Below are 139,609 nucleotides of genomic sequence, written 5' to 3' on the forward strand. Positions count from 1 at the left end.
CGACGCTGCCGTGAGTGTCGAATTTACGACACTGCCGTGAGTGAAGTTTACGACACTGCCGTGAGTGACGGATTTTCGACACTGCCGTGAGTGACGGATTTTCGACACTGCCGTGAGTGACGGATTTACGACACTGCCGTGAGTGATGTTTTTACGACACTGCCGTGAGTGTTGTATTTACGACACTGCCGTGAGAATTGTATTTACGACACTGCCGTGAGTGATGTTTTTACGACACTGCCGTGAGTGTTGTATTTACGACACTGCCGTGAGTGATGTTTTTACGACACTGCCGTGAGTGATGTTTTTACGACACTGCCGTAAGTGGTGCTTTTACGACACAGCCGTGAGTTACGTATTTACGACTCTGCCGTGAAGGAGAAATCCGATGAGCTGTGAAGCTCTTTTCCACAAGTGTCTCGAGACCCAGGCGGGAGGAGGGGAGGGGGATACACTTCTGGATGTGGGGGTCTCACCACGCTAAGGGGGGGGGGGGTATTTGACCATACTTCACCACGCCAGCCAGCAACAAGAAACGCTCATAAACGCTGCTAACGGATGAGGGTAAAACGACCCAAACCTTCTTGGTTCTTTCGGTAAAGTCACGTAGAAGGGAAATAATAAAATAATAAAAATAAAACATAATTAAATACAATTCTCACGACGTTTCGGCCACAACGCAAGCAGCCGTCCTCAGGTGAAGAACAGGTCTGGCCGAAACGTCGTGAGAATTATTTTATTGTTTTATTGTATTACTTCCCTTCTACGTGACTTTACCGAAAGGACCAAGAAGATGAATCCCTGCAGTCACGAAAGCAGCTTCAAATCGAGATCCCAAACCTGCCAACCCCTTACCAGTGCCCCTCTACCTTATCACAGACCCTATTGATCACCCCGTGTCCCTTACAGACCTCAGCGTGCATCCTACAAGTAGCACCATCACCACGACACGGCTGCACTGCGTGTGGACACGACGACTGAGACGGACAGACCGCGAGGGTTGACAGCTCTACGCTCACCGTGACCGCGGGGGGAGCATAGACGTGTAGTACAACATTGCCGTGTCAACCCACACGGTCTACCCCCCCCTCCCCTATTCCTGTAGAGGGGGGACATTGAGTTTTCATGTCCATACGGCGTGCAGACGTTGATGGGCAAATAACAAATAATCTATAATCGATACTCTTTGGTGATCAAATAACAAATAATCGATAATCGATACTCTTTGGTGGTCAATTAAATAATCTATAATCGATACTCTTTGGTGGTCAACTAACAAATAATATATAATCGATACTCTTTGGTGGTCAAATAACAAATAATCGATACTCTTTGGTGGTCAAATAATCTATAATCGATACTCTTTGGTGGTCAAATAATCGATAATCGGTACTCTTTGGTTCTTTCGGTAAAGTCACGTAGGTAGACAAATAATCGATCACGACGTTTCGATCGCCACACGAGCAGAGTATGGATTCCTGCAGTCACGAAAGCTTCAATCAATAATTTAGTTTAGATGGGGGGGGGGGGGGGTCAGCCACGCGGGGTCAGAGGTCGAGACCGCGGGCGGCTCCTCCCCCCGAGCCCCCCCCCCCCTCCTCCACGCGGCGTCTCGCAGCAGCAGTAGCATCATCCACAACAACAGCAGCAGCAACATCCACAACAACAACAACAGCAGTAGTAGTAGCCACAACAACAGCAGTAGCAGCAGCATCCACAACAACAGCAGCAACAGCAGCAGTAGCAGCATCATCCACAACAGCAGCATCATCCACAACAGCAGTAGCCACAACAGCAGTAACAGCAGCAGCAACAGCAGCAGTAGCAGCATTATCCATAACAGCAGCAACAACAGCAGCAGCAGTAACATCCACAACAACAGCAACAACAGCAATAATATCCACAACAGCAGCAGCAACATCCACAGCATCGTCGCCCGTCCACCACGCCTTGCCCCCCAAGCCCATCTCGAGTGGGACGAAGCCGACGGTAACGGGGATGGACCGAGGTCGACCCTTCCCCCAGGGCACGGCAAGGCACATTGAGTGGGGGGCAGGGCAAGGCACATTGAGTGGGGGGCACGGCAAGGCACATTGGGGGGCACGGCAAGGCACATTGAGTGGGGGGCACGGCAAGGCACATTGAGTGGGGGGCACGGCAAGGCACATTGAGTGGGGGGCACGGCAAGGCACATTGAGTGGAGGGCAGGGCGAGGCACATTGAGTGGAGGGCAGGGCAAGGCACATTGAGTGGGGGGCACGGCAAGGCACATTGAGTGGGGGGCACGGCAAGGCACATTGAGTGGGGGGCACGGCAAGGCACATTGAGTGGGGGGCAGGGCAAGGCACATTGAGTGGAGGGCACGGCAAGGCACATTGGGGGGCACGGCAAGGCACATTGCGTGGAGGGCACGGCAAGGCACATTGGGGGGCACGGCAAGGCACATTGAGTGGGGGGCACGGCAAGGCACATTGAGTGGGGGGCACGGCAAGGCACATTGAGTGGGGGGCACGGCAAGGCACATTGAGTGGAGGGCACGGCAAGGCACATTGGGGGGCACGGCAAGGCACATTGAGTGGGGGGCACGGCAAGGCACATTGAGTGGGGGGCAGGGCAAGGCACATTGAGTGGGGGGCAGGGCAAGGCACATTGCGTGGGGGGCAGGGCAAGGCACATTGAGTGGGGGGCATGGCAAGGCACATTGCGTGGGGGGCATTGCCCGGGCTGTAGGGGGTTGGGGTGGCGCATTGGAGGCTTCGTGGGGCATTATAGGGGGCAGTAGAGACGGCGTGGGGGCATTCAATAGTACGTGGGGTATTGCGTGGAGGCATTAGCGACTGTACGGGGCATTAGAGACAGCATGGGGGGCATTGCATGGGGGCATTGCATGGGGCATTAAAGACAGCATGGGGGCATTGCATGAGGGCATTGCATGGGGCATTGCATGGGGCATTAAAGACAGCATGGGGGCATTGCATGAGGGCATTGCATGGGGCATTAGAGACAGCATGGGGGCATTGCATGGGGCATTAAAGACAGCGTGGGGGCATTGCATGGGGCATTAGAGACAGCGTGGGGGCATTGCATGGGGCATTAGAGACAGCGTGGGGGCATTGCATGGGGCATTAGGGAGTGCGTTGGGGCGTCGCTGGGAAGGGCAGGTCTGTCGCTCCGCGTCCCGAATAATAATTTACATTTTTGCAAAGTGACTTATTTCATCAGTAGAGTCCAATGCGCCACGAGCGTGGACAGAAAGCCAGGAAATCAACAGAACCTGCAGGCGGAACGGCCACAACTCAGCGGGAGTAAAGGCCAACTCACCCACCCACTCACTCACCTACCCACCCACTCACCCACTCACTCACCTACCCTCCCACTCACTCACCCACTCATCCACTAACCCACTCACTCACCTACCCACCCACTCACTCATCCACTAACCCACCCACTCACTCACCTACCCACCCACTCACCCACTCACTCACCTACCCTCCCACTCACTCACCCACTCATTCACTCAGCCACTAACCCACCCACTCACCTACCCACCCACTCACTCATCCACTAACCCACCCACTCACTCACCTACCCACCCACTCACCCACTCACTCACCTACCCTCCCACTCACTCACCCACTCATTCACTAAGCCACTAACTCGCTCACTCATTCACTCAGCCACTAACCCACCCACTCACCTACCCACCCACTCACTCATCCACTAACCCACCCACTCACTCACCTACCCACCCACTCACCCACTCACTCACCTACCCTCCCACTCACTCACCCACTCATTCACTCAGCCACTAACCCACCCACTCACCTACCCACCCACTCACTCATCCACTAACCCACCCACTCACTCACCTACCCACCCACTCACCCACTCACTCACCTACCCTCCCACTCACTCACCCACTCATTCACTAAGCCACTAACTCGCTCACTCATTCACTCAGCCACTAACCCACCCACTCACCTACCCACCCACTCACTCATCCACTAACCCACCCACTCACTCACCTACCCACCCACTCACCCACTCACTCACCTACCCTCCCACTCACTCACCCACTCATTCACTAAGCCACTAACTCGCTCACTCATTCACTCAGCCACTAACCCACCCACTCACCTACCCACCCACTCACTCATCCACTAACCCACCCACTCACTCACCTACCCACCCACTCACCCACTCACTCACCTACCCACCCACTCACTCACCTACCCTCCCACTCACTCACCCACTCATTCACTCAGCCACTAACCCACCCACTCACCTACCCACCCACTCACTCATCCACTAACCCACCCACTCACTCACCTACCCACCCACTCACCCACTCACTCACCTACCCTCCCACTCACTCACCCACTCATTCACTAAGCCACTAACTCGCTCACTCATTCACTCAGCCACTAACCCACCCACTCACCTACCCACCCACTCACTCATCCACTAACCCACCCACTCACTCACCTACCCACCCACTCACCCACTCACTCACCTACCCTCCCACTCACTCACCCACTCATTCACTAAGCCACTAACTCGCTCACTCATTCACTCAGCCACTAACCCACCCACTCACCTACCCAACCACTCACTCATCCACTAACCCACCCACTCACTCACCTACCCACCCACTCACCCACTCACTCACCTACCCTCCCACTCACTCACCCACTCATTCACTCAGCCACTAACCCACCCACTCACCTACCCACCCACTCACTCATCCACTAACCCACCCACTCACTCACCTACCCACCCACTCACCCACTCACTCACCTACCCTCCCACTCACTCACCCACTCATTCACTAAGCCACTAACTCGCTCACTCATTCACTCAGCCACTAACCCACCCACTCACCTACCCACCCACTCACTCATCCACTAACCCACCCACTCACTCACCTACCCACCCACTCACCCACTCACTCACCTACCCTCCCACTCACTCACCCACTCATTCACTAAGCCACTAACTCGCTCACTCATTCACTCAGCCACTAACCCACCCACTCACCTACCCACCCACTCACTCATCCACTAACCCACCCACTCACTCACCTACCCACCCACTCACCCACTCACTCACCTACCCTCCCACTCACTCACCCACTCATTCACTAAGCCACTAACTCGCTCACTCATTCACTCAGCCACTAACCCACCCACTCACCTACCCACCCACTCACTCATCCACTAACCCACCCACTCACCTACCCACCCACTCACTCACCTACCCTCCCACTCACTCACCCACTCATTCACTAAGCCACTAACTCGCTCACTCATTCACTCAGCCACTAACCCACCCACTCACCTACCCACCCACTCACTCATCCACTAACCCACCCACTCACTCACCTACCCACCCACTCACCCACTCACTCACCTACCCTCCCACTCACTCACCCACTCATTCACTCAGCCACTAACCCACCCACTCACTCACCCACTCATTCACTCAGCCACTAACCCACCCACTCACTCACCTACCCACCCACTCACCCACTCACTCACCTACCCTCCCACTCACTCACCCACTCATTCACTCAGCCACTAACCCACCCACTCACCCACTCACTCACCTACTCACCCACCCACTCACTCACTCGTCCATTCGCCCACTCATCCACTAACTTACCCACCCACTCACTCATCCACTAACTCGCTCTCTCATTTACTCAGCCACAAACTCACCCGTTCACTTGTCCATTCGCCCACTCATCCACTAACTCACCTACCCACTCATTCACCTACCAACTCGCCCACTAGTCCACTAACTCACGCACCCGCTCGCCTACCCACCCACTAACTCACCTACCCACCCACTAACTCACCCACCCACTCACCTACTCCCCCACTCACCTACAAACTCGCCCACTCATCCACTCACTCACCTACTCACCCACTCACTCACCCACTAACTCGCCCAAGCATTCACTCAGCCACTAACCCACCCACTCACTCACCCACTCACTCACCCACTAACTCACCCACTCACTCACCTACCCTCTCACTCACTCACCCACTCATTCACTCAGCCACTAACCCACCCTCCCACTCACCCACTCATTCACTCAGCCACTGACCCACTGACCCACCCACCCACTCACCCACCGTCCCACTCACTCACCCACTCATTCACTCAGCCACTAACCCACCCTCCCACTCACTCACTCGTCCATTCGCCCACTCACCCACTAACTCACCCACCAACCCACTAGCTCACCCACCCACTCACCTACTCCCCCACTCACCTACAAACTCGCCCACTCATCCACTAACTCACCAATCCGCTCACTCACCTACTCACCCACTCACTCACCCACTAACTCGCCCACTCATTCACTCAGCCACTAACCCACCCATTCACTCGTCCATTCGCCCACTCAGCCAGTCTCTCTTGCATCGACCCAGCCCGGGCAATATTTCTAAGGGAACGGGGACTGGTCACACCGACCACCAGGATGTCTGTGACCTCCTGTGATGGGCAGAGGTCGTGACCGTCTGTTGATACAACGTGGCGTGTGCAGGGCAGCATGGAGATCCGTTTCGACGGAAAGCACGCGCTGGTGACGGGGGCAGGCAAAGGTGACCACACTCACCTTGTACACTCAGCCGTGTGATCACTCGCCTTGTACACTCACCTGTGTGATCACACACTCACCTGTACATCCACATACTCACCTACACACCCATACACTCACCTACACACCCATACACTCACCCGTGTGATCACTCACCTGCACACCCACACACTCACCTACACACCGATACACTCAACTGCACACCCATACACTCACCTACACACCCACACACTCACCTACACACCCACACACTCACCTACACACCCACACACTCACCCATGTGATCACTCACCTACACACCCACACACTCACCTACACACCCACACACTCATCTACACACCTATACACTCACCTACACACCCACACACCCACACACTCACCCGTGTGATCACACACTCACCTACACACCCATGCACTCACCTACACACCCATACACCCACCTACACACCCACACACTCACCCGTGTGATCACACACTCACCTGCACACCCACACACTCACCTACACACCCACACACTCACCAGTTTATAAACGTTAACATGGGAGTAACGCAGTGCTACGACTGGCGCCTCGCACTAAGAACCCACCTGGGTTCGATCCCCCACTCAGGTGCCCTTGTGTGCGCCGTGCGTGTGCGGAGTTGTACACACAGGTGAGCCCGTAGTGCAATGGAGAGCGCATTGGACTTGTAGCGGCGTTCAAACCCACGCACAATGTGGCTTCCATCCATGCCCCCTTATTCTCGCGCAATTGGGTCAGCCCCATGGGCTCGGATGGACCAGACCCCCGGCGGATGGAGCTGAGTTTGCTGGGTTAGTCATCCTGCTGATGCTGCTGCTGCTGATGCTGCTGCTTCTGCTGCTGCTTCTGCTGCTGCTGCTGATGCTGCTGCTGATGCTGCTGCTGATGCTGCTGCTGCTGATGCTGCAGAGAGGCAGCGTCCCGTGACTTGAGCAAGCACGCGGACTCAGCAGCAGCACTAACCAACAACACAGACGCCGTGTGTGTCACCCCTTGTTGCTTGTTGACTTGTGTGTGTGTCACCTCTTGTTGACTTGTGTGTGTGTCACCTCTTGTTGACTTGTGTGTGTGTCACCCCTTGTTGCTTGTTGACTTGTGTGTGTGTCACCTCTTGTTGACTTGTGTGTGTCACCTCTTGTTGACTTGTGTGTGTGTCACCCCTTGTTGACTTGTGTGTGTGTCACCTCTTGTTGACTTGTGTGTGTGTCACCTCTTGTTGACTTGTGTGTGTGTCACCTCTTGTTGACTTGTGTGTGTGTCACCTCTTGTTGACTTGTGTGTGTGTCACCCCTTGTTGACTTGTGTGTGTGTCACCTCTTGTTGACTTGTGTGTGTGTCACCCCTTGTTGACTTGTGTGTGTGTCACCTCTTGTTGACTTGTGTGTGTGTCACCTCTTGTTGACTTGTGTGTGTGTCACCCCTTGTTGACTTGTGTGTGTGTCACCTCTTGTTGACTTGTGTGTGTGTCACCTCTTGTTGACTTGTGTGTGTGTCACCTCTTGTTGACTTGTGTGTGTGTCACCTCTTGTTGACTTGTGTGTGTGTCACCCCTTGTTGACTTGTGTGTGTGTCACCCCTTGTTGACTTGTGTGTGTGTCACCACTTGTTGACTTGTGTGTGTGTCACCTCTTGTTGACTTGTGTGTGTGTCACCTCTTGTTGACTTGTGTGTGTGTCACCCCTTGTTGACTTGTGCGTGTGTCACCTCTTGTTGACTTATGTGTGTGTCACCACTTGTTGACTTGTGTGTGTGTCACCTCTTGTTGACTTGTGTGTGTGTCACCCCTTGTTGACTTGTGTGTGTGTCACCTCTTGTTGACTTGTGTGTGTGTCACCCCTTGTTGACTTGTGTGTGTCACCACTTGTTGACTTATGTGTGTGTCACCTCTTGTTGACTTGTGTGTGTGTCACCCCTTGTTGACTTGTGTGTGTGTCACCTCTTGTTGACTTGTGTGTGTGTCACCCCTTGTTGACTTGTGTGTGTCACCACTTGTTGACTTGTGTGTGTGTCACCACTTGTTGACTTGTGTGTGTGTCACCTCTTGTTGACTTGTGTGTGTGTCACCACTTGTTGACTTGTGTGTGTGTCACCCCTTGTTGACTTGTGTGTGTGTCACCTCTTGTTGACTTGTGTGTGTGTCACCACTTGTTGACTTGTGTGTGTGTCACCACTTGTTGACTTGTGTGTGTGTCACCCCTTGTTGACTTGTGTGTGTGTCACCTCTTGTTGACTTGTGTGTGTGTCACCCCTTGTTGACTTGTGTGTGTGTCACCACTTGTTGACTTGTGTGTGTGTCACCTCTTGTTGACTTGTGTGTGTGTCACCCCTTGTTGACTTGTGTGTGTGTCTGTGTAGGACCAGGGGTGGGGAACCTTTTCTGCCAAGGGGCCATTTGGATATTCGTAACATCATTCGCGGGCCATACAAAATTATCAACTTAAAAATTAGCCCGTTATATTTGGTCAAACGTTTAATTAACTCACCCCTAACGCGATGGCTGGAACTGCTTCTCTTTGGCGAGGCATGTGGTGATGTTAGCTGGTATGTTGCTACCCGCAACTGCTTTTCCAGGTTTGCTCCTAGAGATTTGTTGAATTTTGAGTCCTGCCTACGGTTGCCTTGGCAGGGCCACACCAAATGATTTCCCAGCCCTGGTGTAGGGGGTGGTAGTGCAGCAGTTAGCGGGACTACCGCTCCGAACCCGGCCACCCGAGTTCGATTCCCGCTGACGGACAACACCGGTGGTGAATATTGGAACCAGATTCTGGGAGTCCCCTAGGTAGACTCAGACTCAAATGAGTACCTGGCGCGGTGTGTAAACATCCCCACCGGGGAGACAAAGGCGGCCGGGCGTGGTGCTAACCACCAACCCCCTCGTGTGCCGTGCCTACCTTTCACAGGCGCTACTCGCGAACAGCACTTGCCCCAACAGTCTGTTAAGGCCTCACGGGGGATCTTTGTCTTTATAGGTATTGGCAGGGCCACCTGCATCGCCCTGCAGCGTCTGGGAGCCACGGTGACCGCAATGAGCCGGACCCAGGCCGACCTGGACAGCCTCACCCACGAGGTGGGGGTGGGGGTGAGGGTGAGGGTGGGGTGGGGGTGGGGGCATCCAGAGTTGGGGTGAGGGTGGGGGTGAGGGTGGGGGTGAGGGTGAGGGTGGGGGCATCCAGAGTTAGGGTGAGGGTGGGGGTGAGGGTGAGGGTGGGGGTGAGGGTGGGGGCATCCAGAGTTAGGGTGAGGGTGGGGGTGGGGGTGAGGGTGGGGGTGAGGGTGGGGGTGAGGGTGGGGGTGAGGGTGGGGGTGAGGGTGGGGGCATCCAGAGTTGGGGTGAGGGTGGGGGTGAGGGTGGGGGTGAGGGTGAGGGTGGGGGTGAGGGTGGGGGTGAGGGTGAGGGTGGGGGCATCCAGAGTTAGGGTGAGGGTGGGGGTGAGGGTGAGGGTGGGGGTGAGGGTGGGGGCATCCAGAGTTAGGGTGAGGGTGGGGGTGGGGGTGAGGGTGGGGGTGAGGGTGGGGGTGAGGGTGGGGGTGAGGGTGGGGGCATCCAGAGTGGGGGTGAGGGTGGGGGTGAGGGTGGGGGTGAGGGTGAGGGTGAGGGTGGGGGTGAGGGTGGGGGTGAGGGTGAGGGTGGGGGCATCCAGAGTTGGGGTGAGGGTGAGGGTGGGGGTGAGGGTGGGGGTGAGGGTGGGGGTGGGGGTGAGGGTGGGGGTGAGGGTGGGGGTGAGGGTGGGGGTGAGGGTGAGGGTGGGGGTGAGGGTGGGGGTGAGGGTGAGGGTGGGGGCATCCAGAGTTGGGGTGAGGGTGAGGGTGGGGGTGAGGGTGGGGGTGAGGGTGGGGTTGGGGGTGAGGGTGGGGGTTAGGGTGGGGGTGAGGGTGGGGGTGAGGGTGAGGGTGGGGGCATTCAGAGTTGGGGTGAGGGTGCTGGTGGTGTCTGCTCAATGTGCCGTACAGGTGTAAGTGGTGTACCAGTTTAACACGTAAGGCTTTAACACGTAAGGCTTTCGCGACCAATATCATCCGTAATAGTTTTTTTTGGGTTAGATCGCGTAATTATATAAATGTGTCGTTATACCCGCCACCGCCCGACACAGCCAACTCGTGCTTTCCCACCTGATGAAGGACGCTTGTGTTGCGCCCAAAACGTCGTGGTTTATTTTATTTTATTTTCTACCCACGTGACTTTACCGAAAGAACCAAAGAGTATTGATTCCTGCAGTCACGAAAGCTTCAAATCAAGATAGTGAGGGTTGTCACGTAAACAGAACGTGGCCAATTCGTCACTAGTACAGCACTAGTGTATAGTGTAGTGTATAGTGTAGTGTATAGTGTAGTGTGTAGTGTATAGTGTAGTGTATAGTGTATAATGTAGTGCATAGTGTAGTAGAGTATAGTAGTGTATAGTGTAGTGTATAGTAGTGTATAGTGGAGTGTATAGTGTAGAGTATAGTGTTTTCGTAGGGTATTAGTGTACAGAAGTGTATGGTGTAGAGTATAGTAGTGTAGTGTACAGTAATGTAGTGCGGTATGTGCAGGGTAACGTGGCGGTGCGGTGTGTGCGGTGCGTGCGGTGTGTGCGGTGCGTGCGGTGTGTGCGGTGTGTGCAGGGTAACGTTATGGTGGTGGCGGTGCGGTGTGTGCGGTGTGTGCGGTGTGTGCAGGGTAACGTTATGGTGGTGGCGGTGCGGTGTGTGCGGTGTGTGCGGTGCATGCAGGGTAACGTGGTGGTGGCGGTGCGGTGTGTGCGGTGTGTGCGGTGCGTGCGGTGTGTGCGGTGTGTGCGGTGCGTGCGGTGCGTGCGGTGCAGTGCCCCGCGGTGCGTGCCGTGTGCGTGGACCTGGCCGACTGGGGGGCGGTGGAGGCGGCGCTGGGCCCCGTGGGGCCCGTGGACCTCCTGGTGAACAACGCCGGCGTGGCCCTGCTGCAGCCCTTCCTCGACGTCACGGCGGAGGCCTTCCAGCGGTGGGGCCGCACGCCACGCACACACACACACACACTCGCACGCAGTGTACACACACACAGTGATACACACACACACAGTGTTACACACACACAGTGTTACACACACTCACATACAGTGTTACACACACACAGTGTTACACACACACACACAGGCCACACACACACACAGTGACCACACAGGCCACACACGGTGTACACACACACAGTGTTACACACACACTCACACAACACGGTGTACACACAAGTCACACACACACAGGGTATATACGCACACACACGGTGTACACACACACACGGTGTGCGCACACACACACACGGCACACCAGACACACACACAGTGACCACACACACACACACGGTGTACACACACACAGACAACACGGTGTACACACAGGCCACACACCACCCGCAGTGTGCACACACACATGACACACCAGACACACACACAGTGTACACACACACACGGTGTACCCGCACACACCGCACTGGGCATGACTGTTGTCTCTGCCTGTCTCTTGCGCCGTTTCAGCTCATTTGACGTGAACGTGAAAGCAGTTCTTCAGGTGTCCCAGGTAACAGCTCTCTCCTCGCACTGACCCTCACACAAAGACACAGATCCCCCGTGTAGCCTTAACAGACTCGTGGGGCAAGTGCTGTTAGCGGAACGGTGCACGAGGAGGTGGGTGGTCAACACCACGCCCGGCCGCCTTTGCCTCCCCAGTGGCGATGTTTACACACCGCACCGGGTACTCATTTGAGGCCGAGTCGACTTAGGGGAGGCCCAGGACCGGTTCAAATAATCGTCACCGGTGTTGGCCGTGAGCGGGAATCGATCTCTGGTCGTCGGGTTTATAGCGCAGCGTAGCGCTAATCGCTACACCACCGCTCCCCACGTGACACACACACACAGTCTCACACACACACACACAGTCTCACACACATAGTCTCGCACACTCTCTCAGGCACAACAACAACAACAACCGCCATTCGCCACTAAGTGGCGGTGATCTCCCCACGACGCTTGTGCCAGGCCATGTGCACCTTGAGGCCACACGCACACACACAGTCTCACACACACAGTCTCACACACACAGTCTCACACACACACTCGCACACTCTCTCAGGCACAACAACAACAACAACCGCCATTCGCCACTAAGTGGCGGTGATCTCCCCACGACGCTTGTGCCAGGCCATGTGCACCTTGAGGCCACACGCACACACACAGTCTCACACACACAGTCTCACACACACAGTCTCACACACACACTCGCACACTCTCTCAGGCACAACAACAACAACCGCCATTCACCACTAAGTGGCGGTGATCTCCCCACGATGCTTGTGCCAGGCCATGTGCACCTTGAGGCCACACACACACACACAGTCTCACACACACACACAGTCTCACACACACACTCGCACACTCTCTCAGGCACAACAACAACAACAACAACCGCCATTCACCACTAAGTGGCGGTGATCTCCCCACGACGCTTGTGCCAGGCCATGTGCACCTTGAGGCCACACACACACACACAGTCTCACACACACAGTCTCACACACACACTCGCACACTCTCTCAGGCACAACAACAACAACAACCGCTATTCGCCACTAAGTGGCGGTGATCTCCCCACGACGCTTGTGCCAGGCCATGTGCACCTTGAGGCCACACACACACACACAGTCTCACACACACAGTCTCACACACACACTCGCACACTCTCTCAGGCACAACAACAACCGCTATTCGCCACTAAGTGGCGGTGACGTCACCAAGACGGGTGTGTGAGTGCTGCTTCTGCTTGTTACGATTTTTGCCGTGGCGATGGTGTCGTTGATGATGTGGCGATGTTGCCATGGCGACGGTGCTGTTGGTGACGTGACGTTGCCGTGGTGATGGTGCCGTTGATGATGTGGCGATGTTGCCATGGCGACGGTGCTGTTGGTGACGTGACGTTGCCGTGGTGATGGTGCCGTTGATGATGTGGCGATGTTGCCATTGCGACGGTGCCGTTGGTGACGTGACGACGTTTCCGTGGCGATGCAGGCGGTGGCGAGGGGCATGGTGGCGCGGGGAAGCGGCGGCGCCATCGTGAACGTGTCGAGCCAGGCGTCGCAGCGCGCACTGCTCAACCACGCCGTCTACTGTACGCACCCAACTCCTCCTGCTGCTGCTCGTCCTGCGGCGTTCACCCACAGCGCTCACCCACAGCGCTCACCCACGGCGCTCACCCGCGGCGTTCACCCACAGTGCTCACCCACAGCGCTCACCCACGGCGTTCACCCACAGCGCTCACCCACAGCGCTCACCCACAGCGCTCACCCGCGGCGTTCACCCACAGCGCTCACCCACGGCGCTCACCCACGGCGTTCACCCACAGCGCTCACCCACTGCGCTCACCCACAGCGCTCACCCACAGCGCTCACCCACAGCGCTCACCCACAGCGCTCACCCACAGCATTCACCCACAACGCTCACCCACAGCGCTCACCCACAGCGCTCACCCACAACGCTCACCCACAGCGTTCACCCACAGCGTTCACCCACAACGCTCACCCACAGCGTTCACCCACAACGCTCACCCACAGCGCTCACCCACAGCGCTCACCCACAACGCTCACCCACAGCGCTCACCCACAGCGTTCACCCACAGCGCTCACCCACAACGTTCACCCACAGCGCTCACCCACAATGCTCACCCACAGCGCTCACCCACAGCGTTCACCCACAGCGCTCACCCACAGCGCTCACCCACAGCGCTCACCCACAGCGCTCACCCACAGCGCTCACCCACAGCACTCACCCACGTATTTTTAAATAGTTTAAAAGCGAAGCGTCACGCTCGGTCGGTTCTTCCTTTTGCACCACCCAACGTGCACCAAACTTTAGTCCGATCCGCTACAAACCGCCGACGGAGCTGCATCAGCTGCTCACCATCGCCGCGACTCACCGGCTGTGGTGTGCATATACAACGCCGTGTCACCCTCTGTGTGTGTGTCTGTGTGTGTCTGTGTGTGTGTGTCTGTGTGTGTGTCTGTGTGTGTGTGTCTGTGTGTGTGTGTCTGTGTGTGTGTGTCTGTGGGGGAGTGGTAGTGTAGCGGTTCGATTCCCGCTCACGGCAAACACCGGTGACGATTATCTGAACCGGTCCTGGGCCTCCCTTAGGTCGACTCAGCCGCAAATGATTACCCGGTGCGGTGTGTAAACATCGCCACTAGGGAGAGAAAGGCGGTCGGGCGTGGTGCTGGCCACCCACCCCCTCGTGTGCCGTTGCGGCCTTCGTAGGTGCTCGCTAACAGCACTTGCCCCTACAGTCTGTTAAGGCTATATGGGGGATCTTTGTCTCTGTGTGTGGACAGGTGCCTCCAAGGGAGCCCTGGACATGCTCACCAAAGTCATGGCACTGGAGCTTGGACCTCACAAGGTAACGCACACACGACTGCCTCGCTCGCCAACAACATCCGCCATTCGCCACCAAGTGGCGGTGACGTCCACCCAGGTGCTTATGCCAGGCGAGGTGCACTTTTAAGGCCGCGTGAAGTGTCGAACACCTGCTGGCAGGTCACGGGACAGACCCAGGTGCCATGGGTTCACTCTTACCAGGGCAGCCCACACACCACGTGACCAGCACACAAGACTGACAGTCACTATCACACACTCGCATCCATGTGGGAGTTACAGCCCGCTGACCTCTCCATGAATGACAACAGCCACCGTTCACCACGTGTCGTTGACATCGCCACGGCGCTTGTGCCAAGCTGGGTTCACCTTGAGAAGCGTCGAAGGCTCGCTCGCAGGAGGTCACAGAAGAGACTCAGGTGTCATGGGTTGACGGAGATGACCGGCTGATGCACCACCTGGTGCCCCCCATTGTGCCAACTTGCTGTGCTTTAGCCGCTCGGCGCTCTGCTCATTGCTGTGATCTCACTACCTCGCTCACCACATGCCACTCGCCCATCCTCACCGCCTGTGTGTGGGTGGGTGGGTGTGTGTGTGGGTGTGTGTGGGTGTGTGGGAATTCCAAAAAGACCTACATCTCTGCTTTATTGACCTGGTCAAGGCCTATGATACCATCAGTAGGACTGGGCTCTGGGTTGTTCTTCGTGCTTTCGGAGTCCCTGACCCTCTGCTCACGATCATTAAGGACCTTCATGATGGTGAGCGGGCCCGGGTAAAACTACGTGGCCGGGAGTCGGAGCCTTTCCCTGTACACCTTGGGGTGCGACAGGGATGTCCTCTGGCTCCCACATTATTTAACATCTATTTTGACCGCGTAGTTCGTGAAGCCTTCAATAGCTGTACCGGGGGAATTTCCATTTGGTACAGATATAATGGGAGGCTGATCGACGCCCGGGTGCGATCAAGGGATGGCTCCCTATTGGTCAACCACGTTATGTATGCCGATGATTTGGTAATAGCTGCTCATTCAGAAGAGGAGTTGGAGACGCTGCTGCTGAGACTGGAGCGTGCCACTAAGAGGTGGGGCCTTACCATCAGCCCCACCAAAACTAAGCACCTGCCTGGGTATTTTGTACCATCGGACACTCCACCCCCACAACTCCCAATTGGTGATGGGGCAGTTGTGGAGAGAGTGGAGAGTTTCCCATACCTGGGCAGTGTGCTTATGACCGGCTCCAGTTTATCAGCAGAGGTCTCACTCCGAATCAGTCGAGCGGCAATATCTTTTCATCAGTTGCGTAACGCTGTGTGGAAGCTACCTGGTCTGTCGCTCCGCACGAAGCTTCAGGTCTTCTCGGCCACGGTCATTCCCTCCCTTCTCTACGCTTGCGAGACGTGGACCCCCCTGGTGGAGCATCTTCGCCGGTTGGAAACATTTAGGCTGGCCTGCCTACGATCCATCCTGGGTTTAACCAGGCTGGATTGTGTGAGGAGCTCACAAATCCTTGAAAGATCTGGGCAAAGTCCCATCAGTGAGCTCCTCCGGCAGGCAAGGCTGCGTTGGCTGGGTCATGTAGCCCGCATGCCCAGCCACCGCATGCCTAAACAGCTTTTGTTCGGCCGGATCGAGGGGGCTAGACGGGCGCGGCACGGGCTGGAGAAGAGATGGAGTGATGTGGTACAGGAGGACGTGGAGCTGAGTGGACTTGCCGATGACTGGTACCAGCGGTGTCAAGATCGGCCTCAGTGGAGGAGGCTCGTGAAGGACGCTACTGGGCAATTGGAGGCAGTCGCCCTCCAACAACAACGGAGGGCGGAGGAGCGACGCTCACAACAACGAGCGGAGCGCCGGGTGGCTAAAGCACAGCAAGTTGGCACAGTAGGGGGCACAGGTAGTGCATCAGCCAGTCATCTCGGTCATCTCGGTCAGTCGACCCGTGGCACCTGGGTCTGCCCCGTGACCTCCTGCCAGCGGGCGTTCGACACTTCACGTGGCCTCAAGGTGCACTTGGCCTGGCACAAGCATCGTGGTGACGTCACCGCCACTTAGTGGCGAATGGCGGTTGTTGTTGTTGTGTGTGTGTGGGTGTGTGTGTCCTTGCTCGCACGTGGGGAGCGGTGGTGCAGCGGTCAGCACTGCACTGCGCAACGAACCCGGTCACACAAGTTCGATTCCCGCTCGCTACCTAGAACAGCGGCAATTATCTGAACCGGTCCTGGGCTTCCCCTAGGTCGACTCTGCCTCAAATGTCTACCTGGTGCGGTGTGTAAACATCGCCACTGCTGAGACAAAGGCGGTTGGGCGTGGTGCTGGCCACCCACCCCCTCGTGTGCCACAGTGCCAGCCTTCATAGGTGCTCGCTAACAGCACTTGCCCCAACACTATGTTAAGGTTATGCGGGGGTTATTTGTCTTTGTGTATTTACTGTACTGTAAGTGCGTGCACCTGTTCCTAATCACACGGCAAACACTCCACCTTGTGCCCCCGTGTCTCTGTCTCCCGGTGTCCCTCGCTAACGCCACTTGCCCCAACAGTCCGTCAAGACTGTACGGGTGACCTTTGTCCTGCGTGCGCGCGTGTCGTGGTCAGATCCGCGTGAATGCCGTAAACCCCACGGTGGTGATGACGGACATGGGCCGCGAGGCGTGGAGCCCCCCAGAGCGAGCGGGGCCCATGCTGGCGCGCATACCACTCGCTCGATTCGCCGGTAAGACGCTCACACACACACAAAGATCCCGCCGTATCGCCTGCAACAGACTGTTGGGGCAAGTGCTGTTAGCGAGCAGCACCTATGAAGACCGGCACTGCGGCACACGAGGGCGTGGGGTGGCCAGCACCACGCACGGCCGTATTTGTCTCCCTAGTTGATAAAGTTTACACACCCACACCAGGTACTCATTTGAGGCTCGGTCGACCTAGGGGAGGGCGCAGGACCGGTTCAGACAACCGTCACTGGTGTTGGCCTCGAGTGCAAATCGAACCCCGGCTGCAGGGTTCGTATCGCAGCGCGGGAACCACTACACCACCGCTCCCCACATGGTCATGTACACACAAGCAGGCAGGTGTATTGGTGATGGAGACCTGGCTGTAGTCGTCACCACCACCAAATTGACCAAGTGTCGTGCCCATGACCCCCTCTCCCTACGACCCCGTGCCACAGAGCTGGAGGACGTGGTGAACGCCATCGTGTTCCTGCTGAGCGAGCACAGCGCCATGGTGCACGGCGTCACGCTGCCCGTGGACGGGGGCTTCCTCGCCTGCTAGGCGCCAGTCACCACCACCACGTGTCACATCACCAACCCTGGTGCGTTCTCTCAGCTTAACACCAGGAGTGGCACCACCAGCAGCGTTCCCACCACCCTGAGAGCCCCCTTTCTCCAGAGGGTGCTTGGCCTACTCTTCCACATTGCTATTATTGTACAGCCGAAACGATCGCTTTCCATCGGCATGTCGGGTGAAACAGTTCCAGAAATCTCTGCCTTAGCAGCTGACACCGCTAACGCTGTTGCCAGCAATGACAACACACGCTTGCACACGCCGTCACCAACACTGTGTCGGCGCGGAAATCATGTCTCCCACTCGATTCCCCCACCACCACCTCTAAATAAAGCGACCGATCGTACGCACGCGTCAAGCGAGTCGTGGCGCCAGTGAAGGAGGCGGACAGCGCGAAGGTCACGAACATAAACCCTCTTTTTATTTTAATTATAATTACTGGAGTGTGGGCGGCCGGTCCGGGGTTACAAGTCCGGCACCAATCCGCGATCATTCCTCGCACGGCGCCACGACAGGGACACGCAGTCCATGAAGCAGTTGACATGGAGCACCCCTCCACACACAGCAGTGCACAGCACCTACACGCGAGCGTGTGTGTGTGTACGCGGCTAGACTTGTGCGTGTGTGCGGCTATACTTCTGTGTTTACATGGAGATGGGGGGGGGAGGTACATACACAGGTGTACATTTGTTTTGTGCGTGTGCAGGTAGGTGGGTGTGTCTGTCGGGAGTGGTGGTGCAATGATTAGCACGCACTGCGCTACGAATCCCATTAGGGACCAATAACCGTGGCAAATATTTGAACCGGTTCTGTGCTGCTCCTTAGTCTACTCAGCCGTGCCTGGGGGGAGTGGTGTTGGCCACACCACCGCCTCCGTGTGACGTGCTGGCCTTAAAAGGTGCTTCCCTTACAGCGCTTACCCCCCCCCCCCCCAACAGTTTGTTAAATGCTCAACAGGGGATCTTTGTGTCCAGATAGACACGCGCGCGACATCAAAAGTGCATCCATCCCGACACAAGCGCCGTGGTGACATCACTGCCACTTTGTGGCAAATGGGAGTCCCTGGGTGCTATCGTGTGCGTGCGGGGGCGTGTGTACGCTTGTGCGGACGAGCGCTCGCGAATCGCTCGAGGACATTGCACGGCAGATCCGGACGGCCACCTCCACCGAAGGCAGACAATTAAGAACATCCCACGGTGACGCTGCGGTCACCGTCTCTAAAACCGTGGCCCACGCGTGGCCCATACACAGCCCACGTGTGGCCCACGCGTGGCCCACACACACGAGCTTGCGCACGCACTGACACCACTGCCCACTACTACCATTGACCGGCAGCGTCTCGGATATTCACCATGAAGTTCCTCCTGAAGCACTCGCCAGTCTCCACATGAACAAACGTCGCCGATTAACTCCCTGCCATTCACAAGAACGTGCGTGTGTGTGTACATGTGTTGCACATGCCAGCGATCTCGGTTAACCCGTAACACCTGGCGGGGGGGGGGGGTCTGTCTCGTTACCTCCTGCCAGAGAGCCTTCGACATTCCACCCGGCCTCAAAGTGCACCGAGCCTGGCACAAGCGCTTTGCGGCTGTTGTATGTGTGCGTGCGTGCGTATAGCCGGGGGCCCAAATCGCCTCCCACCCCCTCCACAATTGACAGTGGCGCACCCCACAGCCCACAGAGGCAATTGTCAAGGCAGACCGCGCCATCGCATACACGGCGATAGTGCAGCCACAGGATGCACAAACAGAGGGGGGGAGGGGGCTGGGACGGAGACGGTGGAGGGGGGGGGCGACGGTGGTTGGCGGGGGTTTCTACTGCAGCTCCTTCATGCGGTTGAGGGCGCTGCCGGCGCGGAACCAGCTGATCTGGCCCTCGTTGAACGTGTGGTTGAGCTGGAACTTGTCCGTGGAGCCGTCCTTGTGCTTCACCAAGCACGACAGCGGCTGCAGGAGGCAACACGCGCACACATACAAGGACAAGGATCCCCCGTATAGCCTTAACAGACTGTAGGGGCAAGTGCTGTTAGCGAGCACCTATAAAGGCCGGAACGGTACACGAACGAGGGGGTGGGTGGCCAGCACCAAGCCCGACCGCCTTTGTCTCCCCAGTGGCGATGTTTACACACCGCACCAGGTACTCATTTAAGGCTGAGTCGACCTAGGGGAGGCCCAGGACCGGTTCAGATAATCGTCACTGGTGTTAGCCGTGAGTGGGAATCGCACACACGCACACATACACACCAATAACCACCATCCGCCACTAAGTGATGGTGACGTCACCACGGCGCCTGTGCCAGGCTGGGTGCACTTTGAGGCCACGTGAAGTGTCGAAGGCTTCACTGACAGGTCACGGGACAGACCCAGCAGGTGCCATGGGTTGACCGACTGAGAGGACTGGCAGATGTATCAGCTGTGCCCCCTTACTGTGCCACACACAAAGACAAAGATCCCCCATATAGCCTTAACAGACTGTTGGGGCAAGTGCTGTTAGAGAGCACCTATGAAGGCCGGAACGGTACACGAGGGGGTGGGTGGCCAGCACCACGCCCGGCCGCCTTTGTCTCTCTAGTGGTGATGTTTATAGACCACACCAGGTACTCATTTGAGGCCGAGTCGACCTAGGAGAGGTCCAGGACTGGTTAAAATAAATCGCCGTTTGTAGCGGAGCGCACTAACCGTTACGCTATCGCTCCCGAAATATACACACGCGCGCACACACAGGCGCGCGCACACACACACACACGCACGGGACCGGACACCGTACCTTGCCGGGAGCGAAGGAAGTGAGGCCGATGATGGAGATGCGGTCGTCGGGGCGGATCTTGTCGTAGTCGGCCGGATTGTCGAACGTGAGTGGCAGGACGCCCTGCTTCTTCAGGTTCGTCTCTGTGTGTGTATGTGTATGCGCGCGTGCGTGTGCGTGTGTATGTGCATGCGTGCGTACAGCGGTGGCAGAGAGGTCAGTGCAGTGCCCCACAAAGCTGACCACCCGAGTTCAATTCCCGCTCACGGTCGCTCACGAGCAGCATCAGTGTGGGTTCAAGCGCGACTTCTTTTGTTATGCCGATGATGGTCCCGTTTAGCTGGTTACCCGGCTATTTTACACGAGAGACACCATTGGTCGAAGTTCTGTGGTCGTGTGCAGCGCTGTGGTGCCATGTGCCCGTGCCATGAAGTACGCGAGCTCAGGATTTGCCGACGATAGTCCTGCGCGGTAGTGCACGACGCCGAGTGCCGTGCCGGGCATGACACTGCGCTGGTATGACGGCACGCTGTACCGTGGATGCGAGCGAAGGACTTGACGATGATGGCGCTCCCCCCGAGGTGGCGTGGCTCCAGTGCGGCGTGCTCGCGGCTCGAGCCCTCGCCGTAGTTCTCATCGCCGACCACGACCCACTTCACACCGCTCTTCTGCTCACACACACACACGCGCAGTTATAGACAAACACACACAGTTATAGACAAAAACACATGCACGCACAGTTATCGACACGAACACACACACACACAGTTTTAGGCGCGAACACACACACACACGTACAGTTAAACACAAACAAAACACACACGCACGCAGTTATAGACAAACACACAGATATAGGCACTAACACACAAACAAAACACAAAACTACGACCCACTGCACCCCGCTCACACACACACACAACACACGACAGACATTAGCGCGCACACACACCGACACACATCAACACTTGCACCTCATGGTGCGTGGGTGACGTGGTGTGCGCACGTGCGTGGGTGAAGTGGTGGGCGCATGTGCGTGGGTGGCGCAGGGGCACCTTGTATTCGCGTGCCGTGTCGGGCACGGCACCGGTGGATCCCGTCAGCTGGTTGGTGACAAGGTTGACTTTTCCGTTCTCCGTGTTGACGGCGCCGATGAGAAGGTTGTTGGAGATGTTGTCCAGGTGGCCCCGGTACTTGAGCCACGGCCCGGCCGCTGAGATGTGGTCGGTGGTGCACTTTCCCTTCACCTGCACAACCACAACCACCACCACAACTATCACCACCACAACCACCACCACAACCACCACCTGCCCTTCACCTGCACAACCACAACCACAGCAACCACCACCACTTCTATCACTTTCCCTTCACCTGCACAACCACAACCACCACCACCACCACTTACCCTTCACCTGCACAACCACCACCACAACCACCACTTCCCCTTCACCTGCAAAACCACCATCACAACCACCACCTCTACCACTTGCCTTACATCTGTGCAACCACAACAACCACAATCACCACCTCTACCACTTTTGCCCTAACATCTGTACAACCACAACAACCACAATCACCTCTACCACTTTTGCCCAAACACCAGCACAACAACCACAACCACCTCAACCATTCACCCTTCACCTGTACAACCAAAACCACACCACCACCACCTGTGTGTACGTGATCGTGTGTGCGTGTCTGGGGAGCGGCAGTACAACGGTCAGCGCAACTGCACTACGAACCCGGCGACCCACAATCAATTTACTCCGGCCTTCATTAGGTGCTGCTCGCTAACAGCACTTGCCCCAAAAGTCTTTCAAGGCTAAACTGGAGACCCTGTGTCTTTTCAATAGCGCGCTTGCACGTCAGCGTGTGCGCTTTGTCACCTTGATGAGCACCAGCATGTCGGCGAGGTCCTTGCCGTCCCACTTGTTGAACGGCTCCAGCAGCTGCAGCCGCTGGCTCTCGGGGGAGACGTCCACGCGCACTGTCTGGCCGTCCGGGGGGGGCTCCTGGTACGTGTCCATGCCGGGGTCGAAGCCCTGCTCGCCGACACGGAGACGGCGGACGGGGCGGGGTCACGTACGGGGAGAAGACTACCACGTGTGTGCGTGTGCGTGCGAGTGTGGGACTGTGTGTGGTGGCCAGCAGTTAGTGAGTGGTGCTGTCAACGCACCCCCTCATGTGCTGTGCCAGCCTTAATTAGGTGCTTGCTAAGATAACTTTCCCCAACAGTCTGTCAATCTAAACATGGGGTCTTTGTCCATGGCTGGGTCTTGTAGCCCACATGCCTAAACAGCTTTTGTTCGGCCGGATAGAGGGGGCTAAACGGGCGCGGCACGGGCTAGAGAAGAGATGGAGTGATGTGGTATAAGAGGATGTGGAACCGAGTGGACTTGCCGATGACCGGTACCAGCGGTGTCAAGATCGGCCTCTGTGGAAGAGGCTCGTGAAGGACGCTACTGTGGTGGCTAAATCACAGCAAGTTGGCACAGTAGGGGGCACAGGTAGTGCATCGGCCAGTCATCTCAGTCGACCCGTGGCGCCTGGGTTTGCCCCGTGACCTGCCAGCGGGCGTTCGACACTCCACGTGGCCTCAACGTGCACATAGCCTGGTGACGTCACCGCCACTTAGTGGCGAATGGCGGTTGTTGTTGTCGTGTCAGCCTTGTGTGCCGGTCACGTGGTTAGTGGGCTGTGCTGGTCGCGTGCCGTCACTGTGTTGGTGGTGTGCTTATAGAGTTCGGGCCGCGCGTGCCTTGGCAGGGAGCTCGTCCCCGGTGGGTGGGGTCAGCTTGAACTTCTTGCCGTCGGCCGCGGTCAGGAAGTCCGTCTCGGGGTTGAACTTGAGCGAGCCCGCGATGGTCAGCGCCGTCACAATCTGCGGGGGACAACGGCGAGGCGCTCGGAGACGCGACGGGACTCCGGGGACAACGGGGGGGGCGTGGGGACAGAGGGACATGGGAGCAGAGGTGGCAACCGGGTACCCGATACCCGTACCCCTACCCGATACCCGGCTACCCGTACCCGGCCGGGTACGGGTACCCGTTTGCGACCCTGGTGCGGCCGGGTACGGGTAGACCGTGAGTCACTGGAGAGTAACTGTTTGTCACTCATTTCCCAACGTCTTGTCTCTTCTCACAATTCAAGTTCCTAGAATCAACCCACCCGCGCCTGCAACATGGCTTCATCCCAGAGGTCACAATCGGGTACCCGATACCCTACCCGTACCCGGTTGGGTACGGGTAGGGTACGGCCGGGTACGGGTACCCGTTTGCGACCCTGGTGCGGCCGGGTACGGGTAAGGAATCAAAACCCGTTTGCGACCTCTGCATGGGAGCGACGGAGACGTGGGAACACGGCGGCGTGGCGACACGGTGGCGCAGGGTTAGACACACGGAGAGAGAATGTCACAGAGGCGTGTGGACACTGGAATATAGACACAGGCAGCAGAGTGCCACGGGGACAGGAAGCTGGGGGATATGCGAACATCGCAGCACAGAGATACGGGGACACAAACACAACGGAGCAAGGGAACACGGGGAGACGGGCATGGGGGTGGGGGGGCAGGGACAAGCACAGGGGGAGAGAGAGGGGGAGGGGAGGGGGGGGGCTGCACCTCGGGGGAGGTGACGAAGGCGTGCGTGGCTGGGTTGGCGTCGTTGCGTCCCGTGAAGTTGCGGTTATACGAGGTCACGATGGTGTTCTTCTCTCCCTTCTTCACGTCCTTCCTGCGCTTGCACGCAACACAGATCCACAGTATAACCTCGTTCAGCCTAGGGGAGGCCCAGGACTAATGCAGATCATCGTCACCAGTGTTGACTGCCAAGGGAATCGAACTCGGGTCGCTGTGTTCAGATCGCAGCGCGTTAACCATTACGCTACCACTCCCAATATACAACAGCCATTCGCCAATGAGCAGCGGTAACGTCACCACGGCGCTCGTGCCAGGCTGTGTGCACGTTAAGGCCACGTGAAGTATCGAACGGGACAAAGTCACGGGACAGACCCAGGTGCCGCACATTCAGGATGTGGCAAACACCAGGCGGAGTTTCACACACGGACAGAGACAGACAGAGAGAGACAGAGAGGGGGAGGGAGGGAGATCATGAGAGAAGGTGAGGTGCGTTCACACCTGTCCCACTGTCCGATGCACGGGCCGCAGGCGTTGGCGAGCACCACGCCCCCGATGTCACGCAGAACCTGGGCCTGTGTGGGGACACGCGCAGGAATAAACGGGAGCACGAGTGGTGTTCACCCATTCACTCGGTCGTTCACGCATTCGTTCACTCATTAATTCAGTTTTTAGTTCACTCGGCCGTTCAACCATTCACAGATTTATTCACTCCCACCCAAGTCAGGCAAAGCCTGGGCCCGTGTGGAGGCATGGACACTGGAGGTCAAGTGGAGCAGGGGTCGTGTTTACTCATTCACTCATTAGTCACTCACTCATACTCTTATATAAGCGCACAACTTTATCCATCTGCGATGAACGCTGCACTTTCCGTCGTTTTCATGCACGAACGACGGAGGCACAGGGACAGACGATCGATTACGTTGGAATCGATCTGCAGACGGCGGTCGTCTCACAATCCCAAACAGGTGAAATGCCGCATCGAACCGAACCCCCAGCAAGGCCATCTACTTAACGACGTCGTTTTCAATTAAGTCTTCTAGATGTAAAATGAAATAAGCTTTTAATGAAAAAATAAAAGTATTTAATTCGAATCATAGTACAATTCAAAGATGTTTCATTTCAAAACTTCAAAACGGAGCATCGGGTGCTTGCGTCAATGCGTCGTTTGTGTGAAAAAAAATTCGTGACTTTCCTGGCCAAAGGCTGTAAATGGTTGCGAGGCCCCCGAACAACCCCGAGTTCAGTATATTTACTCATCAACTTCATAGACAAGCAGGTTAAAGCCCCGTGAGAGACTCAAGCGAAAGTTGAACCATGCAAACGTTTCCTCAAGTAATGTTGCTGAAGCTGCATATGTCTGTGCAACTCACACAAATATTAGAAACAGCAGCTGACGTGCGTTTATCATTGCCATCGCAAAATGGCTATCATGGCAACCTGGTCCAAAATGGTTGAAATGTTTTACGCGTATGACGGCAAAGATATATTTTTTGTATATTAAAATAAAATTATTTTTCCTTTTTAAAAGTAGATAACTCACCTCACACAACGTTGCTTTGGCTCATTCTTACTTTTGCCCGAGTTGCTTTTCTAAAATAACAATCATGTCTTACTAAACAGGCCGAGCCTACGCCTTCCCCCTTGCCTAGTTCCCCTGCAAGGCTCAACGGGGCTGGGTCACCCAGGCGAGAAGCGAGGGCTAGGGTCAGGCCTACCTGCCCCTACTGTGTTAATGATTACATTGTGGGTCTGGACAACATTTAATTAATCAGTAATGAGTAACTGTGCTGCGCATAATAAACAGTGAAGCTGCAATGTTTAACATGGAATTTTGGGCAACATTTGCAGAATGCAACCAAGTTTAGCTAAATAAATGTTTGAAGAAAAGTAGTCCCTCGGTTAACGTTTTAAATTCATTCCACCAAAACTACTGTAAACCGTAATAACTGTTCATCGAGTTCACTCAAAAGATGAAAATTAAGTCAAAATCCCCGGAGTCTGCAAGAGAGCCGTTTCCACTGCCGAAACAGAAAACGTAAACGTAAACAAAGCCAGTCTAGGTATCAACGCTCATCAACGGGCATCGCCAATTAGCTGAGGGCATGGCTCGGCCCCACTTAACGAGCGCTCGGGATTGGCCGAAATTGGCGCCCATCGTGCATAACATAAACATGCCGTTAGTCAACATTTGAATGTTAGTAGAAACCATGGGGGGGTGCCCTATGGGAGGCGAAACGTTAACCGATGTCCTTGTTAACCGAGGGACTACACTGTAGTGAATGTCACCAATCTCCCTCGCAAGGGAGACTGGAGTTACACAAGGCAAGTGCAACGTGCACGGTCAAGTCACAGCTACCTACTGAACATGTGTGAACAAGAGCTTTCTAGCTCATCGGATTCCTCCAGTATTAATATTTTCATTCTGACCTCATTAGGGGTGAAAAAATGAAACTAATATTACTTTTCGAATTAAAGCTTTCGTGACTGCAGGGATTCATCTTCTTGGTTCTTTCGGTAAAGTCACATAGAAGGGAAATAATAAAATAATAAAAATAAAACATAATAAAATAATTCACGACGTTTCGGCAACAACGCAAGCAGCCGTCCCTCAGACGCTGTCTTCCCGACAGACCTGTTCTTCACCTGAGGACGGCTTCTTGCGTTGTGGCCGAAACGTCATGAGAATAATTTTAATATGTTTTATTATTTATTATTTCCCTTCTACGTGACTTTACCGAAAGAACCAAGAAGACTAATATTACTGTTAAACCAGAGAAAAAAAAAACCTTACATTGATAGGAAACATTAATTCCGTTTATAATTCGGCAGTATAAGGGTCAGACTTTGTCCAACGATTCTACCCGCTATGTGCATAATACGTGGTGCTGCCGTGTGCTATTGTGCGTCTCCTGCGTGGTTCCGTGTGCGCTGTCGCGTGTTCGGCCGTGCGTGTCCGATGTCTGTACCGATTGATGCCATGATACCGTGTGTGCCGTGTCTATTGTACGGTTGTGTGTACTGGCCGTACTACTGCATCGCTGTGTACTGCGCTGTGCTTTGCCATGTGTACTGCCGTGTCCAATGTAGACTTTGAGTTACACATCTTTTTCTGTAGCACGCGATGCATTCTACTCGCCTTTGGCGCTCTGTGCTGGTTGTACCATGTTGACGCACGACCTTGGCCATTCGGAATTTGACATTGTACAGTTGTTTTCGGATTCTTTTCATTTGTTTTGCTGTTGCTGTAACAAGGTTCCTATGGTGTAACCAGGTTCCCCCCCCCCATCAAACATTTGCACTTATGGCTCAATGGGTTTCAACTGTGCCAATGTAAAAGCAAAAGCCCCAAAGGTGGATGTCATTAGTACAGCAACGCCTTCCAGTCAGTGGTACTGGAAGGTTGTGTGTGTGTGTTTTATGTACTGCGATGCGTTTGGCCGTGGGTATGGCGTGGTGTAAAGTGTATGGGTGTGGTGTAGTGTGTAGGTCTAACTTGTATGGTGTGGTGGTGTAATGTGGTGTAGCGTACGCTTTGGTTCTTTCGTTAAAGCCACGTAAGTAGAAAAAGAAGAAAAATAAATCACGACGTTTCGATCGCAACACAAGCGGTCGTCCTCACGGTAGAAAAATAGTTCCACTGCTGGATTATTTTTTTTTCCGCCTGAGGACGACCGCTTGTGTTGCGATCAAAACGTCGCGATTTATTATTATTTTTTCTATCTACGTGACTTTACCGAAAGAACCAAAGAGTATGGATTCCTGCAGTCACGAAAGCTTCAAATCAAGAGTGGTGTAGCGTGTTTGGCGTGGTGTAATGTGGTTTAGTGTGTTCGGTGTAGTGTAATGTGGTGCAGCGTGTACGGTGCGGTGGAGCGTGTATGGTGCAGTGTGTATGGTGTGGTGAAACTTGTATGGTGTAATGCGGTGGAGCGTGTATGTTGCGCTCACGTAGCCGTCGCGCTCGATCGTGGCCCGGATTTGCTCCGAGCCCGGCGTGACGGTGAAGGCGGCACGCGCCTTGAGGCCGTGGCTCAGGGCCTGGCGCGCCACCGACGCCGCGCGGCCCATGTCCTCGTAGCTGCTGTTGGTGCAGCTGCCAATGAGACCTGTGCAGCAGCAGCAGCGACAATACAACAACCGCTAGCACCGTCACAACCACCACCGTTAACACGACTACCACACCAGCAGTATCGCCATCAGTGCCACCACAACAAGTACCATTCGCACCATCACCACGAACACCACTACCAGCACCACACACAACACACCACCACCAACCAACCGCGTGTGTCAGACGCGGTGCCTGGTGTTGTGTTCATATTCTTAGGTTTTTTCGGTAAAGTCACGTAGGTAAAAAAATCAAAATTTATAAAAGTAAAATAAAAATAAAATAAAAATCACGACGTTTCGGAGGCAACACAAGCTTCCGTCTTCAGGTGGAACCGTCACAGCACGCTTGCTGTAATCAAGTAAATGAGAGATTCCAAGGGATACTACCCCGTATATATACTGGTTTAGGGGAGGGGGATGGAACTGGCGTTGTGTTGCAGCGCAAGCGAGGTTGTGACGAGCGTCACGTTGCGGACGGCGTCGCATCGCGTTGCGCTTCCTGCCGCGCCGGCTGTGACGCCGTGGCTGGTGCAGGGGCAGGTGCTCACCCACTTTGATGTCGGTGGGCCAGCCGTTACGCTCCGCGGTGGCGCCGACGTCCGCCACGTCGTGAGCCAGGTCCGGTGTGAACGGCCCGTTAATCATGGGCTTCAGCTGCATCGGCACACCACACAAAAAACAAATTTGACCTAAGGTCTACACTCATTTACCAGCTTCATATTCTGTATTGCCGTACATATACTGGAGGAAGGGCCTTTGCTGTTGATGCCCCCAGGGTCTGGAATGCTGTTACCAATCAACTGCAACTTGAATCACTACCTGTGAGATCTTCACTCAAAACTGCTCTAGAGGAGTTGTACACCCCTAGCTGCCAGTGCTATTCAGTGGCCTAAAATAAAATGTTTCGCTCCGGATGATCGCTACAAAGTATGACCTGTGTTTTGATTTAGTGTGCTGATCTTAAAGGTGCATTGAAAAATTATAATACTCCGATTGATGCTCCTAATATTGTGGAGTGGCTCATGCAGCCAGCTATGGCTGTAGGGTTTTGGTAGTACATGTTTATGCCATTTATTGTGAAAATTCCATCAGTTCCTATGATTGCTTTTTCATTGCTTTCATGGCTTTATTTTGGTGATTTCGAAACGTTATTGGTTTAGCCATGTTTGTTTGTTGTAGTACAGCGTTAGACTGATGGCCTTAATCTAAGTTGTCTTATGGTTGTTGTTGTTGTTTGACTTGCATCCCACTGGGATTTTTGCACACAGCGTTGGTGTACGGTGTTTTTTTCTTCAATATTTTGCTGTCTTTTCTTGGATTTTCTGTTTGCACTTAGTCACATTCACTTTAAGATGTTTTTTGTTCATGTTTTTGTTTTTTGTTTGTTGCGGTTGCACCCGATTCAAGAGCCGAATGGTTCACAGAGCTAATACCTAATAAATGAACTTGAACAACCACATTACACACTCAAGAGTGCGTCGGACCCTGCATTGGTGGCCGACTGCGATGTGGCCTACTCTGCGGCGTCTGACTGTGTGGTGCGGTAGAACCCTGTGTTGTGGCCGAATATACGGCTGCGTGGCAGTCTCTGGGGCGTGGCCGGCACCCTTCGGTGCATCAGCCTCTGCGGCGTGGCCGGGGCCTGTGGAGTGCGCGAAACCCCGCGCTGTGGCCGACCTCGTTGAGGTTGATCTCGACGAGCTGGTCGTAGTGGCAGTCCGCGTCAGGCACCAGGTACTCCTTGTTCTTCTCCGCCAACTCGGCGATCCCTGCACCGTCCCCGCAGCCAAGGTCACAGGTCAGAGCCAACTTGTGGGCATGCCCCCCCCCCCCCCCCCCGACTCCCCGCCACCGAGGGTGGGGGATGGGGGGTCGTGAGGGGTCATGTGGTGAGGGAGGCGAGGGAAGTGAAGGCGGTGGGGGCTGGATGGTGAGCGTGGTGGTGAGCGTGGTGGTGAGCGTGGTGGTGAGCGTGGTGGTGAGCGTGGTGGTGAGCGTGGTGGTGAGCGTGGTGGTGAGCGTGGTGGTGAGCGTGGTGGTGAGCGTGGTGGTGAGCGTGGTGGTGAGCGTGGTGGTGAGCGTGGTGGTGAGCGTGGTGGTGAGCGTGGTGGTGAGCGTGGTGGTGAGCGTGGTGGTGAGCGTGGTGGTGAGCGTGGTGGGGAGCGTGGTGGGGAGCGTGGTGGGGAGCGTGGTGGGGAGCGTGGTGGGGAGCGTGGTGGGGAGGTTGATGGCGAGTGTGGCGCTGGTGAGCATAGTGGTGGCGAGTGGTGGCGAGCGTGGTGGTGGTGAGTGTGGTGGTGAGCGTGGTGGTGAGTGTTGTGGTGGTGAGCGTGGTGGTGGCGATATCGATGGTGAGCTTTGTGCTGGCGAGTGTGCTGGCAGGCGTGGTGGTGGTGGCGAGCGTGGTGGTGGTGAGCGTGATGGTGGTGGTGGCGGTGAGCGTGGTGGTGGTGGCGAGCGTGGTGGTGGTGGTGGCAAGCGTGGTGGTGGTGGTGGCAAGCGTGGTGGTCGTGGTGGTCGTGGTGGCGAGCGTGGTGGTGATCGTGGTGGCGATATTCATGGTGAGCTTTGTGGTGGCGAGCGTGGTGGCGAGCGGTACCCTCGCGCCCCGTCTTCACAAGGTAGTCCCGCATGCGGTGGTTGTATGGGAAGATGGAGGTGGTGGCTCCAATCTCCGCTCCCATGTTGCAGATGGTGGCCATGCCTGCAAGGCACGCACGCGCATTCCCGGTCAGACCCGTAGTGCGTTGCACGTGGCGCGGTGCGGTACGGTGCGGTTTGTGCAGTGCGGTAATCCGCACCGGTGCAGGAGATGGAGTCGACGCCGGGCCCGTGGTACTCCACAATGGCGCCCGTGCCGCCCTTCACCGTGAGGATCCCGGCCACCTTCAGGATCACGTCCTTGGGCGACGACCAGCCGGACAGCTCGCCGGTCAGCTTTACCCCAATCACCTGCACCACAACCACCACCACCGCCGCCGCGATCATCACCATAACCAGAGTCACCACGACCAGCCAGAGAGAGCTTGCCGGTCAGCTTCACTCCAATTAAATACACCACAACCACCACCAAAAATCAATAACACAACCGCCACCTCTTCCCATACGCGTGGTGGATCCGCTGTTTGGGCATTGCCTGTGCGCTCAGCTCGCGGCGATACTAAAACTACATTGACAACGATGATGTCCGTATATATATTGAACTTCTTTTACACCATACGTGTCCAATCGTGCTAATCGAACGTGCGGTGATGACGATGATGACGATGGTGGAGGAAGCCGGGCTGAGTGGGGTTGCTGCGTCGCGTGACAGCGAAGAATGGCGACGACTTGGCGAGGGGGCCGTCACATCCAGCAGCGGATTAACCCCGGCTCACCTTGGGGCACTTGAGCTCCCAGGGGATGTTGGCCATGACGTCCACGGCATCGGCGCCGCCCACGCCGATGCAGACGCCGCCCAGGCCGCCGCCGTTGGGCGTGTGCGAGTCCGTGCCGATGAGTAGCACGCCCGGGTACGCGTAGTTCTCCAGGATGATCTGAGTGGCACAACACAATCGTCACGACCCAGCCGGCTACCGTCACGACCCAGCCGGCTACCGTCACGACCCAGCCGGCTACCGCCACGACCCAGCCGGCTACCGCCACGACCCAGCCGGCTACCGCCACGACCCAGCCGGCTACCGCCACGACCCAGCCGGCTACCGTCACGACCCACACGGAGACCCTCACAATCCACACGGAGACCCTCACAATCCACACGGAGACCCTCACAATCCACACTGCTCCCTAGATTTGAAGCTTTCGTGACTGCAAGGATTCATATTCTTAGGTTTTGTCAGTAAAGTCACGTAGGTAAAACATTTTAAATTAATAAAAGTAAAATAAAAATAAAATCACGACGTTTCGGAGGCAACACAAGCTTCCGTCTTCAGGTGGAACCGTCACAGCACGACTGCTGTATCAAGTGGGAGAAATTCCAAGAAAACAGTCCTTGTAAATATACTGGTTGAGGGTGGGAGGAGCCATTGTGAGGTTCGGTGCGGCTGAAGCACGCTGCAAGGAATGAGCCTTTGTTGTGTAGACTGGTTGAAATGGGAGGTTCCAAGAGTTGTTAAGGTGCGGCTGATGTAAAGGTGCGGTTGCTGTAAATGGGACTGAGCCTTTGTTATGTAGAGGTGGTGCGCGGCTGAAACCTCTTAGGAATGAGCCTTTGTTGTGCAGACTGATTGAAATGGGAGGTTCCCATCACAACCCACTCTGCTCCCGTCACAATCCTCGGGTGCCGTGCCGGCCTTCATAGGTGTTCGCGTACTTTGCCCAACAGTCCGTTAAAGGTTATACAGGGAACCTTTGTCTTTGTCCATGTCTATACGTATGTGTGTGTGTGTGCATGTAGGCGTTAGTGTTCATACATGTGTGACTTCTCGTGAGATCACATTCCCACCTGGTGGATGATTCCGGAGCCGGGTTTCCAGAATCCGACTCCATATTTCTTGGCAGCTGTGGCCAGGAAGTTGTAAACCTCCTTGTTGATGTCCTAGAGCACGCAAGCACACACATGCACACAATCAGCCACAACCCACAAGCACTCCCCGAGCAAGTAGCCTCATGCAGATAGCCGGGCAGTAGCGGCGATGCACGCGGCTTGTAATCAAGTGCCGTGGCTTGCACTTTTTTTCTTCATATTTTCTGGGTTTACAGCAGGGGAGAGAGTGAGCTGGCTGCCGCCCCTATTGAGTGGGGACCAGGAGCGGTTGTGCGTGTACGTTTATACGGAGAGGTTGAGGGAAATTAACTTAAAAAAGACAGCCAAGGGAGCGGGGGGAAGGGAGTTAGGGGGGGACTGATGAAAGAGAAAGGGAGGAGCACTTAGAAAGAGATAACTTACACGTCACGCTTTAGTGAACTTATCAACGGAAGTCGATGACCCCTAAGACTCCTGTCCATCCCTGTGGTGGGAAGGGAGTCACTTCTTGCTCCCATCACATATTAGATTTCTTAACGAACTCTACAGAGCACCCCCCTACCACCCCCAACCCACTCCCGACCCCCACCTTGGCTCTCTGCAGGTCCTCGTTCCCGCCAAGCTGCGCCTCGATGAGGTGGTCGCAGTGGATGGTGGAGGGCACGGCGACGCGCGCCAGCCCGCTGCTGATGAACTGCAGCATGGCCATCTGCGCCGTGGCGTCCTGCATCGCCACGCGGTCGGGGCGCAGCCGCAGGTAGGAGCGGCCACGCTCCAGCTCCTGCGAGCGCGCGTCCTCTAGGTGGCCGTACACCACCTTCTCCGACAGCGTCAGCGGCTGCTTTAGCCTGGGGACGCGACGGGCGGAGAGAGACAGGCGGTCAAAGAGTCTCTCCCAGAGGTCGCAATCGGGTAGCCGATACCCGTACCCTACCCGATACCCGGCTACCCGTACCCGGCCGCGACCCTGGTGCGGCCGGGTACGGGTAGGCCGTGAGTCACTGGTGAGTAACCGTTTGTCACTCATTTCCCAACGTCTTGTCTCTTCTCACAATTCAAGTTCCTAGAATCAACCCACCCACGCCTGCAACATGGCTTTATCCCAGAGGTCGCAATCGGGTACTCGTACCCGTACCCTACCCGATACTCGGCCGGGTACGGGTAGCCGGGTATCGGGTAGGGTGCGGCCGGGTATGGGTACGGGTAAGGAATCAAAACCCGTTTGCGACCTCTGGTCTCTCCCTCCTTCCAACGCCTCCTTTCAACGTGATTTTTTTTTATTCCAGGGACTCCTCTACTTACGAACAAGTCTGTTCTTAAGTCGATTTGTTCGGAAGTCCCACTTTAAACCTGTCGATTCCAAACATGTTGTGCAGCATGTACACGAAACACGGGAATGGCTTGTCGAGTTGTATAATCTCCTGTAGATGCCACTGGTTCTTCATGTTCTGCAGATGTAGATGGCACCACCGCCATCTATTGCGCGGCAGTTGAACTTACCACTCTGGATCTGATCAGGGAAGTGGACATATGCACAGGTTTGGTAGCATCTCTAAAAGTTCCTAAATCGAATGTTCAAAAGTACAGAAGTCCCTGTATTAACTATTGCTATTTAACTATTTTTATTTTATCAGGTAAGGCCCACTGGAGCTGCAGACCTGGCCATGGACAAATGAGATCTCAACGAAGTGGTTTATCACGTGAAAATATATTGCAGCCAAATACTCTGAAATATTCTCATTATTTCGATTTAAAGCTTTCGTGACTGCAGGGATTCATCTTCTTGGTTCTTTCGGTAAAGTCACGTAGAAGGGAAATAATAAAAATAAACCATGATAAAATAATTCTCACTACGTTTCGGCCACAACGCAAGCAGCCGTCCTCAGGTGAAGAACAGGTCTGTCGAGGAGACAGAGTCTGAATTCTTCACTTGAGGACGGCTGCTTGCGTTGTGGCTGAAACGTCGTGAGAATTGTATTTTATTATGTTTAATTTTTATTATTTTATTATTTCCCTTCTACGTGACTTTACCGAAAGAACCAAAAAGGAGCATTTTGGATGTTTTTGTTACAATGTTTTTTTACATTTTTACTCTGGGTTCTCTATCCGGGCTGAACTCTTTAGCTTCCGAGTTGCGACAGGATCGGGCAGATTGCGGGTGTGACTTGGTCACGGGCATAATTCATTAGCCTCGGGATATGGTTTGCAGATAAATTATTTAAATAAAAAAATAATGGATTCTTACAATAGGCGTGGTGTTAACATAGCACCCCAATCACCAACCTGCACCACTACACACACCTCTCACCACACCTATCGCACCTGTTACTACACACACCTGTATCACCATGCACCTCTCACACGACTTCCCCATCTCTCAAGCATCCCCATCACTCCACACACCAATCACACACCGTCACTCCACCCACCTGTCACCACACAATGTCACACCAGTCAGACAATGTCACACACACACACACACCTCTCACTCCACGTGAATTAAATTCAAAGTTGTATTTGTTACACGGAAAATCCCGTTTCGCCAGTTACCCAGCTAGTTTTCAAGGGATATTCGTGGTGCATCAACACAGAACATGGTACAACATCCAACTGATTCTGTGCGGAGGAACAGGCAACAGCGGAACAGGCAACAGCGGAACAGAACGCGTAGGAGGCGCAGGCAAAAATAATGCATCAAAAGAACAGGGAACGAGGCTATTGGGAATTTGCACATTTCGGATCGTATGCCCGCTAGATATTTAGCGGATTTCTTTAAAAGGATTTCTGGGATGACAGCCCAGTGGTCTCTTCGGATGTCGAGGGGGGTGACATAGAGGTCGCAATGACGGGTTCTGCAAGGGGGAGTCAAGGACAAAACAGAGGGCCTCATGGTTTCGGAGGCTAGGCGGTAGATGATGTCGCAATATAGTCAAAGATAGGGGGGGCATGGTGGCTGAGGACTTATCAAGATGGAGCTGAGGGTGGGATAGTGTTTATTGTAGAGGAATACAATTTTTTGTATCTTATTGGCCATACGAGCGATGTGGGACCTTGAATGACAGTTTTGAGTCCGAGATAATACGTAGATAATTTAAGTTATCGACCTCATCAATGAGATGCGAGTTCTGAGACACAATGTGCACAATGGGACAACACGTGTCACACACACCTGTAACAATGCACACGCACACACACACGCCTGTAACATCACGCGCGCACACGCACGCCTGTCACACCACGCACACACACACACCTGCCACAACACACACACACCTGTAACATCGCGCGCGCGCACACACACACACCATGCACGCACACACACACATGCCTGTCAAACCACGCACACACACGCCTGTTATACCACGCACACACCTGTCACACCTGTCACACCACACACACGCCTGTCACACCACCACACACCACGCACACACACACACACGCCTGTCACACCACACACTCGCCAATCAGGCCACACACACGCCAGTCAGGCCACACACATGCCTGTCACACCACACACGTGCCCACCCCCCCCCACAGTGACACGGCACTCACCTGTCGCGCACCACGTCGATGTTGTTGCGCAGCGGCGTGTAGTCGATGTGTTGCTGCGGCTCGAAGCGGCTCATGGGGACCCCGGAGGCGCAGAGCGCAGCCCTGGAGTGGAACCCGCGGCCGCATCGCGACGCCTGACAAGACAGCGAGTTGGAGCGAGTGAGAGAGACGGAGTGAGTTAGAATGACAGAGTGAGTTAGAGAGACGGAGCGAGTTAGAATGACAGAGCGAGTTGGAGAGACGGAGTGAGTTAGAACGGAGTGAGTTAGAGAGACGGAGTGAGTTAGAATGACAGAGCGAGGGGCAAGCAGAGGTCACGGCACAGCTGAGGGCAGCAGAAGCCGACACAGCGCCCCCTATTCTCAAACCTCGCTCTCTCCCCCAACAGCCCTCGCCTTTGCTCGTTCGCTGCCCCCACAAGCTGCCCGCGATTGCCCCTTGCACCAGGGCAGGGGGGTCAAGCCAGGCCACGTCCTCTACGCCACGGTTCCCAGGCTGTGTGGGCCCGCATGGCCGTGTGTGGAGGAAGTGGTTGTTGGTTATCTCAGTCAATTCTAGATTTGAAGCTTTCGTGACTGCAAGGATGCATACTCTTAGGTTTTTTCCGGTAAAGTCACGTAGGTAAAAATACAAAGAAATAATAGAAATATTATTAATAATTTCTATGATTTTTATTATTTATTTTTATTTTTACCTACGTGAATTTATCTCTATCTACCACCAGCCAAACTGCAGGTCACATCATTATTTTATTTTATATTTCATTATGTTATATTTGTATTAGTTTATTATTTCCCTTCTACGTGACTTTACCGAAAGAACCAAGAAGAGGTCACATCATCTCACTCCCCCCACCTCTTCCATCGCCACCTTAGATTAGCGCGGCTGGATACGCACGGTGCAAAATAAGTTTAAAATACACCTCCTCCACTTCGGAATGCCCTCCTCCTCCCGTCATCATTGATCAATAACAGGCGTTTTGGTGTTAGATCGCGTAAATATATAAATGTGCCGTTAAACCCACCACCACCCGACACAGCCAATTAGTAAGGGCTGTCACGTAAACAGAAGGTGGCCAATTCGTCACTAGTACAGCACTAACCGGTGTGTCGGAGAGCAAAGCCACGACATTTAGGATTGTAAATTGTAGTAACGAATTGGCACGATTTGTATACGTGACAAACCTTACTAACTGGTCGTGAGCGGGTTAAACGACACTTTCATATATTTACGCTATCCCAACCCCCCCCCCCCCCCCCAAAAAAAAACCCCTGTATTACGAATATCGGTCGCGAAAGCCTTACTTGTCAAATCATAATAATCATCCTCATCATAATCATCATCTTCACCATCATCACCATGGCGATGTGGGGGGGGGGGGGACCAGGCCGCTCTGCGTTGCCATGACGCTCGCGCGGCCTCGCTAATTACATCGAAAGCGAATCGCCCCCTCGAGCCCCGGGGGGGTGAGGGGGGACACCAGCGGGCAGGCAAACCAGGCAAGGCCAGGCTCCTTCGTTGCCTCCGGGGGCCCGCGTCCTCTCCGCTAGGGGCGACGCAGCGGCCGCCGCTAACCTTGAGTCACCTTGCCCGGTGAGGCGAAGCTCACATCGACCGCCCCTCGAGCCGAGACTAAGAGCCCCGTGACACAACGCCCGACGCCACGACACGAGAAGCAGCACACGGGCCGCTCGGTGACGGGAGGGTGGCCGGGGTGGTGGTGAAGCCGCGGGGTCGATGGGGCTAGCGAGGGCAGTCAAGGGCAGTAGAAGCAGACACCCCCTCCCACCCCGGATCGCGTCCTCTCGGCAGCGGCCGCAAGACCCGCTCGCCTCGCGTGGGGTTTGTTAGGGGAGAGGGAGACGAAGATGATGGAGGAGAGACGATGGAGGAGAGGCGCGAGGAGAGAGAGACGCGGGGAGTTTCACTCACCGCGACGCCCGCCGCCTTCACCATGTGACTCGCCATTTTGTTCCCTGACAAAGATGTCGCGGGGGCAGTGACGTCGCCCCCGCTTATATATGGCCGCAGGAACGTCACGTGACCCGCCCCCCACTCCCCCCCATTCCCTCTCCCCCCACCCCATCACCCCCCACCCCCTCCCCATCCTTACCTCTCCCCTACCCCCTTCTCTCCCCCCACCCCCCTGTCCCCCCACCCCCCCTCTACCCCCACCCTCCCCATCCTTCCCCCCTCTCCCCCACCCCCCTTTCCCCCCACCCCCCATCACCCCCCTGTCCCCCCTCCTCTCCCCCCACCCCCCATCACCCCCAACTCCCCCTCTCCCCCACCCCCTCCTCTCCCCTCACCCCCCTGTCCCCCACCCCCTCCTCTACCCCCACCCTCCCCCTCTACCCCCACCCTCCCCATCCTTCCTCCCTCTCCCCCCACCCCCATCTTCCCCCCACCCCCCATCACTCCCCCTCTCCCCCACCCCCTTCTTTCCCCCCACCCCCCTGTCCCCCCACCCCCTCCTCTACCCCCACCCTCCCCATCCTTCCCCCCTCTCCCCCCAACCTCCATTCCCCTCACCCCCATCACCCCCAACTCCCCCTCTCCCCCACCCCCTCCTCTCCCCTCACCCCCCTCTCCCCTCACCCCGCTGTCCCCCCACCCCCTCCTCTCCCCCCACCCCCTCCTCTCCCCCCCACCCCCCATCACCCCCCAACTCCCCCCACCCCCCCCACCCCCTCCTCTCCCCCCACCCCCTCCTCTACCCCCACCCTCCTCATCCTTCCCTCCTCTCCCCCCACCCCCTCCTTCCCCCCACCCCCCTCTCCCCCCACCCCCCTCCTCTCCCCCCACCCCCCTCTCCCCCACCCCGCATGAAATGTCAATCATTGACGAAGCCGGCGCTGTGTATCGATTATTCGATTCATTCAAATATTTCTGGGGGAAATCGATTCTAACGCACGTGATGGGGCCAAGCACGCGCCGCAATCGTAGACTAGCGGGAATCGCGAATCGCGTGCGGGAATCACGAATCGCGTGCACTCCGGGGATGTGGGAAACAACCGCCAAAATCGATTCACGAATCGTGAGTACGCGAGTGGAATCGTTGGAATCGAGAAAGGTGGTTAAGCGCAAGGTTAAACATCCCCGTTGAATGTGGGGGGGGGGGGGGGAGTGATGACGAAGAGTCAAGCGTGGCAGCACCGTTCTCCCCCTAGGTAGGCTCAGCCTTAACCGAGTTGACATCAAAATCGCGGCGAAGACGACCCGTTCAGGACATCACCGCCCCCTCTTCCCCACCAACTCTCTACCCAAACCGCAATGAACACAAGTGGCCCCTAGCAACACGCACCCGTTGCTACGCGTTCATCCAGCAGTGGAGTGAGCACGGCTACTGACCGACGATGCCGGACACGGGTCTTGGCAAAAACGCTCCCACGCCCTCATCATCATCATCATCTCCATCAACACTCCTCCGAAACACTCGCTTTATCGCCCAGGAAATAGGAGTGATGATGGGCCGAGCCAACGAAAAATTCGACCTCGCGACCTTAGGGATCGTCCATAAATGACGTCACGCACCTGGGGGGTGGGGGGGGGGTCAGACATTTGTGACGATGTGTGACGAGGGGGGGGGTGAGAAATGTGACGTCACATCAAAATGCACAACTTTAAATAAATTTAGAATTGTTATAACAACACTAATTGTTATAACAACACTCCTTCAACATCAGAGTGCAGCGCCACATTAAATTCGCACTACAATGACCCAAAGAATATTAATTCCTACAGTCACGAAAAGTTTGAGTCAATTGTATTATTATACAAAATGTATCATTTTGGATTTTTTTCGATTTAAATCTTTCGTGACTGCAGGGATTCATCTTCTTGGTTCTTTCGGTAAAGTCACGTAGAAGGGAAATAATATAATAATAAAAATAAAACAAAATAATTCTCACGACGTTTCGGCCACAACGCAAGCAGCCGTCCTCAGGTGAAGAACAGGTCTGTCGGAAAAACAGCGTCTGAGAATTATTTTATTGTTTTATTTTTATTATTTTATTATTTCCCTTCTACGTGACTTTACCGAAAGAACCAAGAAGATGAATCCCTGCAGTCACGAAAGAAGCTTTAAATCGAAATTCAATTGTATTATTATACAAAATGTATCATTTCACCCAACACCACTATGTTCATCGGTGTACCACGAAAGTAGGCTATGCACGGCTTGTCCACTAGGGGGCGGTGAAACGCTACCCCACAAAGTAGCTGCAGATGAGAAATAATACTAATAGGGGTTTTCCCCTTTTTTCTGGCCACAAAACTGACACCTTTTGCAAGGAATCATGTTTACATTAACCACAATACTTGCAGTCAAATGCAAACAAAAACAATACTCTGACATTTCGATTTAAAGCTTTCGTGACTGCAGGGATTCATCTTCTTGGTTTTTTCGGTAAAGTCAAGGCGCCCTTCCCCCCCCCCCCCTTCCAACCCAGCTTAAATATACGCTCCAAGCATAGTGCTGTTTCATTCAGACACTGTCTCCCCGACAGACCAGGTCTTCACCTGATGACGGCTGCTTGCGTTGTGGCCGAAACGTCGTGAGAATGATTTTATTATGTTTTATTTTATTATTTTTATTGTTTCCATTTTACGTGACTTTACCGAAAGAACCAAGAAGATGAATACTCTGACAATTTATCCATTGTCTTTGAAACTGATTGGTCCACACCAGAGACAGCTTTCTTTAGAGCCTAGTCTCATATGGTGTTCGACCAGATGACGCCAAAAGGCACACAGTTCAAAGACAACGCGCTACCATTTGCATTTGACTGCAAGTATTGTGGTTAATGTAAGCATGATTCCTTGCAAAAGGTGTCAGTTTTGTTGCCAGAAAAAAGAGGAAAAAACCCTATTAGTATATTTTGGTACTGGCAAAGGAGGTCCCATGATGAGAAATTATTTTGACGACTTGCAGCACAGCACACGGCAGATGCCTTCGCAGTACGACTCACGGACCTCCTCTTGATACCGAGATCCAGGACGGTCACGCCTATGGACCCACTTCTCGGTGGCTGTCCCAACAGTCTGGAACGCAATCCCACTGCACATTCGTAGCACCACCTCAATCGCCTCCTTCAAGAGACACTTAAAGACTCACCTCGACAAGCCACGTGCTTTCGAGGGACTCTAAGATTGACTCCGCGCCTCTGAGTTGCGGTCGTTAGGTTCGCGAATTTGCGCGCGTTATAAATTGCATTCAAATTAAAAAAAACTTTTCTCTTCTTGGTTCTTTCGGTAAAGTCACGTAGAAGGGAAATAATAAAATTATAAACATAAAAAATAATAAAATAATTCTCACGACGTTTCGGCCACAACGCAAGCAGCCGTCCGTTTCGGCGTTGTGGCCGAAACGTCGTGAGAATTATTTTATTGTGTTTTATTTTTATTATTTTATTATTTCCCTTCTACGCGACTTTACCGAAAGAACCAAGAAGATGAATCCCTGCAGTCACGAACGCTTTAAATCGAAATTTACGGTGTTCTCGTTCAGAAAAACCGCGTCGTGCTATTGGCACAACGGTCTTCATCCCTAAACAATACGAAACAAAACAACAAAGCACTCAAACGCTGTCCCCACATGACCCTCAAGTTCACACACAACCCCTTTCATCCTTTAGAATGGAACATTTAGCAGTGACTCCCCAGGATGTGTTGCTAATCCGTCGTTTTCTGCACCTGCTGTCATCGCTATGGCTGTTTCATCCTAGAGCGTGTGGGCCGTGTGAGCTGCTATATTTATCTTCTTGGTTCTTTCGGTAAAGTCACGTAGAAGGGAAGTAATAAAATAATAAAAATAAAACATAATAAAATAATTCTCACGACGTTTCGGCCACAACGCAAGCAGCCGTCCTCATGTGAGGACGTTTCGGCCACAACGCAAGCAGCCGTCCTCAGGTGAAGAACAGGTCTGTCGATAAGACAGTCTGAATGACACATCCTAGGCTTGGAGCGTCTATTTAAGCTGGGAGGGAGGAGGAAGAAGAGCGCCTTGACAAAATAATTAGCATATCAAGAGGAATTTTAGCATATTTATGGGAAATGCATATACGCGACTAGTACTACTTGTGAAACACCGTAATTAATCAAAGGTCATTCACAACAGCCCCACATCGTGGCAAATGTCACGAGCCGTCACTGAAGCCACCCCCCCCCCCTCTCGTCACACGGCGTCACAAAAAATCAGACCCCCCCCCCTCAAATATGACGTCACAAAGCTCTGCCCCCCCCCCTAAAAATAAAACATGCTTAAAATCGCTTTAAACTATTGGCATTGTAGTGCGTATTTAATGTGGCGCTGCACTCTGATGCTGTAGAAGAAAACAGTTATTAAAAAGTATATTTAATTAAGTAGAACGTGTCGTCTATATTTATTGAAAGTTGCGCATTTTGATGTGACGTCACATTTCTGAACCCCCCCCCCCCCCTCGTCACACATCGTCACAAATGTCTGACCCCCGCCCCACCCTAGGTGCATAATTAGGCCCCTGATAACCTTAACCTGGTTACACCCCACACCATCGATGTCCTACAACGCAGTGGACACGTGTCGAACCGATCCAAGCACATGGCAACGTCGCTCCACCAAATCGCCCATCGATTTGCCGCGGGGACGAAAACATTTCGCCGAGCCGTAGTTTATTTGCATATCATTTATTTCTTTATTTACAGCTGTAATCACGGAGGAGTTCGTTACGTCATCAGCATTTAGACTAAGACGATTAAATAATCAAACGCAAATTAACGGAGCGACGACGATGAAACCCGCGTCGTCGCCACCGGGGGTCCCTCGATAAGCAGCCAAATCGACGCCCGAGACAGAACGCGCGCCACGTGCAGGCAAGCAGAGGGCCTTCTCCACCACGGAGTGCGGAATGTGAACACGGCCGCCCCTCCACCACGGTCCGCAACCCAATGTTCCTACCAGCTCCCTCCGCAGGAATGTGTAAAGAAGGCTGTCTTTGGTGTAGAACAGGGGTGGGGAACCCTTTTTCTATCAAGGGCCATTTGGATATTTACAACATCATTCCGCGGGCCATACAAAATTATCACCTTAAAAATTAGCCCGTTATATTTAGTCAAACATTTAATTAACTCACCCCTAATGTGATGGCTGGAAATGCTTTTCTTTGGTGAGGCGTGTGATGTTAGCTGGTGTGATGATGTTGCTACTAGCAACTGCTTTTCCAGGTTTGCTCCTAGATTTGTTGAATTTCAAGTCCCGCCTGCGGTTGCCTTGGCAGGGTCACACCAAATTATTTCGCGGGCCTCACATGGCCCGCGGGCCGGATGTTCCCCACCCCTGGTGTAGGCCAATCAGTTTCAAGGACAATGCATATATTATTAACACATTCCTGCGGAGGGAGCTGGTAGGAACGTTGGGTTGCTCGGTCAATGGCCAGGGTCAACGTGCGCGCCGGGGACAAGGGCGGCCCCAGCGACGCTCCCTCTCTCCCCGTGCCAGGGCCGTGCCAAAGCCCGCAGGGAGACCTCCGAACGAACCACCCCACTCCCCGCACGTGCTGCCTATGATGCTGCTTTTCCACCACAAAAATCCGAGTTAAGCTCGCGGGGAGGGGGTGGAGTGGGGGGGCCTTACGGTAGGAATGTGTTTTTTCCACTGGGTTATTCGCCGAGCCGAACCAGAACTCCGGTTCTCACAGGGCATCTGAATCTGGCTCGGGGGCGGGGCCAAGCAGGGCCAGGGGTAGTGACACGTTCAACCGCGCGTGACGGGCAGCCGGTACGCGGTGGGGGCGTGGCGTCACCCACACGCTTCTCCAACTTGTTCGCCGCGTGCGAAGTCGGCGGCAGCACGGCTCGGCCCCTGCAAAGTGGAGAAACAACCGGGCCACCTCCTGAGCCGTGCCGGCACCGGTCTGGCTCCGACATGGCTCACCAGAGCGGCTCGGTTGTGCCAGTGCAAAGGAGGCGTGGACGGGCGAGCGACACGGCCGGTTGATTGTACGGCGAGCGAATCTCCGAGCCCTTACGCGGTGGTTTTAGCGGAGGTTCAGCCTACCGGGCCTACCCACCCTTCCCTTCCAGGACCCCTGTCCTACCCCCCCCCACCCCCGCCCAGGGGCCCCCCGTCGCTACTCGAAGGAGGCGTGGCAGTTGGGGCAGCGTCGCCGGCGCATGAGCAGGCAGCAGAGGATGCCGATGGGGAAGAAGAGGATGGCGAGGATGATGCCACACACGGAGTAGTCGTCCTCCAGAACTCCGACCCTGACGGCACACACGGACACACAGCACGCACGGTAACGACACCCGAGTAGCGATGTTTACACACCGCATCAGGTGCTCGTTTGAGGCCGAGTCGACCAAGGGGAGGCCCAGTACCGGTTCAGATAATCGTCGCTGGCGTTGGCGGTGGGCGTGAGCGGAAATCGAACTCGGGGCGCCGGATTCGTAGCGCTACACGGCCACTTCCCCGCACACGGACACAAACACAAAGATGGCGGACACACGCCGAGGCGAGGGCACTCGCACCACTACTCACCTACACGTGGGGCAACCACCCACGACCAGCACAGACGTCACACCCTGGGCCTGATGGTTGATGATCACAGGGTAGGGTCCAGTCCCGGGTGGGTGGTAGGGACCCGGACATGGGGGCCCAGGTGGGTAGGGCCCCGATGGGCCAGACAGATAGTGGCCAGGGGGCCCAGGGGGGTAATTGCCAGGGGGTCCGGCAGGGTAGGCCCCGTCCGACCCGCCAGGGTAACCTGTGGAGAGAGGAGCGCATGGGTCACCTGGTGGTGACCTCGCGGTTGGGCCCCAATGGCTGTGTCCCTATTGGCTGGGTCCCCAGAGACTGGGTCCCTATTGGCTGGGTCTCCAATGGCTGGGTCCCTATTGGCTGGGTCCCTATTGGCTGGGTCCCTGGTGGGTGGGTCCCTATTGGCTGGGTCCCTATTGGCTGGTTCCCTATTGGCTGGGTCCCTGGTGGGTGGGTCCCTATTGGCTGGGTCCCCAAAGACTGGCTCCCTATTGGCTGGGTCAACGGTGGGCGGGTCGCTATTGGCTGGGCCCCGGTGGGTGGGTCTCCAATGGATGGGTCCCTATTGGCTGGGTCCCCAGAAGCTGCCTCCCTATTGGCTGGGTCCCTAGAGGCTGGCTCCCTATTGGCTGGGTCCCCGGTGGGTGGGTCTCCAATGGCTGGGTCCCTATTGGCTGGGTCCCGAGAGGCTGGGTCCCTATTGGCTGGGTCTCCAATGGCTGGGTCCCTATTGGCTGGGTCCCGAGAGGCTGGGTCCCTATTGGCTGGGTCCCTATTGGCTGGGTCCCCGGTGGGTGGGTCTCTATTGGCTGGGTCTCTATTGGCTGGGTCCCCAGAGGCTGGCTCCCTATTGGCTGGGTCCCCGGTGGGTGGGTCCCTATTGGCTGGGTCCCTAATGGCTGGTTTCTCAATGGCTGGGTTCCCAGTAGCTGCCCGGAGCGAGTTGCCCATCGACCAGGTGACTTCATGGCCTTCTGCTCGTGTCGAATGACGTCCTGGGATCTTTCACGTCCACTCGTGAGTTAATCCTCTGGCGCATAGTAGCATTGTTTATACCAATGGCTCTTAACCTTTACTGCAGCCTTTTTTTTCATAATGTTAATAAATACATCTGTTTGATGAAACAAAGTAGTTGTACTTATGTGCCCGTGCTTAATTTGTGTTTAGATTATTTACCTTCTAACAACAACTGGCCATGTCTCACACCCCCAGGAGGTGTGTGCCGCCCAACTAAAGAACCACAGGTTTATACGCACCGCAGGGTACTGGCCAGGGCGGCCCACCGGGTTCGAACCTCTACAACAAGCGCTCCCCCGCTGGGCTGCGTAAGATGTGCAGGCGTTCAGCGAGCGCCGCCGTGCACGGACATCCCCAACCCCCAACCGGTTGGGCGTGGGGCTGGTTACCTGGGGGGTAGGGCTGGGGGTAGGGGTAGCCCCCCGGAGGTGGGATGGCTCCGTAACCAGGGGGCGCTTGCCCCTGCGCCCCGTACGCCGGGGGCCCCCCACCTTCGCCCCCCACCATCAGCGGCTTGCGGTCGTCCGCCATCGCTCCGGTCGCTCCTCACTCGGCGGCGTCACCGCGTCTGAATAGATGGGACGGCAACACGGCTCAACATCATCATCGTCATCTCGATTTAAAGCTTTCGTGACTGCAGGGATTCATCTTCTTGGTTCTTTCGGTAAAGTCACGTAGAAGGGAAGAAATAAAATAATAAAAATAAAACATAATAAAATAATTCTCACGACGTTTCGGCCACAACGCAAGCAGCCGTCCTCAGGTGAAGACCAGGTCTGTCGGGGAGACAGACCTGATCAGACGCTGTCTCCCCGGCAGACCTGGTCTTCACCTGAGCACGGCTGCTTGCGTTGTGGCCGAAACGTCGTGAGAATTATTTTATTATGTTTTATTTGTATTATTTTATTACCTCCCTTCTACGTGACTTTACCGAAAGAACCAAGAAGATCATCATCATCGTCGTCGTCGTCTTCATCGTCATCTATCATCAGCTACGGCATATCCACTGCTGCTGGATGAAGGCCTAATCATGGCGTCTCCATCCCTCAGGGCCCAGCGCTGCTTCCGTCCATCTCACTCGCGCAGCTTGAGCCGATTTCCCCGCTAAATCTCCGTGGCGGGTCGCCCCTTTTGGCTGTCATTCCGTCACCAGTCTCGACCCGTAAAAACAAAGTTTTTCACTATAAATCCTTTATATGCGTGGCGGCTAGAGTCCTCTCGTCCTCTGGCTTGAGATGGCTGCCACCTATGGGTCAGATGATTGCATTGCACCATTAAGCAATTGGTAATAAAATATAATATTTTTGTCCTAAAAAGTGTAAAATTTTGGGAATTTTTTTTCACGAACATTAATTGTCTGGCACAACGAGTCTGTGTGGAAAATGTCAACTCGATTGGATCACGGGAAGTGGGTTAAAAAACGACCGAAAGATTTGCACGGTCGTAAGCAAGCAAGCAAGCACGCAAGCAAGCAAGCATGCAAACTTAATATAAAGGATAAAAAAAAGACGGCTGACACACGCCGAGGCGAGGGCACTCGCACCACCACTCACCTACACGTGGGGCAACCACCCACGACCAGCACAGACGTCACACCCTGGGCCTGATGATTGACATCGCCGCCCGCCCGGCCGTAACACATCCTGCCCGAGTCCACTCGCCCTCCTCGGCACTGTGCACGACCTCACGAACCTGTGCACTTCCTCAAATCCACGTGGTTTCCTCCGCGCATCTCTCAGCGTAAATTTCGAGCGCCTGTCTCGCCCATTATTACAGTTTTTGTTCCGCTTGTCGGTTCACCGCCACGTGTCAACGAGAGGCAGCACCCACGGCCGACAGTCAAGACCTCAACAATAGCGGCATCTGTGTAAGCCAGCAGACTCTGCGCCCCTCGCTCTGCCGATGAGAAGCGGAAGCTCGAGACCGGCCCAGGGTGTTCTGGCTTGTGACAACGCTGCTGCTGCAGAGTAACATTGTTCTGGAAATTTATAACGGCCAAATACTTCGAAGCGCGCGACGTTGATTCGAAATGTGGAGGGGAAAAACCGGAGGACCAGGATGGATAAAAATCCACGCCAACACGGGGAGAACATTCAAGCACCAAATATAGGCGTCAGTCAATCAGAAAGATGGATGAAGGCCACCAGAAAAATTGAGACGGGGGTCAAATACTTATTTCCCTCATTAAAATGCAAATCAATTTATAAACATTTTGACATGGGTTTTTCTGGATTTTGTTGTTGTTATTCTGTCTCTCACTGTCCAAATAAACCAACCATTAAAATTATACACTGATCATTTCTTTGTCAGTGGGCAAACGTACAAAATCAGCAGGGGGTCAAATACTTATTTCCTTCATTAAAATGCAAATCAATTTATAATAATTTTGACATGCGTTTTTCTGGATTTTTTTGTTGTTATTCTGTCTCTCACTGTCCAAATAAACCAACCATTAAAATTATAGACTGATCATTTCATTGTCAGTGGGCAAACGTACAAAATCAGCAGGGGATCAAATACTTTTTTCCCTCACTGTATGTGAAAAAAAGCTTCATAGCTCATTGCATTCTTCCAGAACAAAGATTCTGATTCTTAGGCGCGTGCTGTGATGATGTCAGTCGCATCCCGCAGCTGTGAGCCGGGTTCGCGCGTGGTGATGTCACGAGCAGTGAGAGAGAGGATGAGAAAAAGAGGAAGAGATGGGGGGGGGGAGATGCAGTGGAGGGAGGACTGCAACATGGCTTCATCCCAGAGGTCGCAATCGGGTACCCGATGCCTGTACCCTACCCGATACCCGGCCGGGTACGGGTACGGGTAAGGAATCAAAACACGTTTGCGACCTCTGGTTCAAGCCAACCTGACTCTGCTGATGAGAACCTGAATGTCGAAACCGGCTCAGAGTTTTTGCCTGCACCGAACCAACGCTGCTAGTGGGATGCACTCGCAGAAGAACGTGCGAGTGGCTGATGCGTTGTGTAAAAAAACAATCCGTGTAAGGAAATAGACAAACATGGGCACTAGGCTAATTGATGTTGATATTCACATGAATTTCTAGATTTGAAGCTTTCGTGACTGCAAGGATTCATACTCTTAGGTTTTTTCGGTAAAGTCACGTAGGTAAAAAATAAAATTACTAAACTAATAGAAATAAAATAAAATAATAAATCACCATAATTTTATTTTTATTATTACTTTTAGTAATTTTCTTTTTTACCTATGTGACTTGACCGAAAAAACCTAAGAGTATGATATTCACATGCTCCATGGTTACGGTGAAGTATCGTCAAACAACCACCATGGTATTCTTTGAGTCTTTCGGTAAAGGCACGTAGATAGAAAAAAAATTAACCCGTAAAAACTACGTTTTTCACTCTAAATCCTTTATATGCGTGGCGGCTAGAGTCCTCTCGTCCTTTGGCTTGAGATGGCTGCCACCTATGGGTCAGATGATTGTCTGCAGTATTAAACAATTGGTAATTAAATATTTAATTTGTTTTCCCTAAACAGTGTAAAATTTTGGAAATTATTTTTACACGAACATTAATTGTCTCGCACAACGAGTCTATGTGCAAAATGTCAGCTCGATTGGATCACGGGAAGTGGGTTAAAAAACGACCGAAAGGTTTGCACGGTCGTAAGCAAGCAAGCACGCAAGCAAGCAAGCGAACTTAATATAAAGGATTTAAAAATAGCAAAAATCCAAATCTCGACGTTTTTTTTCTTTCACCTGAAGACGATTGCCTTTGTTGCGATCGAAACTTCGTGATTTTGATTTGTGTATTTTTTTCCATCTGCGTGGCTTTACCGAAAAACCCAAATAATATGAATTCCTGCAGTCACAAAAGCTTTAAGTCAAGATTTAACCACCATGGTATATGGGTCTCTGTATGAATATATGGGTCTCTATGTTAGTCCGGCTATCTCTGTGAGTCTATGGGTCTCTGTGTGAGTCATGGGTGACTGGGCTGAGACCACCAGTCTCGACACGGCAATTGTGAACCCCTGAGCCGCTGTTATCTCTCTCGTATCTCTCTCTCTCTTGGGGGAACAGGTGGAGGCTTGGGTCATATGACCACTCAGATAAAGCACCTGGGCACGCGCCACGTGACGTTAACGCTGGCGGGCAAAGGTGAGCTCAGTAAACACGGCGAGTGTGAGAGGGAGGGCGTGAGAGGGTGAGAGGGAGAGCGTGAGAGAGGGTGAGAGAGGGTGAGGGCGTGAGAGAGTGTGAGAGAGTGTGAGTGTGAGAGTGTGTGAAAGAGGATGAGAGGGTGTGTAAGAGAGATTGTGAGAGTGAGAGTGTGTGAAAGAGGATGAGAGGGTGTGTGAGAGAGAGTGTGAGAGCGTGTGAGTGTGTGAGAGTGTTAGAGAGCGTGAGAGAGAGTGAGAGAGTGAGAGTGTGTGAGAGAGAGAGTGTGAGAGTGTGAGAGAGTGTGTGAGTGTGAGAGAGTGTGAGAGAGAGTGAGAGAGTGTGAGAGTGTGTGAGAGAGGGTGAGAGAGAGTGAAAGAGAGTGTGAGAGGGAGAGTGTGAGTGTGAGAGAGTGAGAGAGTGTGAGAGTGTGTGAGAGAGGGTGAGAGAGAGTGAAAGAGAGTGTGAGAGAGAGAGTGTGAGTGTGTGAGAGTGTGATAGAGTGCGTGAGAGAGAGCGTGAGAGAGAGCGTGAGAGAGAGTGAGAGAGAGTGTGAGAGAGTGTGAGAGAGTGTGTGAGAGCGTGAGAGAGAGTGAGAGAGTGTGAGAGAGAGTGTGAGAGAGTGTGTGAGAGTGTGTGAGAGAGTGTGTGAGAGCGTGTGAGGGCGTGAGAGAGAGTGTGAGTGTGTGAGCGTGTGAGAGAGAGTGTGAGTGTGTGAGAGTCTGAGAGCGTGTGAGAGAATGTGTGAGAGAGAGTGTGAGTGTGTGAGAGTGTGAGAGAGTGTGAGAGAGAGTGTGAGAGAGTGCGTGAGAGAGAGTGAGAGAGTGCATGAGAGAGAGTGAGAGAGAGTGAGAGAGTGTGAGAGAGTGTGTGAGAGAGAGTGTGAGTGTGTGAGAGTGTGAGAGAGTGTGAGAGAGCGTGAGAGAGTGTGAGTGAGAGAGAGTGAGAGAGTGTGAGAGAGAGTGAGAGAGAGCGTGAGAGAGAGCGTGTCAGAGAGAGTGTGAGAGCGTGTGAGAGAGAGGATGAGAGCGTGTCAGAGAGAGTATGAGATAGTGTGTGAGAGAGTGTTAGAGAGCGTGAGAGAGAGTGTTAGAGAGCGTGAGAGAGAGTGTGAGAACGAGGATGAGAGAGCGTGAGAGAGAGAGAGAGAGCGTGAGACACGTCCAGTCTTCTCACACCCGTCAACATCTGCCCTGACCCCACGAACCCATGGCTCCCCAGACGGGCAACTCCACACTTTTGCCCAGTAGCATCGGCAGCAGACAACTCTGCACCAGTTTCGAGCGTCTGGGGGGGGGGGGGGGGGATCTCATCGACAAAATATCGTGGGTACAAGGTTTCGCTTGCGTACACAGATGCCGCGTGAAGATAGATAGATAGATCGTTTATTGTCATTGTCACCAGTACAACGAAATTTAAAATGCTCACCAGTCAGGGCATCATTCATAAATTTAAATTAAATAAAACAAGAAAATAAAAATAAAATTAAATGAAAGATAATCAATTTATACTATATATAAAAACAGCCCAAGTATACCCACATACCCACATAAGGTTACATTTTGTCATTGCACATCTCTATTTCACAATCAATTGTAAACACTGTTACTTAATAATTAATTAGCATTATTGAGTGTGGTGATCGCTGTAGGATAAAAGCTCTGTTTGAATCTGTTTGTCCTTGTTTTGACTGATCTGAATCGTCTGCCTGATGGCAACAGCTCAAACAGTGAGTGTCCAGGGTGAGAAGAGTCCTTTATAATGTTCTGTGCTTTTTTGATGCAACGTGAACTGTGTAGTTCTTCCAGTGTGGGGAGATGGCAGCCGGCGATCTTTTGGGCTGTGTTGATGACCCTCTGGAGCGCTTTCCTCTGATTCGAAGAAGCATGCAGAGGTACACGATTTCTATTTGATTCTATTTTAAAATCCTTTATATTAAGTTCACTTGCTTGCTTGCTTGCGCGCTTACGACCGTGCAAATCTTTCGGTCGTTTTTTAACCCACTTCCTGTGATCCAATCGAGCTGACATTTTGCACACAGACTCGTTGTGCGTGACAATGTATTTTCGTGAAATTTGTTTTCCAAAATGTTACACTTTTTAGGAAAAAATAAATTATATTTAATTACCAATTGCTTAATGGTGCAATGCAATCATCTGACCCATAGGTGGCAGCCATCTCAAGCCAGAGGACGAGAGGACTCTAGCCGCCACGCATATAAAGGATTTATAGTGAAAAACTTTGTTTTTACAGGTTATACTTGTTAAATCCTTTATATTAAGTTCACTTGCTTGCTTGCTTAGGACCGTGCAAATCTTTCGGTCGTTTTTTAACCCACTTCCCGTGATCCAATCGAGCTGACATTTTGCACACAGACTCGTTGTGCGTGACAATTTATTTTCGTGAAAATTTTTTTCCAAAATTTTCCACTTTTTAGCAATTTTTTTTTCATATTTAATTTAAAATACCAATGCGATAAAAATGAAACTCTTACTCAAGAAAAACAGAAATGAATAATAAAATAAAACCGATGCCACGCATATAAAGGATTATAGTGAAAAACTTTGTTTTTACGGGTTAATTTTTTATTTGACCAGGTAAGGGAGCCCTGCTGAGCTATATTTATCTCTTTGTCAGAAGCGACCTGGCCACACATGCCAGCTCAACGAAGTGGCTCGTCGCGTTTAAATTTAGAGCAGTCAAACACTCTGAACGCCGCGACGTTGATTCTAAACGTGGAGGGGAAAACCCAGATAAAAATCCACGCGACCACAAGGAGAGAGACACGCACACTCCAAATATACAGCAGCAGGTCTCAGGGTCGGGATTGGACCCACGACCTCCTGTACACCAGGCGAGGTAGTTAACATCTCACCACGGAGAGAGAGACACGCAAATTCCAAATATACAGTAATACAGCAGCAGGCGTCAGGGTCGCGATGAAAACCCACGACCTCCTGTACGCCAGGCGAGGTAGTTAACATCTCACCACGGAGAGAGACACGCAGACTCCAAATATACAACAGGCGTCAGGGTCTGGATGGAAACCCACGACCTCCTGCACACCAGGCGAGGTAGTTAACATCTCCTAGCCACCGTGATGATGAGAGAGAGAGAGAGACACGCAGACTCCAAATATACAACAGACGCCAGGGTCGGGATGGAAACCACGACCTCCGGTACACCAGGCGAGATAGTTAACATCTCCTAGCCACCGTGATGATGAAAGAGAGAGAGACACGCAGACTCCAAATATACAACAGACATCAGGGTCGGGGTGGAAACCCACGACTTCCTGCACACCAGGCGAGGTAGTTAACATCTCCTAGCCACCGTGATGATGATTATGAGAGAGAGACACGCAGACTCCAAATATACAACAGACATCAGGGTCGGGATGGAAACCCACGACCTCCTGCACACCAGGCGAGGTAGTTAACATCTCCTAGCCACCGTGATGATGATAATGAGAGAGAGAGAGACACGCAGACTCCAAATATACAGCAGCAGGCATCGTCAGGGTCGGGATCGAACCCACGACCTACTGCACACCAGGCGAGGTAGTTAACATATCCTAGCCACCGTGATGATGATAATGAGAGAGAGAGAGAGACACGCAGACTCCAAATATACAGCAACAGGCATCAACAGGGTCGGGATCGAACCCACGACCTCCTGCACACCAGGCGAGGTAGTTAACATCTCCTAGCCACCGTGATGATGATGATGAGAGAGAGAAAGACACGCAGACTCCAAATATACAACATATGTCAGGGTCGGGATGGAAACCCACGACCTCATGTAGACCAGGCGAGATAGTTAACATCTCCAAGCCACCGTGATGATGATGAGAGAGAGAGACACGCAGACTTCAATTATACAACAGACGTCAGGGTCTGGATGGAAACCCACGACCTCCTGTATACCAGGCGAGGTAGTTAACATCTCCAAGCCACCGTGATGATGATGAGAGAGAGAGAGAGAAACACGCAGACTCCAAATATACAACAGACGTCAGGGTCTGGATGGAAACCCACGACCTCCTGTATACCAGGCGAGGTAGTTAATATCTCCTAGCCACCGTGATGATGATAATGAGAGAGACACGCAGACTCCAAATATACAGCAGCAGGCATCATCAGGGTCGGGATCGAACCCACGACCTCCTGCACACCAGGCGAGGTAGTTAACATCTCCTAGCCACCGTGATGATAATAATGAGAGAGAAAGACACGCAGACTCCAAATATACAGCAGGAGGCGTCAGGGTCGGGATCGAACCCACGACCTCCTGCACACCAGGCGAGGTAGTTAACATCTCCTAGCCACCTTGATGATGAGAGAGAGAGAAAGACACGCAGACCAAATATACAGCAGCAGGCGTCAGGGTCGGGATCGAATCCACGACCTCCTGCACACCAGGCGAGGTAGTTAACATCTTACCACCGCGAGGGAGAAGAGAGGGGGGGGCGAGCTTGGGCAGGATGCGTCACGGCCACATGGAGGAAGGGGAGAGCGGTCGATCGATGTGCGGTGGTCGAGACTGGTGGCGGAATGACAGCCACAAGGAGCGGGAGGGGAACGCGCAAAAGAGGAGATCCGCCTGCCGGAGATGGAGCGGTCAAATCGGCTCCTGCGGCAAGAGTGAGATGGGCGAGAGTAGCACTGGGCCCTGAGGAGTGGAGACGGCGTGGGGAGGTCTTAATCCAGCAGTGTATCGACCACGGCTGATGATGATGATGGTGGCGTGGGGAGCCTGGTCGTGTCGACTGCCGTGGTGACTGTCCCAGTGAACTTCGCTCGTTGATTCCTCCTGGAATGCTGAGGATTCGGTCTCTAACAGATGGACTGTCCTACCCACCACCACCACGCTGCGTTAAACCACCACCACAACCACCACACTGTGTTCAACAACCACAACCACCACAGTGTACAACCACCACAACAACCAAAGTGTTCAACCACCACAACCACCACACTGTTCAACCACCACCACAACCACAACAACCACCACCACCGCTGACAGCTCTGGGCCTGTGGTAAAAAATAAAAATCCGCGGTTGCCACCTCCGAGGCACATAACCCGGGACGTCTCGCGAGTGGACAACTACAACAACAACTACAACAACAACTACAACAACAACAATCATCTCACGCTCGAGTTGAGGAGTCGCCCCGGGTGGAGGGGCTGCTGCTGCTGTTGTTGTTGTTGTTGATGTTGTTGTTGTTGATGTTGTTGTTCACGCAACTGGCAAACAACGCGAGGTTCTCACCGTCACCCGGGAAGATGTCCCAGCAGCAGCCACAGCAGCAGCAGCGCTACTGCTGCCGCTGCCTCCTTCACAACAAGCGGTGGGCAATGCCGGGGGGGGAGCGACCAGGACAGGTGGCAACCCTCGCTCCTCACCTCTTTACTCAGCTGTGCCCCCCCCCCCCCCACTGCACTTTCCCTCTCACTTAGGACCCCCCCCCTCCTCACCTAAGCCCCCCCCTCACCTAAGCCCCCCCCCTCCTCACCTAAGCCCCCCCCTCCTCACCTAAGCCCCCCATCCTGCTCACGTTCCCCCCCCCCCTCCCTCCGCCGCTACCTGTCCTCACCTCGGCGCGGGTCACCATCCTCCGCGCTGTCTGCTCACCTGCTCACCTACTCACCTCATCTGCTCACTTGCTCACCTACTCACCTCATCTTCTCACCTACTCACATGCTCACTTGCTCACCTACTCACCTACACATCTGCTCACCTACTCACCTACTCACATGCTCATCTACTCACATGCTCATCTACTCACCTACTCACATGCTCACCTACTCACCTGCTCACCTGGCTCGCTTTCTTCCCGGTGGTGGAGAGATCGAAGGGGGCGAGCGAGGGAGACGGGAGTCGCGGTCTGCGTGCGAGTGTGTGAGCCTGTGTGGGAGTGAGTGAGTCTGTGTGTGCGGGAGTGTGAGTCTGTGTGTAGGTGTATCTACGTGTGTGTGTGTGCGAGTGTGATTATGTGTGCCAGTGAGTGAGTCTGTGAGTGAGTCTGTGTGCCAGTGAGTGGGTCTGTGTGCGAGTGAGTGAGTGAGTCTGTGTGCTAGTGAGTGAGTCTGTGTGGGAGTGAGTGACTCTGTGTGCTAGTGAGTGACTCTGTGTGTCAGTGAGTGAGTCTGTGTGGGAGTGTGTGTGTCAGTGAGTGAGTCTGTGAGCCTGTGCGCTTGTGAGCCTGCGGTGTCCGTCTCGTGAGGTTACCCCGCGGATCTGTTGTGAGCTGTGCGAGTCGAGAGGGACTCACTCACCTGCCGATTCACCCCTCCCCCCCTCCGCCCCTCCCCTCCCCCCTCCGCCCCGCCCCTCCCCCCCCATCCGCCCCGCCCCTCCCCCCTCCGCCCCGCCCCTCCGCCCCCCTCCCCCACGACGGTCACGCGCTCCGGCAGTCGGACACGTCACGGTCACGAGATTCACCTCCCTCGCTCCCTCCCCTCAGTGAGCAGCCCCCCCCCCACCGCAACACTCACACCACGTGGGTTAGTGTCTCATCACACAGCGCGCGACGAGCGATTCCAACGAATCGACGATTTCATGAATCGATTTGTGTGGCGGTGGTGGGGGGGGTCCCACCTATGCACACACCTGGGGGAGCGGTGGTGCAGTGGTTAGCGCGCTGTGCTACGAAACTCGGTCACCCGAGTTCGATTCCCGCTCAAGGTCACAACCGGTGACGATTTACTAGACCGGTCCTGGGCCTCCCCTAGGTCGACTCAGCCTCAAACGAGTAACTGGTGTGTAGTAAACATCGCCACCGGGGAGACAAAGGCGGTCGGGCGTGGTGCTGGCCACCTACCCCCTCGTTTGATTCCCGCTCACGACCAATACCGGTGACGATTATCTGAACCGGTCCTGGGCCTCCTCCCGTAGGTTGACTCAGCCTCAAATGAGTACCTGGTGCGGTGTGTAGTAAACATCGCCATCGGGGAGACAAAGGCGGTCGGGCGTGGTGTTGGCCACCCACCGAGTGTATCATGCCGGCCTTCATAGGTGCTACTCGCTAACAGCACTTGCCCCAACAGTCTGTTAAGGCTACACGGGGGATCTTTGTCTTTGAGTGGGTGAGTACTGATTAGGTGGGAGAGTGAGTGGGTTGGAGAATGAATGGGTAAGTGGGTGAGTAGGTGGGTGAGTGAGTGAGTAGGTGGGTGGGTGAGTAGGTGGGTGAGTGGGTGAGTAGGTGGGTGAGTGGGTGAGTAGGTGGGTGAGTAGGTGGGTGAGTGTTGCTGTGACCTGCAGTATGATCAACAGCTTGGGGGCCGTCCATAAATGACGTCACGCGATTTTGGACGATTTTTTACCCCCCCCCCCTCGTCACACGACGTCACAAAAAGTCAGAACCCCCCCCCCTCAAATATGACGTCACAAAGCTCTGCCCCCCCCCCCCCCCAAAAAACATATTTCCATTTTGAAAATAAAACATGCTTCAAATCGCTTTAAACTATTGTCATTGTAGTGCGTATTTAATGTGGCGCTGCATTCTGATGTTGTAGGAGAAAACATTTATGAAGAGTGGTAGAACCGAGTCGTCAACGTGTGTGGAGGAATCTGGGAGTGAAGATCATCGCAACAATAGCCACGAGGGTAGCGAAAGAAGAGCGATCAGGAGGTGAGAATGTGTATATCAAGAGGAATATGCATATCAAGAGGATATGCATTCTTTTGTTAAGGCGCTCTTCTTCCACCTCGAACTCAGCTTATATATAAGCTCCTAGCTTGGCAGTGTCTCTTCTTCACCTGAAGACGGCTGCTTGCGTCGTAGCCGAAACGTCGTGAGAATTATTTTATTATGTTTTATTTTATTATTTTATTACTTCCCTTATACGTGACTTTACCGAAAAAACCAAGAAGAAAAAGGCATTGTTTGTTCACGCTGGCGTGTGCGCGCGTGTGTGTGGGAGGCATGAGGGCATAGCGATTCGATCACTGCGCCGATAATCCGGTGCCCTGGAATCGATTCGCGACCTCGGTCAACATCAGTTGCAAGTTAGATCTGAACGTGCCCTGGGCCTCCGCTAGATCGACTCAGCCATAACTGCGCAAACAGCACCGGGAGAGAGCCAAGTCTCTGTGTGTGCGCACGAGAGAGAATCCACACAGGAAATCAAGAGTGTGGCGATGAGTGATTTAATCAAGTGCACGAGTTACGGCGGACATGACCTCCCACCCCCTGACAACTTAACAAATGATACAGTCCGATCACTCACTATGATCTCACTCAGCTTGGAGTCTTGGACCACTCCCCCTCCCCCCGTCAGGGCTGTACCAAGTCTTAACAAATTAGGGGGGGGGGGGAGAGCGGAGATCCACTCTGTCCACGTACCAAGGATTTCGTACCAAAAATAAGTCAAATTTCGATTTAAAGCTTTCGTGACTGCAGGGATTCATCTTCTTGGTTCTTTCGGTAAAGTCATCACGTAGAAGGGAAGTAATAAAATAATAAAAATAAAACATTCTTCACCTGAAGACGGCTGCTTGCGTTGTAGCCGAAACGTCGTGAGAATTATTTTATTATGTTTTATTTTAATTATTTTATTACTTCCCTTCTACGTGACTTTACCGAAAGAACAACAAAAATAAGTCGGTTTTGCGTTGGGTGTCACGACGCCTCGCTGGGCAGTATTGACATCCGCGCCTTAAACCACAAGGGGCAAGCGTGGGGCGCTGCACATTTACAAAGTGTACCCAAATCACGGGTGTGGCACCGCTCATCACGAGGTCTAGCCACTCTCACCAGCATCTTTACAAAGTGTCACCCACAGCATGAGTGGCCAAGCCTAATATAATTTTTACAAAGTGTTACTCATTGAAGGGCTGTAACCACCAGCAGCTTTACAAAGAGTCGCATCTTTTGGCTGACCATGCACATAAGCATCTTTACAAAGTGTACCCATCTCCGGGCTGGCCAACATCTTTACAAAGTGTACCCATCTCTGGGCCAGCCGGCATCTCTAAAAAGTGTACCCATCTTCTGGCTGGCTATGCCCGTCAGCATCTTTACAAATTGTACCCATCTTTGGGCTGCCCAGCATATTTACAAAGTGTACCCATCTCCAGGCTTGCCATGGCAACCAGCATCTTTACAGAGTGTACCCATATCCGGGTTGTCCAGCATCTTTACAAAGTGTACCCATCTCCAGGCGAACCAGCATCTTTACAAAGTGTACCCATCTCTGTGCTGCCCAGCATCTTTACAAAGTGTACCCATCTCCGGGTTGTCCAGCATCTTTACAAAGTGTACCCATCTCCGGTCTGCCCAGCATCTTTACAAAGTGTACCTATCTCCGGGTTGGCCAGCATCTTTACAGAGTGTACCCATCTCCGGGTTGCCCAGCATCTTTACAAAGTGTACCCATCTCCGGGTTGTCCAGCATCTTTACAAAGTGTACCCATCTCCAGGCGAACCAGCATCTTTACAAAGTGTACCCATCTCCGGGTTGTCCAGCATCTTTACAAAGTGTACCCATCTCCAGGCTTGCCATGGCAACCAGCATCTTTACAAAGTGTACCCACCTCCATGCTGCCCAGCATCTTTACAGAGTGTACCCATCTCCGGGTTGCCCAGCATCTTTACAAAGTGTACCCATCTCCGGGTTGCCCAGCATCTTTACAAAGTGTACCCATCTCCGGGTTGTCCAGCATCTTTACAAAGTGTACCCATCTCCAGGCGAACCAGCATCTATACAAAGTGTACCCATCTCCGAACAGACCAGCATCTTAACAGAGTGTACCCATCTCCGAACAGACCAGCATCTTTACAAAGTGTACCCATCTCCGAACAGACCAGCATCTTTACAAAGTGTACCCATCTCCGAACAGACCAGCATTTTTACAAAGTGTACCCATCTCCGGGCTGCCCAGCATCTTTACAAAGTGTACCCATCTCCGGGTTGCCCAGCATCTTTACAAAGTGTACCCATCTCTGGGTTGTCCAGCATCTTTACAAAGTGTACCCATCTCCGGGCTGCTCAGCATCTATACAAAGTGTACCCATCTCCGAACAGACCAGCATCTTTACAAAGTGTACCCATCTCCGGGGTGTTCAGCATCTTTACAAAGTGTACCCATCTCCGGGGTGTTCAGCATCTTTACAAAGTGTACCCACCTCCGAACAGACCAGCATCTTTACAAAGTGTACCCATCTCTGGGTTGCCCAGCATCTTTACAGAGTGTACCCATCTCCAGCCTGTCCAGCATCTTTACAAAGTGTACCCATCTCCAGGCTTGCCATGGCAACCAGTACAAAGTGTACCCATCTCCAGGCTTGCCATGGCAACCAGCATCTTTACAAAGTGTACCCATCTCCGGGTTGCCCAGCATCTTTACAAAGTGTACCCATCTCCGGGTTGCCCAGCATCTTTACAGAGTGTACCCATCTCTGGGTTGTCCAGCATCTTTACAGAGTGTACCCATCTCCGGGTCGACCAGCATCTTTACAAAGTGTACCCATCTCCGTATTGCCATGGCAACCAGCATCTTTACAAAGTGTACCCATATCCAGGCTTGCCATGGCAACCAGCATCTTTACAAAGTGTACCCATCTCCGGGCTGCCCAGCATTTTTACAAAGTTAACCCACAATGAGTGTTGGGAGGCGTTTCCCCCCTGACCACACTCACACAGTCACACACACCCACCCCGAACCGTTCACATTCACACTTAAAAACGCGCGCGTCTCGTTGAAACACAAGCACATCGCTAGAATCTCCATCGCTAATAAAATCAATGACGATATAGAACCAGTAACGATCATAACAACAATAATTATTATACACACGCACACAACACACACAGCAGTCAACACTTGGTTTCGTCTGTACAGCGACCGGAAAAATCTCACAACGGAACCGGGCCCACAGAACGAGTTTCATCAGCCAAAGGGCGGCCCCCCTGCCATGCCAACTTGTCCTGACCCCTAACCCTACCGCCCGCCCTCCCCCCAGGGATCTCGCAGCAGGTGCTGGCAGGTGCTGGCAGGTGAAGGGGGATGCATTGACCGCGCGCTTTGTGCGACTGTGCTTCTTCGAGCCTCGGTGTGACTCCCCAAAAGGCTCGGGGGGGGGGGGGGGGGGCAGCATGTCAGAGCGGGGGGTCAATGGGCAGGATCAGTGTGAGGGTCGGGTTTGGGGTTAGCGTTAAGGGCAGGGTTGGGTTAAAAGCAAGCAAGGGGTTGAGATGAGGATCACTTGTGGCCAGGGTTAGGGGGTAAGTGTTCGGGTTTGGGTCAGGACGAGTCTTAGCCGCAATGTTGGGGTCACAGTTATGGGTTAGGACCAGGATCAGGGCCCGGGTTGGGGGTCGAAGCCTGGATAAGGGTTTAAGGTTCGGGCCGGATTCAGGTTCAGGTGGGCGAGGGTCTTGGTTTCCCCTTCCCCGACGAGTGCGGGAACACACGCGTGTGTGTGTGCGCGTGGACGGACGACTGCCGCTCCAATCCCACCCTCGTCCTCCTCGTCATCGTCACGGCCGCCGTAGCTCCGCGCTTGACAAGACGCTGGGGGGGGGGGGCCCGACGTCACCGTTCACTGCGGCGTCACGGACAGACTTGGCCCCGTCATGCCGTCGTGTAGTTTCCAGGAATCAAGTTAAGGGCCGTGCCCCCCCACCCCCCCCCACGCCTCGCTCGGCCGCTCGGTCGCATTTTGATGAAATAAAAAGTGAAGGGTAAAGGCTCAGTCCTGCAATTTTCTGCGCACGCCGCCGCGAGAGTGGGATTCGCTGTGCTCCTCTTGCATTGTGCAAACGTCTTTGGAGAGGTCGGAGTGGCCACACTTTACCCATCGGCTGTGATGAACCCATTTGTACTTCTGGGTGGACAGAGGAGGTGGAGAGTGGCGCAGTTTGAAGCATTTTGATAAAGCGTAGATTATATATATATTTATATACACTGTACACACACGTACAGTGCACAGACGCATGGCGCTCAACCAACAAAATCATCATCAGCAGCAGCAGCATCAACAGCAGCAGCAGCATCAGTTCCACTTGTATGTGTGTTGAAATTCTCTTGTACGTAGTCGGGGAAGGACAACAAAAACTTGCTCTGTACCCGCACCGACGGCTACGTACGGTGCGAAAGAAATTCAAGAAACATAGAGTGCCTCCATGCAGTCGCACACGTGTGCGTGTCTGCACGTATGTGTGTGTGCGCGTGTGTGTGTGTATGTCTGCGTGTGTGTGACAAAGGGTGGTTTGGGGTGGTGCTGGGCACCCACCCCCTCGTGTACTGCGCTGGGCTTCATAGTTGCTCGCTGACAGCACTTGCCCCAACAGTTGATGAAGGCTATGGGGGGGATCTTTGTCTCTGTGTGTGTCCGCGTGCGTGAGCGAGTGCGAACGCGCTCCGGAGGCCAACCTCTCCCTGAACATTTCCCAGTGGGTGGCCCGTGACTCGTAATAAGCCACAGGCCCATAGCGAGGTGTATACTGGATGTGGTGTGCCGGGTGCGGAAATACGCCGCCACTCGGTGAAGCTCCGAGCGATGGCGCTCAACGCGCCGGCCGTGAGTCGGCCACATGGGAGCCGGCGGGGGTGGGGGGGGGGGCGGCCACAACCGCCACCTCAGCTCCCATCGCCCTCCTCGCTACTTCCTGCACACACACAAGACAAAGAACCTTAACAGACTTCTGGGTCAAGTGCCGAGTTGCAACTATGACACACAATGAGGTGGGTTGATGGGCGCCACGCCCGGCCGCCTTTGTCTCCCCAGCGGCGATGTTTACACACCGCACCGGGTGCTCGTGTCTGGCTGAGCCGACGTAGGGGAGGCCCAGGACCGGTTCAGATAATCGTCACTGGTGTCGGCCGTGAGCGGGAATCGAATTCGGGTCGCCGGGTTGGTAGTGCGGTGCGCTAACCGCTACCACTACACGTGCGCACGCGAACGCACACGCAGCGAGTGGACAAATTAGTAGTTATGGGAGTGGTTTAGTGAGCGGGTGGGCAAATTTATGCACGAGTGGGTGACCAAGCGGGTGGGTGAATAGATGAACGAGTGGGTCAGTGAAGTGAGTAGATGAGTGAGCCTACGAGTAAGCTTATGAGTGAGAAGCAGAGCCAGCAGGTGAGTGGGCGGGTGAGCAAATAGGTAAGTGGGTAGGTGAATGAGCCTGAATGAGCTTGCAAGCGAGCAGATGATTGAGCGGGTGATTGAATAGGTGAGCAGTACAACGGGTGAGTAGGTGGGTGAGCGAGTAGGCGAGGAAGCCATGAGCGAGCAGGCGAGAGAGTAGGTGGGCGAGTCAACGAGCTAGGTAATGGGTGAGTCAACGAGCATTGTGAGTGTGTGGGTGAGCGAGTGTATGAGCAAGCAGATGAGTGAGTAGGTGAGCACATGAGCAAGTGGGTGAGAGGGGCAGTGGCTGATCTTGTGAACAGGTGAGTGGGTGAGCAAAGTCGGTGCGGTGCACGGCTAAGCGGGCGAGCGAGCAGGTGAGCGGGTGAACGAGCAGGTGAGCGAGCAGGTGAGCGAGCGAGCGGGTGAGCGGGTGAACGAGCGGGCGAGCAAGCAGGTGAGCGGGTGAGCGGGTGAACGAGCAGGTGAGCGAGCAAGTGAACGAGCGCGCGAGCGAGCGGGTGAACGAGCTTGCGAGCGAGAAGAGATGAGCGGGCTATCCTCCCGGCCACTCACCCGGAGGAGACTCCACGTCGGACTCGCTGACATGGGTGAAGGAGAGCCCCGGGGAGCCGCTGAGTCGAGACTGGATCAGGGCCGCGGGGTCCGACAGCTTGAGCCGCGGGGGGGAGGTGGAGAGGATGCTGGCCGCGGGGGGCAGGAGGGGCACGGGGGGCGCCCGGCGGAGGGGCAGGGCGACCGCCGCCGTGGGGGGGTCAGGGGGCCGGTGGCGGGGGGGAGGTGGGGGGGGCCGCGAGGGCCGCGCGATTCGCAGCACAGGGGGCGGCCGTATCCCCCCCGGCATCAGCTCGTCGTCCCACTCAAAGCCGCTTCCTGCGACGAGCGGGGTGGACGGGGGGGACGCGGGGACACGGAGTCAGGCGGACGAGGGGATAGAGATGCAGCAGAGGTCGCAAACGGGTTTTGATTCCTTACCCGTACCCGGCCGCACCAGGGTCGCAAACGGGTACCCGTACGCTACTCGTACCCTATCCGTACCCGTACCCTACCCGAAATGAGTGACAAACGGTTACTCACCGGTGACTCACGGCCTACCCGTACCCGGCCACACCAGGGTCGGAATCGGCTTCCCGTACCCGTACCCGGCCGGGTACGGGAAGCCGGGTATCGGGTAGGGTACGGGTATCGGGTACCTGGTTGCGACCTCTGAGATGCAGAGACGCGGAGACACCGGAGGCCCAGAGGCACAAAGACATGGGGACACAGAGCCTCGCACAAAGGGGACACCGAGGCGTTGCGACACAGGCACGGGGATGCACAGACATGTGACCACAGAGACACGGGCCCACAGATATACAGAGACACACACACACAGGAGACAATAGAGACATGGACACACAGACACGGGCCCACAGATATACAGAGACACACACACAGGAGACAATAGAGACATGGAGACACAGACACGGGCCCACAGATATACAGAGACACACACACAGGAGACAATAGAGACATGGAGACACAGACACGGGCCCACAGATATACAGAGACACACACAGAAGACAACAGAGACATGGAGACACAGACACGGGCCCACAGATATACAGAGACACACACACAGGAGACAACAGAGACATGGAGACACAGACACGGGCCCACAGATATACAGAGACACACACACAGGAGACAACAGAGACATGGAGACACAGACACGGGCACGCATAGGACACGGCGCCACAGAGACACGGGGCCGCAGAGACACAGAGTGGCGCTGCAATACAATAAAATCGTACACCCGACAAAATCACCCATCAGAGATTTGCCCATATATGGAAGTGGGCGTCGCTTTGGGTATTGTTGATCGTTAACCGAGATAAATTATATCGGTTCCGCTCAGTCGATCCATAATAAACAAACGTCAGAAACACCGGGTTCATCATAATTGACGGGTTAATCGCTGCGATCCGCGAATCGAATGACGTGGCACGTGCCCCCCCACCGCCCCCCTTCATTCGATTGGCTAATATCAGCAAGGTCGGCGATTCCGTCGCAGGCCGCTTTCATTGCGACCAACAGCTGCGTGCCCTCACCGTCTTCGGAGGAGTCGTCTGAGCTGCAGCGGTCCGCGCCGAGTGGGCGGGCGGGGCGGGAGGGGTGGGAGGGGGGGCCGCCGGCGTGGACTCCCCCTGCGGTCACGTGCAGGCGGCCGCCGCCGACGCTGTTAGCGCCGCCGCTTTTGCCGTGGTCGCACGCGTCGCTGCCGACCAGGCTGCTGGTGGGAAAGGCCTGGGGAACCGGCGTGCGGACACACGCAGCCCGGTGAGGGCGTGGACGCCGCGTGCCGTGTGTGCGCGCGCGCGTGTCTCTCTGTGGATGTGTCTGCGTGTGTGTGCGCGTGTGTCTTTAAAACGTTTCTCTGTGGGTATTTTTGTGTACTCTTAGTTCTTTCGGTGAAGTCACGTAGGTAAAAAATGAAATTAAAATTAATACAAATATTTTTATTAATTTATTATATTTTTATAAATTTTTATTTCATTTTTTACCTACGTGACTTTACCGAAAGAACTAAGAGTATGAATCCTTGCAGTCACGAAAGCTTCAAATCTAGGTATTTCTGTGTGGCGGTTAGCCTGCTATGCTTCGAACCCGGCGGCTCCAGTTCGACGCCGGCTCATGGCTAACACCAGTGATGATTATCTGAACCGGTCCTGGGCCCCCGAGCTTGACGCAGCCTCAAACGAGTCCCTGCTGCGATGTGTAAACATCGACAACGGGGAGACAAAGGCGGTCGGGCGTGGTGCTGGCCACGTAGCTCTCGCGTGCCCTGCTGCCCATCATAGGTGCTACTCGTCAACGGCACTTGCCCCAATGGTCTGTTACAAGGCCATACGATGCTGGAGGCGACGTCGGTGGCCGACGTGTTCACGCTGCCCCGGCACCACGACCAGCAGCACCGCGACACAGAGGTCGCAACCGGGTACCCGATACCCGTACCCTACCCGTACCCGGGTACCCGTTTGCGACCCTGGTGCGGCCGGGTACGGGTAGACCGTGAGTCACTGGTGAGTCACCGTTTGTCACTCATTTCCCAACGTCTTGTCTCTTCTCACAATTCAAGTTCCTAGAATCAACCCACCCGCGCCTGCAACATGGCTTGATCCCAGAGGTCGCAATCAGGTACCCGATACCCGTACCCTACGGGTAGGGTACGGCCGGGTACGGGTACCCGTTTGCGACCCTGGTGCGGCCGGGTATGGGTACGGGTAAGGAATCAAAACCCGTTTGCGACCTCTGCCGCGACGGTAGCAACGGCACCGTGTGAGCCGTGCGGCCCACGAGCGAGCCAGACCTGCGCTTGTCTGTGCATGTGGGTGTCTGCGTGCGTGCGTATACACGTGCGTGTGTACGGGCATGGTGTTGCTGGCCACCCACCCCCTTGTGTGCCGTGCCGGCCTTCATAGGTGCTACTCGCAAACAGCACTTGCCCCAACGGTCTGTTACAGGCTATACGGTGGATCTTTGCCTTTCTCCGTGCCTCTAGTGTTGGGAGCAGCGAGCGCAGCGGTTAGCACGCTGCGCTGTTAAGACCGTAGTGCGGTGAGCGTGCGGCGAGTGTGCGGTGAGAGAGCGGTGAGAGTGTACGGTGAGAGAGCGCGCGGGGGCCCCGCACCTTGTTGAAGAGATGCACCGTGACGTCGTCGAAGAAGCGCACGCGCTTGCCGTGCGAGTGCGCCGGTCCCCGTGGCCGCTTGAGCAGCCCCTTGAGCGCGCGCGCCACATCCTCCTCCATCACCACCTCGGGCACGGGGCCCCAGTCCTCGTCACTGTCCCAGCTCTCGTCGTCCTCCTCATCGTCGTCCTCCTCGTCATCATCGTCGTCGTCCTCATCGTCGTCGTCCAGGCCCGGGCGCAGGCCGTACCCGCCGCTGACGGCCTCCTCGTCCGACACGCCGTCTTCCGCGTCGATGAAGGGGATGTCGAAGGGGTTGGTGGGGGTCTCCGTCGCGGCGGCGTCGTCCGCGACCCCGTTCCCCGGCGCGTCCCCGGCGTGTCCCGCCATCCCCACGTCCCCCCTCGCGTCCCTTCCGTCGTCCCCGTGCTGCGTCGCTTCTTCCGCGCCGCCCCCCGCCGCGTCCGCCTCGGAACGCTTGGCCTGCCGCGTCTCCCCGTCCGTCCCGTCGTTCTCCGTCACCTCGTCGTCCGTCTCCCCCCCGAGCGCTTGCCCCGCGTCCCTCTCGCTCATCCCGGCCGGAGCCACGAATCCCCCCTCGAAGGGATTCGAGTTCAAGAACTCGTCACGGTCCCCCGCACCGCCGCCTACGCCGCCCGCGTCAAAGTCGTCATCGTCGTCGTCGTCGTGAGACTCCGTTCCGCCCGTGAGAACCTCCTCCAGCGACGAGGCGCTCGACACGTCGTCATCGTCGTCGTCGTCGTCAACGTCGTGCCGCCGCTCCGGGCCGGCGCCGTTCCTCTTCGTCCCGTCGTCGTCGCCGTCGCCGGCTGGCACGGGCGTCTCCGCGCCCCCCCCGCCCCCGCCGTGCTTGTCCAGCTCCAGGTCGGAGAAGTACGCCGAGTCGCGGTACAACGACTTGCGCACGCCGGCCTGTTCGTCCGCCTGCAGCAGCGGCCGGCACACGACGAGCTGCTGCTGCTGCTGCTGGAAAGGCACGCCCGGCGGCACCATCGCCGCGAACTTGCCCTCTCCCTCGCCGGCCTCGTCGAGCTCGTCGCGCGGGTCGCCGATGCTGGGCGACGTGAGCGGCGACGGTGGCGTCAGGTCCGGCAACAGGCTCCAGTCGTTGTTGGGCGGCGGTGCGGGCAGGGCCCCGACGCCGCCGCCGCCACCGCCACTCCACCGGTTGTTGTTGTTGGTGTTGAGCTCCTCCTGAGTCACGTGGTGGGTCACGTGGGGGGTCACGTGGGGGGTCACGTGGGGGGGCACGGCCGTGGCGGGTGGCGGTGGAGGCGGCGGGCGACTCGGCAAGAGGACCTCCCTCCCCACCCGCACCCCGTTGGGTGGCGGGGTCGGGTCAATCGGCGGGGTGGAGGAGGGTGGAGGAGAGGTCGAGTTGATGGGTGGGGTGGTGGACTCTGCGGGGGTGCTTGATGCGGAGGGAAAGGAGGAGGCAGGTGGAGGGGTGGACTCGGGTGGAACGGTTGAGTTGGTCCGTGCGGTCGACTCTGCGAGAGTGACTGATGTAGCGGGAACGGATGAGGCTGGGCGGAGAGTAGATTCAGGCGGAGAGGTTGAGTTGGTCCGGGGGGTCGACTCTGCGAGAGTGGTTGGCACAGCGGTGGACTTGGGTAGATGGGTCGAGATGGGAGGACATGTTACATCGGCCGGAGTGACCGACTCCGAGGGAAGGGTCGGTTCAAGCAGAGCGGTTGAGTCGGGTGGACGTGTGGGAGCGGTAAGAGGGGTGGAGTGCGATGGACTGGCTGAGTGACTAAGAAGGTTCCAGTCAGGTGGACTGGTCGATTCCGTGGGAAGGGATGACTCCGGCAGGTGAGAGGATTCCGGTGGATGGGTTGAGCGAGGGACAACGGTTGAGTCGGGCGAGTCGACCAGAGGGGGTGGACCCAGTGGACTGGTTGATCGGGGTGGATAAGTTGAGTCAGCGAGAGGGGCTAAGTCAGCCGTGGTGGTTGAGTCAGGATGACTGGGTGAGTTCCATGGGTCTGTTGAGTCAAGCAAAAGTGAGTCATTGATGGTGGTTGAGTGAGGTGGACTGGGTGAGTTCCGTGGGTCTGTTGAGTCGAGAAAAAGTGAGTCAGCTATGGAGGTTGAGTCAGGATGACTGGGTGAGTTCGGTGGGTCTGTTGAGTCAATCAAAAGTGAGTCATTGATGGTGGTTGAGTGAGGTGAACTGGTTGAGTTTGGTGGGTCTGTTGAGTCGAGCAAAAGTGAGTCAGCCATGGAGGTAGAGTCAGGATGACTGGGTGAGTTCCGTGGGTCTGTTGAGTCAAGCAAAAGTGAGTCAGCCATGGTGGTTGAGTCAGGATGACTGGGTGAGTTCCGGGGGTCTGTTGAGTCGAGCAATAGTGAGTCATTGATGGTGGTTGAGTCAGGATGACTGGTTGACTTCCGTGGGTCTGTTGAGTCAAGCAAAAGTGAGTCAGCCATGGAGGTTGAGTGAGGTGGACTGATTGAGTTAGGTGGGTGTGTTGAGTCGAGCAAAAGTGAGTCATTGATGGGGGTTGAGTCAGGATGATTGATTGAGCTGGGCTGTGTCTTGTCTGGCAGAGTGGATATGTCAGCCACGGTGGTTGAGCCATGCAGGCTGGCCGAGTGAGGCAAGGCCAAGTGTGGACTCGTTGAATTGGATGGACGCGCTGAGTCAGGTGGGCTAGCCACGCTGCGTGGCTGCATCGAGCCAGTCGAGTCGGGTGGGCTGGCCGTGCCGGTCGAAGCGGCCAACCCTGCCGGAGCGTTCTCCCCTCCCCCCCACAGCGAGGCCTCCGCCCCCCCTCCAGCTTGCGCCGCCCGCGCCTGCACCCCCCCCGATCGCGCCGACTCTTTGATGAGCGCCGTGTTCTTCAGGTAGTAGTAGTTGTCCTGCAGCCGATCGGTGGTGAGCAGCCCCAGCAGTGGGTCCCGCGCCGCACCACTGGTGCCGCCGCCGCCGGCACCGGCGCCCGCCGCGTGATCCCACAAGGCGCCGTTCAAGCCGGGGTCGGTACTGGACTCGCCGAGGTGTGAACCGCCCAGGGTCACCGCTCTCGTGCCTACGGGCACGGCCGGCACGGGGTCCGGTGAGACCCGCCGCTCCGGACCCGGCGCCAGCTCCAGCCGCTCCAGGAACGGGTTTCCTCCTCCGGCGGTGGCGGCGGCGGTGCCGGCGGTGCCGACGGGACCTACGGGTGGCGGCTCCCACCAGCTCGCCTCCAGGGCGCCGGGCCGCTCGCACGCGGCGCCCTGCGGCAACGCTCTCCCCCCGATCGGCTGCAGCAGAGGGAAGGCGGAACCCAACCCGGCGCCGCCGGCGCTGGCGGCGGTGACGGCGGGCGATGGCGGGAAATACGCGGTGAGGCCGGCTAGGTCGGCCTGCTGCTCGAGGCCCCCCGGCAGTTGCGACGGCGGCGCCAGCGCGTTCCACCGCTCCTCGAAGCTGCTCTGCTGTTGCTGCTGCTGCTGCTGCGGCTGCTGCTGGGGCTGCGCTTCAAGCAGTGCCGCTTGCTGCAAGAGCTCCCGGTGTTCCTCCTCCTCCTCTTCCTGCTGCTGCTGCTTGTCCCCCTGAAGGTGCGCGAGCAGCTGGTGCACCTCGCTAGCAGACGGGCGCTGCTCCTTGCCCAGCCAGCAGAAGAGCAGCACCTCGTACCTGCCGGGGGCAGCATCGGCACCAGCCGGCACCACTCACTCACCATCGGCACCACTCACTCACCATCGGCACCAGCCAACACCACTCACTCACCATCGGCACAAGCCGGCACCACTCACTCACCATCGGCACCAGCCGGCACCACTCACTCACCATCGGCACCACTCACTCACCATTGGCACCAGCCGGCACCACTCACTCACCATCGGCACCACTCACTCACCATCGGCACCAGCCGGCACCACTCACTCACCATCGGCACCACTCACTCACCATTGGCACCAGCCGGCACCACTCACTCACCATCGGCACCACTCACTCACCATCGGCACCAGCCAACACCACTCACTCACCATCGGCACCACTCACTCACCATCGGCACCAGCCGGCACCACTCACTCACCATCGGCACCAGCCAACACCACTCACTCACCATCGGCACCAGTCGGCACCACTCACTCACCATCGGCACCAGCCGGCACCACTCACTCACCATCGGCACCAGCCAACACCACTCACTCACCATCGGCACCAGCCGGCACCACTCACTCACCATCGGCACCACTCACTCACCATTGGCACCAGCCGGCACCACTCACTCACCATCGGCACCACTCACTCACCAGCCGGCACCACTCACTCACCATCGGCACCAGCCGGCACCTCTCACTCACCATCGGCACTACTCACTCACCATCGGCACCAGCCAACACCACTCACTCACCATCAGCACCAGCCAACACCACTCACTCACCATCAGCACCAGCCAACACCACTCACTCACCATCGGCACCAGCTATAGAACCGTATCGCGATAGGACCATACTGCTATAGGAACGTACCTATATACGACAGTTCCACGATAGGACCACGCCACTATAGGACCGCGTCTCTATAGGATAAAAAAAAAACTCAAGGACTGGTACTGTTCTAGGACCGTACCACTATAGGACTGTGCCTCTATATGATCGTACCACTATAGGGGAGCAGACTGTACGACTGCAGGTAACCCATCCTTTCGCAGGCAGCCAAAGCTGATCACTGAAAGTGGATCATACCACCGCACGTGGATTGTACGACTGCAAATGGGCCAGACCACCTCAAGCAGATAGTCAGTGCCACTGCAAGCAGCTGGTCAGAACTACTACAAAATGGAACGTACCAACGCAATCGGAACGTACCAACGCATCGTCTTGGTTCTTTCGGCAAAGTCACGTAGAAGGAAAACAACAAAAATAAAACATAATAAAATTATTCTCACGACGTTTCGGCCACAACGCAAGCAGCCGTCTTCAGGTGGAGAACAGGTCTGTCAAGTAGACAGAGTCTGAATGGCACGCCCCAGGCTTGGAGCGACTATTTATGCTGGGATGGAGGGGCGAAGAGCGCGTTGTGGCCGAAACGTCGTGAGAATAATTTGATTATGTTTTATTTTTGTTGTTTTGTTGTTTTCCTTCTACGTGACTTTACCGAAAGAACCAAGACGATGAATCCCTGCAGTCACGAAAGCTTTAAATCGTACCAACGCAATCGGACTGTACCAACGCAATCGGAACGTACCAACGCAATCGGACCGTACCAACGCAATCGGAACGTACCAACGCAATCGGACCGTACCAACGCAATCGGAACGTACCAACGCAATCGGACCGTACCAACGCAATCGGACCGTACCAACGCAATCGGATCATACCAACGCAATCGAATCGTACCAACGCAATCGGAAAGTACCAACGCAATCTGACCGTACCAACGCAATCGGATCGTACCAATGCAATCTGATCGTACCAATGCAATCTGATCGTACCAACGCAATCTGATCGTACCAACGCAATCTGATCGTACCAACGCAATCGGATCGTACCAACGCAATCGGATCGTACCAACGCAATCGGACCGTACCAACGCAATCGGATCGTACCAACGCAATCGGAACGTACCAACGCAATCGGACCGTACCAACGCAATCGGAACGTACCAACGCAATCGGAACGTACCAACGCAATCGGACCGTACCAACGCAATCGGAACGTACCAACGCAATTGGTCCATACCAACGAAAATCACAACCCACTGCCGCAAATCGGACCGTACCACTGCTCGGTGTTGGCGGAGCGCAGTGCGGGTCGCGGGAGGCGCGGCAGGGAGTCGCGAGCGAGAGCCGAGAGCACGTCCGCGTCGGAGATGGAGCCATAGGGACGAGCGCCGGACTCGAGCAGCTCCCACAGCGTCACTCCCAGCGCCCTGCACGGCGCGGCAAGCAGGGCAGTACAGCGGTCAGGGACACGTCACGCAGCCATCGCCAATGTGAAAAGGGACGCTGGATGTTGCGTGCTGGGTATTTTCTCGGCGGCTGACCTCAGGAAGATCAGTCCGGCTCTCAGGCGAGCGTTGGTGGCAAGTGCCGGTGGTAAGCGCCGGTGGTGAGCACAGGTGGTGAGCGTCAGTGGTGAGCGTCAGTGGTGAGCGTCAGTGGTGAGCACAGGAGGTGGTGAGCGATACGGATGTGTGATAAAATGTTTTACAAACCGGAATCGGTGGGGTTGGGGAGTGAACAGTGGCGAGCACGGGTGGTGAGCGTCAGTGGTGAGTGATAAAATGGTTTTACAAACCGGACTCGCTGGGGTTGGGGAGTGAACGGTGGCGAGAGCACGGGTGGTGAGGGTCAGTGGTGAGTGATAAAATGGTTTACTAACCGGACTCGCTGGGGTTGGGGAGTGAACAGTGGTGAGAGCACGGGTGGTGAGGGTCAGTGGTGAGTGAGAAAATGTTTTACAAACCGGACTCGCTGGGGTTGGGGAGTGAACAGTGGTGAGAGCACGGGTGGTGAGCGTCAGTGGTGAGTGATAAAATGGTTTTACTAACTGGAATCGGTGGGGTTGGGGAGTGAACAGTGGCGAGCGCACGGGTGGTGAGCGTCAGTGGTGAGTGATAAAATGGTTTACAAACCGGACTCGCTGGGGTTGGGGAGTGGACAGTGGTGAGAGCACGGGTGGTGAGCGTCAGTGGTGAGTGAGAAAATGGTTTACAAACCGGACTCGCTGAGGTTGGGGAGTGAACAGTGGTGAGAGCACGGGTGGTGAGCGTCAGTGGTGAGTGAGAAAATGGTTTACAAACCGGACTCGCTGAGGTTGGGGAGTGAACAGTGGCGAGAGCACGGGTGGTGAGCGTCAGTGGTGAGTGAGAAAATGTTTTACAAACCGGACTCGCTGGGGTTTGGGAGTGAACAGTGGCGAGAGCACGGGTGGTGAGCGTCAGTGGTGAGTGAGAAAATGTTTTACAAACCGGACTCGCTGGGGTTGGGGAGTGAACAGTGGCGAGAACACGGGTGGTGAGCGTCAGTGGTGAGTGATAAAATGGTTTACAAACCGGACTCGCTGGAGTTGGGGAGTGAACAGTGGTGAGAGCACGGGTGGTGAGCGTCAGTGGTGAGTGAGAAAATGTTTTACAAACCGGACTCGCTGGGGTTGGGGAGTGAACAGTGGCGAGAGCACGGGTGGTGAGCTTCAGTGGTGAGTGAGAAAATGTTTTACAAACCGGACTCGCTGGGGTTGGGGAGTGAACAGTGGCGAGAACACGGGTGGTGAGCGTCAGTGGTGAGTGATAAAATGGTTTACAAACCGGACTCGCTGAGGTTGGGGAGTGGACAGTGGCGAGAGCACGGGTGGTGAGCGTCAGTGGTGAGTGATAAAATGGTTTACAAACCGGACTCGCTGAGGTTGGGGAGTGGACAGTGGCGAGAGCACGGGTGGTGAGCGGGTGCGGCGAGAGGCGAGAGACTCACCACACGTTCCCCGGGGCGCTCTGTGGGGCGGCGCGGGGTTGAGCGTTGAGGTTGAGCAGCAGCTCCGGGGCGAGCCACCGCACGGCCACGGGGTCACCCACTCCCAGATCCACATAGTCGTCCTACGGGTCACGGGGGTCACGGGGGTCGCGGGGTCAAGGGGTCACGGGGAGGACACGGGGAATGGGGTCGTAGGGAGGACATGAGGCATGAAATTGTGATTCTAGATTTGAAGCTTTCGTGACTGCAAGGATTCATTCTCTTAGGTTTTTCGGTAAAGTCACGTAGGTAAAAATCTAAATAAATTTCTATTATCATTTATTTCTATTATCATTTTCATCATTTTTCTTATTTATTTTTATTTTGAAATCGTGAGATTACGATTTGCTCAACCTCTCACCCACCCAACCACTCAAAAACACACCTGGCCTCTCACCTACCCAATCACACATGGTCTGAACCTCTCACTCGCTTACACACTCACTTATTCACTGACTCGAAGACTTTCACTCCCTAAACCTCTCTCGCGCACACACACACACACTCAACTTGTCACTCAACCACTCCACATCTCACTCACTCAATCACTCCCTGTCAGAACCTCTCACCCTCTCTCTAAGCCGCCCACTCACTCACTCGCTCACCCTCTCACTCACTCACCCTCTCTCTCAATTACTCACCCTCTGCCTCATTCACTCACCCTCTATTTCACTCACTCACCCTCTCTCTCACTCACTCACCCACTCTCTCACTCAGCCACCCATTCGCTCACCCTCTCACTCGCTCGCTCACTCTCTCAATCACTCACTCACCCTCTCACTCGCTCACTCTCTCAATCACTCACTCACCCTCTCTCTCAATCACTCACCCTCTCTCTCACTCACTCACCCTCTCTCTCAATCACTCACCCTCTAACTCGCTCAGCCACCCACTCGCTCACTCACTCACCCTCTCTCTCAATCACTCACCCTCTCTCTCAATCACTCACCCTCTCCCTCAGGCACTCACCCACTCTTTCACTCAGCCACCCACTCACCCACTCTCTCACTCACTCACCCTCTCTCTCAATCACTCACCCTCTCTCTCAATCACTCACCCTCTCTCTCAATCACTCACCCACTCTCTCACTCAGTCACCCACTCGCTCACTCTCTCACTCGCTCGCTCACTCGCTCTCTCAACCGCTCAGCCACCCACCCGCTCACTCGTTGGCGGCGGGGGTCGTGTGTGGACGTACCGGGTGTTTGTCAAGACCGATGCCGTAGTCGCCGATCTTCACCGTGAGGTCGGTGCTCAACAGGCAGTTCCTGAGGGCGAGGTCCCTGCACGCGGATTCATTGCAATGCGGTGATACAGCATCGCACGGTGCAGCACGATACATTGCGGTGATACAGTATCGCACCGTACAGCACGATACGACACAACAGCACAACAACAAGTGCAGCGACGGTTGTTCTCATGGGAAGCAAACCGCACGGCCGTGACGTTTTGCGCTGCGCAGGTGTGGAGGAGGAGTGGGGAGGGGGGGGTTGACAGTGCGGCCGCCACCGTACCGGTGCACGAAGCCCTGCTGGTGCAGGTGAGCCAGCCCAGCCGCCACCTGCCGGGCCATGCGGCACCGCTCGGTCTCGCCGGCCCCACCGGCGCCGGCCCGCGCCGCCAGGTACGACTTGACGTCCCCCTGCGCACACACGCAAACGCAGGCAAAGGTCCCCCGCGCGGCTTTCAATGGACCGTTTGGGGCAAGTGCTGTTGGCGAGCAGCGCCGATCAAGGCCGGCGCTGTGGCACACGAGGGGGTGGGTGGCCATCACCACGCCCGGCCGCCTTTGTCTCCCCAGTGGCGATGTTCACACACCGCACCAGGTAATCATTTGAGGATGAGTCGATTTAGGGGAGGCCCAGGACCGGTTTAGATAACAGCCACTGATTTTCGCCGTGAGCGGGAATTTGACTCGGGTTCAATTCCCGCCAGTGCGCACACACATGCACGCCTTTGAGAGGCGCTTTTGTGGCAAGGTGCTGTGAGCGTGCACCCATGAAGGTCGGCACGGCACACGAAGGGATCGGTGGCGAGCACCACGCCCGGCCACCTTTGTCTCCCCATCGCCGATGTTTACTCAACACACCAAGTGCTCACTAGCCCACGCGCACGCAGCGGTTCACTCACCGACAATCTCACCCTCACCCCACTCTCAACGACCCCAGCACTGTCACAATCGCCGTCACCCTCACCATCAACCTCACCATCTCCCGCCCCCTCACCGTCCACTTCCCTAACACCGCGCCCTAACCGCACCGGTGTACACGGCGGCGGCGGTGTGGTGGTGGCGGCGATGGTGCGGTGCCGTCTCTCACCATGGGGCAGAACTCCATGATCGCGAGCAGCGGCACGGCCTCGGTGCACACACACACGCAGCGCTGCACATGCTCGTGCCTCACCGCCCTGGGCACAGGGGGGGCGGGGGGGGCACGGGGGGGGGGGACGGGGGGGGGCACGGGGGGGGGCACGGGGGGGGGACAGCACACAAGAGTCATTTCTCGAAGTGAAATGGAGCGTGGGGCCGTGCACTTTTCTCGGAAGCGTCATCCTCGCTCGCAGCGAGTGTGCGGGGTAAGCGAGGTTGGGGGGGGTGAGTGGGGGTGAGCATGGGAGGAGTGGGATCGAGTGAGGTGGGTGAGCAGGGGCGGGCGGAGATTGAACGGGAGCGAGCGAGCGAGGTGTGAGCGGCAACGAGCGGAAGTCGATGAGGGTGAGCGAGGGTGAGCGGGGATGAGCGGGGGTGAGTGGGGGTGAGTGAGGGTGAGCGGGGGTGAGTTGAGGGGTGAGTGAGGGTGAGTGAGGGTGAGCGGGGATGAGCGGGGGTGAGTTGAGGAGTGAGTGAGGCTGAGCGGGGGTGAGTTGAGGGGTGAGTGAGGGTGAGCGGGGGTGAGCAGGGTTGAGTGGGGGTGAGTTGAGGGGTGAGTGAGGGTGAGTGGGGATGAGCGGGGGTGAGTTGAGGGGTAAGTGAGGGTGAGCGGGGGTGAGTTGAGGGGTGAGTGAGGGTGAGCGGGGGTGAGTGAGGGTGAGTGAGGGTGAGTGGGGGTGAGCGGGGGTGAGCGGGGGTGAGTGAGGGGGAGCGGGGGTGAGTTGAGGGGTGAGGTGAGGGGTGAGCGGGGGTGAGTGAGGGTGAGCGGGGGTGAATTGAGGGGTGAGTTGAGGGGTGAGTGAGGGATGAGTTGAGGGGTGAGCGGGGTTGAGTTGAGGGGTGAGTTGAGGGGTGAGTTGAGGGGTGAGTTGAGGGGTGAGTGAGGGTGAGTGAAGGTGAGTGAGTGGGTGAGTGAGGGGTGAGTGAGTGGGTGAGTGAGGGTGAGTGAGTGGGTAAGTGAGTGGGTGAGTGAGGGGTGAGTGAGTGGGTGAGTGAGTGGGTGAGTGAGGGGTGAGTGAGGGTGAGTGAGTGGGTAAGTGAGGGTGAGTGAGTGGGTGAGTGAGGGGTGAGTGAGGGGTGAGCGAGGGTGAGTGAGGGTGAGCGGGGGTGAGTTGAGGGGTGAGTTGAGGGGTGAGTTGAGGGGTGAGTTGAGGGGTGAGTGAGGGGTGAGTTGAGGGGTGAGCGGGGATGAGCGGGGATGAGCGGGGGTGAGTGAGAGTGAGCGGGGGTGAGTTGAGGGGTGAGTTGAGGGGTGAGTGAGGGTGAGCGGGGATGAGCGGGGGTGAGTGAGGGGTGAGTGAGGGTGAGCGGGGGTGAGCTGAGGGGTGAGTGAGGGTGAGTGAGGGTGAGCGGGGGTGAGCGAGGGTGAGTGAGGGTGAGTTGAGGGGTCAGTTGAGGGGTGAGTTGAGGGGTGAGTGAGTGGGTGAGTGAGGGTGAGTGAGTGGGTGAGTGAGTGGGTGAGTGAGGGGTGTGTGGGGGTGAGTTGAGGGGTGAGTGAGGGGTGAGCGGGGGTGAGTGAGGGTGAGTTGAGGGGTGAGTTGAGGGGTGAGTTGAGTGGTGAGTGGGGATGAGCGGGGGTGAGTTGAGGGGTGAGTTGAGGGGTGAGTGAGGGTGAGCGGGCGCCACCTGTAGGGCTGCACTTCGTGTAGGAAGCGGGTCTGCTCGGAGAGACGGGCAGAAGGCTCCAGCTGACGCACGGCAACAGGGCCGACCCCCGGCTGTGAGCACACCTCACCCAGCAACACCTACACACACACACAGTCACACACACAGTCACACACACAGTCACACACACACACAGTCACACACACAGTCACACACCTCACCCAGCAACACCTACACACACACACACACAGACACACACACACACACAGTCACACACAAAGACAAAGATCCCCCCGTATAGCCTGAACAGACTGTAGGGGCAAGTGCTGTTAGCGAGCACCTATGAAGGCCGGAACGGTACACGAGGGGGTGGGTGGCCAGCACCACGCCCGACCGCCTTTGTCTCCCTAGTGGCGATGTTTACACACCGCACCAGGTACTCATTTAAGGCTGAGTCGACCTAGGGGAGGCCCAGGACCGGTTCAGATAATCGTCACTGGTGTTAGCCGTGAGCGGGAATCGAACCCGGGTCGCCAGGTTCATAGCGCAGCGCGCTAACCGCTACACTACCGCTCCCCACTCACACACACACACACAGTCACACACACACACAGTCACACACACACACACAGTCACACACACACACAGTCACACACACACACAGTCACACACACACAGTCACACACACACACAGTCACACACACAGTCATACACACAGTCATACACACACAGCCCTCACAGTCACACGTCTCTCCCAGCAACGCCTACACACACAGCACACCCCTCATAAGGGCACACCCCTCATAAGGAAACACCTCTCAGTGACACGCCCCTAAGAGTGACACACCCCTAAGAGTGACACACCCCTAAGAGTGACACACCCTTAAGAGTGACACGCCCGACACACACACACAAAAACTCCCTCCATTCGAAACTTCATTGTCATTTCACTGCGTAGACCCCTGTTCATTTAAGTCAAACGCCATTCATACATTGCATTCAACACACACACACAGCGCGCAACCAACGCACAGCACGCAGAACACAGCACATACCACACACAGCACCCACACCTCCGATTGGCATGGTCGGCTATGTATGGCGCGAAAGAGGTTCAGCATACATGCATCCACAGCACACAGCACACACATAGCGTACAGGTCACACACAGCACATCCACAGCACACACATAGCGTACAGGTCACACACAGCACATACACAGCACACAGCGTACAGGTCACACACAGCACATACACAGCACACACATAGTGTACAGGTCACACACATCACATACACAGCACACAGCACACACATAGCGTACAGGTCACACACAGCACATACACAGCACACACATAGCGTACAGGTCACACACAGCACATACACAGCACACAGCACACACAGAGCACACAAAGACCACCACGTGGTCTGGGTTGGGCTGGGAGGCCTCACCTGGCCGAACCAGCCCCTGCCGAGCTCCTGCAGGTAGCTGATGTTCTGCCGGTTGACGGTAGCCGCTGTGTGACCACCTGCAGCACACAAAGACAAAGATCGCCCATGTAGTCCTCACCGGCTGTTGTGGCAAGTGCTGTTCGCGAGAACCTACAAAGGCCGGGGCGGCATATTGAAGGGCGGTGTGGTCAGAACCATGCCCGGCCATCTTTGGCTCTCTAGTGGCGATGTTTACACACCAAACCAGCTACTCATTTGAGGCTCAGTTGATCTCGAGGAGGCCCATGGGACCCATTCAGATAATCGTCACTGTTGTTGGCCGTGAGCGGGAATTGAACTGGGGTCGCTGATTTCGCAGCGCAGCGCGCTAACTGCTGCGCCACCGCTCCCTACACAAGAGGCATGGAGAAAAACAAAGATCCACCATATAGCCTGTAACAGACCATTGGGGCAAGTGCTGTTTGCGAGTAGCACCTAATGAAGGCCGGCACGGCACATAAAGGTGGTGGGTGGCCAGCAACACCAGGCCCGTACACACGCACATGTATACGCACGCACGCACGCACGCAGACACCCACATGCACAGACAAGCGCAGGTCTGGCTCGCTCGTGTGCCGCACGGCTCACACGGCGGCCGTACGCTACCGTCGTGGTGCTGCTGGTCGTGGTGCCGGGGCAGCGTGTACACGTCGGCCACCGTCGTCGCCTCCAGCAGGAGACCCGGGGGCGGCGAGGGGGCCTGCGTGGTGCGAGGGGGTGTCCTCTCCGGGTGGAATGAAATCATCGGCGCCAAACTCGTCCGCCAGCGGGTCCTCAAACTCCTGCGCACGCACGCACACACGTGTGTGTGTGTGTGTGTAGATACGTTGAATTTCTTTTGCAGCGTACGTGCTAATCGGAGTTGCAGGGGAAGGACGACAAAACTAAAACTAAACACGAACAACAAACACAAAGACGGAGGTAACCCCCGCGTAGCCTTGAATAGACTGTTGGGGCGAGTGCAGTTAGCGAGCGCCTATTAAGGCTGGCAAGGCGCACGAGGAGGTGGGTGGCCGGAACCAACCCCACAGCCGCCTTAGTCTCCGCAATGCTGACGTTTACTCACCGCACCGGGTACTCATTTAGGGCTGAGCTGAGCTAAGACAGCTCCAGGATCGGTGAAAATATCCGCCGCTGTTAATGGTCGTGAGCGGGAAACGAACTCGGGTCCCGTACACTCCACGGTGACACATTCACTTGCTCACACTCGCACCGCTTTAGTTCGTTGTCCTTCCTGCCGCACCTCTGATTGGCTACAGACGGTGCGAAAGCAGTTCAACATACAGATGTAATGACAGAAACAATTGCTGAAATGGGCAAATTGTTTCTTGCTGTGGTTGTCCCACTTGATGACGGACGCTTGTGTTGCGCCCGAAACGTCGCGATTTAATCTATTTTATTTTATACCCACGGGACTTTACCGAAAGAACCAACGAGTGTGGATTCCTGCAGTCACGAAAACTTCAAATCTAGACTGAGGCCAAGCTGTGTTTGGTCAGAGCGGTTTGGTGCAGGCGGGGAGCACAGCCATGGGTGGTAATTCGTCGCGTGGCGATGGAATCCGTCGCTGCAAACCGCTGAGCAGCAAGAGAGATCTGCCGGACACGAGACAGTTTTTCTCCAGTGTTTACAGCTGGGTGTGCAACTGCTCGCAACCGATAATTGTTTTTTTACCCTTTTATCTGGTAACAAAACTGACACCTTTTTTACGAGGAGTCATGTTTGCATAGACCACAATACCACCTGCAGTCACTTGCGCCTTTTGGCGTCATCTGGTTCAACCCATGTGAGACTAGGCTCTAAGGAAAGCTGTCTCGGGTGTGGACCAATCAACTTCAAGGACAGTGCATACATTATTAGAGTTGTGTTTTTTGTTTGCATTATGACTGCAGGTATTGTGGTCTATGCAAACATGACTCCCTGTAAAAAAAAGGTGTCAGTTTTGTTGCCAGATTAAAGGGTAAAAAAACCAATTATCATATTTTTTACTGGCAAATGAGGTTCCAATGGTGCTCGCAACCGGTTGCGGAGAGGTTCGCACAGAAGCGATTAGGTTGCGTGCGACCGACTTGGGCAACTGGTTGCCTCAGGTGTCGACCCGGCTTAAGTATCCACAGGTGTGTTCATCGGTACGGGGATAAAGCGTTGCACCCTTGTGCAAGGCGTGGGTTTTCTACGGGTATTCCAGTTTCCTGCCACATGTATAATAATAATGATGATGAACACTCGTCATTAATTGGATGAAAACATCTGAAAATAAACACCCAATGTAGCAGGACCTTCCTACTCTTAGGTTTTTTCGGTAAAGTCACGTAGGTAAAAAATACTATTTAAAGTTAATAAAAGTAATAATGGAAATAAAATAAAATAATAAATCACGACGTTTCGGAGGCAACACAAGTCTCCGTCATCAGGTTCCACCTGATGATGGAGACTTGTGTTCCACCTGATGACGGAGACTTGTGTTGCCTCCGAAACGTCGTGATTTATTATTTGATTTGATTTCCATTATTACTTTTATTAACTTTTAATTTTATTTTTTACCTACGTGACTTTACCGAAAACACCTAAGAATATGAATCCTTGCAGTCACGAAAGCTTCAAATCTAGAATTAATACCCTTTACGGGGAGGAATTTCCACCTGAAGACGGAAGCTTGTGTTGCCTCCGAAACGTCGTGATTCATAATTTTATTTTATTTCTATTATTACTTTTATTAACTTTTAATTTTATTTTTTACCTACGTGACTTTACCGAAAACACCTAAGAGTATGAATCCTTGCAGTCACGAAAGCTTCAAATCCAGGACTCTCCTGTTTTTCCCAATGTTACCCTGATGGCGCGATCGAATCCACGGGACCAACAATCAATTCGGAAACCTCTGGGGGAGAAGTGCAAGCCCCCTCCAGGAAGCGGCCCACGGAAGGGGATATCACAGAGTTACCTCTGAGATCACTTCAAGCGACTTCTGGTCAACACTCAGTGGGGAGCAGCCCACCCCCACCCGCTCTGCATTTGAGAGTGTGGTTCATCGCGTGACGGTCGAACCGATATTTAAATTCTCAGAGATGGAATTTCGCCAAATCAAGTGCACAACCAAATTGAAGTGATGTTTTTTTTGTTGTTGTGGATCATTGATCGTCGTCATCATCATCATCATCAGGTCGATGAAGACCGTCCAACCACAACCAGACGGGTGAACCGAGGAGACGGCGGAGCTGTAGAGACCACATGACATTGATGAATCAGGCTGAGATCACCAACTAACTTCAAGAATCCATTGGAAAATGCTGAATCGACGCATCAGTACACACCAAGCCACCACCACCTCTGCTCCTCAACGCGACGAGACGCCTGCTGGCAAAAACCAACCTTAAACGGGATGGCTCTTGGCAGGCACCAGGAGCAGGCGACCAGCAGGACGCACAGGAAGACCAGGCCGCACACAGACAGCACCAGCGCTGGTTCAGCCCAGGTCGCCCAGCCCACTGCCCGCACCACGCCTAACACACGGCGAGACAAGGGGAGACGCATGAGGGGTTACTACCGCATGTCCTGGTTTTCCTGGGATTGTCCTCTTGTTGAGGAGGCAGCTGTATTCCTGGGGAAGCTCAAAGTCTTCGCAGGGACATTACAAGTCACGATGTTTGCCAGCTGCGTGATCAACAACAACAACGGTGCCCCAATCAAGACGATGCATTCGCTCATAGCTATCCTCTCGTCTGCTATCGCGAGATATTCTTCTGCCCACGATTCGTCCCAGTTGTTTGGTACCTCAAACGGTGGCAACCCTGGGACCCTGGGACACAGGGGAGACACGAGGGGACACAGTGGGAGACCAGGATGCACGGAGTGGCAAGGGTACGCCCGGAACACAGACACACAGGACACGAGGACATACGCAGAACACGCACACAGGGACGCATGGAGACACAGGAATGCAGAGAAACACAGGGAAGTACATGAGGATGCACGGGAACACGCGGGCAAGCACAGGGACGAAAGGGGACTCATGTGGACCCATGGGGATGCAACTGTTGCATATACTGGGACCCTGAGGTGGGGACCCAGTGGAGGTAGAGCAGAGGTCGCAAACGGGTTTTGATTCCTTACCCGTACCCGGCCGCACCAGGGTCGCAAACGGGTACCCGTACCCTACCCGATACCCGGCTACCTGTACCCGGCCGGGTATCGGGTAGGGTACGGGTAACCGATTGCGACCTCTGGGATGAAGCCATGTTGCAGGCGCGGGTGGGTTGATTCTAGGAACTTGAATTGTGAGAAGAGACAAGACGTTGGGAAATGAGTGACAAACGGTTACTCACCAGTGACTCACGGCCTACCCGTACCAGTACCCGGCCGCAACAGGGTCACAAACGGGTACCCGTACCCGGCCGGGTACAGGTAGCCGGGTATCGGGTAGGGTACGGGTATCGGGTACCCGGTTGCGACCTCTGAGGTAGAGGGACCTCGGGAGGAGGCAGGGGAGCAAGAGGAGAAGCTAACCCAGCCCAGCGCACAGCACGTGGGGACTAATCCTCAAGGCAGTGCCGGCCCACGGCCATCGGATTAACCGCATTACAGCGGCAGCAATATCATCATCATCATCATCGCTCTGAACAGTGGCCATCTGTTATGCAGGGACATCTTTATCTCTATAAAAGCGCTTATGGGCACAACATCCAGGTAAACACCAGAGCCAACAGTGCCAGGCGCATTCACACAGCACACAAACACAGCATAGACCCCAGCACATGCACGCACAACTCATATACACAAGTCATACACAGCACACATACACAGCCCAACAGAGCCCAGAGCACAAAGACATAGACACACACATAACACACATTCTGACGAATTGCCCGATGATGCTGGATGCAATTACCAGCGAAACGTCGTACTACTCAAAAATTGTAAATGTTGTGGTTTCACTCTTCAACACACCGGTGAGCTAAAGTAGTGAACTATTTTGTCTTTTGTCAACGTGACACTTTTTTGCCGATTGGCCGTGTCAGGTGGTGGAGGGTTACGATACATTTATAAATAACGCGATCTCACCCAAAAACCTTTATTATGAATAATATTGGTCGCGAAAGCCGACGTGTTAAACTGACAGAACACATACACAGTGCACACACACACAGAGCACACAAACAAACACACCGTACATATACACAGCTCACGAGACCAACCCAGCACTCCTGCTGCACCCACTCACACGGCGCGCACTCTTGGATTAACTCTGCTTAATTACTCAAAACTATTTCTAATAAACAGACGGGAGGGCATTCACGCAGCATCCGCTGTAGCAAAAACAGGGCCAGCACGTGCCAAGTCACACCCCTCCCCTTCATGCCAGCCTCTGTGCCACCCTTCACCGTTACCACGTGTCGCCCCCCCCCCCCCCGCCAGTGTCACAATGGTGCCACCTTTCTGTGTCAACTACGTCACTCTCATACGATCCATGAGTGCCACCTTGCCACCGTTCCTTGTTGCCCTGTGCCACCATTCAATGTCGCCCACAAAAGTGCTGTTCCTTCCGTGTTACCCACCATCCTTCAGTGACACAACCACGCCGCCCTTGAGTGTCACGTCACAACCGTGCCACCCTTCATAGACATCCTATGCCACTCTTCAGTGTCACAACCCTGTGTGTGTCACCTCCCAAATGCTCCTGCACCCCCCCCAACCTCCCAACATATGCATCAGAGTGCAGTAATGCCGCACAGCCAGTTTAACCACACGCGACACCACAGCTATGCGAGGGGCCCCTCCCGTCCACAGGCAGCACTGAGGAGGGCCGTGCGGCACGGGTAGGAATTCACGTCCTCGCTGGCGCCGTGCTCCCACTCGCCCAGTGCCTACAGGCAACAAGGTCCTGCTGCACCAGCAGCAGCAGAAGCAGCAGTAGTAGTTACAAGTAGCAATAGCTCCCGCAAGGGCAGTAGTAGCAACAGCAGTAATAGCAGCGAGAGCCCCACGCTTTCACTCCGCATGTGTGCGGGATAAAGGCAAAGATCCCCCCCCATAAAACCTACGCAGGTCGCATGTGTCTTTGTGTCTCAGTACTCTTAGTTCTTTCGGTAAAGTCACGTAGGTAAAAAATGAAATTAAAATTAAAATAAAACCATAAAAATCACGACGTTTCGGAGGCAACACAAGTCTCCGTCATCAGGTGGGACCGTCACAGCCAGATTAGCTTGCATCAAGTGAGGGAGGGATTCAAGGTGTAAGCTCTGAATCCCTCCCTCACTTGATGCAGCTAATCTGGCTGTGACGGTCCCACCTGATGACGGAGACTTGTCTTGCCTCCGAAACGTCGTGATTTTTATTGTTTTATTTAAATTTCATTTTTTACCTACGTGACTTTACCGAAAGAACTAAGAGTATGAATCCTTGCAGTCACGAAAGCTTCAAATCTAGAATTTGTGTCTCAGTGTCCGTGTGTCTCAGTGTCCGTGTGTCTCAGTGTCCGTGTGTCTCCGCGTCTGAGCGAGTGTAAGCGTCTCCGTGTGCATGTGACGGGCTCAGGCTGTCTGCCGGGGGGGTGGACAACCTTTGAGAAGGCACCCTTGGTTGTAAGCGGAGGAGGCAGGACGGGGCGGCCGTCATTGTTGCGTGGCCGTGGGATTTTTCTCCAGTAGGGAAGAGGGGGGCCAGCAGGGTGGCCACTCTGGAGCCTGTCGACATGTGGCTCAGCGCTCTGTAAATTTAGCACCTTGGCACGTAAGGGAACACTAGCAAGTGCGTGCGTGCGTGCTTGCGTGTGTGTGTAACATGCGTGTGTGGCAGCCGCCAAGGGAGGCACTGTAACCCAAACACCCAGCTAAGAAGGAATAAAAATAACTGGGAGAGAGGCTCCCTCATGACGAAGACGGACGAGCAGAGCCTTGTGCCGCCTCCAGTGCAGCGCACAGTCGAGCAACCGCCACCAGCAGCGCCACCACCACCACCAGCAGCAGCAGCACCACCACCACCACCACCAGCACCACCACCAGCACCACCACCAGCACCACCACCAGCAGCAGCAGCACCACCACCAGTGCCACCACCAGCAGCGCCACCAGCAGCAGCACCACCACCACCACCAGCACCACCAGCAGCACCACCACCAGCAGCAGCACCACCAGCACCACCACCAGCAGCAGCACCAGCTGCACCACCAGCAGCAGCAGCACCAGCTGCACCACCAGCAGCACCACCACCAGCAGCAGCAGCAGCACCACCACCAGCAGCACCACCAGCAGCAGCAGCACCACCACCACCAGCACCACCACCAGCAGCACCACCAGCAGCACCACCACCACCACCACCAGCACCACCACCAGCACCACCACCAGCACCACCACCAGCAGCACCACCACCAGCAGCACCACCACCAGCAGCACCACCACCACCAGCAGCGCCACCACCAGCAGCAGCACCAGCTGCACCACCAGCAGCAGCACCAGCACCAGCACCACCAGCACCACCAGCAGCACCAGCACCACCACCACCACCAGCACCACCACCAGCAGCACCAGCACCAGCAGCGCCACCACCACCAGCAGCACCAGCACCACCACCAGCACCACCACCAGCAGCGCCACCACCACCAGCACCACCACCAGCAGCGCCACCACCAGCACCACCACCACCAACTGCACTACCAACAGTGCCACCACCAGCAGCGCCACCACCAGCAGCAGCAGCGCCACCACCACCACCAGCAGTAGCAGCGCCACCACCACCACCACCAGCAGCGCCACCAGCAGCGCCACCACCACCACCAGCAGTGCCACCACCAGCAGCACCACCACCAGCAGCGCCACCACCACCAACACCACCAACAGCTGCACCACCACCACCAACACCACCAACAGCTGCACCACCACCAGCTGCACCACCACCACCAACACCACCAACAGCTGCACCACCACCAACAGCAGCAGCGCCACCAAGAGCAGTACCAATAGCAGCAACAACCCCCATTCGCTACGAAGTGGCAGCGATGTAACCACGGCGCTTGTGCCAGGCTAGGTGCACTTTGAGGCCACGTGAAGTGTCGAAGGCTGTCGCTGAACGGCTCAGGTGCCAATGGGTGGCCCGACTGAGATGACCGGTAGACGCACCGACTGTGCTTCCTGTACAAACGCCACCACCACCACCACCCAATACCATCACCAGCACACCACCCCATAGGGAAAAAGCCAGCCCGACTGGAAAGTGTCCGTGACCGTGTTGCCCCCCCCCCCCGTTAATGAGTTTCCTCTCACGTGAGGCAGAGCGGGAGAGTGGGGGTAGCGAGCACGTGAGCTGCAGGTGTAGGAAGCAGCAGGTAGCGTCAGCTACGCAACACGTGACGCATTGGCAGGCAATCTGCCTACACGACCACCTGCTTATATGTATATATATCCGCATAACTATATACCTGTGTACCTGCGTGTCCACCTTCCTGATGCCATCTGTCTACCACCTACCTGCCAGCTGATACACCTGGCTTCCCGCTAAACTGTATATTTACCTGCATGTACAATTGCCTGTATTACTTGCAAAAACCTACCGGTCTGTATAGCCATCTGGATGCCCACCTACCTATCAGTCAACTATGCCACTCACCATGCCACTCACCGCACCAGTTACCACTCCACACACCGCACGCCTTAATGCGCCACCCTTATCTCACACACACTCGTGCAAAGCGCCTTCTTCCAAAGCGCTTTGCAGCAATTAGAAGGGGGAAAAAACCCTCGTAAGATAATAGTGGCGTAGGATAAAGAGTTGACACTATTAAACCGCACCACTCACCAACCCACTCGCCCATAACACGAACCGAGTCACTGGCCACTCGCTTTGCTTTTGACAGCCCCCTCCGAGCAAGCCACCTTTGCCCCATGGAATCGGGCCTCACCTTTTTGACTTTCGTTCACGAGTGTGCGAGGGGAGCGGTAGTGTAGCATTTAGCGCGCTGCAATATGAACCTGGCGGACACGAGTTTGATCAGTGACGATTCTCTGAACCGGTGCTGGGCCTCCCCCCCTAGGTCGACTCAGCCTCAAATGAGTACCTGGTGCGGTGTGTAGTAAACATCGCCACTTGGGAGAGACAAAGGCGGCCGGGCGTGGAGCTGGCCACCCACCCCCTCGCGTGCCGTTCCGGCTTTCAGAGTTGCTCGCTATTCGCTGACAACAACTTGCCCCAACATTCTGTTGAGGCTATACGGGGTGTCTTTGTCTTTGTGTGTGTGCGCGTGAGTTTGCCGAGCAGCACATGACATCCTCATGACAGCTCCGCGCATAAAACCGCACCAACACAAACATTGTGCTTTCATCGCTAGAACTTTCACGAGTCATCGCTTGTAGCGAATCAAACTTATTGATTTTTTTTCGGCTCGGATGGTCCCAACATGCGTTGTTGTCGCACGCCTTTCCTCCGCCCGGCACGGCCAATGAATATCATGAAGTTGTCACGTAACTTACCAGCGACACGTCCGTACACAATTGTTTAAACGCCTGTGTGTGTGTGCGTGAATCGCTCTAGAACAACAACAACAAGGTTGTGCTTGGAGCAGTAACAAATTGACACGTTTGTCACGTGACAACTTTATTAACTGGGCTGTGTTGGGTGGAGGTGGCTGTACGACACACATGTTACTTTGGCGATCTGACCCGGAATTCGATGACATAATCCACACTGCCGTGACAGTAACCACCTCCTCCATGCAGCCTGACCACAACCATCTCACACCATACTCTTGGTTCTTTCAGTAAAGTCACGTAGGTATAAAATAAATCAATCACGACGTTTCGGGCGCAACACAAGCGTCCATCATCAGGTGGGAAAAGCGTGGTCTGCTGCCGAGGCAGACCATGAGCCCGAAACGTCCTGATTTATTTTATTTTATACCCCACGTGACTTTACCGAAAGAACCAAAGAGTATGGATTCCTGCGGGCACGAAAGCTGCAAATCAGGATCTCACACCGTGTCAAGCCGCACGGTTTACCCCTTATTCTTGCACGGGGAAGTTGAGTTTTCAAGTCCATACGTCGGCGTAAAGCCGTTTTAATACGGGCAACACAACGAATTGTGTCTATTTGTTTGTGTTTCGCCCTTGTGATGGGACTGTGTTGGATGAACTGTTGAGATTTTTAAGGACACAGGGTGACCACTAAAGTCTGAATTGGTCTGTACTAAGGTAGGGCACTGGATAAAAGTGTTGACAGGTTTGCTATACACTAAACTACTAAACACTTCACTACTAAACTACTATACACCTACACGAATATACCATACCCGTCAATCCTGTCAAGCCACACGGTTTACCCCGTATTCTTGTACGGGAAGTTGAGTTTTCAGGTCCATATGTCGGCGTACAGCCGTTTCAATACTGGCCAAAAATAATAATTGTCAAATTATTTGTGTTTCGCCTTTGTAAGATGAACGTTGAGATTTATGAGGGGCACGGGGTGACCACTAAGTTCTGAATTGGCATGGAATAAGGTAAGGGAACTGATAAGGGGTTGACAGCTTTGCCAACTTCACAACCTACTCACGTGTCAATCAACCCGTGTCGTCTCGCCCATGACCTCCTAACCCCCGACCCCATCACCCCTCACACCCTTCACCTCAACCCTCACTCCACCATCCCCCACGTCGCCTTCTCAACCCAACTCACACCTCGTCTCCCCCACACCACCAATACTCCCTCTTCATCACAGCCCGCTTAGAACTTCACCAACATTTCCCTGTCAACTTCTTCACCTTCATAGCCGCTGAACGACGTTCTCACTCAAAACCTACCTCACCGCCACCTCATTCATCTCAATTCGATCCTCACGGAGAACCACGCTTCCTCCTCGTGAGATCTCCACCCTCACCAATGCACCCTAGGTCACCTCACCTCTTCACAGTGACAAACCTCCACCCTCACCAATGGACCCTGGGTCACCTCACCTCTTCACAGTGACATCTCCACGCTGACCAATGCACCCTGGATCACCTCACCTCTTCACAGTGACACCTCCACCCTCACCAATGCACCCTGGACCACCTCACCTCTTCCGTGACATCTCCACCCTCACCAATGCACCCTGGATCACCTCACCTCTTCACAGTGACATCTCCACCCTCACCAATGCACCCTGGATCACCTCACCTCTTTAGTGACATCTCCACCCTCACCAATGCACCCTGGATCACCTCACCTCTTTAGTGACATCTCCACCCTCACCAATGCACCCTGGATCACCTCACCTCTTTAGTGACATCTCCACCCTCACCAATGCACCCTGGATCACCTCACCTCTTTAGTGACATCTCCACCCTCACCAATGCACCCTGGATCACCTCACCTCTTTAGTGACATCTCCACCCTCACCAATGCACCCTGGATCACCTCACCTCTTTAGTGACATCTCCACCCTCACCAATGCACCCTGGATCACCTCACCTCTTTAGTGACATCTCCACCCTCACCAATGCACCCTGGATCACCTCACCTCTTTAGTGACATCTCCACCCTCACCAATGCACCCTGGACCACCTCACCTCTTTAGTGACATCTCCACCCTCACCAATGCACCCTGGACCACCTCACCTCTTCCGTGACATCTCCACCCTCACCAATGCACCCTGGATCAACTCACCTCTTTAGTGACATCTCCACCCTCACCAATGCACCCTGGATCAACTCACCTCTTTAGTGACATCTCCACCCTCACCAATGCACCCTGGATCACCTCACCTCTTCACAGTGACATCTCCACCCTCACCAATGCACCCTGGACCACCTCATCTCTTTAGTGACATCTCCACCCTCACCAATGCACCCTGGATCACCTCACCTCTTTAGTGACATCTCCACCCTCACCAATGCACCCTGGATCACCTCACCTCTTTAGTGACATCTCCACCCTCACCAATGCACCCTGGATCACCTCACCTCTTCACGGTGACATCTCCACCCTCACCAATGCACCCTGGGTCACCTCACCTCTTTAGTGACATCTCCACCCTCACCAATGCACCCTGGATCACCTCACCTCTTCACGGTGACATCTCCACCCTCACCAATGCACCCTGGATCACCTCACCTCTTTAGTGACATCTCCACCCTCACCAATGCACCCTGGATCACCTCACCTCTTTAGTGACATCTCCACCCTCACCAATGCACCCTGGGTCACCTCACCTCTTTAGTGACATCTCCACCCTCACCAATGCACCCTGGATCACCTCACCTCTTTAGTGACATCTCCACCCTCACCAATGCACCCTGGATGACCTCACCTCTTTAGTGACATCTCCACCCTCACCAATGCACCCTGGATCACCTCACCTCTTCCGCCCTTCCTGTCACCTCGCCTCAATTACATTCTGCTCACTCTTCACCCACTCACCCCTCACCTCCTCACCCTTTCACCCCCTCCTCTCTCCTCCTCACCCCCTCACCTCCTCACCCTCTCACCTCCTCACCCCTCACCCCTCATCTCCTCACCCCCTCACCCTCTCACCTCCTCACCCACCCCCCTCTTCTACTCTGTCCTGTCACTCACGACCACTTTCTCATTTACTCCTCACCTCGTCCCCCCCCCTCACCTCACCACCCCCCCTCACCTCACCACCCCCCCTCACCTCACCACCCCCCTCACCTCGTCTCCCCCCCTCACCTCGTCTCGTCACCATCACCTCACCACCCCCCTCACCTCACCACCCCCCTCACCTCACCACCCCCCCTCACCTCACCACCCCCCCTCACCTCACCACCCCCCCTCACCTCACCACCCCCCTCACCTCACCACCCCCCCTCACCTCACCACCCCCCCTCACCTCACCACCCCCCCTCACCTCACCACCCCCCTCACCTCACCACCCCCCCCCTCACCTCACCACCCCCCTCACCTCACCACCCCCCCCTCACCTCACCACCCCCCCTCACCTCGTCTCGTCACCATCACCTCCCCCCCCCCTCACCTCACCACCCCCCCTCACCTCGTCTCCTCCCTTCACCCTCACCACCCCCCCTCACCTCACCACCCCTCACCTCACCTCACCACCCCCCCCCTCACCTCACCACCCCCCCCCCTCACCTCGCCCCCTCACCTCGCCCCCCTCACCTCGTCTCGTCACCCCCCCTCACCTCACCACCCCCCCTCACCTCACCACCCCCCCTCACCTCGCCCCCCCTCACCTCGTCTCGTCACCCCCCCTCACCTCACCACCCCCCCTCACCTCACCACCCCCCCTCACCTCGCCCCCCCTCACCTCGTCTCGTCACCCCCCCTCACCTCACCACCCCTCACCCCCCCTCACCACCCCCCCTCACCTCGCCCCCCCCTCACCTCGTCTCGTCACCCCCCCCTCACCTCACCTCACCACCCCCCCTCACCTCGCCCCCCCTCACCTCACCTCACCACCCCCCCCTCACCTCGCCCCCCCTCACCTCGCCCCCCTCACCTCGCCCCCCTCACCTCACCTCACCACCCCCCCTCACCTCGCCCCCCCTCACCTCGCCCCCCCTCACCTCGCCCCCCTCACCTCACCTCACCACCCCCCCTCACACTCGCCCCCCCTCACCTCGCCCCCCCTCACCTCGCCCCCCCCTCACCTCGCCCCCCTCACCTCGTCTCACCACCCCCCCCTCACCTCGCCCCCCCTCACCTCGCCCCCCCTCACCTCGCCCCCCTCACCTCGCCCCCCTCACCTCGCCCCCCTCACCTCACCTCACCACCCCCCCTCACCTCGCCCCCCCTCACCTCGCCCCCCCTCACCTCGCCCCCCCTCACCTCGCCCCCCTCACCTCGCCCCCCTCACCTCACCTCACCACCCCCCCTCACCTCGCCCCCCCTCACCTCGCCCCCCTCACCTCGCCCCCCCTCACCTCGCCCCCCCTCACCTCGCCCCCCCCCCTCACCTCGCCCCCCTCACCTCGCCCCCCTCACCTCACCTCACCACCCCCCCTCACCTCGCCCCCCCTCACCTCGCCCCCCCTCACCTCGCCCCCCCTCACCTCGCCCCCCTCACCTCGCCCCCCCTCACCACCCCCCTCACCTCACCACCCCTCACCCCCCCTCACCCCCCCTCACACCCCCCCAGGCCGCGGCCCCCGCGTCTCTTACCCGGGGCAGACAGCGGCGCCGCGGACGCGCCGCAGGCGACGAGCAGCGCGGTCCGCCACATCCTTCCTCCTCCTCCTCCTCTTCCACCTCCTCCTCCACCTCTTCTCCCTCTTCGTCCTCCTCCTCCTCGTTCTCCTCCTAGTCGCCCAATCCCCGCCGGCAGGGGACGCGTCTCCCGGCTCAGGTCGCCATGGCCCGGCGAGGCCTCCCTCCTCACTACCTCCTCCTCCTCGCGCCCACAGCAACAGCCCCGCCCCTCGACACTAGACCACGCCCCTCGACACTAGACCACGCCCCCTCGACACCAGACCACGCCCCTCGACACCAGACCACGCCCCTTGACACTAGACCACGCCCCTCTACACTAGACCACGCCCCTCTACACTAGACCACGCCCCTCGACACCAGACCACGCCCCTTGACACTAGACCACGCCCCTCTACATTAGACCACGCCCCTCGCCATTAGACCACGCCCCTCTACACTAGACCACGCCCCTTGCCATTAGACCACGCCCCTCTCTGTTAGACCACGCCCCTTGACACTAGACCACGCCCCTTGACACTAGACCACGCCCCTCTACATTAGACCACGCCCCTCGGCACTAAACCACGCCCCTCGACACTAGACCCCTCCCCTCTACATTAGACCACGCCTCTCGGGATTAGACCACGCCCCTCTCTGTTAGACCACGCCCCTCCGCACCAAACCCCGCCCCCTCTACACTAGACCCCTCCCCTCACATGACCCTGCCCCTCCCATCATCAAAAGCCATGCTCTATCCACTGCTGGACCAAGGCCTGCCAACGCCTCTTGGTTACCGTCCCCCCTATCGCCCTTGCACACGAGAGCTCGTGTCTCAGCTCATATCAGCTCGTCTGGCTGCCATTCCGTCACCAGTCTCAACGAGGGGGTTTTAACGGTAACCGGTAACCATTTTGAGAACCGGTTAACGGTTCAGAAAGGGTAAAGGCGACTGTTTTTTTTATCATCTAAACGTGTCCTTCTTACTGCTTGAGACAGTTTCTATGTGTGCGGCAAACCGGTTTTTTTCATTCGGTTTACCGGTGGCTGATGCTGCTGCTTCATTCCACTGCTCGTCTGGCGCAGTGTTCCAAGTTGACATTGCTGATTGCTGTAATTATTGGAAGACAATGTCTTTTCCATATAAAAAATACATCCAAACCCTTTGGGCTTTAAATTACAGTCCCTACGATCCGGGGAATGTTGTTGCAAATATGGAGAATGTGGTTACAAATGTGGTTACAAATGTGGTTATAAATGTGGAGAATGTGGTTACAAATGTGGTTACAAATGTGGTGAAAAATGTGGAGAATGTGGTTACAAATGTGGTTACAAATGTGGTGAAAAATGTGGAGAATGTGGTTACAAATGTGGTTACAAATGTGGTTACAAATGTGGTTACAAATGTGGTGAAAAATCTGGAGAATGTGGTTACAAATGTGGTTACAAATGTGGAAAAATGTGGTTACAAATGCAGTTATAAATGTGGAAAATGTGGTTACAAATGTGGAGAATGTGGTTACAAATGTGGTTACAAATGTGGAGAATGTGGTTACAAATGTGGAGAATGTGGTTACAAATGTGGTTATAAATGTGGAAAATGTGGTTACAAATGTGGTTATAAATGTGCAGAATGTGGTTACAAATGTGGTTATAAATGTGGAAATGTGGTTACAAATGTGGTTACAAATGTGGAGAATGTGGTTACAAATGTGGTTACAAATGTGGAAAAATGTGGTTACAAATGCAGTTATAAATGTGGAAAATGTGGTTACAAATGTGGAGAATGTGGTTACAAATGTGGTTACAAATGTGGAGAATGTGGTTACAAATGTGGAGAATGTGGTTACAAATGTGGTTACAAATGTGGAGAATGTGGTTACAAATGTGGAGAATGTGGTTACAAATGTGGTTAAAAATGTGGAAAAATGTGGTTACAAATGCAGTTATAAATCTGGAGAATGTGGTTACAAATGTGGAGAATGTGGTTACAAATGTGGTTACAAATGTGGAGAATGTGGTTACAAATGTGGAGAATGTGGTTACAAATGTGGTTACAAATGTGGAGAATGTGGTTACAAATGTGGAGAATGTGGTTACAAATGTGGTTAAAAATGTGGATAAATGTGGTTACAAATGCAGTTATAAATCTGGAGAATGTGGTTACAAATGTGGTTACAAATGTGGAGAATGTGGTTACAAATGTGGTTACAAATGTGCAGAATGTGGTTACAAATGTGGTTATAAATGTGGAAAATGTGGTTACAAATGTGGAGAATGTGGTTACAAATGTGGTTACAAATGTGGAGAATGTGGTTACAAATGTGGTGAAAAATCTGGAGAATGTGGTTACAAATGTGGTTACAAATGTGGAAAAATGTGGTTACAAATGCAGTTATAAATCTGGAGAATGTGGTTACAAATGTGGTTACAAATGTGGAGAATGTGGTTACAAATGTGGTGAAAAATGTGGAGTATGTGGTTACAAATGTGGTGAAAAATCTGGAGAATGTGGTTACAAATGTGGTTACAAATGTGTAGAATGTGGTTACAAATGTGGTTACAAATCTGGAGAATGTGGTTACAAATGTGGAGAATGTGGTTACAAATGTGGTGAAAATGTGGAGAATGTGGTTACAAATCTGGAGAATGTGGTTACAAATGTGGTTATAAATGTGGAGAATGTGGTTACAAATGTGGAGAATGTGGTTACAAATGTGGTTATAAATGTGGAGAATGTGGTTACAAATCTGGAGAATGTGGTTACAAATGTGGTTATAAATGTGGAGAATGTGGTTACAAATGTGGAGAATGTGGTTACAAATGTGGAGAATGTGGTTACACATCTCACCACGAGGTCACCACGTGGTCCCCACGTGCGTGCGCCACCTAACCCAGGGCCGCTGGAACCCCGAGGCCCTCTCGGGCCCCCTGGCGAAAGGGCCACCCAGAGCCCCTGTGGGCCCCCAGCCCGGGGCGCTTGTTGTGAGACGCTGCCATGAGTCTAAGCCCGCGAGTCAACAGCGGGATGGAGCGATGTTTGCCAACGGATCTGGGATTCTCATCGGAGACCCCGCATCCTGGATTAGCTCCCCGTGAGGGGGCCCGGGGTAGGGTAGCACCATGGGGGAGGGCGGGGGGAGGCACAGGGTCCCAAGTTTTCCACGCCCAATGATCGATCAATTTATTAATTACAAAGTAATCGAGGGACTGTGTGTTGTCTTGGTGTGGTCTAGGACTGTTGTTGTTTTTCTGCAGGAATGTATGTACTTGTGCAATGTTTAGCTGAAAACTTAATTTGGAGCTTTCGTGACTGCAGGAATTACTCTTTGGTTCTTTCGGTAAAGTCACGTAGAAGGGAAGTAATAAAACAATAAAAATAAAACATAATAAAATAATTCTCACGACTTCGATTTAAAGCTTTCGTGACTGCAGGGATTCATCTTCTTGGTTCTTTCGGTAAAGTCACGTAGAAGGGAAATAATAAAACAATAAAAATAAAACATAATAAAATAATTCTCACGACTTTCGGCCACAACGCAAGCAGCCGTCCTCAGGTGAAGAACAGGTCTGTCGGAAAGACAGCGTCTGAATGAACACCACCAGGCTTGGCAGCGTATATTTAAGCTGGGTTGGAGGGGGCGCCCTTCTACGTGACTTTACCGAAAGAACCAAGAAGATGAATCCCTGCAGTCACGAAAGCTTTAAATCAAAAGGTTAGGGACCGTTGCTCTAGAGAGTTTCAGGGGCTTCCACACGAGGTCTACCGTGACCCTTGCCCCAGTTCCTCCGCCCTGCCGGCACACACACCCGCGTATATGCTCAGCGGCGTGTGCGCCAAGTGCCCATCTGCAGTTGCTGCTGCTGTCTAACAATCAGCGCTATGTCACTACACAAGTAACGAATTTGCACGTTTTGTTCACGTGACAAACCTTACGAATTGGCCGTGTCGAGTGGTGGCGGGGTTAACGACGCATTCACATTTACGCGATCTAACCCAAAAACCTCTATCATGGATAACATTTCGATTTAAAGCTTTCGTGACTGCAGGGATTCATCGTCTTGGTTCTTTCGGTAAAGTCACGTAGAAGGGAGGTAATAAAATAATAAAAATAAAACATAATAAAATAATTCTCACGACGTTTCGGCCACAAAGCAAGCAGCCGTCCTCAGGTGAAGACCAGGTCTGTCGGGGAGACAGCGTCTGAAGATGCTGTCTCTTCTACGTGACTTTACCGAAAGAACCAAGATGATGGATAATATTGGTCGCGAAAGCCTGCTGCTACTACGTGTTAAATAAAATTCCCTCTTGCGACTTTCAACAGCTGGAACGAGGCGACCGTCGGTTTGATTGGGCTCCTCGGTAGACGCCCTTCACGACCGTTGCATAATGGAAGGATGGCAGGCGCATCTTTGCAAGATGACTAGCCGATGGTCAGCGGGCAGGTCAGCTCCACGGTCGGTCCAGGTGTCAAGGTCTTGGGCGTGTATTCGCTGGTCCGTCTCTATATATTCTAGATTTGAAGCCTTCGTGACTGCAAGTATTCATATTCTTAGGTTTTCGGTAAAGTCACGTAGGTAAAAAATAAAAATTAATAAAAGTAAAATAAAATAAAATCACGACGTTTCGGAGGCAACACAAGCTTCCGTCTTCAGGTGGAACCGTCTTACTTGATACAACTGTCGTGGCTGTGACGGTTCCACCTGAAGACGGAAGCTTGTGTTGCCTCCGAAACGTCGTGATTTTTATTTTATTTTTATTTTACTTTTGTTAATTTGAATTTTTTACCTACGTGACTTTACCGAAAACCTAAGCATATGAATACGTCTCTATGTAGTCCAGCGGATGTTTTTGCTTGAACCCGGCATGCACGCTTGATGCAGTGTGGATACACCAATGAATTTAACATTGCGTTGATTACAAGCCCATGGGTGGCACGGAAGTCTAGTATCGTTATTGAGCTGACCTGACCCATCACCTCCAATCAGTCCCGTGCAGGTGCCTGCGTAATGACCCACTCGGCATTACAGTCACCCCATAAAATAACTCGAGGGTTCGCTTCAACCATTGCCTTGGATAGGTCATAGAAAACATCTGACTCGCCCTTGCCTGCATCCCACGACCAACACCATTCCTCACCTGCTGTTGACGAGAACCCACAGCACACACACAAAGAGAACCCCCCCCCCCACACACACCCAACTCCAAACACTCACGCAGAGGCGCGTGCTTGCGTGACACGGAAAGAGAGATCAGGAGAAGTGCAAACAGTGGAAAGCGTTGACAGCAGGGGCCACGCTTTCATCATCACCCTCCTCCTCCCTCTTAATTGAGAGACGAAATCTTCCTGCGGTGGCCGCTCCTCTCCCAGCTCGCCCCCCCCCGCTCCACTCGGCCCCCCACCCAGCTCGCCACTCACAATACATTCTGGGTGGGGGGGGGCAGCACAACCCCCAAGCACCCCTGCGAGATTTCGTGTCGGCCCTTCTTCACTCCACACCTCCGTCACTGACCTTGACCTCACCACTGACCCAGCCCCCAACAGCCGTGACCCCCCTCCTCCACTCCCCACCACTTTCCACGCGGGTGACCTCACCGCACTTCTCGTGACCTCAGGGCTCCCACCCCACACGCGGAGGGCGTCACCATCACCATTCACCACCACCACCAACCACCACCATCACCATCATCATCGCCACGAGGAGCGGCGAGTGAGAAGCCGCAAGACGTGGTGGGTTCCCTGTGCATCCACAGACCCCCCGCCTCCACGGTGTTCATAGTTCTCAACAGCTCCCGAGAGGACCCGCTGTCCGGTTGGACTTCGTAGGTGCCTAGAGGACCCCCCCCCCCCAACCTCCCCGCCATGTGGCCTCCACGCGGGGCGCTGGGGCTGGTACAGGGGTGCGCGGTGGGAGGTCTCGTGGTGATGGCGTTCCTGCTGGGGAGGCTGAGCGTGAGAGAGGGGGGCCGCCAGCCCCTCGCCGCCGCTGCGTCCTCGCCACCGAAGACGTGTGGCAGCAACAAGGCGAAGGGATTCGCGGCGTGGCAAGGGTAGCAACATCATCGTCATCATTATCATCATCATCAGCAGCATCGTCATCATCATCAACATCGTGGCTATCATCAGCCTGATTATCATTATCATCAACATCGTGACTATCATCAGCCTTGTTATCAACATAATAACATCACAAACTCTCATCAGCCTGATCATCAACATCATCGTCATCATTATCGTCATCATCATCAGCATCAACATCGTGGCTATCATCAGCCTGGTAATCAACATCGTCATCATCATCAACATCGTGGCTATCATCAGCTTTCTTATCATCATCAACATCGTGACTATCATCAGCCTTGTTATCAACATAATAACATCACAAACTATCATCAGCCTGATCATCAACATCGTCATAATCATCAACATCGTGACTACCATCAGCCTGATCGGTCATTTTCATCAGCAACATCGCACTCGTCAGCAACATCATAATAATCAGCAACACGATCATCAGCATGCTCATAACCAACTTCATCAACATCGCCAACACAACTAACAGCATCGTCATCGCCAATATCTTCATCATCGCCATGGCCGCGGTAACCACCATCATCATCATCATCACCTTCTTTCTAATCGGCACTTAGTTAATTTCATTATCACCTTCGCCCTCGCCACCATCACCCTCCACAACATCCCCAAAGTGCTCCTCATCGCTATCTTCCTCATTAACGTCGTAAATCATCATCCTCTTCCTCCTCCACATCTTCCACCCTCAAACATGCCACCGCCATAACCACATCATCCTAAACGTCATCGTCACCAACATCCTCAACCTCCTTGCACTTCTCTCGCCCTTTTCATCACCTTTTCTCCCGCCCGCGTCCCCCATCCTTCACCTCTTCATCCACCTCCTTGACGACAGCTTTCTCACTATGAGACATCTCCTGTACCAGTGGGAAAATATAGTTATATGTTTTTACCCTTTCAACTGCTACAAAAACTGACACCTTTATACAAGGCAGCATGTTTGCAATAACCGCAACACAAGCAGTCAAAATGCAAACAAAAAGAAACAACTCTGATAATGATATGCACTGTCCTTGAAGTTGATTGGTCCACACCCGAGACAGCTTTCAATCAACTTCAAGGACAGTGCATATCATTATAATCATCAGCGTTGTTTCTTTTTGTTTGCATTTTGACTGCTTGTGTTGTGGTTATTGCAAGCATGATGCCTTGTATCAAGGTGTCAGTTTTTGTACCAGATGAAAGGGTAAAAACCTATGACAGCTTTCTCCTTTTACACCTCCTCTTTTACCTCTTCCCCTACCTCCGGCTCTGCTCTTCTTATTTCTCACCTCCTCTGTCAACCTTCTCCTCGTCTACCTCCTCCTCCTGCCCTACCTCCACCACTCAACTCATTCTTCTCTTCCACTCCTCTCCTACCTCTTCCTTCCCTCGTCACCCCCCCCTCCTCCTCCTTCTTCCTCCCCTCCCTCTGTCCCATCCACCTGTCGGCACGTAACCGCATGCAGTGCCGGATGAAGCTAAGTGCGGGGCCTGTAGCATGTGATGTTATAAAAGGGCCCTGAATAAAAATAAAACACGTAAATATTAAAACACACGCATTTTTTACTTGCATAGTAAAGTAATTGTATTTTTTTACTTGCTATACAGCCAGATATTGCCACAAATCGCTAACCGTAATCACCTGGTCGTTCATAAAAGTCGAACAGCAGTATAGTACTCTAGTAATAGAGCAAGTGCAGAATCACTGAACCGGAATTGATAGCTTGAAATCACTCAGCGCGGGGCCCTTGAGAAGTGCGGGGCTCGTAGTATTTGTAGCTACTTTTGCGACGAGGATCATCCGGCACTGCCTATTTGTTCTTTCCTAACTCAAATCGTACCCCCCCCTCCCCCCCACCCTCAGCACGACCCCGTGGAGCCTCAACGCGTCCCTCACGGAGCCCGGGTTCGGGGGGCAGCCGAGGCGCGCGGACCGCATGCTGGACGAGAGGCTCGCAGCAATTCCGACGACCACACGTGGTTCCATCAACACCCCACGTGGTCTGTCCACAACGCCACGTGGCTCCATCAACACCCCACGTGGTCTGTCCACAACGCCACGTGGTTTCGCGACGAGGCCACGTGGTCTTCGCGCCACCGCGCGAGGTCTGTCCACGATGCCACGTGGTGTCCGCACCACAGCACGAGGTCTGTCCACGACGTCACGTGGTGTCCGCACCACAGCGCGTGGTCTCTCCACGATGCCACGTGGTGTCCGCACGGGTCCACGTGGCCTGCTCAAACATCCACGTGTTCTCGCCACCCCGCCGAGGCGTCCGCAGACGACAGCAGCTGGGATTGAACCCGAACCTTACAGCCGGGGTCGCCCTCAGAGTCTCCCACAGGGGTACTCGGAGTCCCTGCGAGGACCCCTTCGCTTGCCGTCGACAGGGCGAGGGGTCAAGAGAGTGAACCTGGCGCCCGCGTGGCTGGGAGACACCTACGGGGAGGAGGAGACGTACACACACAGCCAGGTACACGGAGTGCGCACGGTGGCTTCCTTGCCGCTCTTCTATTGCTACTGCCAGGGCGACGGTGGTTCACTCGTCGATTCCTCTTCCCGTGTGGAGGACTCGGTCTACCCGACCGGTTCGCCTCATCCGTCATACTGCGTTTAGCCACCACCACCACCACAACCACCACCACCACCACAACCACCACCACCACCACACTGCTTTGCTCACACCCCAGCACACGTGGGGTACTCACGTGCCTAACCTCCCCCGCCCCACCCCCCGGACCCCCCGTGCCCCCCCCCACTACCCCCCCCTCCCGCAGTGTCCGGACGGAGTGCGCGCGCGCGTGCGTCACGTGGCCTGGCTGGCCCCCCTCTTCGAGGCGCGCGTGCCCGTGCTGATGTGGAACGAGCACGCGGAGTGGGGGGCCACGCGCGCGCGTCTCGCGCCCCACCTGGCCCCCCACGGGTGGAAGAACGTGAGCCTGGCGGGTACTGAGCACCCCCCCCCCCAAACTCACAACCAACACGAATCTTATTCTTAGGTTTTTTTGGTAAAGTTACGTAGGAAAAAAATAAAAATTAATAAAAGTAAAATAAAAATAAAAATCACGACGTTTCGGAGGCAAAACAAGCTTCCGTCTTCAGAAGATTTTTATTTTTATTTTACTTTTATTAATTAAAATTTTTTACCTAGGTGACTTTACCAAAAAAACCTAGGAATATGAATCCTTGCAGTCACGAAAGCTTCAAATCTAGAATTAACACGAATCTTCACCACAGACAACTCGGCCACACACAAGCACCACACACGATTCAAACAAAGGCCCCCCGTGTAGCCTACACAACGTGTCGGGGCAAGTGCCGTACTTACTACGTGAAGGCCAGCACTGAACACGACTGGGTGGGTGGCCGGCACCACACACGCACAGGCATAAGCCTCGCGCGCACACGCACGCGGAGACAGCTGCCATGACCCCGATGACCTGACATGACCCCCTGACCTTGGGTTATCCCGATGATGGTCATGGCGATTTGATGGCGGTTGTGATGCAGATCACGGTCGTTGCGATGCTGCTGCTGCTGATGAAGCAGCTGCTGATGATGCTCCTGATGATGATGATGATGCAGCTGCTGATGATGATGTTGCTGATAATGCTGCTCCTGATGATGATGATGATGCTGCTGATGATGTTGTTGATTCTCCCTCGCTCAGTGATTCAGGACGCCCTCTCCGTGCTTGACTCGCCCGCCAACCGCTACCTGTTCGACGCGGCGCGGGCAACGGGAGGTCACGGCGTGACCCCTGCCCCGAGAGGTCACGGCGTGACCCCTGTCCCGAGAGGTCACGGCGTGACCCCTGCCCCGAGAGGTCACGGCGTGACCCCTGCCCCGAGAGGTCACGGCGTGACCCCTGCCCCGAGAGGTCACGGCGTGACCCCTACCCCCGGCGGGCTGTGTGTGCGCTGCGCCGTGGTGGGGAGCGCTCCCGCGCTGCGCGGATCCGGGCTCGGCCCGGAGATCGATCGACACGACCACGTGTTCAGGTGCGCGGCACGGGGGGACACGGCGGGGAGACGGGGATGTGGGGGGACAGGGGGAAGGGGGGGGTGACGGAGGCACAACGGGACAGGGAGACGGGGAAAGAGGCACAGGGAGACTGGAGGATAAGGCGACGGGGGAATGGGGGGGGGTCAAGGATACGGGGGGACACGGAGACGAAGGAACAGGTAGACGGGGGGACAAGGAGACTGAGGGACGGGAAGACGGGGGCACAAGGAGACAGGGGGACAGGGGATAAGGAGTGGGGTGGGGGGGGGGTGTGTGTGCACGTGCGTGTTGTTGTTGTTGTTGTTGTCTGGTCCGGGAGTTGCTGGGTTGACGTCTGGTCGAGGTGACCCCGCCATAGCCGCCGTCGTCATCCGTCGGGCGCAGGTTGCGGGGCGTCCCCACGCGCGACTCGGCGCGGGACCTCGGCTCGCGAACCTCGTTCCTCACGCTCGCCAGCGGCAGCAGCAGCGGCAGCACCATGGACAGCGCCTCGCACGGCCCGCCGGTACACGGAGACACGGAGACACGGGGGGGGGCGGGGGGGAGACACGGGGGTGGGAGACACGGGGGGCACGGGGACACGGAGACACGGGGGGGGGCACGGGGGGCAGGGGGCACGGGGGTGGGAGACACGGGGGGGGGCAGGGGACACGGGGGGGGGGGCACGGGGGTGGGAGACACGGGGGGCGGGGGGGCAGGGGACACGGGGGGGAGGGTGCACGGGGGGGGGCACGGGGGGCAGGGGACACGGAGACACAGAGACACGGAGACACGGGGGGGGGGACACGGGGGGGGGCACGGGGGGCAGGGGACACGGGGGGGGGGAGACACGGGGGGGGGGGGGTTGCATGAGACACGGGTATAGGGGGCGGGAAAACAAGGGGACACATAATACGGGACTGATGGTGATGGTGGTGATGATAATAGTGGTGGTGATGATGATGATGGTGGTAACGGTGGTGTTGGTGACGATGGTGGTGATAGTGGTGGTGGTAATAATGGTGGTGGCGATGATGGTGGTGGTGGTGGCGATGCTGATGGTGGTGATGGTGGTGATGATGGTGGTGATGGTGGTGATGATGGTGGTGGTGGTTGTGATCATGATGGTGATGATCGTGGTGGTAGGGGTGGCGTTGATAATGATGGTAATGCTGGTGGTGGTGATGATGGTAATGCTGGTGGTGGTGATGATGATGGCGATAATGATAGTGGTGGTGATGATGGTGGTGGTGATGGTGGTGGTGATGTTCATGGTGGTGGTGATGGTTGAGCAGGAGATGAGGTTGGTGGTGGTGGTGATGATGGTAATGCTGGTGGTGGTGGTGATGGTGGTGGTGATGATGGTGGTGGTGGTGATGGTGGTGGTGGTGATGCTGGTGGTGGTGATGATGGTGGTGATGATGATGTTCATGGTGGTGGTGATGGTTGAGCAGGAGATGAGGTTGGTGGTGATCCCGGACGATGCACGTGACTACGCGATGTTGCACGACGTCATCACACACAGCCCGGGACACTCACAGTGGTGAGATCATCACCATCATAATCACCATCATCACCATTATCACAACCATCATCACCAACCCCACCACCATCATCATTCCCACCACCACCATCATCACCATCATCACCATCTCCACCACTACCATCCCCACCACCATCATCACCATCCCCACCACCATCATCATCTCCACCACCACCATCACCACCACCACCATCCCCACCACCACCACCACCATCCCCACCACCACCACCGCCCCGTCTCCGCGTGCCGCAGGCTCTCCGCGCTGCTCGGAGCGAACGCCACCGCAGGGAGCTTCAAGCTGCTGCACCCGGACTTCGTGCGCTACCTGCGCAACAGGTGCGCCCCGTGCCCCCCACAGGTGTGCCCCGAGCCCCCCACAGGTGTGCCCCGTGCCCCCCACAGGTGTGCCCCGTGTCCCCCACAGGTGTGCCCTGTGCCCCCCTCTGCGCCCGCCCTCCCCACAACAACAACAACCGCCATTTGCCACTAAGTGGCGGTGACGTCACCACGACGCTTGTGCCAGGCTACGTGCACCTCGAGGCCACGTGAAGTGTTTCCGCAAAGACCCCACAGACACCCACCACCGTCGTCCTCCCCCCCAGCGATTTGATTCATTGCAGAGACGGGTTGACTCGTCAATGAAGTCTCCTTGGCCCCCCTCATCTCCCTCTCGTGTCTCTGTTTCGCCTAATCACGATGCGTGCATTCACGTCCACCATTGTCTCCCTGTCCCCCTGTCCGCCTGCCTGTTTCCCTGTCTGTCTGTCCCCCTGTCTGTCTCACTATCTCTGTACCCCCCCCCCCCCCCATCGTCCTGTCTTCCTCTGTCTCTCCGCACCCCCCCCCCCCCACACACCTTGCCCGCGTCTCTCCTCTCACTACAATGAAACACACGAGGCTGATGAATATCATCATCACCGATTCCAATGATGAAATTTACACCCCCCCCCGCCCGCCACTCTCCCGCCCCCCCTCCCCGTGAACCCCCCCTACGGCCCCCCTCCCCCCGTGCCCCCCCCGTGCCCCCCCGTGCCCCCCCGTGCCCCCCCCGTGCCCCCCCGTGCCCCCCCCCAAGGCTACTCCCGTCGCGAGCTCTGAGCACGAACGCGCGCTGGGTCTACCGGCCATCCACCGCCGCAGTGCAGCTGCTGCTCGCCCTGCACACCTGCGACCAGGTGAGAGGGCGGCGTCACCTGGCACGGGGGGAGTGGGGGGGGGAGTAGGGGGGAGTGGGGGGGAGAGGGGGGTGTGGGGGGGGAGAGGGGGAGTGGGGGGGGAGAGGGGGGTGAGGGGGAAGAGGGGGGGGGGGCGGTGCGCCCACGCTTTGCCCCACCACGACCATCACCACCAGCAGCAGCAGCAGCGGGTGCACGGGCGTCAGCGTCACAAACGAGAGGCGGCACCGGTGACGATGATTTGAACAGAGATGGTAATGATGGTGATGGTGGTGATGGTGATGGTGGTGATGATCACGAGACTCGCAACTGTGATGAGAACAAAGTGCGATGGTGATGATGGTGGTGATGATGATGGTAGTGGTGATGGCGATGATGGCGACGATGATGGTGGCGACGATGATGGTGATAATGACGATGTTGGCGACGACGATGATGATGGCGACGACGATGATGATGGCGACGACGATGATGATGATGGCGATGATGATGATAACGATGATGATGATGATGATGGCGACGATGATGATGATGGTGGTGCCCTTGCCGGGCAGGTGTCGGCCTACGGGTACGCGACGCGAGGCTACGCGCGCCACCCAGCGCGCCTGCTGCACGACACGTCGCTCAGCCACCTCGTGCTCTACGTGCGTCACGACGCGCGCATCGAGGCGCGGCTCTGGCAGCGCCTCCAGTGCGAGGGCCTCCTGCGCATCCACACGGGGGGCCAACGGGGGGCCCACGTGGGGCCCACACGGGGGATCACAAGGGGAACCACATGGGGTCCACACGGGGTCCACACGGGGTCCACACGGGGTCCACGTAGGGCCCACAAGGGGATCGCGTGAGGACCGCATTAGGACCGTGCGGGGAACGCGAAGGGACAAAGCAGGTGCTACGTAGGGACCACATGGGGATTACACACGGGGTTCATGTGGGGCCCACATGGGGACCACGTGAGCATCAAGCTGGGACCCACATGGGGACCACGTAGGGACCACGTGAGCATCAAGCTGGGACCCACATGGAGACCACATAGGAACCACGTGAGCATCAAGCCGGGACCCACATGGGGACCACGTGGGGATTAAGTGCGAACCAGGCGGTGATCACACGGGGACTACGTAGGGACCACATGGGGACCACTTGGAGACTACGCGGGGTACACGTCGGGACCACTCAGGAACCACACGGTCCCCACGCGGGTACCACATGGGGCCCACTGAGCGCACGCGCTTCGCGGCCTTCATTGACAACCTCGCAGTGTCCCGCGTCTCAGACTTGCCACAGAATCTCACGGGGTTCTCCACCCACAACACACCACCGGGGGATGTCGTCTGGACCCTGAGCCTGCCATCGACGGAGACTTCACGCGGACCTCACAAGAAACCCACGGGGTGGTCACCTAGACCTCACACTAGCACCTAACCTCACGTATTTTCTTTCTCGCTCGTTAGCCCGACGCGGCTGTTGGCGCCACGAGACGGAGGGCCCGTGTCGTTCGAAAACGGCGCGCGGAAGCGGATATCACAGAACTTTCTCTGAGATCCCTTCCTCCAATGACCTCTGTTTGCTAAAGTAGATGGCGACCAAATTTCGATTTAAAGCTTTCGTGACTGCAGGCATTCATATTCTTGGTTCTTTCGGTAAAGTCACGTAGAAAGGAAATGATGAAATGAAAAAAATAAAACAATAAATTTCTCACGACGTTTTGATTGCAACACAAGCAATCATCATCAGGTGTGAAAACCACAGCAAGAAATGTTTTGAAAAAAGTGTATCGAGATCACCACCACCGTCATCATCATCATCATCACGCCATCGTCATCATCACCACCAACCACCACCGCAGTGAACATCACCATTTCCAGCATCACCATCGCCACCGCTTTTACACTCCACGTGCTCTGTAACACGATCTAGTCACACCGTAGGTTAGACTACAATAAGAAAGGGGAATTCAATCTCGATCACAAGTAATAAAACAATATTCTTCTTTCGCCTCGACTGTGTCATGAATTTGTTAAATTCAAAACCAGCATTTATCCGTGCGTCTCGACGCAGAGCAGCGCAGAACAATAAATTGTTGTACTGCACCGCTGGGCTCCCGTGTCTATGCTCCCAGCCTCGGGTCGCCACCTTTGCCACAGAAAACACAAATCCGGAGACGTCTCTCTCTGAGTCGGCACCCGGTCTGCAGTCGCCACTGTGATGACGTTCACCGCGGCAACACCGCGAACAGATCTCGGTGACCCAATCGACTCCTGCCACCGCTGCGCACACGGTGAGTGGTTGCGTGGTGGAGTGAGTGGGTGGGTGGGTGAGTGGGTGGGTGGGTGAGTGAGTGGGTGAGTGGGTGGGTGGGTGAGTGGGTGGGTGAGTGGGGAGATGTTAACTACCTCGCCTGGTATGCAGGAGGTCGTGGGTTCGATCCCGATCCCGACCCTGACGCCTGCTGTATATTTGGAGTTTGCGTGTCTCCCTCATCATCGCGGTGGCTAGGAGATGTTAACTACCTCGCCTGGTATGCAGGAGGTCGTGGGTTCGATCCCGACCCTGGCGCCTGCTGTATATTTGGTCAACAAAAAAAAAACACAATTTTTTCTGGCCTGGACTTTTGTAGCTGTTTTAGACTAATTTCAGGGTGCTGATTCCAAATCTGATCTCAGATTTGCTCTATCACCGGTTCAAATAATCGTCACCGGTGGTGGCCGTGAGCGGGAATCGAACTCGGGCCGCCGGGTTCGTAGCGCGGCGCGCTACCCACTACACTACAATGCCTTACGCTTCCACATGCGTGGGTCACGTGACAGACGTGACGTCACAGCTCACTTGCCGTGCAAAAATGACATGCATTATTGAGCCCCCCCCCCCCCCCCCCCCCCAAAAAAAAAACACAAAAGTGTATTTTTATAATTTGTGCATGGTGTACAGTCGGGAAAGTACCCACATGGCAAATTTAAAGTTTGTTGCATGTCGGGAAGTAGCTAAACATTTTGAACAGACACATAATCACAACTTGGCCTTTCATATATATGGAGATCCTGTGTATAAATATGATACACATGCCCGTCAGGGGGCGCACGGACACTCAATGACAAATGTTTTTCGTGACTGCAAGGATTCATACTCTTAGGGTTTTTCCGGTAGAGTCACGTAGGTAAAAAAAAATATTTTTTTATATTTTTATGAATCATTTATTATATTTTTTTGACATACGTGACTTTTATCGGAATAAACCTAATAACGTGTAAACTATATGCTCACTTGATACAGTAAATTCAGCTGTGACGGTCCCACCTGATGACGGAGACTTGTGTTGCCTCCGAAACGTCGTGATTTTTATTTTATTTCTATTTTTATTTATATTATTTTTACAATTTATTTTTATTATTTATTTTTCACCTGCGTGATTTTACCGAAAAAACCTAAGAGTTTGAATCGTCGCAGTCACGAAAACTTCAAATCTAGAATTAACGTATAAACTCTTTGGTTATTTCTGTAAAGTCACTTAGTTAGAAATAAAAGAACTCACGACGTATCGACTGTAACAGGTTTATATAACCTCTAGCCACGACAGCTCTCTCTCTCCCACTTGAGCAATTTTTTATTGCCGTGGTTTTCCCACCTGATGATGATTGCTTGTGTTGCGATTTAAAATATTTTATTTCTAAATAAGTGACTTTACCGAAAGAACCAAAGAGTTTACACGCTATTAGGTTTTTTTTCGGTAAAGTCACGTAGGAAAAATAATAATAATAAAATAAAATAATAATGATAAATGATAATTTAAAAAAAACCTACGTGACTTTACCGAAAAAAACCTAAGAGTATGAATCGTTGCCGTCACGAAAGCTTCAAATCTAGAATGTTTCCACGCTGCGCGTACGGTCTGCCCACGTGGATGCGTTCCGCCCTCTGCTGGATTCCGCTGCAGAAATTCTTAGATGCGTGTGGTGCAGAAGGTCGCAGCCGGGTACCCGATACCCGTACCCTACCCGATGCCCGGCTACCCGTACCCGGCCGGGTACGAGTACTCGTTTGCGACCCTGGTGCGGCCGGGTACGGGTAAGGAATCAAAACCCGTTTGCGACCTCTGGTGTAATGGGGCATTCTGCGTGCACGTTGAACTTCCTTCAACCGTGCTAATCCAAGTTGTTCACGGGGTAGGGGGGAGGCAGGCAGCATGTGAACGATGAATCGATCAGATCTATCCTTGGGCTCACAGCAAGGCGTGGACTTAGGCGCGCGTTGGCTGACACACTGCAAATAGACTCACATTGCACGTAGACTCACACTGCTTAGACTAACACTGCCCATAGACTAACACTGCCCATAGACTAACACTGCTCATAGACAAACACTACCCATAGACTAACACTGTCCATAGACTCAACACTACCCATAGACTAACACTGCCCATCATAGACTAACACTGCCCATAGACTAACACTACCCATACACTAACACTGCCCATAGACTAACACTGCCCATAGACAAACACTACCCATCAGAGGTGGGACAAAGTCATTGTTATGCAAGTCCAAGTCGAGTCTCAAGTCATCAAATTCATGACTCGAGTCTGACTCGAGTCCAAGTCACATGACTCGAGTCCACACCTCAGAGGTGGGACAAAGTCATTGTTATGCAAGTCCAAGTCGAGTCTCAAGTCATCAAATTCATGACTCGAGTCTGACTCGAGTCCAAGTCACATGACTCGAGTCCACACCTCTGCTACCCATAGACAAACACTACCCATAGACTAACACTACCCATAGACAAACACTACCCGTAGACTAACACTACCCATAGACTAACACTACCCATAGACTAACACTACCCATACACTAACACTGCCCATAGACTAACACTGTCCATAGACTAACACTGCCCACAAACTAACACTCCCCATATACTAACACTGCCCATAGGCTAACACTACCCATAGACTAACACTACCCATAGACTAACACTACCTATAGACTAACACTGCCCATAGACTAACACTGCCCATAGACTAACACTACCCATAGACTAACACTACCCATAGACTAACACTGCCCATAGGCTAACACTACCCATATACTAACACTGCCCATAGACTAACACTGCCCATAGACTAACACTACCCATAGACTAACACTACCCATAGACTCAACACAGCCCATAGGCTAACACTGTCCATATACTAACACTGCTCATAGACTCACACTACCCATAGACTCAACACTGCCCATAGGCTAACACTGTCCATAGACTCAACACTGCCCATAGGCTAACACTGTCCATACACTAACACTGCCCATAGACTCAACACTACCCATAGACTCACACTACCCATAGACTAACACTACCCATAGGCTAACACTGCCCATAGACTCAACACTGCCCATAGACTCACACTGCCCATAGACTCAACACTGCCCATAGACTCACACTACCCATAGACTCAACACTGCCCATAGACTCACACTGCCCATAGACTCAACACTGCCCATAGACTCACACTGCCCATAGACTCACACTGCCCATAGACTCACACTGCCCATAGACTCAACACTACCCATAGGCTAACACTACCCATAGACTAACACTACCCATAGACTAACACAGCCCCTAGACTAACACTACCCATCATAGACTAACACTGCCCATAGACTAACAACGCTGGCTTTCCATATGGAGTATTGGAGCCCTGGAACGTATCTCCTGTATTTTTGTTAATTCTTATTAGAACTAGCTGATCACTTCACGTGGTATCAGTTGATGTCTTCCAAGAACGTAATCCCATACCTGTCAACCCCTTATCGGTGCCCTACATTATCACAGACCAATCCAGACCTTATTAGTAACCCCGTATCCCTTATAAATCTCAACGTTCATCCTACAAAATCCCATCACGAGGGAAAATCACAAACAATAAGACACATTGTTGTTGTTGTTGCCAGTATTGAAACGGCAGTACGCCGTACGGACCTGAAAACTCAATTTCCCTGCACAAGACTACTGTATGGCTAAAGCGTAAGGGGCCGTCCATAAATGACGTCACGCACCTAGGGAGGGGGGGTCAGACATTTGTGACGATGTGTGACGAGGGGGGGGGGGGTGAGAAATGTGACGTCACGTCAAAATGCTCAACTTTACAACAACACTAATGGTTATAACAACACTAATTGTTACAACAACACTCCTACAACATCAGAGTGCAGCGCCACATTAAATACGCACTACAATGACGATAGCTTAAAGCGATTTGAAGCATGTTTTAGTTTCAAAATGGAAATATGGTTTTGGGGGGGTGGGGCAGAGCTTTGTGACGTCATATTTAAGGGGGGGGTCTGACTTTTTGTGACGTCGTGAGACGAGGGGGGGGGTCAAAAATCGTCTAAAATCGCGTGACGTCATTTATGGACGGCCCCTATGGGTTGACAGGTTTGTGACCCCGACTTAAACTGATCATTCCCAGTATTAATCGACTCGCAACGATCGGGCTGCAACCAATCAATTAATCGAATCTTGCCCCTTCAATTATAGCGCCACCGATAATCGATTAATCGAACCCTGTCGCCCATAATAAATCGACCAATTGAATCGATCGTGTTATAACCAATCTCTTATCCCGGAATCGTTATTCCGAACGATCGCTTCACCAATAATCGAACAATAGATTCGTTTCGATTTAAAGCTTTCGTGACTGCAGGGATTCATCTTCTTTGTTCTTTCGGTAAAGTCACGTAGAATGGAAATAATAAAATAATTTTTCTAAAATAAAAATAATCAAATAATATTGTAATATAAGAAAATAATGTTTTACTTTCATTATTTTATTATTTCCATTCTACGTGACTTTACCGAAAGAACCAAGAAGAAAATAGAATCCTTGCCCGCCATAATCGACTCATCGAATCGTAACTCTAAATAATCGACAGCGGCATAATCGCAGGGCTCTTGAGTGACAGGCGAGGTCGCCCCGCCCCCCACGCCACCCGGCGTGACGTCACGCACAGCTGATCGTGCCCAGCGGGAGAGAGGGGGGGGTTAGGGGCATTTTCCCCGTCACGTGACGGCACGTGACCAGGAAGTAGCGAGGAGGCGGGGACCACGTGGCACCGCACGGCCACGTGGCCCCGCCTCTCAGCGTGAGCGCGCCGAGAGAGTGAGCGGATGATTGTGGGGAGGAGAGAGGGCAGGAGAGAGGGGAGGAGAGAGGGGAGAGGGAGGAAATAGGGCAGGAGAGAGGGGAGGAGAGAGGGCAGGGGAGGACAGGGGAGAGAAGAGAGGACATTATATAGGAGGAGGAGGAGGGGGGTGGGAGAGAGAGGAGAGAGAGAGGTGTGGCGGTGGGTGTCGCCCCGCTCCCGCTGGCTCGGTTCGACGGCTCCTCCTCCTCCTCTCCTCGCTCTTTTTGGCAGCGGTCAGAGCGCGTCTCTCTGTCAGTATCCGGTCATCAGCAGCAGCAGTAGTAGCAGCAGTAGCAGCAGCAAGAGCGGTGCTGCTGGTAGTGGTGAGCGAGCGAGCGAGGCGGAGGAGGCGTGAGAGAGTGCACGTCAGTCGTAACAGCGGGAGTTTAAAGAAAGTCATCACTCGCATCGTCAGCGGCGAGGGCATTAGAGGCAGCAGTGCGCGTAGCAGCAGCAGTAACACGCGGCGGCAAGAAGCACTTTCAAGCAAGCAGCAGTAGCAGCAGCGTCAGTAATAGCAGCGGCAGCAGCAGCAGCATCAGCAGCCACAGCAGCATCAGCACTAGCAGCAGCATCAGCACTAGCAGCAGTATCAGCACTAGCAGCAGTATCAGCACTAGCAGCAGTATCAGCACTAGCAGTAGTGTCAGCAATAGCAGCAGCAGCATCAGCAGCAGACGCGGCATCAGAACGAGCAGCAGCAGAACCAGTACTAGCAGCAGAAGCCACAGCAGAATCAACACTAGCAGCATCAGCAGACGAGGCATCAGCAGCAGCAGAATCAGCACAAGCATCAGCAGCAGCATCAGCACGAGCAGCAGCAGCACTAGCAAGTAGCAGCATCATCTACAGCAGAACCAGCACTAGTAACAGCATCAGCACAAGCAGTATCAGCATCAGCAATAGCAGCATCATCAGCAGCATCAACACAAGCAGCAGCACAAGCAGCATCAGCACAAGCATCAGCATCAGCACGAGCAGCAGCAGCATCAGCACAAGCAGCAGCACAAGCACCATCAGCACAAGCATCAGCATCAGCACAAGCAGCAGCAGCATCAGCATCAGTACAAGCAGCATCAGCGGCATCTCGTAATGGGGGGCGACTCGAGGCGCGTGTCTCGCTGGTATTTTGGGGGTCTCGCCTCTGCGGGCGCGGCCTGCTGCACGCACCCCCTGGACCTGATCAAGGTGAGCCCCCCCCCCCCCCCCGGCACGCGGACACAGGGTTGGTGTACGCCTGTACGGTGCTTTTTCTGCAATATTTAGCTGTCTTTTCTTGGATTTTCAGTTTGCGCGTAGTTTTCTTGTTCATGTTTTTTTCTTCTTCTTGGTTCTTTCGTTAAAGTCACGTAGAAGGGAAGTAATAAAATAATAAAAAGAAAACATAATAAAATATAAAAAGTAAAACATAATAAAATAAGAAAAATTTAACATAATAAAATAATAAAAATAAAACGTAATAAAATAATAAAAATAAAACAATAAAATAATTCTCACGACGTTTCGGCCACAACGCAAGCAGCCGTCCTCAGGTGAAGACCAGGTCTGTCGGGGAGACAGCGTCTTTGTTTGTTGCGGTTGCACCCGATGCAAGAGCCGAATGGCTCACAGGGCTATATACCTAATACATGAACTTGAAACTTGAAACAATGCGGATGCGGCAGCTGCAGCAGCAGCAGCTTCAGATTCCGCAGCTGATACAGCCGCAGCTGCATCTCGCATCACCGTGACTCTGCAAACGCACGATGATGATGTTGAGTGATGGGGGTGACCCCCCCACCTACCCCCAACCCTCGAGTCGCGTGGGTGTGTTGTCCGACGTTCCTGTCCAGCAGCGTGCCAGGGTGTCCTGTCTGGTGGGACCGTCCTATCTCATGGTGTTGGGTGTCCTGTATGAATGAGTGGTGTGTCTCCTGTATATGTGAGTGGTGTGTCTCCTGTATGAATGAGTGCCGGGTGACCTGTATGAGTAAATGCTCGGTGTCCTGTATGAATGAGTGTTGGGTGTCCTGTATGAATGAGTGTTGGGTGTCCTGTATGAATGAGTGTTGGGTGTCCTGTATGAATGAGTGTTGGGTGTCCTGTATGGATGAGTGTTGGGTGTTCTGTATGAATGAGTGCCGGGTGTCATGTATTAGTAAGTGTTGGGTGTCCTGTATGAATGAGTGGTGTGTCTTCTGTATATGTGAGTGGTGTGTCTCCTGTATGAATGAGTGCCGGGTGACCTGTATGAGTAAATGCTCGGTGTCCTGTATGAATGAGTGTTGGGTGTCCTGTATGAATGAGTGTTGGGTGTCCTGTATGAATGAGTGTTGGGTGTCCTGTATGAATGAGTGTTGGGTGTCCTGTATGGATGAGTGTTGGGTGTTCTGTATGAATGAGTGCCGGGTGTCATGTATTAGTAAGTGTTGGGTGTCCTGTATGAATGGGTACTGGGTGTCATCTATGAATGAGTGGTGTCCCCTGTATCTATGAGAGCTGGGTGTCCTGTATGTATGGGTACTGGGTGTCCTGTATGAGTGAGTGTTGGGTGTCCTGTATGAATGAGTGGTGGGTGTCATGTATTAGTAAGTGTTGGGTGTCCTGTATGAATGAGTGGTGGGTGTTCTGTATGAGTGAGTGATGGGTGTCCTGTATTAGTAAGTGATGGGTGTCCTGCATGAGTGAGTGTTGGGTGTCCTGTATGAATGAGTGGTGGGTGTCTTGTATGTGTGAGTGGTTTGTCTCTTGTGTCTGTGAGTGGTGTGTCTCCTGTATGGATGAGTGGTGTGTCTCCTGTATCTGTGAGTGGTGTGTCTCCTGTATCTATGAGTGGCGTGTCTCCTGTATCTGTGAGTGGTGTGTCTCCTGTATCTGTGAGTGGTGTGTCTCCTGTATCTGTGAGTGGTGTGTCTCCTGTATCTGTGAGTGGTGTGTCTCCTGTATCTATGAGTGGTGTGTCTCCTGTATCTGTGAGTGGTGTGTCTCCTGTATCTATGAGTGGTGTGTCTCCTGTATCTATGAGTGGTGTGTCTCCTGTATCTGTGAGTGGTGTGTCTCCTGTATCTATGAGTGGTGTGTCTCCTGTATCTATGAGTGGTGTGTCTCCTGTATCTATGAGTGGTGTGTCTCCTGTATCTATGAGTGGTGTGTCTCCTGTATCTATGAGTGGTGTGTCTCCTGTATCTATGAGTGGTGTGTCTCCTGTATCTGTGAGTGGTGTTTCTCCTGTATCTGTGAGTGGTGTGTCTCCTGTATCTATGAGTGGTGTGTCTCCTGTATCTGTGAGTGGTGTGTCTCCTGTATCTATGAGTGGTGTGTCTCCTGTATCTATGAGTGGTGTGTCTCCTGTATCTATGAGTGGTGTGTCTCCTGTATCTATGAGTGGTGTGTCTCCTGTATCTATGAGTGGTGTGTCTCCTGTATCTATGAGTGGTGTGTCTCCTGTATCTATGAGTGGTGTGTCTCCTGTATCTGTGAGTGGTGTGTTTCCTGTATCTGTGAGTGGTGTGTCTCCTGTATCTATGAGTGGTGTGTCTCCTGTATGGATGAGTGGTGTGTCTCCTGTATCTGTGAGTGGTGTGTCTCCTGTATATGTGAGTGGTGTGTCTCCTGTATGGATGAGTGGTGTGTCTCCTGTATCTGTGAGTGGTGTGTCTCCTGTATCTATGAGTGGTGTGTCTCCTGTATCTATGAGTGGTGTGTCTCCTGTATCTGTGAGTGGTGTGTCTCCTGTATCTGTGAGTGGTGTGTCTCCTGTATCTGTGAGTGGTGTGTCTCCTGTATCTGTGAGTGGTGTGTCTCCTGTATCTGTGAGTGGTGTGTCTCCTGTATCTGTGAGTGGTGTGTCTCCTGTATGGATGAGTGGTGTGTCTCCTGTATCTATGAGTGGCGTGTCTCCTGTATCTGTGAGTGGTGTGTCTCCTGTATCTATGAGTGGTGTGTCTCCTGTATGGATGAGTGGTGTGTCTCCTGTATCTGTGAGTGGTGTGTCTCCTGTATCTATGAGTGGCGTGTCTCCTGTATATGTGAGTGGTGTGTCTCCTGTATCTGTGAGTGGTGTGTCTCCTGTATATGTGAGTGGTGTGTCTCCTGTATCTGTGAGTGGTGTGTTTCCTGTATCTGTGAGTGGTGTGTCTTCTGTATCTATGAGTGGTGTGTCTCCTGTATATGTGAGTGGTGTGTCTCCTGTATCTGTGAGTGGTGTGTCTCCTGTATCTGTGAGTGGTGTGTCTCCTGTATCTATGAGTGGTGTGTCTCCTGTATCTGTGAGTGGTGTGTCTCCTGTATCTGTGAGTGGTGTGTCTCCTGTATCTATGAGTGGTGTGTCTCCTGTATCTGTGAGTGGTGTGTCTCCTGTATCTGTGAGTGGTGTGTCTCCTGTATCTATGAGTGGTGTGTCTCCTGTATCTGGGAGTGGTGTGTCTCCTGTATCTGTGAGTGGTGTGTCTCCTGTATCTGTGAGTGGTGTGTCTCCTGTATCTGTGAGTGGTGTGTCTCCTGTATCTGTGAGTGGTGTGTCTCCTGTATGGATGAGTGGTGTGTCTCCTGTATCTATGAGTGGTGTGTCTCCTGTATCTGTGAGTGGTGTGTCTCCTGTATGGATGAGTGGTGTGTCTCCTGTATCTGTGAGTGGTGTGTCTCCTGTATCTGTGAGTGGTGTGTCTCCTGTATGGATGAGTGGTGTGTCTCCTGTATCTATGAGTGGTGTGTCTCCTGTATCTGTGAGTGGCGTGTCTCCTGTATCTATGAGTGGTGTGTCTCCTGTATCTGTGAGTGGTGTGTCTCCTGTATCTATGAGTGGTGTGTCTCCTGTATCTATGAGTGGTGTGTCTCCTGTATCTATGAGTGGTGTGTCTCCTGTATGGATGAGTGGTGTGTCTCCTGTATCTGTGAGTGGCGTGTCTCCTGTATCTATGAGTGGCGTGTCTCCTGTATCTATGAGTGGTGTGTCTCCTGTATCTGTGAGTGGTGTGTCTCCTGTATCTATGAGTGGTGTGTCTCCTGTATCTATGAGTGGTGTGTCTCCTGTATCTGTGAGTGGTGTGTCTCCTGTATCTATGAGTGGTGTCTCTCCTGTATCTGTGAGTGGTGTGTCTCCTGTATCTGTGAGTGGTGTGTCTCCTGTATCTGTGAGTGCCGTATTCAAGGCTGCCTGTGAATGTAAACACGGCCGTGTTCACGCAAACACCGCTGCCTCTGACAGCTGACCTCAGCTGACCTCCCCCGCATTGACCCGCTGCTTGTTGTTGTGTCCTTGTGTCGGAGACGGCTGCTTTGGTGGGCCGCATTGTCCAGAGTGTCCCCCTCGTGTGTGTGTGTCCAGAGTGTGTGTGTGTGTCTCGTGTGTGTGTCTCGTGTGTGTGTGTGTCCAGTGTGTGTGTGTGTGTCCAGAGTGTGTGTGTCCCTAATGAGAGTTCTACCTGTGTGTGTGTGCATCTGTGTGTTTCCCCTGTACGTGTGTCCTTGTGTGTGTGTGTTCCACCTGTGTGTGTCTATGTGTGTCTGTGTGTGTGTTCTATCTGTGTGTGTGTCCTTGTGTGAGCTGCTACTGGGCAGTTGGAAGCACAACGGAGGGCAGAGAAGCGACGCTCACAACAACGAGCGGAACGCCGGGCGGCTAAAGTGCAGCAAGTTGCGTCCCTGTGTGTGTGGGGAGCGGTAGTGTAGTGGTTAGCGCGTGTAGCTACAAACCCGTTGACCCGAGTTCGATTCCCACTCACGGCACAACACCGGTGGCGATTATTTGAACCGGTCCTGAGCCTCCCCTAGGTCGACTCAGCCTCAAAGGAGTACCTGGTGCGGTATGCAAACATCGCCACTGGGGAGACAAAGGCGGTCGGGCGTGGTGCTGGCCACCCACCCCCCCTCGTGTGCCGTTCCGGCCGTCATAGGTGCTCGCTAACAGCACTTGCAAGGCTATACGGGGGATCGTTGGGGGGGGGGGGGTATGGTGGTGCTGGTAAAAGTTATTAATTTCCAGATGTTTTTTAAGGCTATACGGGGGATCGTTGGGGGGTATGGTGGTGCTGGATAAAAGTTATTAATTTCCAGATGTTTTTTAAGGCTATACGGGGGATCGTTGGGGGGTATGGTGGTGCTGGATAAAAGTTATTAATTTCCAGATGTTTTTTAAGGCTATACGGGGGATCGTTGGGGGAGGTATGGTGGTGCTGGTGAAAGTTATTGATTTCTAGATGTTTGTTAAGGCTATACGGGGGATCGTTGGGGGGTATGGTGGTGCTGGTAAAAGTGATTAATTTCTAGATGTTTTTTAAGGCTCTAGGGGGGGGTCGTTAGGGGGGGGGGTATAGTGGTGCTGGTAAAAGTTATTAATTTCTAGATGTTTGTTAAGGCTATAGGCGGGGTCGTTGGGGAGTATGGTGGTGCTGGATAAAAGTTATTAATTTCCAGATCTTTGTTAAGGCTATAGGCGGGGTCGTTGGGGAGTATGGTGGTGCTGGTAAAAGTTATTAATTGCCAGATGTTGATTTTGCTTGCACTTTCTTGTGCTAACCGCGTCTGTTTGCCAGTGTGGGTAGCGATAGGGGTAGTGGTTTAGCTCCGCTGCCCTACTCACCAGGCGAACCGAGTTCGATTCCCGCTCACGGCCAACATCAGTGACGACAAATTTGGCCGGGCGTGGTGCTGGCCACCCACCCCCTCGTGTGCCGTGCCGGCCTTCATAGGCGCTGCCACTCGCTAAGAGCAACTTTCTGTTGAGGCTGCCTTTCGTGCGTACACTAACAGCACTTGCCCCCTCCAGCCTGTGCATGCCGTACGGGGCGAGGGTCTTGGTGTGAATTCATACTCGTAGTTCTTTCGGTAAAGTCACGTAGGTAAAAAAATGAAATTAAAATTAATAAAAATAAAATAATAAACTCACAACGTTTCGGAGGCAACACAAGTCTCCGTCATCATGTGGGACCGTCACAGCCAGATTTGCTGCAGCAGCAAATCTGGCTTTTTATTAATTTTAATTTCATTTTTTTACCTACGTGACTTTACCGAAAGACCTAAGAATATGAATCCTTGCAGCCACGAAAGCTTCAAATCTTGGTGTGAACTCCGCGTCTCTTGGGTTGGACCGCGTGCCGCCAGGCTATCGTCACGCCACACACGCCGCGCGCCCGCTGCTACCCCCCGCCTCTGTTGCCATCATGCCACTGTAGGAAGATCGTGCCAACCCCGCCACGGGGCAAAGTCGCGTGCTCGTTGTCATGCGTTCCAGTAATTTTCGTGAGCGTTCTCTACGCGCGCGGAGGGATCCCGCGGGTTAATCTCTCTGGCCGCTGATCGTTTTCAGAATCGGTTATTGATCCCCCACCTCCGTATCTCCCTCCCCGGGAATAGATCGTGGTCAGTAGCGTGATGAGCGTGGGGGTGGGGGCTTGCCGCACCCCCCCACCCACCCATCTCTTTGGTGGCCGAAGCTATGAGTTGGGGCCCCCCCATGAGATTTGTTTTTCAACAAGAGTGGATGAAAGAGCAACGGCACTTGATTTGGAGCTTTCGTTGTAAAGTCACGTAGAAAGAAAACAAATTAAATTATAGAATACGACGTTTCGATTGCAACACACAAGCAGTCCGTCATTAGGTACGAATGCCCGTGTCTGTGTTTTGTGTCTCTCTCTCAAGTTTAGCGATCTTTGGAAGCACGTAATCAACCAGGTAGGGTGTTGACTGTGATGTTAGCCAACTCTCTGTGTTGTATTGCATTATATTTCTAAGTTTACTATGTTTGATAATTGTTTTTTTTTACCCTTTTATCTGGCAACAAAACTGACAGTTCTGACAGTCATACTTTTTACTGGCAAATGAGGTTCCAATGGTTTACTAGGTTTGTTTTTTCTCATTCATTCGTACCTGATGATGATGACGACGATTGCTTGTGTTGCAATCGACACGTCATATGCTATTATTTAATTTATTTTCTTGCTACGTGACTTTACCGAAAGAACCAAAAGTAACAACGGCACTTATTTAAAACGCGGTTGAAATTAATTTTCGCGACCAATCCTTTCTCGTAGCACCCCGCGCTTCCTGGGATATTTACAGGGCGCTTCAAAAAAATGTGAACACAGTCTGAGAATTTGCAACGATACCACGATAAATGTGGCTGCCTCCAGGCTCTGGAGACCACCTGGAGAAGATTCCAGGCACACGTTGACAACAATTGCGAACAAGTGTCGGAAAGACAGCTGTCTTTCCGACAGACCTGTTCTTCACCTGAAGCCGGCTGCTTGCGTTGTGGCCGAAACGTCGTGAGAATTATTTGATTGTTTTATTTTTATTATTTTATTATTTCCCTTCTACGTGACTTTACCGAAAGAACCAAGAAGATGATTCCCTGCAGTCACGAAAGCTTTAAATCGAAAATTTTTTGAAGCTATTAACGTAACATTTGTTATGTTACGGTGTATTATCCGTTATTTTGCCATTGAAAACGATAGTGCCATGTAAGTGTCAACATGTGTGTGTAGCACCTTGTATTTCACTCGCGACGCATCAGTTATCTTGCAAAGGGGTAACTACGATGGAGCTGGTAGTGGGGCTGCACTTTGACGAAGAGCCCCACGTGAGATCCACGTGAGCCCCACTTGACCCCCACGTGACCCCCACGTGAACCCCACGTGAACCCCACGTGAACCCCACGTGACCTCCACGTGACCCCCACGTGAACCCCCATGTGAGTCCCACGTGACCCCCACGTAACCCCCACGTGACCCCCTAGTGAGCCCCACGTGAACCCCACGTGACCTCCACGTGACCCCCACGTGACCCCACGTGAACCCCACATGAACCCCAAGTGAACCCCACGTGAGCCCCACGTGAGCCCCTAGTGACCCCCACGTGAGCCCCACGTGACCTCCACGTGACCCCCACGTGACCCCCACGTGACCTTCTAGTGAGCTCCACGTGTGCCCCAGGTGAGCCTATAGGTGAGCCTCAGGTGAGCGTGCTGACGGCAGCGTGAGTGTGCGGAATATCTCGCACTGCCGGGTATTTGTAGATCCCGGATTGCACCGGTACAGGTGAGCCCAGGTGAGGCGTCCCCAGGGCGCAGGGAGGGAGGGAGTGGGGCGGTGGGGGAAGGCCAGGTGGGGGGTCATGGGAGTTCACCTGTCAGCGTGAGCCAGAGGTCGCAATCGGGTACCCAATACACGTACCCTACCCGATACCCGGCTGGCCGGGTACGGGTACCCGTTTGCGACCCTGGTGCGGCCGGGTACGGGTAGACCGTGAGTCACTGGCGAGTCACCGTTTGTCACTCATTTCCCAACGTCTTGTCTCTGCTCACAATTCAAGTTCCTAGAATCAACCCACCCGCGCAATCGGGTACCCGTACCCGTACCCTACCCGGCCGGGTACGGGTAGGGTACAGGTACCCGATTGCGACCCTGGTGCGGCCGGGTACGGGTAAGGAATCAAACCCGTTTGCGACCTCTGCTGTGAGCCTCTCCCAGCCACCCTGTGGCCCGGTCGGTGGTGGAACTCGTGAGCACGCAGCCGGGGATGCTGCAACGGGCCCGCACGTGACATTGGAGGGGGCGGGGCGTAGGGCGGTAATGGACAGGGGGGGTCCCCATTTAATTGATTGCACCAGAGCCCTTGCTAACCACGTGACCCCAAGGGTCTCTATGTGAGTCTATGGGTTCTCTGTGTGAGTCTATGTGTCTCTGTGTGAGTTTATGGGTCTCTGTGTGAGTCTATGTGTCTCTGTGTGAGTTTATGGGTCTCTGTGTGAGTCTATGGGTCTCTGTGTGAGTCTATGGGTCTCTGTGCGAGTTTATGGGTCTCTGTGTGAGTTTATGGGTCTCTGTGTGAGTTTATGGGTCTCTGTGTGAGTTTATGGGTCTCTGTGTGAGTTTATGGGTCTCTGTGTGAGTCTATGGGTCTCTGTGTGAGTCTATGGGTCTCTGTGCGAGTCTATGGGTCTCTGTGCGAGTCTATGGGTCTCTGTGTGAGTCTATGGGTCTCTGTGTGAGTCTGTGGGTATCTACGTGTGCCACGTTGGCGAGATCTTGACTACCTGGTCTGGTTTACAGGAGGTTGTGGGTTCAATACCGACCCTGACGCCCGCTGTATATTTGGAGTCTGCGTCTCTCTCGCCCTCTCTCTCCCCGTGGTCGTGTGGATTTTTCTCAGCGTCCCTCCGCATTTTCCCCTCCGCATTGAGAATCAACACGGCGCGTTCAGAGCTGTTTGACCGCGATAAATATTCACGTAATGATAAGCCCCTGCGCTGAGCAATCATTTGCGATAGTCCAAGGTCACTTCTGAAAAAATTAACCCGTAAAAACAAAGTTTTTCACTATAAATCGTTTATATGCGTGGCGGCTAGAGTCCTCTCGTCCTCTGGCTTGAGATGGCTGCCACCTATGGGTCAGATGATTGCATGGCACCATTAAGCAATTGGTAATTAAATATAATATTTTTGTCCTAAAAAGTGTAAAATTTTGGAAAAAAATTTTCACGAACATTAATTGTCACGCACAACGAGTCTGTGTGCAAAATGTCAGCTCAATTGAATCACGAGAAGTGGGTTAAAAAACGACCGAAAGATTTGCACGGTCGTAAGCAAGCAAGCAAGCAAGTGAACTTAATATAAAGGATTAAAAAATTAACCCGTAAAAACAAAGATTTTCACTCTAAATCCTTTATATGCGTGGCGGCTAGAGTCCTCTCGTCCTCTGGCTTGAGATGGCTGCCACCTATGGGTCAGATGATTGTCTGCCAGCATTAAGCAATTGGCAATACATTTTTTTCCCCTAAAAAGTGTAAAATTTTGGAAAAAAAATTTCACGAAAATTAATTGTCACGCACAACGAGTCTGTGTGGAAAATGTCAGATCGATTGGATCACGGGAAGTGGGTTAAAAAACGACCGAAAGATTTGCACCGTCGTAAGCAAGCACGCAAGCAAGCAAGCAAGCGAACTTAATATAAAGGATTTAAAAAGACCCGTACCGCAGCTCAGTGGCACCTTCCCATGGTAAAATGAATCTAGTGATGTTTCTCTATTCGGTGACACTATCCCACCCTCGCGTGACCCCACTCGACGTGCCCTCCCGTTCGACCGCGTGCCTCTGACATTCATCGCCCACGCACCACGACGCTGCTGCCGCCGCCACCGTGCCACTGTGGGAACGTGCCAGCTCGCACGGGGAAAAAGTCGCGTCTTTATCATCCGTTCAACGACTGTGCAAACTTTCTCCGCTTCGCGGAGGGATCCCACGCGTTGACCTCTGACCGCGAGGGCGCAGCCGATCGATTTTAGAAATCGATCACTGACTCCCTCCCAAAGTCGGGCAGTCCCCTCTCCCGGGGTTGGATTTTGGTGGAGGCATTCAAACCGCGCGACGGCAAGCGCCGACTGCTGATTCGTCAGCCGATGCCGACCCTTGACCCCCCCAAAGGTTTGGGGATCTGTGAGTCTGGAGGGGTTTCTCTGTGGGTCTGGGGGTCTGTCTCTGGGGGTCTGGCTGAGTCTGGGGGTCTTTGTGGGTCTTGGGGTGTGTAAACCTGAGGGTTTCTCTGGATCTGGGGTCCTTTCTGTGAGTCTTGGGGTCTCTCTGTGAGTCTTGGGTTCTCGCTATGAACCTGGCAGTCTCTGTGGGGGTCTGTCTTGTGAGTCTGCGGGTCTCTGTGGGTCTGAGGGCCTCTGTGAGTCTGTGGGTCTCTGTGTGAGGCTGTGGGTCTCTATGTGAGTCTGTGGGTGTCTATGTGAGTCTGCGGGTCGCTATGTGAGTCTGTGGGTCTGTATGTGAGTCTGTGGGTCTCCACGTGAGTTTGTTGGTCTCTATGTGAATCTGTGGGTCTCTGTGTGAGTCAGTGGGTCTCTGTGTGAGTATGTGGGTCTCTATGTGAGTCAGTGGGTCTCTATGTGAGTCTGTGGGTCTCTATGTGAGTCAGTGGGTCTCTATGTGAGTCAGTGGGTCTCTATGTGAGTCTGTTGGTCTCTATGTGAGTCTGTGGGTCTCTATGTGAGTCAGTGGCTCACTCATCGAGTGTACAGGCTCCTTGCCAAGCACACTAAGCCACCGGCGTGCGGACAGCAATAAATCATTTAATAAATCTGCGTGAAGCTTTGAGTGTGACCCACAGCGCGGTGCCGGCCACCCACCCCCTCGTGTGCCGTGGCGATCGGACGATTCGCCCCAACAATCTGTTAATGCTACACGGGGGATCTTTTGGCGGGGGGGGGGGGGGGGGGAGTGGGGGAGCTTAGCAATGCATGTCCAGCTTCTTGGTTCTTTCGGTAAAGTCACGTAGAAGGGAAGTGATAAAATAATAAAAATACAACATGATAAAATAATTCTCACGACGTTTCGGCCACACGCAAGCAGCCGTCCTCAGGTGAAGAACAGGTCTGTGTCCAGCTGTTGATTGTGGTTGCGTTGCCTCCTGCTACACTCGGCGTGGGCCCCCCGCTCTCAGCCCGGCACGGCGTCACTGCTGCTGGGGAGCTTTTCAGATGGGGACCAGACTGGGCGCATTCCACGCCATCTGGTCAAGGGCCATTGTGAAATGAGCCTTCTGCCTGGGCGAGGCTCTGCTGTTAGCGGAGCGATGGCAGGGGCGGTGTGGTGGTAGGGGTGGTGTGAATGGTAGGGGTGGTGTGGATGGTAGGGGTGGTGCGGTGGTAGGGGTGGTGTGGATGGTAGGGGTGGTGTGGTGGTAGGGGTGGTGCGGTGGTAGGGGTGGTGCGGTGGTAGGGGTGGTGTGGGTGGTAGGGGTGGTGTGGATGGTAGCGGTGGTGTGGATGGTAGGGGTGGTGCGGTTGTAGGGGTGGTGCGGTGGTAGGGGTGGTGTGGATGGTAGGGGTGGTGTGGGTGGTAGGGGTGGTGTGGATGGTAGGGATGGTGTGATGGTAGGGGTGGTGTGGTGGTAGGGGTGGTGCGATGGTAGGGGTGGTGTGGATGGTAGGGGTGGTGTGATGGTAGGGGTGTGCGGTGGTAGGGGTGGTGTGGTGGTAGGGGTGGTTCGGTGGTAGGGGTGGTGCGGATGGTAGAGGTGGTGCGGGTGGTAGGGGTGGTGTGATGGTAGGGGTGGTGTGATGGTAGGGGTGGTGCGGATGGTAGGGGTGGTGTGATGGTAGGGGTGGTGTGGATGGTAGGGGTGGTGCGGTGGTAGGGGTGGTGCGGTGGTAGGGGTGGTGTGGGTGGTAGGGGTGGTGTGGGTGGTAGGGGTGGTGTGGATGGTAGGGGTGGTGTGGATGGTAGGGGTGGTGTGGATGGTAGGGGTGGTGCGGTGGTAGGGGTGGTGCGGTGGCAGGGGTGGTGTGAGTGGTAGGGGTGGTGTGAGTGGTAGGGGTGGTGTGAGTGGTAGGGGTGGTGTGAGTGGTAGGGGTGGTGTGAGTGGTAGGGGTGGTGTGAGTGGTAGGGGTGGTGTGAGTGGTAGGGGTGGTGTGGGTGGTAGGGGTGGTGTGGGTGGTAGGGGTGGTGTGGATGGTAGGGGTGGTGTGGATGGTAGGGGTGGTGCGGTGGTAGGGGTGGTGCGGTGGTAGGGGTGGTGTGGGTGGTAGGGGTGGTGTGGGTGGTAGGGGTGGTGTGAGTGGTAGGGGTGGTGTGAGTGGTAGGGGTGGTGTGAGTGGTAGGGGTGGTGTGAGTGGTAGGGGTGGTGTGGATGGTAGGGGTGGTGTGATGGTAGGGGTGGTGCGGTGGTAGGGGTGGTGCGATGGTAGGGGTGGTGCGGTGGTAGGGGTGGTGCGATGGTAGGGGTGGTGTGGATGGTAGGGGTGGTGTGATGGTAGGGGTGGTGCGGTGGTAGGGGTGGTGCGGTGGTAGGGGTGGTTCGGTGGTAGGGGTGGTGCGGATGGTAGAGGTGGTGCGGGTGGTAGGGGTGGTGTGATGGTAGGGGTGGTGTGATGGTAGGGGTGGTGCGGATGGTAGGGGTGGTGTGATGGTAGGGATGGTGTGATGGTAGGGATGGTGTGATGGTAGGGGTGGTGTGGTGGTAGGGGTGGTGTGGTGGTAGGGGTGGTGTGGTGGTAGGGGTGGTGTGGTGGTAGGGGTGGTGCGGATGGTAGGGGTGGTGTGGTGGTAGGGGTGGTTCGGTGGTAGGGGTGGTGCGGATGGTAGGGGTGGTGTGGTGGTAGGGGTGGTGTGGTGGTAGGGGTGGTGTGGTGGTAGGGGTGGTGTGGATGGTAGGGATGGTGTGATGGTAGGGGTGGTGCGGATGGTAGGGGTGATGCGGTGGCAGGGGTGGTGTGATGGTAGGGGTGGTGTGATGGTAGGGATGGTGTGATGGTAGGGGTGGTGTGGATGGTAGGGGTGGTGTGGTGGTAGGGGTGGAGTGGATGGTAGGGGTGGAGTGGATGGTAGGGGTGGTGCGATGGTAGGGGTGGTGTGATGGTAGGGGTGGTGTGGTGGTAGAAGCGGTGCGATGGTAGGGGTGGTGCGGTGGTAGGGGTGGTGCGATGGTAGGGGTGGTGCGATGGTAGGGGTGGTGTGATGGTAGGGGTGGTGTGATGGTAGAAGCGGTGCGATGATAGGGCCGGTGTGGTGGCAGGGGTGGTGTGGATGGCAGGGGTGGTGTGGATGGTAGGGGTGGTGTGGTGGTAGGGGTGGTATGATGGCAGGGGTGCTGTGGTGGTAGGGGTAGTGTGGTGGTAGGGGTGGTGTGGTGGTAGGGGTAGTGTGGTGGTAGGGGTGGTGTGGATGGTAGGGGTGGTGTGGTGCTAGTGGCGCTGGCACTGAGTGTTGAGCTTCTTCACAGGGACGTGATGAGTGCTCCGTTGCCCAGGAATCCCCGCCAGACCGTCCCCCACCCCCGCGCAACCGTCTTCAGAATGAATAAATAAGTAAGCGCACACCTTGACTTAAAGCTTTCGTGACTGCAGGAATTCATATTCTTGGTTCTTTCGGTAAAAGTGACGTAAATAGAAAACTAAACTAAAAGGGGAAAAAAACGCGACGTTTCGATCACGACACAAGCGGCCTGATGAAGGCCGCTTGTGCCGCGATTGAAACGTCGTGGTTTTTTTATTTTTTTTATTTTCTATTTACGCGACTTTTACCGAGCGAACCAAGAATATGAGTATTACGAATGTTTGTAACTCCACGCGGCGCGCTTTTCGTGAAATTGGAAGGGGCGCGCGGGAAACCGTCGTGCAAGCGTGTTCAAGGCGGCGCAGCCACAGTTGCCCAAGCTCTGTCGGCCTACGTTGGGGTCGTTTGTCCAACGCCGTTGAACGAGCATTTGGAGATGCGGGGAGGAAACCGGAGTGCCTGGAGAAAACCCCCCACGCGAGTTGGGGGGCGGGGTGGGGGGCGGGGTGGGGGGCGTGGGGGGCGGGGTGGGGGGCGGGGTGGGGGGCGTGGGGGGCGGGGTGGGGGGCGGGGTGGGGGGCGTGGGGTGGGAGGCTGAACAAAGGAATCTTGGCGGTAGCTCTGTGATATCCGCTTCTGTGCGCCGTTTCTCTCGTAAGACGGGGGGAGGGGGGGGTTTGAGTAGCATTTGACCCTGCGGTTGACCCTCTGGGTGAGTACCGGTTGACCCTCTGGGTGAGTAGCGGTTGACCCTGCGTTTGACCCTGTGGGTGAGTATCGATTGACCCTGCGTTTGACCCTGTGGGTGAGTATCGATTGACCCTGCGTTTGACCCTCTGGGTGAGTAGCGGTTGACCCTGCGGTTGACCCTGCGTTTGACCCTCTGAGTGAGTATCGATTGACCCTGCGTTTGACCCTCTGAGTGAGTAGCGGTTGACCCTGTGGTTGACCCAGTGGTTGACCCAGCAGTTGACCCTCTGAGTGAGTATTGATTGACCCTGCGTTTGACCCTCTGAGTGAGTAGCGGTTGACCCTGCGGTTGACCCAGTGGTTGACCCAGCAGTTGACCCTCTGAGTGAGTAGCGATTGACCCTGTGGGTGAGTAGCGGTTGACCCTGTGGGTGAGTAGCAGTTGACCCTGCGGTTGACCCGGTGTTGCCCCCAGGTCCACCTGCAGACGCAGCAGGAGGTGCGGATGCGCATGAGCTCCATGGCGGTGCACGTGGTGAGGACGCAGGGCGTGCTGGCTCTCTACAACGGACTGAGTGCATCGCTGTGCCGCCAGGTACCATCAGCTCATCGCTGCCGCGACCCCAAATCCTGACCCTGAACCTTGACCCTGAATCTTGACCCTGAATTGTGACCCTGAATATTGACCCCGAATCGTGACCCCGGATCGTGACCCCGAATCGTGACTCCTTAATTGTGACCCCGAATCGTGACCCCGAATCGTGACCCCCAAATCGTGAACCCGAATCGTGACCCCGAATCCTGACCCTGAATCGTGACCCCGGATCGTGACCCTGAATCGTGACCCTGAATCGTGACCCTGAATTGTGACCCTGAATCGTGACCCTGAATTGTGACCCCGGATCGTGACCTTGAATCCTGACCTTCAAATCGTCCGATCAAACTATAGCCATCCCACGCCCCCCCCCTCCCCGCCCGGCCCCCCATTTTGCCCATCATCTCTCCTCCCCCCTCTCCCGCCCCTCGGCGCGGGTTCTTACCCATCCGCACGTGGCCCATCAACCCCGGCTCGCTGCGCCGGGGTGACGCCCACCCCCGCCGGTTGCGTAACCGTTGCGTAAGCGACCGCCACCGGAACACGACCGCCGATGTCGCGAGACGGTGACGGGGGGCCCCCCCCCCACCGCCCCCTTGGCTGTCGGCCAAAGGGGGTGGTGTGGGGTGGGGTGGGGTTGTGGAGGGTTGTGGCGTGCGTCCGTAATTAATGAAGTGGTTTGGTGGTGGAGTTGGGGGGTTGTGATGGGGGGAAGTTTGTGGGCACCGGGCCGAGGAGAGAGGGAGTGCCGGCGATTAGCCCCGCGGGGATTTCGCGCGAGCACGGGGACGCTCAGCCGCGTGGTGCGAGATGTTGGCTACCTCGCCTGGTGTACAGGAGGACGTGGGTTCGATCCCGACTCTGACGCCTGCTGCTGTATATTTGGAGTTTGCGTGTCTCTCTCTCTCTCATCATCATCACGGTGGCTAGGAGATGTTGGCTACCTCGCCTGGTGTACAGGAGGTCGTGGGTTCGATCCCGACCCCTGACGCCTGCTGCTGTATATTTGGAGTTTGCGTCTCTCTCTCCGTGGTCGCGTGGGTTTTTCTCCCGGTCCTCCGGTTTTTCCCCTCCACATTTAGAATCAACGTCACGCGTCCAGTATTTGGCTGCGATAAATTTCCACGCGATGACAATGGCACTTCGATGAGTTGCCATTTGTGGCCAGGTCGCTTCTGAAAAAATTAACCCGTAAAAACAAAGTTTTTCACTATAAATTCTTTATATGCGTGGCGGCTAGAGTCCTCTCGTCCTCTGGCTTGAGATGGCTGCCACCTATGGGTCAGATGATTGCCTGCCACCATTAAGCAATTGGTAATTAAATATAAAAAAAAATTCCTAAAAAGTGTAAAATTTTGGAAGAAAATTTTTCACGAAAATGCATTGTGACGCACAACGAGTCTGTGTGCAAAATGTCAGCTCGATTGGATCACGGGAAGTGGGTTAGAAAACGACCGAAAGATTTGCACGGTCGTAAGCGCGCAAGCAAGCAAGTGAACTTAATATAAAGGATTTAAAAATAGCTACATAGCTCAGTGGGCTTTTCCTTGGTAAAATCAAAAAACTAGTTTCGTTTTAGTGTGGTGTGTTCTAACCACTATACCACCACCGCTCCCCTCCCCCCATGTCCATTATTGTGGGGAGCGGGAGTGGAGCTGAGTCACCGGGTTCGTAGCACGAGTTCGATTCCCGCTCACGGCCAACATTGCGGATGATTATTTGAACCGGTCCCTGCGCTTCCCCCGAGGTCGAATTCGGCCTCAAATGAGTACCTGGTGCGGTGGGTAAAACGTAGTCAATGGGGAGACAAAGGCGGCCGGGCTTGATTTTGGCCCGCTGATCGTGGAACAGCACTCGCCCCGACAGTCCGTTGAGGCTACACGGGGGACCTTTGTCTCTGTGCGCGCAGCTCACCTACTCGCTGGCCAGGTTCGCGATCTACGAGCGAGCGCGCGAGTTCGTGGGGAGGGACGGTCGGAACCCCCCCTTCCACACCAAGGTGTTCATCGGCGCCCTCGGGGGTGAGAGCGCCACTCGCCAAACTCGCCAACCGCTCACTCGCTCGCTCGCTCACTCTCTCGCTCGCTCGCCCACCCGCTCACTCGCCTGCCCACTCACTCGGCCACCAGCCCGCTCACTCATCCGCCCGCCCACTCACTCGCCCGCCCGCTCACCCACTCGCTCGCTCACTCGCTCGCCCGCTCACTCACCCGCCCCGCTCATTCGTCCACTCTCTCACCCGCTCACCTACCCGCTCACCCACCCGCTCACCTACCCGCTCACCCACCCGCTCACTCGCTCGCTCACTCACTCGCCTGCCCGCTCACTCACCCACCCACTCGCTCGCTCGCTCACTTTCCCGCCCCGCTCACTCGTCCACTCCCTCACCCGCTCACCTACCTGCTCACCCACCCGCTCACCTACCCTCTCACCTACCCGGTCACCCACCCGCTCACTCGCTCACTCACTCACTCGCCTGCCCGCTCACTCACCCGTCCACTCACTCGTCCGCTCCCTCACCCGCTCACCCACCCGCTCACCCACCTGCTCACTCACCCACTCGCCAAACTCACCTTCCCACTCAACTGCTGACCCACCCACTCGCTCAACTCACCCACTCGCTCAACTCACCCAACTGCTCACTCACCCACTCACCAAACTCACCTTCCCACTCAACTGCTTACCCACCCACTCGCTCAACTCACCCACCCACTCACTCACCCACTCACCAAACTCACCTTCCCACTCAACTGCTCACCCACCCACTCGCTAAACTCATCCTCCCGATCACCCGCTCAACTCATCCGCTCGCTCACCCAATCACCAAACTCACCCACTTCCCCCTCACCCATCCACTCACCCACCCACTCACACAGCCACACACACAGCCACACACCCACTCACTCACCCAACCACTCGCTCGCCCACTCCTTTGCTAGCTCACTCACCAAACTCACTCACCAAACTCACTCACCCTCTCGCTCACCTGCTCGCTCACTTACTCACCCACCCTCTCACTCACTCATTCACTCACTCACTCACTCACCAAACTCACTCACCCTCTCGCTCACCTGCTCGCTCACTTACTCACCCACCCTCTCACTCACTTATTCACTCACTCACTCACTCACCAAACTCACTCACCCTCTCGCTCGCCCTGCCGCTGTGGCTCGTGTGTCCGCACTGCAGGCTTCAGTGGGGGCCTCATCGGCACGCCGGCTGACTTGGTGAACGTACGGTGAGTCCACAGCCCTGGCGCGGGGTGAGCGAGGGGGCGAGTTGGCGGTTCATCGAGTGAGTGGGCGAGTCAGCAAGCGAGTGAGTGGGCGAGCGGGTGAGGGGTTGAGTGGAGGAGTGTGTTTGTGGGTGGAGGAGTGAGTGGGTGAGCGAGTGAGTGATTGGTTATGTCGGCGAGTGGATGAATGAGTGGGTCGGTGGGTGAGTGAGTAAGCGGGTGAGCGGCTGAGTGAATGGGTGAATTCGTAAGTGAGAGGTTTAATGAGTGGGTGAGCTAGTAGGTTGGTGAGTGAGTGAGCGAGGGAGTGGGTGAGCAAATAGGTTGGTGAGTGAGTGGGTGAGTGAGTAGGTTGGTGAGCGAGTGCGTGGGCGAGTAGATTGGTGAGTGAGTGAGCGAGTGAGTGAGTGGGTGATCGAGTAGGGTGGTGTGTGAGCGAATAGGTTGGTGAGCGAGTGACTGGGTGAGCGAGTAAGTTTATGTGTGGGAGAGTAGGTTGCTGAGTGAGTGGGTGAGCGAGTGAGTGGGTGACAGTAGGGTGGTGGGCGAGTGATTAGGTTGGTGGGGTGTTTCACTCGGCTGTGTATGGGGGAGCGGTAGTGCAGTGGTCACCGCACTGTGCTGCAGACACGGTGGCCCCAATCGGATTCCCACTCACGGCCAATATCGGTGGGCATTTTCTTAACCATTCCCTGGGCTTCATGGGTGCTGGTCGCGAACAGGCACTTGCCCCAGCAGCTTGTGCAGGCTACATGGGGGGGACCTTTGTCTGTATCTGTGTGCGTCTGTGTGTGCATCTGCAGGATGCAGAATGACATCAAACTGCCACTTGACCAGCGACGCAAGTAAGCTCTGACCCTTGACCCCCCCCTCCCTCCACCTTTGACCTTCTGGGTAGGGGCATTATTCATTTTTCATAATTAAGCTCTTGAGGTTTGCAATGGCGCGTGACCAGTCCGTGCCTATCCCGAGGTGTTCCACCAACCCCTCACTCTCACAGTGCAACGCTAAAGCACAGTGCTAGCTGCCACCACCACCACCGTGACAATCACCACGATCACTGCCAGCATTATCGCCATCACCACCATGGCTAGCACCTCATCACCATCACGATTGTAATCATCAGCAATACCAGCATGATCATCATGATCATTATCATGACCACCACCATCATACTCGCCACTCTCACCACTATCACCATTCTAGATTTGAAGCTTTCGTGACTGCAAGGATTCATATTCTTAGGTTTTTTCGGTAAAGTCACGTAGGCTGATACAGCTGTCGTGGCTGTGACGGTTCCACCTGAAGATGGAAGCTTGTGTTGCCTCCGAAACGTCGTGATTTTTATTTTATTTTACTTTTATTAATTTTAATGTTTTACCTACGTGACTTTACTGGAAAAAACCTAAGAACACTATCACCATCACCACCTGAACCGTCACCACCACCACCACCCACCACCACCACCGCCACCATTGCCGAAAGCCCACGGCAGTTATTGCCATGGGTTTGGCCCGATACAATTTCTTGACGGTCGGTGCGAGATCACGTTTCGCGACGTGACGACCATTGCCCGCGAACCTCGCGATCGCGTGTCGCGAATGATTAGATTGTTGCTGCCGCTGCTGCTGCTGTTGTTGTTGTTTTCCGTGCCCTAACCGAATCTGTCCCGGCATTAATAGCGGTCCGCTCGGAGCTTCTCTCTACGGGGGAGGGGGCGGGGGGCGGGGACCTTTTCTCCAGTGCCGAGTTGCTTCGAACGATAATGAATAGGCTTTAAACCCCCCTTGAAGATGTCCGCAGGAATCAAGTTGATGCCGCCTATCGCACGGCACCGAGTCTGCGTTCACCACACGGGCTTTTGTGCGGTGACTTACGACACGCCGAGTGGGGGGGGGGGGGGGGGGGGGGGGGGGCGATGCACACGACCCCAACGAGTTTGAGCCGCACACGCGACACTTGCGTGCCATTGGACCTCCCGATAACAACAAACAACTCGGTCCGTAAATGGGAGTGACGTCCAGAAGCACAAACGACGCCCGCTGCCGTGGGCTCCCGATTTACCCGCCGCGTCCGTTCGTGTGTCACCGACCGTCAGAGGTCGGTGACCATCAGAGGGTGGTCCCTCCCCACCCCCCCCCCGCCCCCCCCCCGCCCCCCCCACCCCCCCGAGCGAGCGGAGCTTCGTGGAAACGCGGCGCGCGGCGAACCCGGCGACTTCGCCGGTGATGAGCACCACATGGCCCCTTCTGATACCGACGCCGCTGTCGGCAGTGGGTGACGATGATGGCGGCGGTGGTGGTGGTGATGGTGGTGGTGGCGGCGATGGCGGTGGTAGTGGTATCAGTGGGTGGCGGTAATGGTGGTAGTGGTGGTGATGGCGGTGGTGGTAGTATCAGTGATCGTGGTGGTAGTGGCGGTGGTGGCGATGGCGGTTGTAGTGGTATCAGTGGGTGGCAGTGGTGGTGATGGTGGTGGTGGCGGTTGTAGTGGTATCAGTGGGTGGTGGCAGTGGTGGCGGCGACGTTTGGCCTCGTGAGTCCAGTCGGCGTCGGCACGGCGTGTGGGAGCCATGTGGTTTTAATTGCCGAGGTTACGCAGCGTCCAGTACAGCCGTTCCCCCCACATCTCCCCGCGCTCTCCTCTCGCCGTGTAACAGTGCGAGGTTTCACAACGCCGCTCTGTCTCTCTCTCTCTCGCTCTCTCTGCGCGAGAAGTGTTTTCGTTTCTGTGCCCTTTTGTCGTGGTGGGAGCTGCGGTTGACGCGCCCCTCACGGCCGCCGACAACCAGCCCTGGGCCTCCCCCCCCCCCCCCCCCCCCCCCAGGTCGGCTCGGCCTCAAAACGAGTATCCAGTGGGGCGCGTAGTGCATCAGCACGGCCCCAAACCGTCGGTAACGGGCTGTGCGTGTGTTGGCCGTCTGCGTGTCTCTCTTACAGCTACAAGCACGCCATCGACGGCATGTACCGGGTGGCCAAAGAAGGTGAGCCCTACGGTGCCACCGATCGGCACGCCACGCCATGCCACGCGTGAAGCACAAAGACAAAGATCCCCCCGTGTGTATAGCCTTTAACAGACTGTCGGGGCAAGTGCTGTTAGCGAGCAGCACCTATGAAGGCCGGAATGGTACACGAAGGGGGGCGGGGGTGGCCAGCACCACGCCCCCCTCCGCCTTTGTCCGCACAAGGTACTCAGTTGAGTTCGATTCCCGCTCACGGCCAACACCGGTGACGATTATCTGAACCGGTCCTTGGGCCTACCTCTATGTCGACTCGGCCTCAAATGAGTACCTGGTGCGGCGTGTAAACATCGCCACTGGGGAGACAAAGGCGGTCGAGCGTGGTGCTGGCTACTCGCCCCCATTATGTGCCTGTGCCGGCCTTCATGGGTGCTCGCTAACAGCACTTGCCCCAATATCCTGTTAAAGCTATACTGGGGATCTTTGCCTTTGTTTTGCCCTCCCCCTGTCCCTGCGTCTTGTGACCCCGTGTCCCCGTGTCCCCCGTGTTCCCCATATCCCCTTGTCTTCACGTCTGACCCCGTGTCTTCACGTCTGACCACGTGTCTCCACGTCTCTGTGTCCCCCCCCCCCCCCCGTGTCCTTGTGTCTCCGTATACCCCCAATGTCCCTACGCCTGACCCCGTGTCTCTGTGTTGCCCCAAGTGTCCCCCTACGTGTCTCCCCCCCGTGTCCTTGTGTCTCCGTATACCCCCACGTCTCCAAGTCTGACCCCGTGTCTCCATGTCCCCCCCACGCGTCTCCCCGGCAGAGGGCATCAGGAAGCTGTTCAACGGCGCCACGATGGCAGCGAGCCGCGGGGCGCTGGTCACGGTGGGACAGGTACGGCCACTACCGCTACCGCGATTCTGCGTGCGTGCGTCTGTGCGTGCGTGCGCGTGTATCTGGACGGGGAGCGGAAGTGTAGCGGTTAGCGCCACCGCCCTACGAAGCCGGCGACCCGAGTTCGATTACCCGCTCGCGACCGATAACAACGGCGATTATTTGAACCGATCCTCGGCCCGCCCTCGGTGAACTCTGTTGCAGCATCTGTGGGGAGACACAAGCGTGGTCCAGGCGTTGTTGTTGACTCGGTCCACCTCCCTCACGTGTCGTGCCGGCCTCCATAGGTCCCTGCCCCAACAGTCTGGTCAAGGCCATTGCTGGAGGATCATCGTCTCTGTGTGTGCGTGTGTGTGCGTGCGTGTGTGTGCGTGTGTGTGTGTGCGTCCCTGTGTGTGTGTGCGCGTGTGTGTATGCGTCCCTGTGTGTGTGTGTGCGTGTGTGCGTCCCTGTGTGTGTGTGCGCGTGTGCGCGCGTGTGTGCGCGTGCGTGTGTGTGCGTGCGTGTGTGTGCGTGTCTGCATCCCTGTGTGTGCCTGCGTCCCTGTGTGTGTGTGCGTGTGTGTGCGTGTGTGCGTGTGTGCGTGCGTGTGTGTGCGTGCGTGTGTGTGTGTGTATGCGTGTGTATGTGTGCGTGTGTGTGCGTGTGTGTGTGCGTGCGTGTGTGTCCGCGTGTGTGTGTGTCCGTGTGTGTGTGTGCGCGTGCGTAGCTCTCGTGCTATGACCAGGCCAAGCAGCTGGTGTTGGCGACGGGGCTCATGGGAGACAACATCACAACGCACTTCCTCGCCAGCTTCCTCGCGGTGAGTCTCCCTGACGCTCTTCCCTCCGATCTCTCCCTCCCCTCCGATCTCTTCCCTCCCCTCCCATCTCTCCCTCCCTCCCATCTCTCCCTCCCCTCCGATCTCTTCCCTCCCCTCCGATCTCTCCCTCTCCTCCGATCTCTTCCCTCTCCTCCGATCTCTCCCTCTCCTCCGATCTCTTCCCTCCCCTCCCCTCCCATCTCTCCCTCTCCTCCGATCTCTCCCTCTTCTCCGATCTCTCCCTCCCCGCCGCGCTCCGTCACGTAAACAAATAATGACGCCTTCTGCCAGTACCCGATTTCAGCAGCATTGGTTCATAAAAAGCAACGGCAAAGAAACGCCAAACTGGACACGGTTTCTCGACATTCAGTTTCTCGTCAGCTTTGGTTGAACCAATGATGGTGACGCGCCCAATATTTGACTCCAAGGACCACCGCCACCAACCCACCACCACCACAGAACCACCACCCCACCACCAGCCCATTACCACCACCACCGCACTTCCATCATCATCACTACCACCACCCCACCACCGCACAACCACCACCACCCCACCACTATCACCCCACCACCACTGCACCAGCACTACCACCACCACCCCACCACAATCACCCCACCACCACTGCACCAGCACCACCACCACCACCCCACCACAATCACCCCACCACCACTGCACCAGCACCACCACCACCACCCCACCACAATCACCCCACCACCACTGCACCAGCACTACCACCACCACCCCACCACAATCACCCCACACCACTGCACCAGCACCACCACCACCACCACCACAATCACCCCACCACCACTGCACCAGCACTACCACCACCACCCCCACCACAATCACCCCACCACCACTGCACCAGCACTACCACCACCACCCCACCACAATCACCCCACCACCACTGCACCAGCACCACCACCACCACCCCACCACAATCACCCCACCACCACTGCACCAGCACTACCACCACCACCCCACCACAATCACCCCACCACCACTGCACCAGCACTACCACCACCACCCCACCACCATCACCCCACCACCACTGCACCAGCACCACCACCACCACCCCACCACAATCACCCCACCACCACTGCACCAGCACTACCACCACCACCCGACCACTACCACCGCACTACCACCATCATCCCACAACCACCCAACCACCACCCCCCTCCCCACCCCGGACAACATCGGTGGCGAATACCGGAACTTGTCCCGGGCCTCCGCTAGGTCAACTCAGCCTTCAACGAGCAGCCGGTCCCGTACGTGTGCCGGCCTTCGTCGTCGCTACTCGCTCACGGCGCTTGCCCCCCCCCCCCCTCCCCCCGCAGCCTGTGCAGGCTACACGGGGGATCTTTACCTCTGTCTGTGTGTGCGTGTGTGTGTGTGCGTGTGTGTGCGTGCGCATGTGTGTGTGTGTGTGCGTGCCACAGGGGGGCTGTGCGACTGCGCTGTGCC

General features: G+C 54.9%; 6 protein-coding genes across 14 annotated transcripts in view; 3 read left to right on the forward strand and 3 right to left on the reverse strand.

Moving 5' to 3' along the window:
* Nucleotides 1-1,595: 1,595 nt before the first annotated feature.
* DCXR (dicarbonyl and L-xylulose reductase) lies at nt 1,596-19,109 on the forward strand. The gene is made up of 9 exons (XM_061577164.1): nt 1,596-1,989; nt 6,554-6,611; nt 9,597-9,694; nt 11,432-11,586; nt 12,116-12,158; nt 13,640-13,739; nt 14,953-15,017; nt 17,583-17,700; nt 18,154-19,109. The coding sequence occupies exons 2-9, from the start codon at nt 6,560-6,562 to the stop codon at nt 18,255-18,257; spliced, it is 735 nt and encodes a 244-aa protein (XP_061433148.1). The 5' UTR covers nt 1,596-1,989; nt 6,554-6,559; the 3' UTR covers nt 18,258-19,109.
* ACO2 (aconitase 2) lies at nt 18,669-38,840 on the reverse strand. Its single transcript, XM_061577084.1, has 18 exons — nt 38,708-38,840; nt 36,776-36,909; nt 33,813-34,071; nt 33,203-33,295; nt 32,136-32,294; nt 31,560-31,710; nt 31,358-31,462; nt 30,436-30,527; nt 29,307-29,412; nt 28,597-28,754; nt 25,147-25,220; nt 24,631-24,742; nt 23,770-23,892; nt 22,898-23,053; nt 22,067-22,258; nt 21,550-21,682; nt 21,036-21,157; nt 18,669-20,215 (listed from the first exon to the last, which is right to left on the reverse strand). Exons 1-18 carry the CDS (start codon nt 38,741-38,743, stop codon nt 20,084-20,086), a joined length of 2,337 nt encoding a protein of 778 aa, XP_061433068.1. The 5' UTR covers nt 38,744-38,840; the 3' UTR covers nt 18,669-20,083.
* Nucleotides 38,841-43,428: 4,588 nt separating this feature from the next.
* Nucleotides 43,429-56,732, reverse strand: LOC133358738 (membrane protein BRI3-like). 4 transcript variants are annotated; one of them, XM_061577183.1, is made up of 5 exons: nt 56,261-56,732; nt 54,882-55,071; nt 46,700-46,878; nt 45,294-45,519; nt 43,429-45,019 (listed from the first exon to the last, which is right to left on the reverse strand). In XM_061577183.1, the coding sequence occupies exons 3-5, from the start codon at nt 46,839-46,841 to the stop codon at nt 44,887-44,889; spliced, it is 501 nt and encodes a 166-aa protein (XP_061433167.1). In that variant the 5' UTR covers nt 46,842-46,878; nt 54,882-55,071; nt 56,261-56,732; the 3' UTR covers nt 43,429-44,886. The 4 variants fall into 4 exon arrangements, with proteins under 4 accessions (XP_061433167.1, XP_061433166.1, XP_061433165.1 ...); XM_061577182.1 differs by having other exon boundaries at nt 56,253-56,732; XM_061577181.1 differs by lacking the exon at nt 54,882-55,071 and having other exon boundaries at nt 56,253-56,732.
* Nucleotides 56,733-58,578: 1,846 nt separating this feature from the next.
* Nucleotides 58,579-94,470, reverse strand: LOC133358654 (serine/threonine-protein kinase LMTK3-like). The gene is made up of 14 exons (XM_061577057.1): nt 94,245-94,470; nt 83,517-83,647; nt 80,751-80,926; nt 80,106-80,182; nt 78,678-78,796; nt 77,002-77,089; nt 76,198-76,325; nt 75,882-75,966; nt 74,646-74,767; nt 72,956-73,105; nt 67,213-70,861; nt 65,633-65,828; nt 64,098-64,415; nt 58,579-63,057 (listed from the first exon to the last, which is right to left on the reverse strand). The coding sequence occupies exons 3-14, from the start codon at nt 80,887-80,889 to the stop codon at nt 63,029-63,031; spliced, it is 5,100 nt and encodes a 1,699-aa protein (XP_061433041.1). The 5' UTR covers nt 80,890-80,926; nt 83,517-83,647; nt 94,245-94,470; the 3' UTR covers nt 58,579-63,028.
* Nucleotides 94,471-99,979: 5,509 nt separating this feature from the next.
* LOC133358676 (alpha-N-acetylgalactosaminide alpha-2,6-sialyltransferase 2-like) lies at nt 99,980-109,045 on the forward strand. Of its 6 annotated transcripts, XM_061577096.1 has the most exons (10): nt 99,980-100,320; nt 102,210-102,819; nt 103,124-103,292; nt 104,017-104,091; nt 104,173-104,347; nt 104,736-104,856; nt 105,785-105,873; nt 106,126-106,209; nt 106,949-107,048; nt 107,603-109,045. In XM_061577096.1, exons 1-10 carry the CDS (start codon nt 100,133-100,135, stop codon nt 107,891-107,893), a joined length of 1,902 nt encoding a protein of 633 aa, XP_061433080.1. In that variant the 5' UTR covers nt 99,980-100,132; the 3' UTR covers nt 107,894-109,045. The 6 variants fall into 6 exon arrangements, 5 of the variants coding, with proteins under 5 accessions (XP_061433080.1, XP_061433079.1, XP_061433078.1 ...); XM_061577095.1 differs by having other exon boundaries at nt 104,017-104,347; nt 106,126-106,231; XM_061577094.1 differs by having other exon boundaries at nt 104,017-104,347.
* Nucleotides 109,046-114,343: 5,298 nt separating this feature from the next.
* SLC25A10 (solute carrier family 25 member 10) overlaps nt 114,344-139,609 on the forward strand; it is a 32,589-nt gene continuing 7,323 nt past the window's right edge. The window contains exons 1-9 of the mRNA XM_061577158.1: nt 114,344-115,414; nt 130,144-130,263; nt 132,173-132,284; nt 133,453-133,501; nt 134,302-134,343; nt 136,438-136,481; nt 137,269-137,339; nt 138,049-138,141; nt 139,585-139,609. The exon at nt 139,585-139,609 is cut by the window's right edge and continues 53 nt beyond it. Coding sequence (XP_061433142.1) covers nt 115,319-115,414; nt 130,144-130,263; nt 132,173-132,284; nt 133,453-133,501; nt 134,302-134,343; nt 136,438-136,481; nt 137,269-137,339; nt 138,049-138,141; nt 139,585-139,609 — 652 coding nt within the window. The 5' untranslated portion in view covers nt 114,344-115,318. The remainder of the gene's footprint in view (nt 115,415-130,143; nt 130,264-132,172; nt 132,285-133,452; nt 133,502-134,301; nt 134,344-136,437; nt 136,482-137,268; nt 137,340-138,048; nt 138,142-139,584) is intronic.

The sequence above is a fragment of the Lethenteron reissneri genome, chromosome 63 (genome assembly GCF_015708825.2).
Source record: "Lethenteron reissneri isolate LAM-NWPU_2019-01 chromosome 63, ASM1570882v1, whole genome shotgun sequence".
In the NCBI taxonomy this organism is placed as follows: domain Eukaryota; kingdom Metazoa; phylum Chordata; class Hyperoartia; order Petromyzontiformes; family Petromyzontidae; genus Lethenteron; species Lethenteron reissneri.

Excerpts from the sequence above, each read along its gene's own strand:
- DCXR (XM_061577164.1), top strand. The coding sequence starts at position 6,560 with ATGGAGATCCGTTTCGACGGAAAGCACGCGCTGGTGACGGGGGCAGGC. Across the intron at positions 11,587-12,115 it reads ACGGCGGAGGCCTTCCAGCG|CTCATTTGACGTGAACGTGA; the intron begins GTGGGGCCGCAC and ends GCGCCGTTTCAG. Across the intron at positions 15,018-17,582 it reads TGGAGCTTGGACCTCACAAG|ATCCGCGTGAATGCCGTAAA; the intron begins GTAACGCACACA and ends TGTCGTGGTCAG.
- ACO2 (XM_061577084.1), bottom strand. The coding sequence starts at position 38,743 with ATGGCGAGTCACATGGTGAAGGCGGCGGGCGTCGCG. Across the intron at positions 31,463-31,559 it reads CGACTCCATCTCCTGCACCG|GCATGGCCACCATCTGCAAC; the intron begins GTGCGGATTACC and ends CGTGCCTTGCAG. Across the intron at positions 20,216-21,035 it reads CTTCCTTCGCTCCCGGCAAG|CCGCTGTCGTGCTTGGTGAA; the intron begins GTACGGTGTCCG and ends TGCCTCCTGCAG.
- LOC133358738 (XM_061577183.1), bottom strand. The coding sequence starts at position 46,841 with ATGGCGGACGACCGCAAGCCGCTGATGGTGGGGGGCGAAGGTGGGGGG. Across the intron at positions 45,520-46,699 it reads CCCCCAGCCCTACCCCCCAG|GTTACCCTGGCGGGTCGGAC; the intron begins GTAACCAGCCCC and ends CTCTCTCCACAG. Across the intron at positions 45,020-45,293 it reads GGTGGTTGCCCCACGTGTAG|GGTCGGAGTTCTGGAGGACG; the intron begins GTGAGTAGTGGT and ends GTGTGCCGTCAG.
- LOC133358654 (XM_061577057.1), bottom strand. The coding sequence starts at position 80,889 with ATGATTTCATTCCACCCGGAGAGGACACCCCCTCGCACCACGCAGGCC. Across the intron at positions 77,090-78,677 it reads CACGAAGTGCAGCCCTACAG|GGCGGTGAGGCACGAGCATG; the intron begins GTGGCGCCCGCT and ends CCCTGTGCCCAG. Across the intron at positions 63,058-64,097 it reads CGACGTGGAGTCTCCTCCGG|GAAGTAGCGAGGAGGGCGAT; the intron begins GTGAGTGGCCGG and ends GTGTGTGTGCAG.
- LOC133358676 (XM_061577095.1), top strand. The coding sequence starts at position 100,133 with ATGTGGCCTCCACGCGGGGCGCTGGGGCTGGTACAGGGGTGCGCGGTG. Across the intron at positions 103,293-104,016 it reads GAAGAACGTGAGCCTGGCGG|TGATTCAGGACGCCCTCTCC; the intron begins GTACTGAGCACC and ends TCCCTCGCTCAG. Across the intron at positions 106,232-106,948 it reads GCGCCCCGTGCCCCCCACAG|GCTACTCCCGTCGCGAGCTC; the intron begins GTGTGCCCCGAG and ends CCCCCCCCCAAG.